Here is a 113,635-nt window from a genome sequence, read left to right as displayed (position 1 = left end):
AATGGTAGTGTTTTTCATTTTAATTAGGGCCACAAAGCCAGAGGCAGCTCTACATCTTTCAACCTCTGGAGGATGAGTTTACCAATATAGTGGGCAGGGGTGGGTAGACCTGTTCTCCAGAGGCCAGGTCTGCTAATAAAGTGGAAAGGGGTGGGTGAATTCCCCCCCTCCCAATTATTCTTTTTATTTTCTCTCCAAAACACAAAAAACACAAATGAGATACAAACAAAGCCAACAGCTATCACAACCACAAAACTAAACAAACAACATAACATAAATCAGGATGGAGAATGCAGCCTCCGTACATTCAATAGTGCACAACCCTATATCTTTTTCACCGTTATTTTTAACCCCATTTCTCTCAACATATTAACTTACTATTCACTGCATAAATATTAAGTAGATCCACAAACCATTATTTACATTTACATATCCAATAATTTACCTTATTTCTATTCTGTTCCCAACATATTTGGCAGAAGGAAGAAGAACAAGAAAACAACATTCTAGGGAGAGGGGGAGACCACCCTCACCCAACTGGGAGATCCACTACAAAGCGAGCAACCCTCCCTCCCTTTCTTCCTTTCACTCTCTCTCTCTTTTTTCTTTTCCCCCCTTCTTTTATTTCCGAAGGGCTCAGTAATTTTTAATAGTTGGTCTATTAGGACTTTGCACGTCGCCTCCTTACTCATTTCTCTATTGACAGTACTATGGTCTTCCTTCTGAGAGGAATAGTTCTTATTATGAGCTGGATTACCCTTATATGGTTCCTCTGTTTCTTCCTCTGTATCCAAGGACTCCATTTCTATTTCCACCACCAATACATCACTTGCACCATGTAGAAAGTCTTTTTCTTGATTTTGTTCCAAAATCTCTTGGGGTCTCAAACTATAGATAACCTGTTTTAGCTCAGAACTGACTAGCTTTCCTTCTTTATTCACTTGACGTGTCTCACTTACCTCCACTATTCGATTCTCAGCCTTCATTTTAACATCCAGAGGATCTTCTTCGTGGTCTCTGTGCAGTCCCACACATGGGTCTTGCTGCAGGCAACGGATCCATACCTTAGAGCTCCAATAGCTCGTCTATAGCGCTTTTTGGCGCGCTTCCCTCCCGCTCTGGGGAGCAGGCACCGATCGCGCATGCCTGGAGCGGGGGGGAAGCGCCCATCCCACTCAGTTTCTTCCTTACCGCCACCCGGACAACACCTACCTTGCTGCGTTCCTCTCCTTAGCTCGTTCTCCTCTTCATCTTGGTATCGTATTTTTCCTTCTATTTCTTCACTCTTCTCATCACTATTTTCGTCCCTATAAATATATATATATTTATAGGGACGAAAATAGTGATGAGAAGAGTGAAGAAATAGAAGGAAAAATACGATACCAAGATGAAGAGGAGAACGAGCTAATATATAAAAACGATTTTCTGCGCTTTTCTTTCCCTCCCTCCCCTCCCCCGTCCGGAGCGTATGGAAGGGAAAGTTACGTTTTAAAAGTGTAGGCGCTGTGGAGCGAAAATCCCCACGTCAGACGGCCACAGCTACTGCTTATTCTCTCGGGGAAGCCCATCGAGTGGACACTTGCCCACATTGTGCCAATTTCGGCAAGCAGGCCCGTAAAAATCGCGCTGCGAGACTTCAGAGTTTCCTCCTCGAACGGTCCCTGCAGGCTATGCCCACCTCTGATTCGCCGCCTCCCCCACAACGAGCGGGAGATTCGGCTTCTTCGGCCGCTCTTCAGTTGCAAAAGCAGAAGATGCATAAGTCCGGAAAGAGACCTTCGAAGCACGCTGATACTGGCCATAAGGCTTCAAAAAAATCTCGTCATTCCGAATCGGTGGATTCGGCACCGAAAAACTCTCGTCATTCTGAATCAGTGGATTCGGCGCCAAAACAGCTTCGCGATCCGTCGTATTTGGCTTCAAAAAGACCTCGGGACCCTTCAGCAGCTTCGGCTTCGACCTCAATGGATTCCACTACATCTCAGTCCGCCTCGGCCCAGCTACTGCTTCCACCAGAACTGTCGGCGCCGTCTGATGTCATCACTGAAATGCCTCAACTTATGCCTCACACCTCCGCTACGGTAGAGGTGATTCCGATACGATCTCGTTCGCCCTCGGTTCGCAGTGTGGTGCCTTCGGACTTCCTCGAACCCGATCCTTCTACCGATCCGACTCAAATCTATCTTCGATCATCCCTCCGACCTGGGTCCTTCCGAGATGTTGCTGTTTCTCCTCTATTTAGAGAATCGGCAACACAGGTCTCCACTCATTGAGTCCGATCTCGTTCGCCATGCAGGCGCCGCGACTCCGGCTCGTCTACCTACTACGAACATCACGACTATTATGTTAGGGGTTGGTATGACTACTCGTCTTTCTCTAGGTCTCCATCTCCTAGGAACCGACCTTACCATTGCTTCTCGCGCTCTCCCTCAGATGAGGGGACATGCCGCTTCCGATACCATGAATCGGAACCTTACATGGGCCGTGATGTCTTTACACCCCGCATGGAGATTCGCCCCGATTACGTGACTCCGCCCGATTTTGGGATCCCAAGTATTTTTCCTCTCGGCACCGGGAATCCTTTCGAGACCAGGAGCAGCTTAGGTACTGAGATACGGAGAAACCTCGCACTGCCATCGCAACTGTATCTGTTGCCCCACCTATTGTCATTACGACACCTAGATCTTCTAATAACCAACGGGTGCAACCTTTCAAGCCTCAAGCTTCCACTTCGGAACCGACCATACCTCCACCTTCCCCTCCTATGGAGGATTCCCATTCCGACAGAGATACCTCAGCGTCGTCGGATTCGGAAGACCCCCCTGCCTCACCAGCTTCGGATTCTGCTCCACAGGTCCGCCTCTCTCCGTCTGATGCATCGAAAACGTACTTAAACTTAATCACCACCATGGCTGAAACCTTAAAAATTGCACTCCCCTTGGATTCGCCCAAGGTGTCTGACATTGTCCACGATCTAGTCCAAGCAGATTTCCCACCGGGTTCACTACTTCCTATGCTGCTGGTGCACTTGGAGGGCCTGCGAGAGGCCTGGGACAAGCCTGCTTCGGTTCCACCCACCTCAAAGCGGTTTGACTCACTCTACAGGGTGCATGCCCCCGACGCTAAGTTTCTAGCCTCACATCCGGCTCCTAACTCCATCATTGTCCACTCAGCCACTAAGGCTAAGCATTCCAGACACCCTACTCCTCTGGATTGAGAGGGGAGAAAATTGGACACCCTGGCAAGGAAAATCTTCAACCTGGCTTCTACCAACTCTAAGCTCAATAACTATTTAGCCTATTTCGCCGCATACATCTTTAATTTAGCAAATCAATTCACTCCTCTCATACCTTCTCTTCCCGAGACTTCCCAAAGAACAGCTTCCAGTCTGGTCTCCGAGCTGTCCAGAGTATCTAAGCAGCAGATCAACTCCATTCGTCATGCTGTCCCCTGCTCTTCAAGGGTTTTTGCCTCCTCAGTTGCTTTGCGTCGTCGTGCCTGGCTGAGATCCACCAATTTACAGCCAGACATCAAACAAAAAATCGAAGACCTCCCCTTCGATGGCCTAGGCCTTTTTCATGCTTCCATAGACGAGGTCTTGACTTCGGTAGATGATGGTCGTAAGAGGGCTAAGCGCCTGGGAGTTTCCCAACCACCCTCCCAGCAATTTAACTGGACCAAACCCTGGAGGTCATCCTTCCAGAGACGTCCATGTTCACCCAAGCAAACTGATTACTGGAAAAGAAAGCCTATACAGCAAAAGCCACCATTCCAGCAGAGACCTCGGTCTCAACAGACCAAGAAGGCTTCCCTTCCTGCCAAACAGTCTCTTTGACTTTCCTCATCAGACGCAGCCTGCCTACTAGACACGTCTTTCCCCATTCTATTCGACCTGGAACTCAATCACAACCGACTCCTGGGTGCTAACCGTCGTCCGTCTAGGCTACGCAATCGAGTTCATTTCACCGCCTCGCCACCACTACTTCACAACTACTCCTCCCTCTCCCCATCTCCGACAGGAGATTCTGGACTTGCTCCAGAAAAATGCCATAAAACCAGTTCCTCCTCAACACCGCGGGACGGGGTTCTACTCCAGGTATTTCCTGGTGCCCAAGAGGGATGGAGGCAAGCGTCCTATTCTAGATCTTCGGAAGCTAAACAAACATATAACATACAGAAAATTCAGAATGATTTCTCTGCAATCCATCCTTCCTCTGATCCCCTAGGATTCATGGATGGCTTCCTTAGATCTTCAGGACACTTACTTCCATGTGACCATCCGGCCTCAGCATTGGAAATACCTTCGATTCGCCATAGATCACTTTCAATACCTATCCCTGCCATTCGGACTCTCCACCACACCCAGAATGTTCACCAAATGCATGGCAGTGGTGGCAGCTGCCCTGCGTCTCTGAAACATCCCTGTGTTCCCGTACATAGACGATTGGTTCCTGATTGCACCAACACAGCACCAACTGAAGAGGAACCTCGATACAACCCTCTCTCTCCTGGCCTCCCTGGGCCTCTGTGTGAATATCACCAAATCACACCTCACACTGACCCAGGACTTGCAGTTCATAGGTGCCCATCTATGTACGTCCCCTCACCGTGCCTCCCTCCCAGAGGACCGTGTGCAAATCATAATTTCTCTAGCCAACTCTGTTCGGCAAACCCCCCTCCAGTCTGCCTTCATCATTCAACGACTCCTGGGCCTCATGGCCGCAACCACAGCTGTTCTCCGCTTTGCAAGGCTGCGTATGCGACACCTTCAACTCTGGTTTGTTCATGCCTACCATCCACATGTGCAACCACGGAGCACTCTTCTCACCGTTCCCCAGAGGGCCCTTCACTCCCTTGCCTGGTGGACTGTACCCAACAACCTGCTTTCCGGGATGCCGTTCCTTCCTTCTCCTCCGTCGGCTACTGTAACCACAGACGCCTCCAAGTGGGGATGGGGAGCCCACTTAGAGGACAAGACTGTCAGAGGGCTTTGGACTCCGTCCGAGAGGGCCATGCACATAAACTGCCTAGAACTGATTGTTGTGCACAGGGCCCTCCATTCCTTCCTTCCGCTGATCAAGGGTCGGCACGTCCAGATCTCCACGGACAATATGGCTACAGTGTTTTATGTAAACAAACAGGGCGGTACCAGATCCCTTTGGCTGTGCCGCATAGCCATACTGCTCTGGGAATGGTGTGTCAAGCACAACATCTATCTGACTGCCATCCATCTTCCAGGCATGGAGAATGTTCTGGCCGACTCTCTCAGCAGGGTTTGGATAGACGACCACGAATGGTCCATCAATCAGATCTATCTCCATCGCATCTTTCTGTGCTTCGAAACGCCCAAGATAGATGTTTTTGCCTCGAGGAACAATGCAAAATGCCCTCGCTTTTACACCAGAAGGGGCAACGATGCCTTCCTGCATGTTTGGAGAGGCCCCTTTCACTACCTATTTCCTCTGATCCCTCTTATAACGCGGGCGTTAATGAAGATTACACGAGATGGCACGGACTGTATTCTCATTGCTCCATGGTGGCCATGGCAACCGTGGTTCACGAGACTTCTGCAGATGTCTTGTCACACTTACTTCCACCTTCCTCTAGTAGGCGATCTCCTGACTCAAGCCAACGGCCAGGTGCTGCACCACAACCCACAGATTCTGGCCCTTACAGCGTGGAGAATCCGTCCACCTTCCTGTCTGCAGAAGTAGCTGACACTATCCTTAACGCAAGGAAGCCGTCCACCAGGCGTTCCTATCACTGCAAATGGAAGCGCTTCTGCTCCTTCGCATCATCCCAGCATCTACAACCAGAGTCTGTGCCTCTGCATTTAGTTCTTGAATATCTACTGTCCCTACAGAGATCAGGACTCTGCTACTCCTCATTAAAGGTTCATCTTTCCGCCATCTCGGCCTTCCACGATCTTGTCGACGGCAAAACGGTGTTTTCACATAAGTTATCCAAATCCTTTTTTAAAGGGCATGTTGCACCTTCATCCTCCTATCAAACCTTTTGTTCCAGTTTGGAGTTTGTCCTTAGTGCTTTCTCACCTTATGAAACCCCCGTTCGAACCTGTGGCTACGGTACATCTCAATCTCCTGTCCTGGAAGACCACTCTATTAGTTGCCCTTACTTCCGGAAAGCGGGCTAGTGATCTATGTGCCTTCCGCCATGACGCTCCTTACACGGTCTTCCACAAGGATAAGGTGGTCCTTCGACAGGACCCTTCCTTCCTCCCTAAAGTTGTATCCCACTTTCATTTATCAACATCAACATCGTTACCAACATTCTTCTCTAATCCAAGTGACCCAGGACAAAGAGCTCTACATGCCCTCGATGTCAGAAGAGCTTTGTCCTTCTACCTTGCTCGTACACAACAGTTCCGTAAGGACCCTAATCTGTTTGTGGCCTACGGTAACCCTCACAGAGGACACAAAATCTCTACCCAGAGATTATCTAAATGGGTAGTTAGTGCCATCAAGTTGTGTTACGAACTGGCTAAGCAGCCCTTACCCGAAGGCCTTAAGGCTCACTCTACCAAAGCGGTCTCGACGTCTTCGGCTTTCCTGCAGGGCGTCTCCCTAGAGGACATCTGCGCTGCCGCATCTTGGTCCTCACCATCCACGTTTGTCTCCCACTATGCCTTGGACGTTTGTGCGAGACGAGACGCTTCCTTCAGCGCGCTCCCCTCCCGCCCTGGGGAGCAGGCAGCGACTGCGCATGCCTGGAGCGGGGGGGGGAGTGCCCATTCCACTCAGTTTCTTCCCTACCGCCGCCCGGACAACACCTCCTCGCTGCGTTTTCCTCCTTAGCTCTCCTGTTCTCTTTCGATTGGTATCGTATTTCTTCCTTGTTTTCTTCATATTCCTTCGTATTTTCCACTATTTTTCGTCCCTAAAGAAAAAAAAAAGAGTCCGTTTCTGCGCTTTCTTTCCCCCCTTTTTTCTTCCCTCCCTCCCCTCCCCCGTCCGGAGCGCATGGAAGGGAAGGTTACGTTCAAAAAGTGCAGGCGCTGTGGGGCTAAGATCCCCACCACTGACGGCCACAACTACTGCCTCTTCTGTCTTGGGGAAGCCCATCGAGTGGACTCTTGTCCACACTGTGCTAATTTCGGGAAGCAGGCCCGTAAGAACCATGCAGCAAGTCTCCAGAGCTTTCTTCTCGAACGGTCTTTGAGGGCAATGCCCACGTCTGACTCGCCGCCTCCCCCACCACGAGCGGGAGATTCGGCTACTCCGGAAGCGCCTCTTTCGAAAAAGCAGACGCACAAGTCCAGAAAGAGACTATCGAAGCACGCCGAGACCGGCCATAAGTCTTCTAAGAAATCGCGTCATTCCGACTCCACGGATCTGGATTTGGCGCCTAAAAAGCCTCGTCACTCCGAATCGGCTGATTCGACTTCGAGGAAGCCCTACGAGTCACACCCGGCGTCGCACCCGACTTCAAAGAAGCCTCGGGTCTCGGCCTCGGCTTCCACTGCTATGGAGCCCAACGCGACTCTGTCTGAGCAACTTCTACTCCCTCCTGAACTGTCGGCCCCATCCAATGTAATTACTGACATGCCACAGCTAACTCCTCACCCAGGACTTGCAGTTCATAGGGGCCCGGCTATGCACCTCTCTTCATCGTGCTTTCCTTCCGGAGGACCGAGCGCTGACCATCATCACTCTTGCCAAATCTGTCCAGCAAGAGCCGCTTCAAACTGCCTTCATCATCCAACGCCTTCTGGGCCTCATGGCGGCTACTACATCAGTCCTTCGCTTTGCCAGGCTGCGGATGAGACAACTGCAGATCTGGTTTGTGCGTGCCTTTCATCCCCACGCTCAACTGCAAGGGACCCTGCTTACCGTTCCCCAGAGAGCACTCCTTTCTCTCACCTGGTGGACTGTACCCGGCAACCTTCTGGCGGGCATGCCGTTCCTACCACCTCTCCCAACGGCTACCGTAACAACAGATGCCTCCAAGTGGGGATGGGGAGCCCACTTAGAGGGCAAGACTGTCAGGGGACTCTGGACTCCCTCAGAGAGGGCCATGCACATAAACTGTTTAGAACTGATCGCGGTGCACAGGGCCCTACAATCGTTCCTCCCACTCATCATGGGTTGGCACGTTCAGATCTCCACAGACAATATGGCAACAGTCTTCTACATAAACAAACAAGGGGGCACCAGATCCCTCCGGCTGTGCCGTATAGCTATACTACTCTGGGAATAGTGTGTCAAACACAACATCTACATGACTGCCGTTCACCTCCCGGGTGTGGAGAATGTGCTGGCCGACTCTCTCAGCAGAGTTCGGATAGACGACCACGAATGGTCCATCAATCTGACCTATCTTCGTCGCATCTTTCGGTGCTTCGGAACACCCAGGGTGGACGTCTGCCTCCAGGGACAATGCCAAATGTCCTCGGTTCTATACCAGGAGAGGCAACGACACCTTTCTACAAGTTTGGAGAGGCTCCCTCCACTACACCAAATCACTCTTCCCTCCAACCCCTCTGCTGACACGGGTTCTGATGAAGATCACACGAGACGGCACGGACTGTATCCTCATTGCCCCATGGTGGCCACGGCAACCGTGGTTCACGAGGCTACTACAGATGTCCTGCCACACTTACCGTCGCCTGCCTCCTATGGGCGATCTCTTATCTCAGGCCAGATACTACATCACAACCCTCAAGTTCTGGCCCTGACAGCCTGGAGAATCCGCCTTCCTTCCTCTCTACTGAAGTAGCTAACATCATCCTCAATGCGAGGAAACCTTCCACCAGACTTTCCTACCAACGTAAATGGAAGCGTTTCTGTTCGTTCGCAACCTCTAATCATCTGCAAGCAGAATCAACGCCCCTAAATCTGATTCTCGATTACCTACTGTCTTTACAGAGGTCAGGACTCTCCTATTCATCCTTGAAAGTTCACCTCTCTGCCATTTCCGCGTTCCACGACCCCGTTGACGGCAAGACGGTGTTCTCTCACAGTCTTTCCAAATCTTTTCTCAAGGGCATGCTTCACCTTCACCCACCTATCAAACCATTTGTTCCGGCTTGGAGTTTATCCCTAGTTCTTTCCTACTTAATGAAAACTCCCTTTGAGCCCATGGCTACTACCGATCTCAACCTTCTATCTTGGAAGACAGCACTGTTAGTCGCCCTTACTTCAGGAAAACGCGCAAGTGACCTATGTGCCTTCCGCCATGATTCCCCCTACACCATTTTCCACAAGGACAAAGTTGTTCTGCGACCAGACCCTGCCTTCCTTCCTAAAGTTGTCTCCCAGTTCCACTTATCGACATCAACTTCTCTACCAACATTTTTCTCCAACCCAACTGACCCAGGACAAAGAGCCCTGCATTCCTTGGATGTCAGAAGGGCTTTATCTTTCTATCTTGCTCGTACACAACCTTTCCGTAAGGACCCTAATCTGTTTGTGGCCTACGGTAAACCTCACAGAGGGCACAAGATTTCTACCCAGAGACTATCTAAGTGGGTAGTTAGTGCTATCAGGTTGTGTTATGAATTGGCTAAACAGCCTCTACCCGAAGGCCTTAACGCTCACTCTACCAAAGCGGTCTCGACGTCTTCGGCTTTCCTACAGGGCGTCTCCCTAGAGGACATCTGTGCTGCTGCATCGTGGTCCTCTCCTTCCACGTTCGTCTCCCATTATGCTTTGGACGTTTGTGCGAGACGAGACGCCTCCTTCGGCCAAGCGGTCCTCAGATCCATCTTTCACTGAAGCCATGGGTGAGTGCATCCGCTTACATCTATAACCTGTTTGCTGTTATGTCATTTATTGTGTGACTAACTCTCTTCTTTCACCAGCACCCTCCTCCAGGACATTCAGCTGGCTAGTCACCCATATGTGGGACTGCACAGAGACCACGAAGAAGATAAACAGGTTGCTTACCTGTAACAGATGATCTTCGAGTGGTCATCTGTGCAGTCACACACGCCCACCCAGCCTTCCCCGCTGCTGGTCTCTTGTGATTGTTGCTTAACCTTCTCGGATGTCAGTACCAGTGGCGGCTGGAAGAAACTGAGTGGAATGGGCGCTCTCCCCCCGCTCCAGGCATGCGCAGTCGCTGCCTGCTCCCCAGGGCGGGAGGGGAGCGCGCCAAAAGCGCCATAGGCGAGCTATTGGAGCTCCGAGGTATGGATCCGTTGCCTGCGGCAAGACCCATGTGTGTGACTGCACAGATGACCACTCGAAGATCATCAGTTACAGGTAAGCAACCTGTTTATTTATTTCTTACCAACATGTGCATCTCTGAATGGGTCAGATACTTTCTCAACTCAGATTGTTAACATTTGGTGCTGCTTTGGCATCATGTGTTTCCCTGCTACTAGAACACAGCCTTGGTATTTGTATTTAAGCAGTAACACTACTCAGCCTCTCTGCACACTGAGAGGAAATTACAGGCCAACAGAAAACCTGCCATCTGTAGCTGCAGTCAACTATCAACGATGCTTAAACATCATTCCTTTTGTTCTTTCCCTGCTAGTGACAACTCTGGAATATGCTTCGCAGATTTAAAATGCAGGAAAATACCAAGAGAAGGGGAGAGGCTGCAAAAGATCTGTTATTCTTTAGAAAATGCATTGAAGGAACTGGATAGAATGGGTGTTGTGTCTTGCAATTCGATCCCTGAATTCACAACACAGCGCGTGCGCGCATGCAGAGGTGACCAGTGGGAGACCGCAGGTCACCGGATGTAAGGGCGTAAATACCCTCCGCCTATGATGATCTGTGGTGGGAAGTTTAAATGGCTAGGGTTGGACCTGGCCAGGTAAGAGGATTGTTCCGGGAGATGTATATAATTGGCCCCTCCATGTTCTCTTTGTGATGTATTCGCCAATAAAGCATGTTGCCTTCTACAAGTCTCGTAACTCAGTACATTACATTGGCGACAAAGGTGGGATCCTAGCCAGGTAGTTTCCCCATCGGAAATCGCCGACCTGTCAGGGGATGAAGAAGGCAAGCAGCCCGGAGAGGCAGAAGCGCCTGCTGCTGCCATGGCAAACCCGAACGGAATGACTGGCCACATGACTGGCCACCCTGCTAAACCCGAAAGATGGGAGACCTATGCAGAGTGGGTCGACTGCTATCTACAGGCGAATGTGATTACGGACGACAGCCAGAAGCGAGACGTGCTCCTGAGTGTCTGCGGGGATGCCACATTCGAGATTGCCAAGGGTCTCTCGGCCCCCGTGAAGGTCACAGAGAAAACGTATGAGGAGACAGTCAAACTCCTGACAGGGCATTTCTCGCCCCAGCCTTCCATCATCGCCCGCCAATTCCTGTTCCACAAACGAGATCAAGAGGTTGGAGAGATGGCCGCTGTCTACCTGGCCGCTCTTCGCCAAATCACGGGAAATTGAAGTTTCGACAAACTGGAGGAAGCCCTGAGGGATCGATTTGTCTGGGGCTTCCGAGACGAAAGGCACCGGACAGCACACTTCTGGCCTCACCCCACAACGAGGAACCAGCAGCCCCTGCAGCCACAGCTACCGCTCCAGTTCCCCAGATGGAACCTAGGAGGTCGAGTAGGGAACGAAGGGCACTGGCTTACTTGAAAGACTATGTTTCTTGAACTAAGGGGGGAGGAGTGTTGTGTCTTGCAATTCGATCCCTGAATTCACAACACAGCGTGTGCCTATGAAGATCTGTGGCGGGGAGTTTAACTGGCCAGGATTGGACCTGGCCAGGTAAGATGGTTGTTCCGGGAGATGTATATAATCGGGGACCCAGCCCCACCATGTTATCTTTGTGATGTACTCACCAATAAAGCACGTTGCCTTCTACAAGTCTCGTAACTCAGTATATTACAATGGGGAAGGGGGAACAGTTGGATAATTAGCAAAGGTGTGTGTGTACATATGTGTATGCATGCAGATATGTGTTAGTGTGAAACTGAAAAAAATTGTTCTACAATTTAAAAGTTCAGCTTCATTATGTATGTTTGATAGACTAACCAAGATTTGCACTACAGCCTGTAATTTCAGCTAATATATTGGAATGCTGCTGATTTGTCTTATAAAGGAGTACTTTTGGGGTATTTTCAGAATATAGCTACACTATTTATTCTGAATAGTTTTTATTTTACCCAAATCAGTAATTAAATGGAATTGTAAAATAATTGTATGAATGGAAAAGAAAGGAAATTAAGGCATGACTTAGATAATCCAAGATAGAACTATGTATATTCAATCAACAGGTACTGCAGCACTTCTTCCTCCTCCTAAAAAAATAAAATAATATTGTAAAAGTTTTGGTTTCTTTATTTCCCATTTAACAATAAGAGACTGATAAGCGCAAACACTGTGGTTCTAAAATAAGGCACTCTGAAGTTAATGAAGGAAGTAACATTTCATTATGTTTTATGCACAATTTTTTTTAAAAAAAACCCCCTTAGAATCACTAAAATTGAGATTGCTATCAGGTCTATCTCTAATAACATAAAACTGTGCAGTTGGATAAAATAACCTGTTGGTTAACTGGGAACACTTACTATTTGGAAAAATGTTACACAATTGAGTAGCGTTATGGTTTTTTAAAGCTAATATTAGCTATTTTCAAATCTTAAAGCACAGGGAAAGAACCACATGGCAGTGCTGATACAGTTCTTCCACCATTACCTCCAGATCAAGAAAAGCAACTGTTGCCTGAATCCACATATAAGCAGGCAGAATATGTTGAGATCACATCAGAGAAACAAAAGGAAATGCTTCCAGAAATTACCTCCGCAATTGAGAAACAAAAGGAAATGCTTCCAGAAATTACCTCCGCTATTGAACTTAAAGAAGAGACTTTACCGGTAACTGTGCCAGAACCTGCATATTTAGTTTCTTCACATTTAGCTGAATCTGAAGAATTTGTGAAAGAGTCTGAGGTAAGTAAGTAAAACTGCCAGCATGTTTCACTCCAGAAGAGGTACAAGCAGTCATCACTATAGCTAAGGAGATACTATATGCAGTCCTAGTAGGCATTGGGTGTATCTTTTACTGAAATAATGTTTGGCTCCAGATTGTGCTCTCCTTAATTTACAATAAATGTTAAAATATGAAGAATAAGTGTAATTATCCAGAGGAGTTAGCCATGTTAGTCTGTTGCTGCAAAATAGTAAAGAGTTCAGTAGCACTTCTTACACATTTTGTTGTAGCACAAGCTTTTGAAAAACACAACTCTCTTAGTCAGATTCATCTAATAATGAGAAGAATTGCAGATTTATACCCCACTCTTCTCCCTGAATCAGAGACTCAGAGCAGCTTACAATCTCCTATATCTTCTCCCCCCACAACAGACACCCTGTGAGGTGGGTGGGGCTGAGAGAGCTCTCCCAGAAGCTGCCCTTTCAAGGACAGTTCTGCAAGAACTATGGCTAACCCAAGGACATTCGAGCAGGTGCAAGTGGAGGAGTGGGGAATCAAACCCGGTTCTCCCAGATAAGAGTCCACACACTTAACTACTACACCAAATTGGTTCATGCATTTACGCTACTCACTGGAAACTACAACAAGCAATAATTTGAATACTTGACAGATTGAGAATTCATATCACCTGGTTCCTCATGCACAGTAGCCCTAACAAGTTGTTTTTGGGGGTTTTTTTAAACTGCAGTTTGGCTCGGTTGTGAGTTGCAGCTCAGCTGTTGCGGGGGAGGGGAATGGTTTGAAAGTAGGGGGATTCTTATCTAGTTGGTGCTTCTGCGCACTGTGACAAGCAGAAAGAGAGTGGGGAGGGATGGTGCTAGCAGCGAGCAGCATGGGGATGGGACCATAGTTTTTTTCTTCCTAAGTGCTAGTATTTTTTTTAAGGCTTGGCAGAGGGCAGCAGTTTGCGTCCATATCGACCCATATAATGGATTGGGGTGGGTAACCTATTATTCAGAGGCCTAGTCCACCAATATAGACCAAAAGTGGGTAGACCTGTTCTTCAGAGGCCAGGTCTACCAACTACCAATGTAATTGAAGGGTGGGTAGACCTGTTCTCCAGAGGTCAGGTCTACCAATATAGTGGAAAGAGGTGGGTGAAATTTGACTTTGTTTTCTCTTATAATGTTTAAATTATTCTTAAAATATAGTTTAAATATAATTTAAAAGAATTTATTCTGAGCTTTTTACAGCGTAATGGAAGTAGTCTTCTAAAAAATTCATTTATGCCTTAGTCAAATGTAGACTTGTTCACAACTTTAATGCTCCTAACCTTTTTCGCTCACAGAGTAAAATATCTGCTCACAACGCTGTGGAGCTTAGAGGGAACATGTGATGGGACATGTGGATGCTGTTTTCATGTGCCTCCAACTCATTTACTGCTTATTTCCACAGTGGGGGCAGTTTTTTTCATCCCCTTGTGGATACAACTCAGGTTTAAAGTCAATTGTAGAAATGACCTTAGGTCAGTTACATAATTTAAGATAATAGGCCTGCCTGTCTTGAAGATTTGTAATATTCAACATTCTGCAAAAATATATTATGCACTGTAAAGACTACTGAATATTTATAACATAGTTTTTTAAGAATATTTACATACTACCAGCTTAGTGTCTTGATAAATCCATACAAAGTCATACAGGTAACAAACTGGGAGGAACTTTTCGAAGCAATGTCTTCAGCTGTGAGGAAATGATACTTATTTACCTAGTTGTATTATTTTATTTTATTTATTTTATTTAATTCGATTTATATCCCGCCCTACCCCACCGAAGCAGGCTCAGGGTGGCTCACAACACAAAAATTCTAACAAATTAAGAATTAAAATACATTAATAATTTACACAATAAAAATAAACAACAATTCATCGATGTGCTATCCCATAGTCTTCTTTAGAAGTATTCAGATGCTGGTCAGTTGTATGCCAACCGGAAGAGGACTGTTTTACAGGCCCTGCGGAATTGCCCAAGGTTCCGCAGGGCCCTCACCTCTTTCGGCAGCTGGTTCCACCAGCAAGGGGCTGTGAGCGAAAAAGCCCTGTCCCTAGTTGACTTCAGACGGGCCTCCTTTGGCCCGGGGATTGTAAGGAGATTTTGAGAACCCGATCTCAGCACTTTCTGGGGAACATATGGGGAGAGACAGTCCTTAAGGTAGGCAGGTCCTAGGCCATATAGGGCTTTAAAGGTAATGACCAGCACCTTGTACCGAACTCGATATATTATTGGCAGCTAGTGCACTCCCCGAAGCCCCAGTTGAATGTGCTCCCATCTAGGGAGCCCTAATAACAGCCGGGCGACGGCGTTCTGCACTAACTGCAACTTCCGGGTTCAGCACAGGGGCAGCCCCATGTAGAGGGCATTACAGTAATCCAACCTGTTGCCAGTTGGCTCAAATAGCAGCCATTTACCCAGTTGTAACTCATGAAATATAAGGATATAAAAGGGAGAAGACTTCTTCCTCAGTTCTTTTCGAACAACTGGAGGTTATGTACAAAGGATCATGACTTTTATCTCCTTGCTTAATTTTCTGTTTCTCTACCTGTAGTTTCTCTAATGTTCTGGATCCATCTTCTACCATTTTAATCTGTGTATTTCATAACCTTAGCGCTCATATGAACATAAAAATAAATCAAGACCTCCTAGGCTGATATCATCTCCTCTAATTGACTGGCACCCTGACCTGGGTAGTCCAGGCTAGCCCAGTCTTGCCAGATTTTGGAAATGAAACCACCAAGGAAGTCTGGGGTTGCTATGCAGAGTCAGGCAAAGGCAAACCACAGCAGTTTGTCTGTTGCCTTGAAAACCCTGTGGAGTCACTATAAGTTGGCTTTAATTTAATGGTATTTTCCACCATCACTAGTTGATGGTGGAAAATGGTATTTTAATGGTATTTTCCACCATCACTAGTTGACTGCTCTTTGTTTGGTTGACTGCCTTAAGGGTGAAAGAGATTGAGAGTGATTGCTGCTGATTGAGAGTGATTGCTGAGGAGTGCCTCTGCTCCACCTCTTTGCATTTTAAGCTGCGCCTTGCCAAAGGCGCGAGCCTTTGGCGCGAGCCGAAGGGCGAGAGCTAAAGGGCTCTTGGCCTGTGGCTCTTCGCCTAGGGGCTCCCTAAGGAGCAGGAACCCAGATCCCTGCCTTCCTTGTTCTCCAAATAAGGTAAGTTCCCAATAAGGTAAGTTGAGGTAAGGTAAGTTGACCCGCCAGAAGGGGAGCCACTTAAACAGCATTTAAAGAGGACTGTATATTTTAATATATATATATATATATATATATATATATATATATATATATATATATATATATATATATATACACATACATACAATGAAGATAGAATGCCAGCAGGGGGTTGGGGGCTTTCCAGTGTTTTGCACTGAGTGTCACATGTATGACTATCTGCCCAAAGGACAGAAGTCTTGGGTGTGTGCTCGATGCAAGGAGCTCCTGGTCCTCAGGGAACGAGTTCGTACCCTTGAGGCCGAGGTGACTGCCCTGGAGAAGCAGAGACGGTCAGTTAGGCACTTGGGGAAGACTCTCGGGGGCGTATTAGATGAGCCCTGCTCTGAACGTAGCAGCCCCGTTGCTGCCAGAGAGCGTGAGGGTCGAGAGGGAACAGGGCACCGTGCTGAGGATAAGGGGAATGCGCCCTCAGAAGGAACCTCTTCTTCGGTTGGTGAGCGGGAATCCTTTCGCGCCAAGGAACCATCCCTGAGCAGGGGGAGAGGGGGGGTATTGGTAGTTGGTGATTCGATCATTAGGCAAGTAGACAGCCGGGTGGCGAAACCGCGTACTGACCGTATGGTGACTTGCCTGCCTGGTGCGAAGGTAGCGGACATTACGCGTGTAGTAGATAGACTGATAGACAGTGCTGGGGAGGAGCCTGTGGTCGTGGTGCATGTTGGCACCAACGATGTGGGGAAATGCAGTCGTGAGGTCCTGGAGGAAAAAATTAGGCTGCTAGGCAGGAGACTTAAGGCCAGGACCTCCAAGGTAGCCTTCTCGGAAGTGCTACCTGTTCCACGTGCAGGGCAGGAGAGACAGGCACAAATTAGAAGTCTCAATGTGTGGATGAGACGATGGTGTAAGGAGGAAGGGTTTAAGTTTGTTAGGCACTGGGACGCTTTCTGGAACAAGCGGGAGCTGTACAAAAGAGACGGTCTCCACTTGTCCCCGGATGGAACCAGGCTGCTGGCGCTTAAAATCAAAAAGGTGGCAGAGCAGTTTTAAAACTAAATCTTGGGGGAAAGCCGACAGGAGATGAAATGTCTCTGGTTCGGGAGGACTCGTCTCAAAGAGATGAAGGGTTAGCTGCTATTTTTCTACCGGGTAACGGACCGGAGTTGTCCACTGTGAAGGTGACAAACAATATGGACTGTCTGCCAGTGTCTCGAGGCGGCAGGAGGAAGGTGGCGGGCCTAGCTCGCCTGGGAAATTATAGATGTTTGTATGCAAATGCTAGAAGTGTTCAAAGTAAAATTGGTGAATTGGAATGTTTAGTGTTGGGAGAAAACATAGACATTGTGGGAATTTCAGAAACTTGGTGGAATGAGGAGAATCAGTGGGACACGGTGATTCCTGGATATAAGCTATATCGGAAGGATAGGGAGGGAAGGGTTGGAGGTGGGGTGGCTCTGTATGTCAGAGAGGATATACGGTCCAGTAAGACTGAGATCAGAGAATTAGATTCACTTTTAGAAATGCTTTGGGTTGAAATAGAGGGCCCAAAAGGAAATTTAACTATGGGAGTTTGTTATCGCCCACCAAATCAAAAGAGAGAGGACGATTATAATATGATGGAAGGCTTAAAGATAGCGGCTAAACGTAAAAACTGTGTCGTAATAGGTGATTTTAACTACCCGCAGATTGATTGGGTCAATATGTGTTCTGGTCGAGAGAAAGAGATTGAGTTTCTTGATGCTCTCAATGACTGTGCTATGGAGCAGATGGTCTCAGAACCTACCAGGGGTGGGGTGATCCTGGATTTGGTCCTAAGTAATGCCCAAGACTTGGTGAGAGATGTAAAAGTGATTGCGCCGCTTGGGAGCAGTGACCATAATGTTATTGATTTCACCGTTTGTATAAATAGGGAGTTGTCCAAAAAGACCACCACAACCACGTTTAACTTTAAAAGGGGTAAATACACTGAGATGAGGAGGCATGTGAGGAAGAAACTGAAAGGAAAGGTACATACGGTCAAAACCCTTGGGGAAACTTGGACGCTATTTAAAACTATAATCCTAGAAGCTCAGATAAAATACATACCACAAGTTAGGAAAGGCACAAACAGGCATAAGAAAAGGCCTGCGTGGTTAACAAACAAAGTAATGGAAGCTGTAAAAGGTAAGAAGGACTCCTTTAAGCGGTGGAAAACCAGTCCAAGTGAGATTAGTAAAAGGGAACACAGGCTGTGGCAAATCAAATGCAAGACTGTGATCAGGCAGGCAAAAAGGGACTATGAGGAGCATATTGCAAAAAACATAAAGACCAACAATAAAACTTTCTTCAAATATATTAGAAGTAGGAAACCAGCCAGGGAGGCAGTGGGGCCCTTGGATGACCATGGGGTAAAAGGATTACTGAAGGAGGATAGGGAAATGGCTGAGAAGCTAAATGAATTTTTTGCCTCCGTCTTCACTGTAGAAGACGAGAACTTTTTGCCCGCCCCACAACCACTAATTTTGGAAGGGGTGTTGAAAGACCTGAGTCAGATTGAGGTGACAAAAGAGGAGGTCCTACAACTGATAGACAAATTAAAAACTAATAAGTCACCGGGTCCGGATGGCATACATCCGAGAGTTCTGAAGGAACTCAAAGTTGAACTTGTGGATCTTCTAACAAAAATCTGTAATCTTTCATTGAAATCTGCCTCCGTTCCTGAGGACTGGAAGGTAGCAAATGTCACCCCCATCTTTAAAAAAGGTTCCAGAGGAGATCCGGGAAATTACAGGCCAGTCAGTCTGACTTCAATACCGGGAAAGTTGGTAGAAACCATTATCAAGGACAGAATGAGTAGGCACATTGATGAACACGGGTTATTGAGGAAGACTCAGCATGGGTTCTGCAAGGGAAGATCTTGCCTCACTAACCTGTTGCATTTCTTTGAGGGGGTGAACAAACATGTGGACAAAGGAGACCCGATAGATGTTGTTTACCTTGACTTCCAGAAAGCTTTTGATAAAGTTCCTCATCAAAGGCTCCTTAGAAAGCTTGAGAATCATGGAGTAAAAGGACAGGTCCTCTTGTGGATCAAAAACTGGCTGAGTAATAGGAAGCAGAGAGTGAGTATAAATGGGCAGTCTTCGCAGTGGAGGACGGTAAGCAGTGGGGTGCCACAGGGCTCGGTACTGGGTCCCATGCTCTTTAACTTGTTCATAAATGATTTAGAGTTGGGAGTGAGCAGTGAAGTGGCCAAGTTTGCGGATGACACTAAATTGTTCAGGGTGGTGAGAACCAGAGAGGATTGTGAGGAACTCCAAAGGGATCTGTTGAGGCTGGGTGAGTGGGCGTCAACGTGGCAGATGCGGTTCAATGTGGCCAAGTGCAAAGTAATGCACATTGGGGCTAAGAATCCCAGCTACAAATACAAGTTGATGGGGTGTGAACTGGCAGAGACTGATCAAGAGAGAGATCTTGGGGTCATGATAGATAACTCACTGAAAGTGTCAAGACAGTGTGCGTTTGCAATAAAAAAGGCCAATGCCATGCTGGGAATTATTAGGAAGGGAATTGAAAACAAATCAGCCAGTATCATAATGCCCCTGTATAAATCGATGGTGCGGTCTCATTTGGAGTACTGTGTGCAGTTCTGGTCGCCGCACCTCAAAAAGGATATTATAGCTTTAGAGAAGGTGCAGAGAAGGGCAACTAGAATGATTAAAGGGCTGGAGCACTTTCCCTATGAAGAAAGGTTGAAACGCTTGGGACTCTTTAGCTTGGAGAAACGTCGACTGCGGGGTGACATGATAGAGGTTTACAAGATAATGCATGGAATGGAGAAAGTAGAGAAAGAAGTACTTTTCTCCCTTTCTCACAATACAAGAACTCGTGGGCATTCGATGAAATTGCTGAGCAGACAGGTTAAAACGGATAAAAGGAAGTACTTCTTCACCCAAAGGGTGATTAACATGTGGAATTCACTGCCACAGGAGGTGGTGGCGGCCACAAGTATAGCCACCTTCAAGAGGGGTTTAGATAAAAATATGGAGCAGAGGTCCATCAGTGGCTATTAGCCACAGTGTATGTGTGTATATAACATTTTTTGCCACTGTGTGACACAGAGTGCTGGACTTGATGGGCCGTTGGCCTGATCCAACATGGCTTCTCTTATGTTCTTATGTTCTTATTGGGCAGTGGTTTTCTAGACTGTAGTAGATGGAAGTCTTTGTCAGCTGATGATTGCTGGTTGATACTTGTTGTTTAACTGTAAATAGCAAGGATTAAACCTGGGAACTTCTGCATGGAAAGCATGTGCTACTTTCCCTAACTTCAGCAGCTTTCTTCCAGTGCATCTGACTTCTGGTATTGGAAGCAGCCTGGGAGAAAAATGCTTGTAAATTATATAAGAGAACTGAGTGTGATTCTCTGCCTGTGGACACCAGTTTTGTTTGAAAATAAATGCCTACTCTCTGATTTCTTTAATAAAAAATTGGAGGATTCCTGTCTTTCCCTTCTGTCTGTCTGGGCTGATTGAAGGTGGGAGAAGAGCAGTTTCTCCTGTAATATGTCATGGCCAGTTATATGTGAAATTATAGACCATGAATCATCTCAGTAATATTCATTGTTCTCTCAGCTAGGGAGATTGAGTCTTGGGATAAAATCCAAGGGTCTTTAGTGGAGTTGATAAGAAAGGGAGTTTCTTATCAACTAAATGAGTGGCAGTGCTTAGTTCATCCCGGGCAGTCAAATAATAGCTGTGTGCTCCTGACATGGTCATAGAAGTAGCTTTTCTTTTGTCTCTGGGCTTGTAAACCTGTCCTGATGGGTGTGTACTAGGGATGTGCAAAAAAAAAAAAAAAATTCAGATTGACACGGATTCGGAAGTATACGGGGGGGGGGGGGAATTCGGAATCCCCATATACTCCTGAATACCGCATTCGGAATAGCCGCATATACGGTAGATGCACGGCTATTACCGAATATACGGCCCTATTATACCCTATGGGCCATTGAAATCAATGGCAAATAGGGTATATTTGAAGCCGCTTGGAGGGGAGGGGGTTTGAGATAGAGCCCCCAAATTTGCAGGGGACCTGCAGGGGACTCTCCCCTCCAACCCCCCCGAGTCCCAAAAAGATTGGGCCAGGGGATCCCATTCCAGGGGCACCCAAAGAGGGTGCCCCTATTCCATCATTATACCCTATGGGCCATTGAAATCAATGGCAACATAGGGCATAATTAGAGGCTACTGGGGGGCAAGGGGTTTGAGGGAGAGCCCCCAAATTTGCAGGGGACCAACCCCCCCAAGTCCCAAAAAGATTGGGCCAGGGGGTCCCTGTCTTTGGGCTCCCCAAAAGGCCCATTGCTAACAATGATGGGGAAGGCCCAATTAGCCACTTCCTCACTGTAATTGTCGTGGGAAAAGTGGCTCTGGGGAGCAGGGGTTTTTGAGGAGAGCCCCCCAAACTGCTGTGCAGCTTCAGGGCACTGTCCCACACAAAACCCACAAGGCCAAAAAAATTGGACCAGGGGGCCCAATTCCTGGGGCACCCAAAGCCAAACCTAACCACATCAGAGAATCTCTATAGGACCCAAATGCACTACATCCCTCTATCTACTCTATGAACCCTGCAGGGAAGGCCTGGAAGCAATATAAAACCCAGTTGCCAACGTCACTGCCACACAAAACACAATCTGCTCAAGGTCTGCTCTGCAGACCTGCCTGCAGCAAACCCAGATGCCAGCTCTCCAGCCCTGCCCCAAACAACACGGGGAGAGCTGGCCAACCACAACAAACCTGCTGGTTCTGGGTCTCTCACCCAGGTGCCAGCTTCCCTGCCACAGAACACACAATCTACAGATGCCAGCTCTCCAGCCCTACCCCAAACAACACGGGGAGAGCTGGCCAACCACAACAAACCTGCTGGTTCTGGGTCTCTCACCCAGGTGCCAGCTTCCCTGCCACAGAACACACAATCTACTCTATAAAAACAAGAAAGTGACCCAGCCCACACACACCCTCACCAACCCCCACACCAACCAGAGGCAATTTAAAAAAACCAAAACAAAACCAGCAGAATCACAAAAGGCCAAATGTTAAAAAAGTGGCCTTTTCACCAACAAGAAAGCTCAGGCCAAATAAGTCAACAACACCCCCCCCCCTAAAACCAGAACCAGGAAAAGGGGGACAAAAGTGGCCTTTTAAACAATGGAAATTAGGCCAAACAGCACCCCCCCCCCAAGAACCCAAAGAAAAGAGAAACAGCAGCAGCACAACACAGCAGCAACAAATCAAACACTGAATACTTTTAGAACAGTAAAAAATTAACTTTTAACAATACAGGAACTTTGCCAACCCCTCTCCCCCCAAAAAACCCTTCACCCTAACCCCAAGAAATCCAAGCCACCCAAATCAGGAGAAGTAAAAGGACACTGCACTTTTTAAAGTCCTCTCACTAAATTAAGATATGGGCAAATTGGCAACCCCACCCCACCCCAGGCCCCCTCCCCAAGCAGAAACCCCCAAATAAGCTACCCCACCACCACCCAAATCTGGATAAGTAAAGGGACTCTAAGTCTTAAAAAAAGTCCTTTTACCAACAATAAATAAAAACAAGAACCCCAAGAGTGTCTTACCTTGTCTTCTCTAGTCCAGGGGAAGTCTGGTAAGGCTGAGTGAGAGAGCTGCAGGCAGCACCTTAAGCCAAGGGCCAGCCAGACCTTTGCACAATCTCTCACACACAGCAGCAATGGAGGAGTCAGTCCAGTCAGGAAGGAAGACTCCTTAAAAAGCCCTTCAAAGCATGCATTTGCAATGCATTTTGCAAATGCATGCTTTGGATTGGCTGCTGGGGCTCCTCTTCCCCCTCCCCCCCTCCCTGATCCCAGGGAGAGTCGGGAAGAGGCCACTAAAGGCGCGAAAGTAGGCAAGCAGCTCCTTTGAAGCTGCAGAAGCTACTTTGCCGCCTTTTGAATTGACAGCCGTATTCGGCTGCCGTATAATGGGCGCCTATGGGGATCGGCTGCAGCCTATTCCGCATACAGCCGAATCAGTGCTGATTCGGCTGTAAATACGGTTCGGCCGAACCGAATGCACATCCCTAGTGTGTACAGAGCAAATCCTTCCTTTCTTTGGCAGTTAAAACTGAACAGTCTCTTCTACAAGGGAAAATGATGATCCCAGTTTTTCTCCATCTGCACTGTGTTGGAGATGCTTCCTTTGCATCTGCAGGAACTGCCCTTTTGGAAATTTACATTTTTTGAACGCTCCTAAGGAGGGGAGCTTCAACTCTTGAAAGGCTATACTCTGGAAATCTTGTTGGGCATTGAGGTGCTACTGGATTTGAATCTTGCTCTTCTACCAGAAACCAACATGGCTACCCACTTGCGGAATTTGTGAGATTGTGTTATTGACTTGCTCAAATAGCAGCCATTTTGTGATAGTGCCCATTGCCTTTGTTCAAAATTCTGAAAGTGTCATTGGGGTCAACATGGTTGACTTGGTTTGACACAATTGCTGATGCATGTGTCCCCACTTTCTCAAATGGGATGAGTAGCACTAAGTCAGTGCTTTTTTTAGTTGCAGTGCCTCAGTTGTGGAATGACCTCTCTTCATTGACTCATCTAGCACATTTCTGGGTTTTAAGCATCCTGTGAAAATATATTTGTTGAGGGGGGCACTTTTAATTAATGTACATGTGTTCATGTGTTCTCCTTCACCGCATTAGCTGGTGTACTTTTCCTAGCTGTGTATTGTTTGTCCTCTTGTTATTTCTCCATGTGGTTGATTGTTTTGCTTGTCTGTTGTTCCCTCTGGTCTGAGCTGCTTAAGGGATTCATCGATATTCATATTTTTATGGGATGGGTTTTATTTGGATTCACATTTTACTCAATTGGTTTATTTTAAGGACACTGCCTGAAGAGCACTGTGATTCTGGGAGACTTTTAAAGTTGATGGGAAGGACCCAATCATGGATCTCCCAATACATTCAGATATACATACATCTGGCTTGTTCCAGATGTTCTTCCTTGGTGCTTTCTTTTCCTGCCTCCTTTTTTTTGAGGAATGTAATGAAGGAATTATTGTTAAACACTGGTTACACATGGTGTACAGAAGTAGGTGCATCAGCTAACCATAGCCTATTTTCCCCACTAACTGGTATTCTCAATCAGAGTTTAATCTAGGCATAGAATCTGTCACTTTTTCAGGGTGCAGGCAGGCAGGAGTCCAAAGCCAGTCCAAGGTCAGAGTCCAGGAAATCAAGCAGGAACCAAGTCACCAATGCAGAATCACAAACCGGAATCAGAAGTCAATGTCCAAAAGCCAAAAGGTCAGGGTTCCAAGGAAATCAAGCAGGTCAGGATCAGGGATCAGGAAAGAGTGTGGATGCAAGCCAGAGAATAGACTTGTTGCTTCCACAAGGTTACCAGGTCCTGGGTGGGAGCTATATGGGAGTCTCAATCAGCCTGTTCCCTGGGTGGCAGTGACTCTGCTAGAACTCAGGGCTGAGAGATCTGAAGCATCGGCATGCCTCATGTCTTCGCTCTGAAAGTTCTTTCTGGAGCCTGCTTCGAACTTTTGAGATGAGAGGAGGAGAGCTTGGAGGAAATTGATCCTCAATAGCTGACACTAGTGCCTGGAGAGTGATTGATGGGTCAGCTGCTGTTTGTTTAGTTGAGGAACTGGCTGGCAACTCTTCCAGGTCTGTTAACCTCTCCAGCTCCTCGTCAGGGCTCATGACAGAATCCTGACTAGGGGGGAGGGGAGACACAAACTCTGGTTAACCAAGGACTTGCATTAAGAGAGCCAGTTTGGTGTAGTGGCTAAGTGTGTGGACTCTTATCTGGGAGAACCGGATTTGATTCCTCACTCCTCCACTTGCACCTGCTGGAATGACCTTTGGTTAGCCATAGCTATCGCAGGAGTTCTCCTTGAAAGGGCAGCTGCTGTGAGAGCCCTCTCAGCACAGGGTGTCTGTTGTGGGGGGAGAAGATATAGGAGATTGTAAGCTGCTCTGAGTCTCTGATTCAGAGAGAAGGGCGGGGTATAAATATGCAGTCTTCTTCATTAAAATTTCATGGGTAGCCAAAATTGGTGTTCAGCTGGTTTTTTCCCTTGAGCTGTATAAGAATGGAGATAGAAGAAGAGAGGCAAATATTTGAGCCTGGCAGCAAGTGGGATTTGTGCATATGTTACCATAACTATAGTTAAGTTTGCTGTCTGAATGTAGCTCCCATGTCTTATGTGTTTTTACCCTTAGTTAATTACTTCTCTGAAATACCTTTGGTAATCTATTGTTTTCCAATTAAAGAAGTAATCTCTATGTCTTCTCTAAAGACTCTGATTAGTAGGTATTGGATGCAAGCTATTTCAGAGGCATCTATATGTTATTTAGCAACAAAAGAATGTAATAAAAGAAATTGTAAGTTGTGATATCAGACATAACTAAAAATTACTGTTGTTTTATTTCAATCCAATTACCATTTGTTATCAACCAATAAATAAGTGAAAACTGAAACTTCTTTTGTTTAACAGTTTTTCTTACTTTCCCTAGTCTTTAATTCTGGAGAAGGCCACAGCTCTACCAAGACTTTCCCTAAGAACTTGGCCAGAGCCCATAGGACTTCAAGGTTATTACTATTTTGACATAAACTAAAAATAGTACAAAACTACAGGTTGCATGCAGAAACCAGTTAAGGAGTCCTTTGGGAGAATGACAAACTAGTAGCTTCATGTCGGGTGCAGTCAGACATACCATTAGTGGCGACACAGCTCCGTCTCGCTGACGGATTAAATGTGTTCGTTCAGACATCCACATCTGGCAATCAAGTGTCATCCAGGGTCATTCCGACTTGCTGCGGATCAATGCCGCATTAATTTGACAGTGCAGAAAGTTTGGCCCTTTTTCAAAAAAGCGGCACAAGATCGGCTTTTTCCTGTTTGAACAGCTCACGCGTGATACTGCCCCTTGGAATGTTTACCGCCCCTCCCACCTTTTTTTAAAAAAAAAAAGCCCCAGCAGACATGCGCATTGCCAGATCATCTGGGAATCTGAGGTGACGCTTCTGCTTCTCCAATCAACACAGGATCGGAGGGGGTGGGAAACGTTATCCCACTATTCAGAACAGGGAAAAAAAATCTTTTTTTTCAATGTGGAGGAGTTCTAGATATCATTGTCACTGCCAATTTCTATGAAAGTAATTCCTGGCAGTTCCCTGGTTTGAATTGGCAACGTTAATTCTGGAAACTTTCCCCCCTTCCTCCCCGCCCCCGCCTCTGAAGCAACGTTTGATTTCCCACCAAACAGTTGGACGCATGTTCAATGGACCCCCCCCACCTCCCAGAAATCACCATCTGATCACGCATGCTCCAAGAAAAGAGCGTGATAGTATTGGATCTCTGATCGCTTAACAACAGAATGAATCGCATTCTTGGATGCTTGTCTGAACGGCCCTACATCGAATCAATATTCAGCAGTTCAAATTTGAGCGCTACACACCCGCTTTTAATGTGACGTGTGACTGCACCCCTGATTAGACAAAACAAAAACATAATGGTGTGAAAAATTCCTGAACCAATTTTTTACTTCAATGACTTGCAGTACAGTTCTAAGCATCTTCATAGGACTGCACAGCTTGTTTACTCTTTATTACATGTTTATTCAAATTGACTATACCCAGTCAGTGCATGTGGGTAGTCTGATTGTGGGTGATATTTGCTCTCATCAAGAGTGCTTTGTTAAGGAGAAAAAATTCTGTGGAAGTATAATGTAACAAAGCACTTCTTCAAAAAACTGAACTGAGAATAAGCACCACTTGTAAGTAATAGCTGTTCCACAGGAATTATTTTAGAATTTCTGGTGATTTTTGTTTTGGCTATTGTCATAAAACAGAATTACATCAGCTATGTAAAGTAAATGCATAAACTGTATATCTCTAATATGAACACTCACAACTGTTTTTTATTGGGTGGTTAACGCTGTTTTATTCATAATCATAATATTTCCTGCTTAGTTTGAACACCATTGATTTCAATTGACAGAGTGGAGGAACTGTATAGAATTACTCTGTATGTAGTTAATTTTCCTATGAGAAAAAGGAGCAGAAAATTCATTTCCTTTGCTTTTTTAAATAGAAGATGAAATGAAGGACTTGATTGACGAAAGAATGCTACAACTTGTAGACCATTTGACAGATCTGAAGGGAATCCCTGAAGCAGAAACTGTAGCTAAATTTTTGCTTGACCCTAACAAAAACATAGGTGAGTACAAATCATAGCTCCTTATGTTAAGTATTTTAAGATTATAGATCATGAAGCAGAGATGTCCTTGCTAGAAATCTACAGCTATTATTAGGCTATATCCAAAAGACTGAGAAACAGGAGGACCCAGTTATATCAAGTTTGCCACTGGCATGTGGGACTTGGGAATGAGTTGGATGAAACATGTGACCCCCACCACAGTTCTTGATTTGATTGAACACATGAAATTTTTAGACTGTTAGGTCAGGCATTGCCTACTCTGACTGGCAGTGGCTGTGCAGGGTCTCAAGAAGAGGTTTTTCATATCATGTGCAACCTGTATTTTTTTTAAAACTGGGATTAAATTTGGGACTTTCTACATGTAGATCTGATAGTTATCTATTGAGCCGCAAGTGCCCCCCTCCAAATGTACATTTTACCAAGCATATAAAATTTTATATGGGAATATTAAATAGGAAGAAATTAAAAAAAACCCTATAATTTTGGCAGACCTTGCTATATCTGATCTGTATAAATACTATTCATTTCAATTCTGTTTAGAGATTCTAAGATTAAGCTACTATAACCTTATAGTAGGATTGTGAATTATATTAATTAAGAGAATCTGATAGAAGGGGTTTTTCAAGGCTGCTGAAAAAGGTGGTTATTAGATCATTTCTCAAGAAGGCATTCAGGTATGGAATAAGTACTCAAACAACAAGTTAAAATAAACATGAGATTCTAGAAAAACTTCTAGAGTTTATGATAAGGATTAATTTACTACTTAATGGAAAAACCTGTTCTACATAATTTAGTTTTCTGTATTAGATGCAGGGCTCTTTTTGTAGCAGGAACTCATTTGCATATTAGGCCACACACCCCTGATGTAGCCAATCCTCCAAGAGTTTACAGGACTCTTCTTACAGGGCCTACTGTAAGCTCCAGGAGGATTGGCTACATCAGCTGTGTGTGGCCTAATATGCAAAGGAGTTCCTGCTACAAAAAAAGCACTGATTAGATGATACAGGTCTATACAGTGGCATTACATTTGGAATAAACTATAAACAATTAGTTTTTGGGGAAACTTTGGATGAAATAGGTAGGTAAAATTTGGAGCTGAAACCAATCTACTGAATGTGTGGGGGTAAAGAACAGAAGTTTAACAGGACGGTTTCTACAAAAGTGTCTCAGACAAATATATTAAAAAACCTTATCCTTATAATTTGTTTTGGCAGAATTTTCAGGCTCTGTCTTGACACTGTAATGTGACAGTGCTTTTAAGCTGTTATCAAAAGCTGTCAATATGTAATTCTTTCATTTGCATTGATCAATGATGCTGTTGCTTGGTTTTGTCAATGAGACAGAAATGTTACCATATGCACAAAAGCTTCAGTTAATAAATCAGCTAATAGCTGCAGAAGGACAACAGGAAGCAGAATTCCCCATTCCAGAAGAAGAGGGTCAAGTTGTTGGTAAGTTGAATGTTAATAATATACGGTTTTTGAGTGGTGATCAAAAGTCTGAAGAGTGCATATTGTTTAGTTTTTATTAGTTTTATTAATTCATGCCACTCCTGAAAATAAAAGATTTATTAACAAGTGGTTCTCAGTTTCCATTGCTCTATGTAATGTATTCAGTATATTTAGGGAGATGCATCTGAGGCCTTACCCCTTGTCAATTTCAAAACCTCAGGCAAATGGAAGTAAATATTTGAGAAAGTATGAAAAGATGCGTTGCAGGTGGAATCTTGGAATCAGCTAACTAAATCTCCCTTCAAGAGGGACACCTATAAGAGCAATCATACTATAAAATACAATTTAATGAGCCCTGTTAGGTAGCTGGCTGCTTCTAGCAGATTTAATTTTATTTGTTCATTCCTTGGAGACACAGAGACTCATTAATGTATCAGCAACATTTTTGCTGCTGTTTGGTTCTGCTAATTGTTCTTCTAAATTCATTTATTTTCTTTTATTAGTTTAACATTTTGACATTAAATCTGGGCAGATTTGAAATACACTAGTTTCTGAAATCATTAGGTAGCATCTAAAAGGAGAAAAGCTGCATTCCTTTAGTTTTGGGAGAAGTATCTAAAAGGACAAGGGTTTATATATTTATTTTTTGCTTCAGGTGCCAGACAATAAGAGCTTATGCATTCCAGCATTTAGCTTCTTTATGCACAGTGAGAGGTAGGGAACAGATAACTTTCCAGAGAGTGCGGAGGAAAGGCAGTGTGCCTGTTCTGAACAGTCCTCTACACATTTTTCCCTTACCATCATGGACAGTCGTTCTGTAGACTCCACTTGTTGAGATTCTGTTTGTTGTTTCCAATTTCTGTATCATCCCCTTTTGCTCTGGTTTTCGGAGTAAAGCCCAGTACACCTCTACATTTCTTGTCTTCCTTGAAAAGAGGAGGGAAACTATTCTAATGTTTCCTGGGTGAATTCATGGTGGTTCACTCACAGTAGTGAGGTGAGCTGCTGGCAACTTCTCTCTCTCTTTCTTCCTCCCTCCCTGAATTGACTACAAGTATCTGAGAACTACTTTTTCTGTCTGTAGATCCATAGTGCCTTGCGCGCTTAGTGGTTAATAACCCTAGGGAATTTTGTTGACTTAGATATCCTTTAAAGGGAGAAAAGATAAATAAAGGAGTAGGAAAATATAAACCTGAAGAAGGGTTTTCCCCAACACCTTCAAACCAGTGTACTACCCCACCCCCAAATAAAAGTAGCATGCTTCATTCTCTTTTATGACGTTAGTTCCATTGCTGGCTGCTTTTGAACCTGCCAAGCATATTTGAATTTAGGCTGGACAAATTTGTGACCTCAGACTGCTTACAACATGACAGCTATAAAAAAATTATATATCTTGAAGGAGAACTTAAATGGCAAAGTCAGTTGAAGCAAACAAACTCAGTCCCTTCTTTTGCTCAGTTTGTCTTAGTTTTTTTCGGTGCCTTCCCTTTGGAATATCCTCCTCCTTGAGGCTTTCCTGGCTGCCTAATGTACTGCCCTTGGGATGTCAGTCTTTGGACTGAAAAATTACGTTTTGTGGTCTGCTTCAGTTTTCTTTGACTGCTTCCAGCCCGAAGACCATTTTATAGATGTCATTTTAGGTTGCTGAATCTTGATTTTTGTTGTTGGCTTGATTTTATGCTGGAGAAGACTCTTGAGAGTCCCTTGGACTGCAAGAAGATCAAATCAGTCAGTCCTAAGGGAAATCAACCCAGACTGTTTCCTGGAAGGTCAGATGCTGAAGCTGAAACTCAAATACTTTGGCCACCAAATGAGAAGGGAGCACTCACTGGAAGAAGAAGAAGAAGAAGATATTGGATTTATATCCCGCCCTCCACTCCGAAGAGTCTCAGAGTGACTCACAATCTCCTTTACCTTCCTCCCCCACAACAAGCATCCTGTGAGGTGGGTGGGGCTGGAGAGGGCTCTCACAGCAGCTGCCCTTTCAAGGACAACCTCTGCCAGAGCTATGGCTGACCCAAGGCCATTCCAGCAGGTGCAAGTGGAGGAGTGGGAAATCAAACCCAGTTCTCCCAGATAAGAGTCCACACACTTAACCACTACACCAAACTGGAGAAGATCCTGATGCTGGGAAAGACAGAAGGCAAAAGAAGAAGGGGATGGCAAAAAATGAGATGGCTGGACTGTGAACTGTGCCGGATTCCTCGTCTGATGAAGTGTGCTTAGAGCACTCGAAAGCTTACGTTCTAAATAAAACGTAAGTTGGTCTTAAAGGTGCAATTGACTCCTATTTTGTTCTGCTACTTCAGACCAACAGGGCTGCTTACTTGGATCTATTGTTGGACAGCGTTGCTGATGTAACTTACATTAATTTGAGCAGACTTTGAAGGATGGTGGAAGACAGGAGGGTCTGGCGTGACTTTGTCCATGGGGTCGCAAAGAGTCGGACTCGACTGTGCGACCATAGAACAACAACAAAATATTGACAATATTTGTATTCTTGCTTTAAGATTTATTTGTTATATTTTTTTTACTTTAGGAGCCATCTTGGGCAGATTTCTGGAAAGGCACAATTTTCAAAGTAACTAAATACCTCCTTTTTTTTGAGGAAGGTTTCAGACTTTGCTGAGCACAATGGCTGTATTGAACCCTTTATTTTTACAGCTTACAGTGCTATTCTTCAAACACTGCCTTCTCCCATACTGTCCAACCTGTCAGTTGGGACCTGCCTCACAACCCCTTCTCTCTGTCCCCTGCCCTTTGGAGATGAGGAATGTGGCTAGCAGAGGTGACACTGTTTCAGTGAGGGCACCTAGCTTGCAGAATCCCCTTCCCCCTGAGGCTCACCTGGTGCCTACCTACTCTCCCTTAGGTGGTAGGCCAAAATGTTCCTTTTAGCCAAGTCTTTAATTAAGGGTTGATCTTTTAATTACATTTTATAGACCTGAGAACTGCTTTATGAGATGGTTAAACCTGCTCAACGTTTTTATTCTGTTGTGTGCTCATGCTGAATTTTTAATGCTGAGTTTGAATAGTTTATTAATTGTTAACAACTTTAATGTATTATTATGTTTACTTTGAAAGCCATCTCTAGCATGTTTTCTGGAAAGGTAGTATAGGCATTTTCTAATAAAATAAATCCTAAGAAGAATTATACTCTTAATTCCATTAATATGAATGCGTTAAGAAGATGTAACTTTCCTTAGGATGGTGCTGCCATTGTACTTCCAAGCCCCACATCACTAGAGCTAGTTAAGGTAGATTCCCTCTCTCTCTCGGCTTGACTTCGCGAACGAAGATTTAAGAAGGGTGCAGTAGTCCACGTCTGCTGCAGGCTCGCTGGTGGCTGACAAGACCAATGCTGGTGGCTGACAAGACTGTTAGATTCCCTCTAACAGTGAAATAAAGGAATATAGACGGCATTTTCTGTTAATAAATGGTTTCTCACTTCTTTTACTCTCTGCATGTAACATAGATAAAGAGCAAAGAGAGAAGAAAAGACATATCCTTGCAAATATAGCATCAACTCTAAACCTTCTGCATCTAACACAGGCTGAAGCTGGCCAGACAGGTAAAATCTATGAGATAAATGCAGCGAATAATATGATAGAATATAATAATTGCTGTGTGAATTCAACATCAGAAAATATATACTACAATAACGTGTACATAGAATATAATTCCTGTGTTCATTTCTGTGTTTGTAAAATATTTCTGTCTTCATAGAGGAGGAAGTTAATGAGATGGCAAAGATGAGAAAGATCCTGCTTGCAGATCTGGAATCAAATTTAAAGGACCTTCAGCAAGCAGAAACTGTTGTCCCTACTCAAGAAGACCTTGGTGGGTTCATTGGGAGAGCAGCCATGTTGGTCTGCAACAGAAGAGCTAGATTCAAATCCAATAGCACTTTAGAGACCAACATGATTTCTGGGGAATAAGCTTTCAAGAGTTAGAGCCCCCTTTGTTAGACAAAAATAAGAATGGAGATCCTTGAGTCCTTTTTACCCAATCAGAAGATAGGAGGGGTGTTGCAATGAAAGGAGTCAAGATGCCAAGGTACAATGAGGAATATACTCAGCTTGATTAGAACAAGGGGAGATATGCTTAGGGGCAGAAAATTTGCATCTGTAGTCAGGTTCCTATTTAGCCTTGTGAGGGACTATTCTGAATCTGTAAATGAACTCAGTAATCTTGGATTGTAATCTAGCTCTTGGTAGGTAGTATCCCTTACTGTCAAATCATCAGCGAAAACATGTTCAGTGATATTTATTATTAATAATAATTACAGTTACTTATGCACACTTTTAGGCCAAAGAAGTCACCAAAGCAATTTACAATGAAGAGTACAAAGATACCCAAGATAAATGAATAAAAAGATAAACAGTAAACTGATAGCACAAAGCATAAAAACAGTCAGCTCCAGTGCAACATTAAGTCTCAGTGCAACATTTGCATGCTCAGATTCACCCTAGGGAACAACCAAACCACTCTAAACTTTTTTTTTTGGATTTTTGGGATTGTTGTGAATATGTGTAGACAAATACTGCAAGTACAGAAGTACATTCTGTTTTTCCTTCCACTGGAATATGAGAAAATTGCACTAGATTTATTGTCTTGAAACTTAACATGGTCCACCTGTGAAGGCTAGACTTCCATTTTTTAAAAAAATATGGATTAGTAGTATACATAAAACTTTTAATTTCATGATAGATTTGATTCAGAGTATATAGATAAGCTTTTTCTCATAATGGATCAAATTTGTTGTGCTTTTTAAAGAAAACAAAACTAATGAGCTGACAAAAAAAAGAAGCTTACTGATTTCAGTGCTGGAATCGAATCTGATAAATTTGAAAGAAGCACAAGCTATTGCAGCTACTCAGCCATCAGAAATAAGTAGTAAGTATCTGGGTGCTGTGTATGTGTACATCCATTTATCACCACATTAGCCTTTTCCCATTTCTTAGTTCTACTTTATGTGAGTGTGATTGGTTTCTAAGAACTTTAGATAGGACCTGATGATTAGATTGCATGGTGGAATTGCTATTTCACCTAAAATTAAGATTTAGAATGATAATTTGGGAGGGAAGGTCCTATTAGCAGGCAAATAATCTAATCAAAAGCAAGTCACCTTGATGTGGAAGGGGAAGGCTATAAAGGATGAAAAGTGATAATAAACTGTTCCATTTCAGAAGTGATGATAAACTGTTTCATGGGATGGCTATTGCAAGGCAGAACCTACTCAATACTTAGCTAATTAATACTTTCCAAAGCAACTCATGCTATGAAGAAGAAAAGTTAATGATAGAAAGTTTGTTTGCCTGGTTGTTTTAGACAGATGGTATATTCCGAGAAATGTATAAGAAAGTGAACATGTATAAAAAGCATGAATATGTCCATATATATGTGCGGACCACCAAGCCCGTTTAAAATAAGTGATATTGACTATGGAGCTAAAAAGGTTCTTCACATATATTACAAAAGAAGCTAGTTTGAATTTGTGGTATTGGCTTAGTAGTTTCTAATTATTTTAATGGCTTGTTGGTATTGTCTTACTATTTTGTTGTTAGAAGCCTCAAACAAGTAGCATATAATTTTTCGATATAAATAAATGAGTAGTACAAAGATTTTGTTGTATTATTAAAATGCTGCTTTTGTATAATAAGATGTGATCATTTTGTACTTAGTCCTCAAAGAATTCAGACTTCAAATAGACATTTAGTTTCTACAGTATTTTTATATTTTTGAAGTGGTTATTCACTTATACAAAGATAGTTTTTGTTGTTAGGTTGCCTTTTTCCAGATTTCATATTGCAGGTAGCACTTGCTGAATTATTTTAAAATAGGTACAAAAATGATCCTCTTTTCACAGAGAACCAAGTAAAAGAGTTACTACAAGAAAGAGAAGCATTAACTGCTTGTCTGGAGGCAAATGAACAAGAGCTGCAAGATACGAAGTCTCAAGAAACAGAACTAGTGGAAAAAATTAAGCATGGTAAATGGAAAACAAAAAAGTTTGAAAAAATCTATATATACCATATATCTAATAAGAAAAGTGACAAAATATCTGTAAAGATTTAGAAATAGTGTGCTTCTGTTGCAAAAGAAGGTGAAGGAAAAACCATAGATCTAGACAAGTTCAGTAGCAGGGGTCATTTAGTAAAAAAAGAGGTGCTGGAGCTCATTAGCAGAACTCATTTGCATAACTGATTTGCGTATGTTACACACCCCTGACATCACCAGAAGGTGTACTAAATTATATCAGCTCAGCATCTACCTTAAAATGCTTCTCGAATTATAATTGTCATAATAAAACCTTGTGAGGAGTGTGCTATGCAAGAGTCGTAGCATTCTCCCAACCATGTTCAGGCTTCCCACAACCCAGGAAGCCTGAGTGAGGTTGGCGGGGCGCTGTAGCAGTGGGCATGCACCCATCGCTGCACCCCTCTCCCCAAACTGGAAGTTGGGGGCGGGGATGGGGCCTTGCCTGGGGCAGCAAAAGCCCCATTGCCAGCCCTGCTAGTAAATTATTCCTTGGTGGTGTTGGCTGGGTTGCTGGCTTCATTTCTTTGCCCTTCATCTGGTCTGTTAACCAAGCTGTTGGTCTGCCTTACAGAGGAATGGAAACAAAGGAGTAAATGGGCTATACGCTGATTAAATTCGCAGCTCAAAAAGCAGGACAGCAAAAGCAAAGTCTTCCATTCAGTGGAATAAGGGACATGCTCCAAGTACTGAAATTGCTCCTAATATTAATGAGAATATATGTTAATTGGAAGTTGCTCCTTCCAAAGGGGGTCTGGCTGTATCATATATCTCCAAATAACAAGGCTGCTTGAAGGGCTTGCTTAAATTTTTAAAGCAGGAATAATTACATTTCCTTCGTTGTACTTTTGAATCTAAGAATATCTTGCATCAGAGTTAATGAGCACTTTGAATTGTTGTGTATGTTTTCTTCTTTTGTATTTGGAAGAATATTTTCTTTGAAAAAGATCTAAATATTTTAAACACATTCCTTGCTTGATGGATTGCCTATCTATGAATACAATAAGGGCTTCAGTAACCAAAAAAACCAAGAAGGCATATTTTCTATAATGCAAATTACAAGTTCTTTAAGGCCAATATTTTTGGGATAATAATACCATATTGCAGTCATGCTAACAAATGTGAATCAAAAGCCTTGACATAATATAATTTATATCAAATTTCAACAAAAGTGATGCCAGCAAGCAGCCTAATGTACCACTTATTTATTTAGACTAAATGCATTGGGACAGCAACACTGATTTTTCAGGTTTCAGAGTGCCAGCTATATTAGTCTGTGATAGCTTGTGTTATCTGCTCAATGCTTTTGGGAAGTGGAGTTTTTCTTCCCTTCTCCACAGCATTGTGGTGCATTCATGCACCTCCAACAGTTCCCTGACAGTTCTCTGCCATTTCAGAGGGGATAAGAGCATCTGCTACTGTTCTCTGACATGCTACATGTGAGGAGTGAATAGAGTTTGGCCCCTTTCAGGTAGCCAAACAGCTACTTAAGGAGTTAGCTCCCAACTCATGGTTGATGAGTAGAGAGTACACCAAGCCTACAAACATTTGAGCTGCCCTAACATAGAATGGGATTTAATCTCTTATCTCCTCCTACTGAACCCAAAAGCTTACTTAGACAAAGAGATTCACTGGACAAACAGCTTATTCCTGGAGGTGCCCAGTGAATTTCTATATCCAGAAGGTCATTCATCCCAGAATCCTTCTCATTGGATTCTAGATAGGGGAGCTGCATCTATTATTAGAAGGATCCCTGTGGCGCAGAGTGGTAAAGCTGCAGTACTGCAATCAGAGCTCTCTTCTCACAACCTAAGTTCGATCCCAGCGGAAGCTGGGTTCAGGTAGCCAGCTCAAAGTTGACTCAGCCTTCCATCCTTCCGATTTCGGTAAAATGAGTACCCAGCTTGCTGGGGGGGAAATTTAGATGGCTGGGGAAGGCAATGGCAAACCACCCTGTAAAAAAGTCTACTATAAAAACATCGTGAAGTGATGTCATCCCAGAGTTGGAAACGACTGGTGCTTGCACAGGGGACTACCTTTACCTTTTAATATATTATTAGCTGATAAGAGTTTTGCAATCTGGAAATAATACTGGGGCATTAAAGTTGAATGTACTTGATTCTTTATCAGCAGTTTGTATGACTGGTCCATTTCTAAACTACTCCTGATTTCCCCCCCCCAGTTGTTATAATCATGATTCATTAAAGAAAAACTGTGCTTATGATAAGGTCTTTCCCCATCCTTATTTACTGGTGGTATTTTTTTTCCCCATAGCAGAATATTATTCTTTTGTGGGATGCAAGATTAAAAGTAATGAATTTATACATTTTACACTGTTTCTCATTTTATAGAGGAGGAAATAAATGAGCTGTCAGGGAAAAGGAGGGTGTTGCTTGCTGATCTGGAAAAAAATCTGAACGATTTACAGGAAGCACAGGCTATTGCAGCTATTGAACCTAGCTTTGAGAATGGTAACTACAATCTTTTTATGTTTACACTAGTCAGGATTATATCATACATTAGTCAGACCATGCAGGAATCCAAACTAGGATTATGCAGATGGAGGATAGGGCTTTGTGGAGATAGATTGCCTAGTTCCCATTGAATGTGTTTGAGTTTTGTGGTGCACTTTGATATACAGCTGAGAAGCCAAAATGTGATTCTTAATCCAAATATTATGCTTTCCAGAATCACAAGGAAAGTTTACCCAGCCCTGTTACAAAGATATTACATTCATATAAGAAAATAACTTTCAGTCGCTCATGAATAAAAATAATGTTGCAGTTCAGAACTAGTGGGGACAAAATGCACCAACCTCTCTTATAGCAGTAGCCTTCCCCAGTAGGTCTCTTTTAAGGATATAATGTGTGCACAGTTCCTGCCAAATACTTGTCTTTCACTTCCATCCCACTCCAGATAGCAGATACTTTACTAGTTGTATAAATTTACATAGCGTGTGCATGATAAGTCATTCTTTATACCATAAGCCTAGGGTAGATGATTCCCCAGTGGCATGCTGTTCTTAGCTAGAATTTGCTACAGCTTTTCACACTGCTTTTTTGTGTGGGTATAATCATATACTAGTGAGTTCAAAAGAAGCAACCACTGTGTATAACAACAAATAAGAGTTTAGATTATTCAAACATTTTTTCAACCATTACAATGTGTAATATACAATATGTAAATTAGGAGTGTGCAGAAAAATAAGGTATTTTTCAGATCTGGACATATTGGAGCTAAAAAATATTGAGTTTTCCATGTACCAAATATCAGTATGGTGTTTGTATCTGTTGGGTCCCCCCCCCCCCAGGTTTACAATATTTTTTAGCTCCATTATTCATTATGAAGAATTTTCCAGAGCCTGGGACAATATTTTTAGAGGTAGTGGCATCAAAATTGCTGGGTTGCTTCTGGCGACTGTTCTTTAAATGAGAACATAACAACATAAGAGAACGCATGTTGGATCAGGCCAATGGCCTATCCAGTCCAACACTCTGTGCCACACAGTGGCCAAAAAACCCCCCCAAGTGCCATCAGGAGGTTCACAAGTGGGGCTAGAAGCCCTTCCACTTTGCCCCCCACCAAGCTCCAAGAATACAGAGCATCACTGCCCCAGACAATTCCAATAAAATGCTGTGGCTAATAGCCACTGATGGACCTCTGCGCCATATTTTTATCCAATCCCTTCTTGAAGCTGGCTATGCTTGTAGCCGCCACCACCTCCTGTGGCAGTGATTTCCACATGTTAATCACCCTTTGGGCGAGGAAGTACTTCCTTTTGACAATTCTAACCCAACTGCTCAGCAATTTCATTGAATGCCCACGAGTTCTTGTATTGTGAGAAAGGGAGAAAAGTACTTCTTTCTTTACTTTCTCCATCCCATGCATTATCTTGTAAACCTCTATCATGTCACCCCACAGTCGACGTTTCTCCAAATAACTCTCAAATTTCAAGTCAGTTAGCCCAAGAGATCCAATTCTGTTTGCTCCTGAACAAAATGCCCCCAGATGTCCTCCACTGTGTGGAGGGAATGTAGAAACAGAGAATCTCTCCCCCAGAAGGCTATTGCAAGCTATTGCTAAGCCTAACCAATGTAAAATGTGAGAATCTTGACCTATGCAAAATGCAAGAATCTTGACCACTGTAAATTATGAGAATATCAACGTAAACTATAAGAAGCCACAGAAAACCCCATGAACCAAACCAGCTACAGCAAATAACTGCAAATATCAGCTCCTGACATTTCCAGTTAATCTTGAATATATCCAGTAATCTGAAGAATCCTGGATATATTTGGCCTGATTAGAGCTGAAAAATACTGATAAGGTATTTTTTTATATATATATTCTGCTTAGTTATATCTGAACGCACATCCTTATTACCACTACAAATATTCAGGTTTCAAAGGTTCTGTTTTTCAAACCCGAATAGTACCAGTTGTAAATATATCGTTCAGCATATCATATTAATTATTAAAGAAAATTTTAAATAAAAGTGTTATATTTTATATAGGTATTTGACTTTGGTTTTGGATCCCATGCTCATTACAGCATGGAGATTGCTGTAATGCTGTGATCTACTGTTTTAAGTTTTTTTCTTTAATCCTGGCTCACTTTAAATATCAAGCCCTACAGAAATGGATGAATGGCAGGGGTTCTGGAATTAAACAGATCTAATCAGGGGTTCCAGGGTGTTCATGTTAATCAGTTCCTAAGTTAGTTTCCTGTTGTTTGGTGAGCTTGTGATTTCCCTATGGAGATTCCAATGTGTTTGGAACCTTGGGTATAGCATTTTTTGGGGGGGGAGGGAAGGCTCCTCAGGAGGAGTTTCTTTCCCACTCTAAATCTAATTGAGTGTAGATCATTCAAGTCTGGACAATGGGGGTCAAAAGGCAGGTATTTCATGACTGTGACACAGTCTTTTGGAATGTCTTCCCCAATGAGGATTATCTGGCAGGTTCTTTCTTAGATTTGGAGGGGGGGGGGGTCTTGTAAAAAGTTTCTTGCTCAGGAAGATTTTTGGTCCTGTTACGTGGTGATTAAGACTGCTGATTATGTTATTATTATAGAGCTGCTGTTAACTGTTCATTCTGTTGTATGTATTTATTGTATTTTTAATATACTTTTATCAGTGAATTGTACTTTACTGTTTGTTTTGGGCTGCAGGCATCTTTAAGAATGCAGGATAATGAAGTGAGGCATAAGCATTTAAATAAATGGATATTGCATTGTTACACTAGAGACCGTTTTATAGTATATTATTTAAAAGCAAAATTGAAAGTATAAAATGTGTAATTTTAATAAGATGTACACTACATGTAGGATGTATTCCCATTTTCTTAGATGAAATGATAAAAGAGCTAGCAGCACAAAGAGAGCTGTTGACTGCAAGTCTAGAGGCAAACCTAGAGGATCTGGAAAAGGTACAGGCTTTTGTTCCAGGTCCAGGAGAAGAAAGCAGACTTAAGCGTGAGTGCTCTTTGACTTGTTGTACATTAGATATGTCACTGATAGATCACAGTCTGGATTTTTAAGACATTCCACAAACAAAATGTATAAATGTCTTGTTGCGTATTAACTATAACTAACTCAAGGATATCCATCCAGGTTAATGTTCATGCATAGTCATAGCTTGTGCTATTATGAATGAATGTTCATTCTTTAAAAACTCCTACTCAGTAAAAATTAATTTGGATGAGTCCCTCCTCTCTTCAGCTCACTTCAGAAGCAGCTTGGGTTTTTTTAGTTTCCCCGCAGGATTCTCAGACAAAAACTCAGGACCTCTGAGTTTTAAAAGCAAAAGTATGGAAAAGTGAACAAGGAAAGTACATCTTCCATTCCCTAACAGTCCTTTGTGCATTCCCAAGCCAAAATGTGTACCCTTGAGAAAGGAGAGCTGTGCATATGAAGGGCAGGACTGGTAGAGAGTTTGGGCTATACCAGGAGTGGCAAAGTTGTGGCTTGGGAGTCACACACTGCTTTCACACATATTGTTTGGCTCCTGGAGGTCAAGCAAGAACTTAGTGCAAGCTTACTTTCAAGTAAGTGTGCTTAGATTTGGGACCTCAGTCAGCCTCTGAGCACTGATCTACAGGTAGGTGACTATTTCTGCAGTGTATGAAGTGGGGAAGGAGGGGGAAATATACAGACTTGCAAGCTCTTCTCATCCACCACAGAGGTCTCCCAGAGACCTAGAATAGGGGAAGAGAGCAAAAGAGCCAAGAAAGCCACTGGAAGGACAGAATTAGAGTGGCTCAGGGTTCCCCCTTAGTTTCCTAGCTCTTGTAGGAGTTATATTTATTAACCTTGGTGTCAAGGCAAAGAAGAATGCATCATGATGCAAAAAGTGGTCAGTGATTTATAGGGTAGATGTGTGTTTCTTTCTCCTACTGGTGCAAAAAAATAATTCCCTTATCTTTCCCTATGCTGGTCTTATGGGGACTGTTATTCTAGCATGGTCATGTTGTAAAGTACATGCATGTGTATTTTATGTTTCTATGCAAAGAAAGTATTAAGAGTTTTAATAAATATGTTTCTGTAATATTTGTTCGTGTCTTGCAGCTCTCAAACATCTGACATTTATTCTATGTGGCTCTTATGTTAAGCAACTTTGGCCACCCCTGTGCTATACCATGCAGCCTTCCCTCCCAGCACTACCACATTACAGAGACAAAAACAATCAACAGTCAAAAAGTTCCCCACCATGTAATTTGTATAAAGTTTCAACAAAAAGTAAACCCAAAAAGTAGCCTTAACTACCATGTTTGTAGATCCAGGGGGCAGCCATGTTGGTCTGAAGGAGCAGAACAAATTTTGAGTCCAGTGGTACCTTTAAGACGAACAAAAATTTATTCAAGGTATGAGCTTTCGTGTGCATGCATACTTCCTCACTCAAAATTTGTTCTCCCATGTTTACATTTAGACAGTGCATTCTTTAGGACAGTAGTTCTAATCTCTCAAATCTAGAATTCTCTCATATTTGTCATAGAGGTTTTGTTAATATTATTCCTTAGATTCAAGGGTTTGTTCATCATCGTGGCTTCTGTGCAGTCCCACATGGGACTCCCGCTTTCTCAGGACTGCCACAGAGAGGAGCTAGCAAACTTTTAAAAATAAGTTTCTAGAGCCTGAGTGCTCCCCCTCCCTTCAATCCTCCTTATAGAGTTTCCCAAAGGGTCATGTGATCTCGGAGTGGGATAATTTTCCCACAGTTTTCTTCTTGCTGCCATAAGAAGAGGACATAGAGCGAGCAAGCTGATTGAAACAATGTTCTTTAGACTTCCAAATAATTAATTTACCTCAAGATTAAGGTAAAATGGCACTTTTCAAGCATTGTGAAGAGTGCAGTACCAAAATGGCACAAAATGATGAGCATAAAGCCTACTTTTTATGCTTAGGGAAAGGGCATAATACTGCCTCATGCCCTGCTTGCTGCCACCTCAAGCTGAAAGCCACCAAAGGTAGGGCAGCTCAATTTACAGCAGCATTATGAGGAAAGGATTTAGGAGCCATGGATTCAACCTCAGAAAAACGGATTCCTTCAGAAATGATAACAAGAGCTGAGGAATTCAGTGCTAGCCCCAACTCCTCAGCTGCCTGAGTAACAAACTGTGGTGCAGTTAGCTTCTGAGCCACTGGGGAGAGTATCTTTTAAAAATGGTGAAGCACACTTACGAAATGTCACTGACACACTTGCCTTCACCCAGATGCAGGGCATCACTTTGGCATCGACAATTAACTTGCCATTGAGATTGGGTGGCCAGATCACCTTGGAGTTTACAGGACTCCCCAACTCATCATTGATTCCAAAAGGACTCTCAAAACCGACTGTTAGAACATAAGAGAAACCATGTTGGATCAGGTCAGTTGCCTATCCAGTCCAACACTCTGTGTCACACAGTGGCCAAAAAAAACAGGCACCATCAGCAGGTCCATCAGTGGGGCCAGGACACTAGAAGCCCTCCCAATGTGGGCTCCCCAGCACCAAGAATACAGAGCATCACTGCCTCAGACAGAGAGTTCCAACAATATGCTGTGGCTAATAGTACTTTTCTCCCTTTCTCACAATACAAGAACTCGTGGGCATTCGATGAAATTGCTGAGCAGACAGGTTAAAACGGATAAAAGGAAGTACTTCTTCACCCAAAGGGTGATTAACATGTGGAATTCACTGCCACAGGAGGTGGTGGCGTCCACAAGCATAGCCACCTTCAAGAAGGGGTTAGATAAAAATATGGAGCAGAGGTCCATCAGTGGCTATTAGCCACAGTGTGTGTGTGTGTGTGTGTATATATATATATATTGGCCGCTGTGTGACACAGAATGTTGGACTGGATGGGCCATTGGCCTGATCTAACATGGCTTCTCTTATGTTCTTATGTTCTTATGTTCACTGATGGACCTCTGCTCCATATGTTTATCCAATCCCCTCTTGAAGCTGTTTATGCTGTTGACACCTACCAACCCAGCGTTGATGTCACCTCAACTCAGATCACTGATACCAGTTGACGTCAGCTGCTACCTGAGGCCAAGGACCCCTTCACTATCGAGTAGCCAGAATTTATCACCTGAACTCAGACCAAGACATCTTAGAAATTCAACCAGTGCAACCTACTACACAAAAAGTCCACAAGGACAATGAAACTTAGCTATGAGCACCGCCAAGGTGCCCAGTGGTTCCAATACCCAATGATGTTCCCTGTGCTATGCGGCTCTTAGGACCACCACCACCCTCCTTTTTGTGGTCCACCATCTTGTTCATCTAGAACAGGGATGTCAAGCTCACTTGTTACGAGCGCCAGATTTGACATAACTGAGACCTTGTCGGGCTGGCCCATGTGTGTCATAAAATGTAATGCCAGGTAGCACAGATATAAACTTTATAAAGGGCACAGACAAACACAAATATTTTTTTACTTAAAATAAAACATGCTTAAAACATTTAACAGCCTCAGATAACTGACACCTCTTGCTCTCAGTCATTTTCAAAAACTGGAGACTATGCCTGTGCTGTAGCAATTTTGAGTATGCTGTTCAGGTGTGCACCCATAAGTTGCAAACCCACTTTCAATTTATTGATGTTCATTACAGAAATCTCATGGTAAATGCTTTGAGCCTGAGACCTAGTGGGAAACACGAAATGGCTGGGCATTGTGAGCTTTTGTACATAAATTACTTCATGTGCTGGTCAAGAACTGAAGACTATGTGTTTGTCTACAAAACTATAGTTTTCCCCAGAAAAATAATTACAACTCCTATGTGACAGTGCAAGAATATAGAGACAGCCATGTATATTGGTCAGTATCAGCCTACTATCTGGGAAGTCTAAGTTCAAAATCCCCAATCAATCAAAGAAAAATGTGAAAGAAAAATCAAAGGAAATGTGCTGGGTAAACTTGGTCTGCACACACTCTCAGCCTAATCCTGTTTGGCGTTATTCCTCTTTTGGATCATGAAGGTATGAATACAATGAAAAGAGAAAGGCAAATCCATTTGCACCCAGGAGAGCCCTGGCACAACAAACCAACAAAACACTCTCTCCCTCCCTTCCTCCCTCTGTGTGCGCGCGTGTGCAGCAAGGCAGAAAGCCCATACCTTGAATAAAACATGGTTGGTCTTAAAAGTGCTTTCTTTGTATCTCTTCAGTGCAATTGATGGAGGGAACTGGGCAAAGGAAGCTTTGGTTCTTTCCCTTCCTCCCCAGGTACAAGGAGGAGGGAGGAGCCTCAGCCAACAGAGGGAAGAGAGGCTTGGCTCAATAGTTCTGCTGTGTGATTGACATAGCCTGGCAACCCAGGCTATCTCAATCACACAGCAGAGCTACAGAGCCAAGCTCTTCTACCGGCTGAGACTCCTCCTCCCTTTGGGAAGACGAAATGGGGAAGAGAGAAAGAGCAAGAGGCTGCTTTGCTCAGCTACCTCATCACAGGGGAGAAATAAAAAATGGATACCAAAGGAAGCAGGTGAGGGAGAAGGAAGCAGGCTATTGCCAGTTGCTGGCGGGCCTGATTGGAGTCCTCTGGGAACTGGGTTAGGCTCATGGGCCAGACGTTTGACACCGCTGATCTAGATCCTGTGACTGACAAGCAGTTTTCATTGCGCTATGGTCAATACTTCAATAGGGTTTTGAGGCTGATACAGAGGATGTTTCCGTTCCCTTGCCAGATGATATGGTAGCTGAATGATCAACACCTTCACCTACTGAAGATCTGAAATTATATGCAGAACAGATCATTCATATAGTGAAATAACTAAATCTTGATTATTTATCAACAGAACCAAAATCGGCAAACCCAATAATTAATGTGCTGTACAACTCAGACATGGGTCCAGTTGCCTTGCCATTCCTCCTGGAAATGCAGGATTTTGCCATGAGTGTGTGCCTGCATCTGCTTCAGCTTCACTCAGAAAACTCGAGAACTTATATAAAGTGATTGAAGTGACTTATTTCAACGTCCCAGAGCCAATGTATTAGTATCTGAGGTCCTTCCAGCCAGAAGAAGATTGGATTCACACTTATCACCTGTGGATAAAGAAAGCCACAAATTATATTTTTTAGGCTGCAAGGTTTATTTATCAGGGGTGATGGGACTGACAGTATTGAACTTCACTGCCACAATAGGCAGATAGCAAACGTTATTATGGGAAAGAATGACTCAGTTTGTTGACCTAGTTCCATATGATTAAAAACCTTTAGCTAAGGCACTTATAGTAGAGAGCCAGAGGCTGGGGAAACAGCAGCTGAACACAGGTCACAATATTGCATACTCCCTTAGTAGGGCCATGGCATCAGGAATTGTCTTAAGTTATTCTTGGCTGAGATCATTGACCCTTCCTACAGATACCAAAGCTTAAGTAGATCTCCCCTTCAAGGGTAATGAGTTATTTAGTGACCAGATTGACAAGGTTCTGGAGCACATAAGAAAATATAAAATTACTGCTAAGTCCTTGAGTATTATACCCAGCATGAAGCAACAATACAAGCAAAGATATGGGCATAGAAACTTCCAAAGATCTCACTGTGTGAGACCTTTTAGATATCCTTATTACAGGTATCAAGCTCCTCCTTACTCTCAGCAGTCTGAGACCCCAATACAGCCCCAAAGCAGGAGACAAAATAAAGGGAGGAATAGACCAGTATCTCAATCCCCCAGGGAGCAGCAGCAGAGACGTTCTAGTGTACCCTGACTAGACAGGATGGGATGCCTTTTTCCAGGACAGAATGTCCAAGTATTAGAACTTCTTGTTAACCATTACAGTGGACAGATGAGTGTTGTCAATAATAAATATTTATTGGAATTCCATTCTTTACCTCCTTACCGTCTTCCTCCAAAAATATCTGCAATTTATTCAACCTTCTTCATCCAGGAGGTGGATGAGTTATTGCTCAAGGGTACAATCAACAGAAGTCCTCAAGAACCCCATTTCTTCTGTAATGACTGTATTGGCTGGGGAGAAACAGTTTCTGGCTTCCTCCACTACACTGTTTTCATCCCTTAAATTGCACTGTGAGATTGCTGCGCTGTTGCAAAAATTTATTTGAAGTAATGTAATTTCTCAATGGAGCCAATAGCAGCTGCATGGCCTGTCTGAGGATGTGAAAATGGTGTATGGGGTGGGATAGAGTGAAGCTACTTCACTGTAATCACTAGCAAAAAAGGGTTACCATCTGTCCGAGGGGTACAAAGTCCCATCATATATCTGATACAAAGTCTTGTGGCAGACACAAGGACTTTTAACATGTAGCGAAGCCCTCACTTTATTTTTTTGCCATCAAGTTGCAGTCAACTAATGGCAACCTTGCAGGGTATTCAAGGCAGGAGATATTCAGAGGTGTTTTGCCACTGCCTGCCTCCATGTATTGACCCTGGTTTTCCATGGTGGACTTACTTCCAAATACATACAAATAGTGCCAGCCCTGTTTAGCTTCCATAATCAAGCTTGTCTGGGATATCCAGATTGGACAACAGTTTATTAACATATTGCTTATTTATTGTATTATTTCTGTTTCCAGGAAATCATTTATCCCAGAATCTTGCCTCACTGCATTCTAGATTGGAGAACAATATAGTTATTAACAGCTGATAATTTCGTTCCAGCTTGAAAATTATATTGAGGCATTAAGTGTGAATGTTTCCTTGTGCACAATATGGCTGACTGGCACATATGGAAAAAATGTTTTCAAAGTGAAACTAATGTGAATGAGAAATGTTATGATAGTAGGGAAAAGGGGGGAACACTAAGCAAGGGAGAATAGTTTATGTCTTTTGAGAGCCCAAGTTTGCAGCAGTAAGTAGGAGAAAAAAAGGGGTACGAGGTGCAGGAAGAGTAGTTTATTTGACCTTTTAGATTCTTGAGTATTTTTTTAAAAAACTTTTAGAGCAGAATGTTTATTCGTTATGTGATTTAAAATTTACAGGCAATATATTTGTATGTTTTCCCTCAATTTTCTATTTTTTTTTCACATAGAGGAAGAAATTAACGAACTGTCAGAAAAAAGGAAAACCTTGCTTGGTAATCTGAAATCAAATCTAAAGGACTTGCAAGAAGCACAGGCTCTTGCAGCTATAGAACCTAGCACCATGAATGGTAAATATAATCTTATTATGTATAAGTAAATTGCATTTTGGTACACCCGTGTTGGAAAAACACCTTTGGTAACAAACTGTGACGTCTTCTCGTGAATCAGAGAGGGTATACTGGTAGAAGCAAAGGAGAATAGAACTTTTTGAGACTGATTTGGGGGATTAAGATATTCAGCCTCCACCAGGTCAACTTCTGAGTATTTTGTTCTAAGTAGGTCAGCCAAATGACATTTGGGATGCTGACCTCCTTTCCAGTTTGGAGTTTGTCCCCTTTGCCCACATATTGTTAAACAGATCTTTCTTGGCTGAAATATTAGCTGGAGGGAGTTTGTTTCATGAAGCACTTCCCTGTTTCAAGTTGTGCTCCCTTACCTCCTTGACGGGTATATGCCTGCCGTTGTCTCTCCATGCTAGTGTTCTGGGATATTGGCTGTACCTGAGATGTTAATTGTATCTGCTGCTTGTTAGCAGACAGCTTGGTGAACTCTGCAGGTAGCTGTTTCATTTGAGTATTAATGTTTTGAATGTCTCTAAAGAGACATTCCACAGTTCCTGCAATTAAGATTTAAAGTCTGCTCTCTGTAGGTGTTCCAGCTGCCTCAGGGGCTGAATCAATATGCCCTACCCTTGACTCCAATGTAGTAGTAGTATCTTCAGCCAGGGTACTCACATTTTCCTCACTGGCAAGCTCAAGTGGTAAAAAAATGATTTGCAGTCTCAATGGCATAAATAGGAGTATGATTCTTACTCCTGCTTTTACTTTCATTTGAGCTAAAAAAGTCTCTGATCCTGGATTGTTTGGAAGCTGGAAATGGATCTTCCTCCTCTATATCTCTAGGTCGCTTCTCTGCCATCATTGTAATACGTGACGAGAAGGAAAAGGAGAAGAATGGGAAAAAAAGGAAAAGAAAAAAGGAAACCTCCTCTTAATTAGGAGAGTTTCTCAGTGTACTCTTTATCACAGCAAACCAACTAATTAAGACTCCCAGTTCCAGAGTGAGCAATAGGGGAGGCAAACAGTTTAGAGTCAAAGAGCTAGCAGCTGTCCCAAAACTTTCTCGCACGGAAGATAAACAGTTCATTTAAAAAATTCCATACAAGATAGGCTAAAAGCGATTGAATGGGTATAAAATAAAATTAAAATACTGTTCCAAACAAGCAGCGCTGCAACTCAAACATCCTCCCTTGTCAGCTGGAACCGGAAGTCCCCCCCAGAAGTCAGAAGTTATTAGTATTATATGTGAGTCATGCCATCTACTGAACCCTGTGGTGATCCTGCTGGTGTGTCTTCTTGGCTCCATCCAATTTCCAAACTGACCAGTGTGGTTACTCAGAAAAGGGGTCACAGAGTTAAGGGCTAATATAGCTGATTTGATTTTATCAATGAATTGTTTGTTACTGTTTGTTTAAGGCTTTAACCACCTATAACAGCTCGGGATGATGAACAGGGAATAAACATTTAAATAAATATTGCATAACTGTTCTGTTGTATATTTGTTTGGTGTAGAATAATCAAAAGCAAATAATGAATATGAATGCAGTTTTAATTAATTTATTATTTATATTTTAAATTTCTGAATTGTCCAATTCCTGACTGCACAGGGCTCTGAGTGATTTACAACAGGTTCAAAACATCAGCATAATATCATTAAAACCTTAAAATGATACTTTAAAAATCAGTCAATCCCAGGCCAGTATACTAAATGTGCAAGGAATTTCCATTTTCTCAGATGAAAAAGTAAAAGAGCTATCAGAACAAAGAAAGGTGTTGGCTGCTAGTCTAGACACAAACCTGCAAGAACTGCAAAGGGCACAGGGTTATGTTCCAGATCCAGAAGAAGAAAGCAGACTTAAAGGTGAGTGCTTTTTGACTTGTCATTCGTTGGAAATGTCATTAGGGAGGTATTTATTAAGTTTTTTATATTTTGCCTTTCGTTGAAGCTCAAGGCAACTTTGAAATCGCAATTTAAAACATGCGGAATGAAATACAAGCCCCAAATACCTCCCATGTACGCAAGCTCCAGTCCTTATTGTGAGTGAATCAATAGGTCCTGGGCAATGTTCCCTCTAAGCTGCGGAGTCTTGTGAGCAAAAATTCTACTTTGTGAGCTACTGGCATTAAAGTTGTGAGCTACAGGCATTAAAATTGTGAGCTACTATATAAATTAGTGGGTTCTGGGGTCATCCTTCCTGAGCTAAAACAAAAATGTGTGATGCACTTAGGGCATCGGAGTGATGCATAGTGTTTCTGGCTTTTTAACCTATAAACTGCCCCTCAGCAGGAGGAGGGCTATGACTGCTAACACAGGCACTGTTCAATAGGAGTTACTCCCTAGTTAAGTGCATATAGGACTGCAACCTTGATGATCAAATGTATTTATGATTGTAATGAAAAATTTGAAATGACCATTTATTCAGAGGCGGAATTAAATGAACAATCTGAGAAGAAAAGACTGTTGCAAGAGAGATTAGAATCAAATCTGAAGAATCTTCAGCAAGCACAAATACTTGCAACTACGCAGCCAGAAAGTATGGACGGTAAGAATGGTGCCTTAAGTTTTTATTAAATAGGAACACTGAATTGCAATTTTACAAGGTGTTGGTCATTACCTTTAAAGCCCTATATGGCCTAGGACCTGCCTACCTTAGGGACCGTCTCTCCCCACACGTTCCCCAGAGAGTACTACGATCGGGTTCACAAAACCTATTAGTAATCCCCGGGCCAAAGGAGGCCCGTCTAAAATCTACCAGGGATCGGGCCTTCTCGGTAACGGCGCCTTACTGGTGGAACCAGCTGCTGGAAGAGGTGCGGGCCCTGCGGGACCTAGGGCAGTTCCACAGGGCCTGTAAGACAGCCCTCTTCCGGCAGGTCTATAACATCTAACTGACAATGAGAATTATCTTCTGGATGGAACTAAAAATGCATTTATAGACCGCTGGTTTTTATTCTTACTTTTAAGTCTTATTAATTATGGTTTTAATTTTATTATGTAAATGTTTTTAAGCTGAATCTATGTGAATTATAATGTTGTAAGCCGCCCTGAGCCACTTCGGTGGGAAGGGCGGGATATAAGTCTAAATATAAAATAAAATAAAAATAAATAATGAATTAATTGTGTGAGTCCAGTCAGCCGATCTGACTTGCATCATGAAAACTGCCTTCCCAGGGCTCTGCCTGTCATCTATCTTAGTTCACTTTGGCTCAAGCAATTCCCTGCACTTAGGGCATCGGAGTGATGCATAGTGTTTCTAGCTTTTTAACCTATAAACTGGAGTCAGGTGGGCAGGGTCCCGCCCACGACTGATCCGGGCCCTGCACAGCTGGCACTGCGCATAGCGTGGATCCTCCATAAGTTGGAAATGTTTCCAGACTTCGGAGGTGAACGGATGCCCAAACTGACTGGCAGCTTGGGTGTCCGGAGCCACCTCCTTTGAGGTGCTTGGGGCAGACACATCGTGTCTTGGGGTGGCAGAAGGGGCTGGCCGCCGGGGGGAAGTGGGCGGAGATGGAGGCACCTCGTGTGTCTCCATCTCTTCCCCCTCCACCCCATGCGGCCTGCACTCCTGGTCATCCCCTGAAGGACTGCTGGTGCCTGAAAAAACCAAAGAAGGGGGCTGGTCCTCCTCAACCAGCTTCTCCTCCAGCTCCTGCACGACACTCTGCACCCTCCTTGGGGTGATCGCTTTGGACAGAAAACTCTCCCCAAAGCTCATCTCCAAGGAAGGCTGCTCTTGCTGCCCCTCCTCCGGCTGTTGAGGCCAAGCGACATCAGCTGGAGAAGAGACTGCCCGAGCAGCAGACCCCTGCTCAGTGCCAGCATCTACTGGCACCTCTGCTGAGGGCACCCCAGCAGCAGCCTCGATGAAGGGCCCAAGGTGGGCCTTCTTCTTCGTCACACTCCGGCCAGAGGTTGGAGTGCTAGAAGGCGGCTGTGGAATGGCCCCACGCACAGGTTGGGGGGAGACCTGGGTGCTCCCCCTCCCTTCCACCTCTCTAGTCTTCTCCTTGGCCTTGCCATCAGGGCCCCTCTTCTGCTGCCTGTCACTCATGTCACCCTTGGCCAGTCTCACACAACCTGAACTGAGAGTGGGGTTTTTTACAAACCTAACTCACTGCACTGTACCCTGAACCAACAGGTGCCCTGACTTCTTTTTAAGAACCCTCCCACCAAAACTTGTTTGTTTTGGTCCCTATCCTGTCCCTCTTTTGGTTGGGGTAGTAGTAGTCTGGTAAAGTTTAGGAGACTAGGCAATCCTGCCTCTACCTGACTACAAGGCTACCTTGAGATGAAGGCAATTATTGTTATATCCTCCTAGTTAAACTTCTCCTAACTAGATCCTGGGACAAACCTGATTTCCTTGCAAACTAGAAATCAGGTGTCCCCTATAACTTGAGAGAAGCTGTGGTTTACCCTATGGAAATCTAAGGATGCACCAGCTTTCAGTCGCTGAAAGCAAGATGCACTGCAACCCTAGTCTCTTTAAAAGGGAGCCTGATGTGGCCTAGTAGTCACGCTGCCTTTTATGAGAAACCTAAAATCTTTTTAAATCACCCCTATCTGGCCTACTTGAATTTTGAAAGGAGATAAAGCCCTAAACTGGATTAATTTTTTTTTAAATTTCAAAAAACACAATCCCTAAAACACCCTTATTAGTGGGGCAGCCTATTTAGTGGCTCTAGCCAAACCGAAAGCATACTCAGACTCCAAAAATAACTCTATAAAAACATGACCCAGAAAGTGACCCAGCCCACACACACCCTCACCAACCCCCACACCAACCAGAGTTAATTTAAAAAAACCAAAACGTGACAGAAAGAAACTTAACTTTTAACCCACTCACCCCCCCCCCCAAAAAAAACCCCCAGCACAATCAGAAAAGGCCAAGCAACTCAACTGTTAAAAAAGTGGCCTTTTCACCAATAAACCTCAGGCCAAATCACTCAACAACACCCCCCCCCCCCCAAAAAAAAAAAAAAACACAGAACCAGGAAAAGGGACAACAGGAGAAGGCCAAGAAACTCAGCTGTTAAAAGTGGCCTTTTCACCAATAAGAAACCTCAGGCCAAATCAGTCAACAACACCCCCCCCCTAAAACCAGAACCAGGAAAAGGGGGACAACAGGACAGGAGGATGCAAAACCTGCAGCAATAGAGAATAGATCCAAACAGAAGGCCAACACAAACTCAACTGTTAAAAAAGTGTCTTTTTAAACAATGATAATTAGGCCAAATAGCACCCCCACCCCAAGAACCAGAACCAGAAGAGAAAAGTCAGCAGCACAACCCAGCAGCAACAAATCAAACACAGAATTCTTTTAAAACAGTAAAAAACCTTAACTTTTAACAATACAGGAACTTTCCCAACCCCTCTCCCCCCCCAAAAAAAACCCCTTTCACCCTAACCCCAAGAAATCCAAGCCACCCAAATCAGGAAGTAAAAGGACACTGCACTTTTAAAAGTCCTCTCTCTAAAGTAAGATAGATATGGGCAAATTGGCAAAAAAACCCCACCCAAGGCCCCCTCCCCCAGCAGAACCCCCTAACCTCAAATAAGCTACCCACCACCCAAATCTGGATAAGTAAAGGGACTCTGAGTCTTAAAAAGTCCTTTTACCAACTAAAATAAAAACAAGAACCCCAAGACTGTCTTACCTTAGAAGTCTTCTCTACTCCAGGCAAGTCTGGTAAGGCTGAGAGAGAGCAGCAGCAGCTGAGGCCAAGGGCCAGCACAGCACAATCTCTCTCTCACACCAACACACACCAACACAGCAGCAATGGAGGAGTCCAGCCAGGCAGACTCCTTAAAAAGGTTCTCTGGCCCTACAGAGAGCAGTTTCAAAAAATAGCACTGCTCTGTGATTGGCCAGACAACAGTGCTTACTTAGATACTCAAGTAAGCAAAAGATCAAAAGAACAACAATGTTGCTGATGGCTGGGGGATCAGGTACACAACAGCCCTGCAAAGCATGCATTTTCAATGCATTTTGCAAATGCATGCTTTGGATTGGCTGCTGGGGCTCCTCTTCCCCCTCCCCCCCTCCCTGATCCCAGGGAGGCTATGGGAGAGGCGGGAAAAGGCTACCAAAGGCGGGAAAATAGGCAAGCAGCTCCCCTGAGGCTGCAGAAGCCCCTTTCTCGCCTTTTCCATTGACTTCGGTATACTTCCGAATATCTATACGGAAGTATACGGGGAGCCATACTCGGCTCCCACATAATGGGCCTCAATTGGATTTGGCTGTATGTGATTCTGAATACAGCCGAATCAGGGGTGATTCGGTGGTTGATTTGGTTTGGCCGAACCGAATGCACACCCCTAATGGTGTCCAGAGCTAGTTTGTTTTGCTCTCCCTGCATCACTCCGGCTCCACACAACCCATGGAACAGTTTGTAAAGTTGATTAGCATATACATGGGGTGGTGTGCTGAATGTTCAATAGAAAATATAAAAATACTAAGTACTGTTACTGGGAATTACAAGATGCTGTCACTTATCTGTTTCAAAATTATGTTGATTGTAGTTATTTCAAAATATATTACTGCTATGAGGTGACTTGGCATTGTTTTTGTAGAGCTTAAGCTACGTGAGCTAATTGAGGAAAGAAAGCATTTGACTACAGAACTAGACACTGCTGAGCACGTTATACGAGGAATACAACGTGGTGAGTACAAAATATATGAGCTTGATTTTAAAGTGGCACCTTTTCTGCATATTGTGGTAATATTTTGGCCTAATTAAAATGAGCGACATGTTTGATAAAAATGAGATAGATCCAAGGTATTCTGTATGTTCCATACCTAATAAAAATGAATTCATCTGACATGATTATTCACCTGACAATGTTAACTTTTTTCTTAGCTTCAAAATAAGAATTCGTGTAACATAGAAGGTTACTGTATTAGCCCCCTAGCCCTTATACAAGAGAGTTTAAACTAGGGATGAGTACAAACTGGGAAAACATGGTTTGGTTTGTGGTTTATGGTGTGCTTGGTTCACAAACCGTAGACGATCATGAGCTTTTCAGGTCGAAATGAACCAGTTCAGTTTGGTTTGTGATGTGGTAGAATGTGCCCCCCCACATACTAGAGACACCACACTCACTAGGGTTCTTCAGCTGACTCTCCTCTATGTGCTCTCCAAGTTTGTTGAGGTTTGGGTTTAAGGGATCTGAGTTATGGCCTCCCCAAAGAATGTGCCCCCTTCCTCCATGGTCTCCAATGGACTAAGGTTAAACCAGAGAATATCTCAGTAAAAGCTGATGGTGGGGCATTTTTGCAAACCAAGCAGGACTATTGCAATATATTAGTGCCCAGCAGAGGGACGTACTTTAAAGGAATAACATAATTGCCCATTGGATACAGTTGGAGAGACTTGAAGGCCTATTGGAGACAATGGGAGCCAAGAATGTCAATTGGCATGCATGGGCTCCATTGAAATACATTACAGCACAAAGTATTTGCAATGCAAATTTGGAGTCGATTTTCAATTAATGTCTCTAGGCTAAGATAAACTGCTCTGGGACTGGAATAACAGATCCCAGAATGGAAAGCCAGTCCCCAGAAATAGAATTAGTGCTCTGGGACTGGAATGACAATTTCCAGAATGGAATAACAGCCCCTGGGAGTAGCAGAAATGTTCTGTGACTGGCATAACATGCCCCTCCCCATTACAATGATAGCCCCTGGGTGTTCTAGGATGCAAATGGCAGCGTCTGGGAGTACCAAAAATTGTCCTGGGACTGGAATGATAGGAATGATAGGGGCTGGAATGAAATGTTTGGCAGCACCTGGAAGTGTTTTGGGAGTGGAATGACACCCCCCCCCCATTAGAATGACACTCCTTGGGAATAGCAGAAATGTCCTCCTGGGACTGGGAAGCAGGGGGAGGTTGACCTACTGGAAGGCTAGGCCCAAGTGGAAATGTCTCGCAGGTGGGAGAACATCCTTTTGCTATGGATACTAGTGGGAGTGTCCATAGCCAGATGATAGGAACACTGATGAACGTTGCTTTGAAAACCATGAACCAGCTCAAATTCATCACAAAATTTAATTTGTGAGCTAGTTTGTGCCCATCCCTAATTTAAGCATGGCCTCCTGTTTGCTACTAATTAAGAGATGCAAGATATTGGCTCTCCGCCCCCCCCCCCCATCAGAACATTCACTGAAGGTGTCAGAGAGGCCCTGAAACATAGCCTTGCAGTTCTCTATGTGGCTCTAAGGAACCCATATTTTCTAGATTTTAGCCCTAAATCATTGTAGCAGGTTTTTGTGATACTGTCAGTTACCTGAGGACTTTACTTTTCAGAATGAATAACCTTTGTTCTATTTTCATGTAATTATAGATAGAATATATTCACTCTCTCTTTTTAAAGAATGTTTAAGTATCTTTCTTCATTTTATGTGACTCCATTATTGTGAGGATATTTGAAAATATTTCTCAAGAAATTCTAAACATTTCTATTTAATAGGAAAGGAATTAAATGAATTGTCTCAGAAAAAGCAACTTTTATTGAAGAATTTGGAATCAAATTTGAAAGATCTAGAAGAAGCTCAGGCTTTTGCAGATGCTGAACCAGGCAGCATTGCTGGTATGTACATAGTATTTCTCAGCTCTTTTCTGCATGTCATTGTTGTTGTTGGTTCTGGCCCCGTACTGCTTTGGTTTATCCATGCATTTTGTGCCTAGTTTTCACTTTTCCCCTTTGGATTTTTTCTGGCTTTTTTGAGGCTACTTTTACCCTTAAATTTTTCAGGAAGCTGATTTTGAGTCAGCTTTTTCCTAGCATTTAATGTATCCATTGGTTTTTCTTGTCCTGCCACCTTCAGTCTACTTTTCAATTACTAGACTGTCATAATTGTTAAACCACTTCCTCTCTCCCTGGGCCTTAAGTTGGGTGATTTCAGGGTTTTTTTAAAAGGCCCTAAAATATCAGTATATCGCTGCAGTGTTAATGATAGATTAAGTAGTATCTCTGAATTCCCAGCTTTATTTCCCCCCGTTAAAAAGTAAATTCCTAGAACTTTCCCTTTCTGAAATATGCTGTTTTCCTTATATCTTCACGAGGGATGGAGATAGAGACAGATGAAAGCTAGAAATCCAGAGAACCTACTTAAACTATCATTACAGTACTACAACAGTATATCGTTATTTTTGGGGCCAACCAATTATGACACCAATGAAAGCACCTTCCTTGAAAATCCTCATTATTTAAGCCACGTGTAGAAGAAAATAAACTGATGCCACAATTGCAAAAATGCACAGGGAGAGTAGATGTGCAGAATAACTTTGCCCAAACCAATTCCAGTGCTTTTGGGTTGACTCTGAAGAAAATCAAGCATGTGGGAGAGGTCTCAGGCTATCATCTTAAACATAATGATTATTACAGATAGGTGGCTATGTTAGTCTGAAGCAATAAAATAAAACAGAAGCCCTGTAGCACCTAAAGACTATCAAAATTTATGGCAGGATAAGCTTTTATGTGTCAGAGATTACTTCATTAGATGTATCTGATAAAGGAAGCTTTGAATCATAAAAGTTTAGGGCTTTTGTTAGGGCTTTGCTTCACCAGATTTTGATGCAATTTGGCTTCTTAACTACATTCCCCCCCACTTACATACAGTATTGCTTGCTGGTCATTTTTCTCTTGTCTCCCCGCCTCCCAGTTTTTCCTTATGTTTTTTCACACTACTACAAAGCTGGTCTGAAAAAAATATACAGAAAAGCTCAAATTCAAACCAGAAGGCAACAAGAGACAACAAATATTATTTGTTAAAGTAAAGGTAGTCCCCTGTGCAAGCACCAGTCGTTTTCGACTCTGGGGTGAAGTTGCTTTCATAACGTTTTCACAGCAGACTTTTTATGGGGTGGTTTGCCATTGCCTTCCCCAGTCATCTACACTTTTCCCCCAGCAAGCTGGGTACTAATTTTACCGACATTGGAAGGATGGAAGGCTGAGTCAACCTGGAGCTGGCTACCTGAACCAGCTTCCGCTGGAATTGAACTCAGGTCGTGAGCAGAGGGTTCCAACTGCAGTACTGCAGCTTTACCACTCTGCGCCACGGAGCTCTTCCATTGTTTGTTAGGAAAGGGGAAAAATGGTACAGTTAAGAAGCTGAGCCAGATCAAAAACCTAGTCAGAAAAGCCCATATCTTTAAGGTGTCATTGGACGCTTGTTGCATCTTAAACATATGCACTTATAATTTTGATCTTTGTGTTTCCATCAAGTTTATGGTCAAGTCAAAGCAGCCTTTCCATGTCTGTAGAAGAATTTTTTTCTTTAGCACCTAAATAAGTTCAGTCTACTAGGCATAGTGTATGCTGCATGTACCATTCACGAACACATTATATAAACTCTAAGTATGCCCTATAATGTTTAGATGGTATTCTATACCTATTACAAAGCTGTTTTGAAATGTAGTTATTTCAGAGAATATTAACATTTTGTTATGAAGTTACCTGAAATAATATATTTTAGAGCACAAACTACAGGAATTAACTGAACAAAGAAGGCATTTGGCTGCAGATCTTGATGCAACCTTGCATCACATAGAAGAACTACACCATCAAGATGAAGCCCCTGGTATGTGCAAGACAAATTGCCTTAACTTTAAAGATTACTAATCTGCCTATTGCTGAGATGTTATATTTGAAGTGTTTAATGTGTGTGAGAAATGTGCTATAGATTTCTAAACCATTTATTCTCAGACTTTATTGTAAATTAAATTGTTCATTTGCCAATGGTTTCTTGTCTGCAAGTAGAGGAACTGACTGGCCTTGAGTGAGACAGGATGCTGGACTGGATGGACCACCAGTCTGATCCATTAGGGTTCATCATATGTTCTTATGTTCATGATCCACAAACAGATTCCTACAAAAAGAGGGAGAGAGAGTGAATTTAGGCTTCTGCCTCCTTCTCTTTGGAAGCCTTGACTGATTTTAATTCTGTTTTTTGTATAAAACAAAAGATATTGAAAAGTATCAGAGAGGACCTTAGTTTGGCCTGGTAGTTTTCTGTGCTTACTATGGGATGCCATTCATTATAGGTCCCATTCATAGATTATCAGAGTTGATCTCTGTTATATTGTCAGTTATGTATTGTCAATGACCTGCAAGTTAACTCTGCTACGTTTCCAGAAGGATTTGAATTAATTCCTTTCTCTTTTCTCAACAATTGTGATGTGTGGAAGAAATTAATCTTCTTCGTGGTCTCTGTGCAGTCCCACACATGGGGTTATCCACCAGGATTGAACCCGACCTCGGAGAATTCAAAGCAATCTTGGAGCGTTAATTTTGGTGCACACTTCCTTTTGTCCCGGGGAGGAGGCATCCGTTGCGCATGCCTAGACGAGAGGGAGGCGCTTCACCCACCCAGTTTTTGTCTTTACCGCCGCCCGGGATACACCTACCTCGCTGAGTCTCCTCTATTCATCACAATCTTCATCCTTTTCCTGTACTATTTCCTCACCGTTTTCCTCACCGTTCGTCCTTTTCTTCAACTCACTGGTATCGTAAAAAAAAATTCTTACTATCCCTCTCTTCTCCTTCGGCCTTCAGCCTTCGTCCCTCTCCTTCTCCTCCCCCCCTCTCTTCCCCGGGCGGATGGAAGGAAAAGACAAAATCACTTTTAAAAAGTGTGTTCGGTGTTCTACCGATGGACATTCTTTATGCCTTTTCTGTCTGGGTGAGGCTCATCGTACCGACACTTGCCTGCATTACAGCCAGTTTGGGAAGCAAGCGAGAAAAAACCGCGTGGCTAGACTCAGAAGTCACTTGTTAGAGTCCTCCCTGCGCCCTACTATGTCCCATACTTTGGGATCCCAAACATTTGAAGAAGTTCTGACGATTCTAGGAAGAGACATCGCACAGAATCGACTTCTAAAGACCCTTCGACTTCGACATCACCAAAAACTAAGTCTAAGACAAGCCATAGACCCTCGGATTCGAAGTCTCCAACAATGACTTCTGCATAGCACCCGACTATCGACACCACGACCTCGGTATACACACCACCGACTCCATTGGAAGCCTCGGCGCCCATCGATACCGTACCTCTTGAGGTCGTACACATTCATTCTCGGTCCCCTTCAGTTCATGGATCTTTACCAGACAAGATCCTCGACACCAAATCTCCAGATTCCATCAGAAGTCAGCGCGCAAACATTCTCGGCGCACATTCATTCTGGGAGGTCTCGATGCCTACTAAACAACAGGTAGTGACACCCGCATCTCCATTCCTAAGGGAACACTAGACACCGAGAGAGGCATCCACTCGAGTTCGAGCCGAGAAATCTCGAAGCCGTCTCAGGGAACGCTATTATTATTATAGCCCATCAAGGTCCAGGTCACCATCTCCTCGCAGGTACCGAAGATATTACAGATCATCAGTATCGATACCGTGAAGACCTTCGATACCGTGAATACTCTCGGTACCGTGAGGTATTTTACCATCCTCGGTACCGTGAAACTCCTTCACATCGAGAGCAGGCATACTGTGAGGATCGTCCTCGGTACCATGAAAGTCCCTATTGCCACCCTAACACTATACTATGGTGTCGAAGCCACTGTCTCCAACCAGATCGACCTCAGTGTGTTCAGTCTCTCCTAAACGACCGGAACAGCCTCCTCTGCTGACCAAACAAACTGCTACAATAACTAAGCCTCTTGAGACACCCATCGAAACCCAAGAAGAGTCTGAAGCTGAGCAGTCTGACTCATCTCACTCCACAGCCTCAGCTCCTCCTTCACCGGCATCTGACATTATCAAACCTGCTGACCTTTCACTCTCAGAGGGTTCCAAATGCTATCTGGATCTGTTATCTAATATGGCAAATTCTGTTAACATTGAGCTGACTACTGATGCACCTAGAGTTTCGGATGTAGTCCACGATTTAGTGCACGTAGACCTGCCAGCAGGCTCCTTTCTTCCGATGCTTCCAGTTCACCTGGAAACCTTGAAAGAGGATTGGGACAAACCCGCTTCAGTGCCACCCACATCGAAACGAGTTTGAATCCCTTTACAAAATTCATGTTCCTGAATCTAAATTTCTTTTCAATCATCTGGCTCCAAATTCCATGATAGTGCATTCGTCCTCAAAATCGAAACAAACAAGACACCCAGTCCCACCTGAAAAGGAAGGAAAGAAATTGGATATTCTAGGAAGAAAGATCTATTCTCTCACCACCGCCACAAAAATCCACAATTATATGGCCTATTTTTTGGCATATGCTTTCAACCTGACCTCCCAACTTAACACCTTGGTTCCTTCCTTACCGGATGCAGCACAGAAGTAGGCTTCGCACCTCCTTCAGGAACTTACTAGGGTCAGCAAGCAGCAAATTAACACAGTGCGTCATGCTGTGGCATGTTCATCTAGGACTATGGCCTCATCGATTGCCCTACGCCGGCATGCATGGCTTAGGTCCTCGTCACTGCAGCCTGACATCAAATTCAAAATAGAGGACTTACCTTTTTACGGACAGGGCCTCTTTAATGCCACCACGGATGACATTTTTTTTTAAATAAATATTTTTATGTTTTATTGACTTTAGTACAATTGGCCATTACAGCATATGGATGTTGAAATTACAAATAACCCTCGCCCCCCCCCCCAACCCTCCCCATCTTCTTTTAGTCTTTTCCCCTTAGCCAAGGGCACAGAGTCCTGATCTTCCACTGAATGTCCTTCCTTGCTTCTCCTGAGATCCACTCTAAATAAGGGTTCCATCTGGTCTCGATTTCCTTGACTTTATCTTCCCACGTGGAATCCTTGTTGATTGTTGCCACGATGTCAGACTGTATGTAATCAAACAAATAGCTGTGCCAGCTTTCTATTGACCATTTACTTTTATCTTTCCACCCCAAGGCGATGACCGCCTTCCCCGCTAGTATCATTGCCTTGACAAGGTTTTGCATGGGTCTACTTAGTGCCGGACTTCCTATTATGCTTAACAACATCATATTAAAGCCAATGGTTAATGGTACATTGCAGACTTTTCTAATAAATTGAATAATTTCCCCCCAAAAGGGTTTTACCTCTTCACACTCCCACCACATATGTGCAAACCAACCCTTAAATTGTTTGCAATGCCAGCACTTGGAGCTCACTCCTGGGAATATATTGGCTATTTGTGCGGGAGTTTTGTACCATTTTGTGAAAAATTTATATTCCAGTTCTTTAAATTTGGTTACTTTAATCCTTTCTAGACCATCCAAGATTTTCCCAGCCAACCCCTCTGTTAACTGACCTTCATGACTCCAAATCTTTTGTAAATGTACTATTATTTTATCTTTATTTGAAATCATTTTTCTGTATAATAACCCCACTAGACCCTTCCTTTGTTTGGCCATTACCTTATATATCTCTTCCATTGGAGTGTCTAACCAAAGCTCTCCCTTTTCACTGATCATCTTAACTCTCTTATGCAAGCCTGCTATGTTTAACCAGTATTGATTACCTAAATCTTCTATAATTTCCTGTAAGGGTTTTAGCTTACCACCCCTAAACATATCGTCCACTCTAAAATAGCCTTTGTTTTTAAGCCTTTCCCACCATTTTATAGCATGCACCTCCTTAACAATAGCTTCTAGGGGACTCCACCTTGAAACCTTCCCTAGCCACTGTGGGTACCATTTCATCCAGGTTTCTAATGCTGCTCTTCCGGGCCCTATAGCTAATTTTAGATCTTTTGTCGACACTGTGGAAAAAAATCCAAATCTTCCAATGCCACTGTTGACCGCATTCTCGAAATTAATCCACTTCTGTACCTTATCCTCACTCAAATCAAGTAACGCTCTTAGTTGGAAGGCCTCATAATATTTACTTAAATTTGGGATTCCCCAACCTAATTCTGATTTAAGGTTGTATAGAATTCTCTTATGAAACCTACTGTTTTTATTATTAAAAATCCACACTTTGATTGCTTTATTCCATTGTTCAATTTGATTTTTCCTCAAACCTAAGGGTAACGTTTGGAACAAATACATTAACTTTGGTATCATGAACATTTTAAGAGATCTTATTCTAGATGATATCCCTAGTATTTTATGATTCCAATTATTCATATCCCTCTCTATTTTCTTCCATATTTTACCATAGTTCTCCTTTATCATTTTGTCCATATTTTTTTGGAGGACTATCCCTAAATATTTTAATCTCTTGGCTCCCATTCCTATATTCGTAATCCTATTTATTTCCTGTTTTTCCTCTCTATTAACATTAAGGTATAGAATTTCTGATTTTGCCATATTCACTCCGAGCCCTGAACACTTTTCAAAATCATCTAAAATTATCTTAATCTCTTTAACTCCGTCTTTTGGGTTAGACATAATTACTATGATATCATCCGCAAATAAATTAATTTTCATTTCTTCAATACCTGACTTATACCCCTCTATTCTCCCGGCATTCCTAATTCGCTCTGCTAGTTGCTCTATAGCTATTATAAATATAAGCGGGGATAGTGGACAGCCTTGTCTTACCCCCCCTTGAATTGGGAACGCTTGTGAGTGGTCAGTGTTGACTCTAACTTTGGCCTTACCTCCGTTGTATATTTCCTGTATAGCGTGTAAGAACCGTTCCTCTAAACCTATCTTCTTTAATATTTGCCACAAGAATTCATGTGAGAGAGTATCAAAGGCTTTATAAACATCCAACTTTAACAGAGCTATTTTTTTCTTTTGGCCATGGTGCAATACATTTAAGATATTTCTAATAGGATGGGCAATAGATCTACCCTCAATAAAACCGTATTGGTCCCCTTTTATGATTGACGGGATAACTCTCTTAAGTCTATTTGCTAAAACCTTAGCAAAAATCTTATAATCTTGATTTAGTAAACTAATGGGCCTATATGAACCTACTTCTTCCGGATCTTTCTGGGGCTTTAATATCAAAATTATTTCTGTTTCCTTCCATGAGTCCGGGGCTTTCTTTCCTTCCAAGACTTCGTTAAAAACTACCTGCAATTCAGGTGCTATAATTTCTACCATTTCTTTATAAAAGTCAGAAGTAAAGCCATCCAGCCCTGGTGATTTACCCTTTTTGAGCACTTTTATTACTTCCTTTATCTCTTGGAGTGTAATCTCAGCACCCAGTGAGGCTTTTGCTTCCTCCTCTATAATTAGCTTAGGTGCGTCCCACACCTCCGTTATATTCTTTTTCATATATAAATTTTTATAGAAGTCTTCAAATGCCTTAGTGATTTCCTTAGAGTTTTGAGTTGTACTATTATTAATTTTAATAGTTCTAATTGATTGTTTTGCCTTTTTAACTTTCAAATAATTAGCTAATCTTTTTGCTGTATTAATGCTATTCCTCTGGAAGTCGTTCTTAACCATTATTTCCTTTTTCCACATTGTTGCCATATCTAGGGCCTCCAACTGTTTTTGAATCTCTTTCATTCTAATCTGTAAACTAGGATTACACTTTCCCACTATTTCTTTTTGTAACTCCTCCAATTCCTTAAGTTTTGTTTGCCTTTTTTTATACCATTCACTTTTTATGTCTTTTTCCTTCCTAACCAAATGGCCCCTTATTACCGCTTTAGCAGCGTCCCACAATATATTAGTTGACACAGTTCCTCTATTTTCCTTAAAATATAATTTTAACTGTGTCATTAAGTATTCCCTATCCTCTTCTTTTGTCATTACCAAGTTGTTATACCTCCAAGGTCTATTTTTTGAGGGAAGATTTAATTCTAATTCAATACTTAGAGGGGCATGGTCAGAAATCAAAATTGGATGGGTCTTGATCTCTTTAACCACCATATTATTTTTTTTCCCCAAAATTATATAATCTAAGCGGGATGCTGTTTTATGTCTACAAGAAATATGTGTCGGGCTGGGTCTCGTGTTGGTGAACTCATGAGCGTCCTTCAAGCCCCAATCTCTTAGGTTAATACTATTGTTCTTAGTTATGTCCATATTTAGATCGCCCACTACAATTAGTTCGCCCTCTGAAAACTGTTGTATCTTCTTAAAAACCAAGTTTAAGAATTTCCTTTGTCTTTTATTTGGTGCATAAACATTTACTATAGTGATTTTTATGGCTTCCAGCTTAAACTTAACTAAGAGGTATCTACATTCCTTATCTACTAATTTTTCCATGTTCTCCACCTTAATATCCTTACGAATCAATGTAGCCACGCCTCTAGCTTTGGAAGACCCTCTTGCTTCTGCTAAAACCTGCCACCTCAGATCTTTTATCAATGGTTTTCTATCATTTATTTTTTTGCCATTTTAATTACTCTGAATCTCTTAAGATTTGATGATAGACCATTCGCATTCAGTGAAAGGACTCTTAAAGATCTATCCATTCTCTTTATATGTAACAGACTTGGGCCCTAATGGCTGAGGGTATTTTTCTATACTTCTTACTGAACCCCCCCCCCCCCCCTATTCCCTTCCCCTGTGGCACAGACAACTTCCTGGATGAAACCATCATCCTGTCTTCCACCTTCCAGGGGGCACGCATCCCGCCCTCCCCTTCAAACTTATAGCTAAATTTAGCTCAAAATATTTTATACTTTCCTTTAGTAGTCCGTCCTTGGCCTTTTCTCTTGTCTACTTGAGCTTCCTTCTCCCGGGTCCACACCGAGCTCCACTGTTTCTTCTTCTTCTTCTTCCTCTCTCGGGTCTCTCGGGTCTCTTAGGTCGTCTGTGGCGATGCCCAGGCGAGTGAGGAGATCTCTTGCTTCTTTAGGGTTGCAGGCCACCAGCCTTTTTTCATCTTTAAAAATAATTATTGAGGAGGGGTACCCCCAAGAGAATTTAATCTTGTTGTCATATAATTTTTGCCCAAAGGGTCTCATTAGCCTTCTCTTTCTGATGGTTTCCTGGCAGAAGTCTTCTCTCACCCAAACTTTCCTTCCTCTAAAAGAAAGGTCTTTCCTTTTTTTCAAAGTCTTGAAAACTGTCTGCTGAGTCTTTTCCCTTGAAAATTTAATTATGACTTCCCTTGGGGCACCCCCATCTTGTCTCCTTTGCAGTCTATGAGCTCTCTCAATATCCTGAGATTGCAGAGTGACTCCTTGCTCACCCATCCAGTCTATAAGGGTTCCTTCCAGGAGCTTATTATTTATTTCCTCTGAAATTCCACCCAGGATCAGATTCGCTCTTCTGTTACGATCAGAGAGCTCTGTAAGTTGCGAATTCAGCTGGAGTATTTTTTGTTTATTAGATAAGGCCAGCTCATTAGCAGAGATTGCAATGTTCCGTGTGTCCTTGAGCTCTGCACTCAACTCTGTAAAAGCGTCCCTCAGTGATTTAATTTCAGATCTCATCTGGTCCTGGGACGACATTATTAAAGTCTGGAAAGCTGATATCTGCTCAGATAATTCTTTAATTGTCTTAGCCATGATGATTATTTTCCGGAGTTACCCGCGACCGCTGAGTAATTAACCAGGGCGTTGCCTCGTTAATTTGATAGTAAAAGTTGTTGTCTTACCCTCTGGGACCCCAGAAAGGAATTCTTATGATCTTCAGACCTTCGTAAGTAAGCTCGTTCTTCAAATAGACTTGCCAAAGAGCTATTTACATTCTTTTGAGCTATTTAAAATTCCAGTTCGAAGGGGAGGACGAGCACACAGCCGGCTTAGTTAACGCATGCGTTCAAACCCCCACGGATGACATTTTGACCACTGTTGACGACAGTAGGAAATGGGCCAAAAGATTGGGAGTTACTCAACCGCAATCCCAGCCTAATCGGCAGAGAACCTGGGAACCATCGTATTACAAACGTTCTCAATCCCCCCGACAAGCTGAATTGTGGAAACATAAGGCTCCTCCGGCAAAACAACCACTTCAGCAGAGAGCATGTCCACAAACCTCAAAAAAGTCAACACCGGCCCCAAAGCAGTCTCTTTGACTTCTTCCCTCTACCTCTCGATCAGCCACAATACCATCCAGACTACGACCATTCTACCCCATATGGGAATTCATAACATCGGATTCATGTGTCTTGGTGATCATCCACAGGGGTTACATTATAGAGTTCAATTCGACTCCAAAATTCCACAGGTTCATATCTACACCCCCCCCTCCTCCTCTACAATCAGAAATCGCCACCTTGCTGGACAAAGGAGCTATAGAACCAGTTCCACCGCAGTTCCATCACACGGGATTCTACTCACGTTATTTTCTGGTCCCAAAGAGAGACGGGGGGGGCTGCGCCCTATACTGGATCTTCGAAAACTCAACCTTCATATTCGCTACAAGAAATTCCGCATGGTCACTCTACAATCTATTCTACCACTCATTCCAGAGCAGGCCTGGATGGTGTCGATAGACCTACAAGATGTCTACTTCCATCTCACCATCAGTCACCATCACAGAAGATTCCTCAGGTTTGCTGTCGGAGATCAGCACTATCAGTTCCGCTCTCTTCCCTTCGGTCTCTCTACAGCACTGAGACTCTTCACGAAATGTATGGCTGTGGTGGCAGCAGTACTCTGGCAACAACAGGTCTCCATTTACCCTTATATAGACGATTGGCTGGTCGTATCCCAAACAAGGGAACAACTTCAGAATGACATTTCATCTACCCTGTCCCTCCTGTCTGCACTAGGTCTTCAGGTCAATCATGCAAAATCCAACCTGAATCCCACTCAGAACATACAATTTATAGGAGCGCGCCTGTCAACGATATCTCACAAGGCCTATCTTCCAGCAGACAGAGTGCAGCATAGCCAATATGATAATAATATGGATTTTGCTCTTCTAGTCTCTTCGAGGTTTTTGCTTTCAGATGGATATATATATATTCACTTCATAGGGGACCACAGCAGTTTGGACAGTTTTCCCAAATTATAGGCACCAGAGAACTTTAACGTAAACCACAGATATTTATTATAACACAAAGACTTAAACTGGGGATATGGGTGATATATACACAGGCTATATTATGTCTCAAGATGTTAACAAGTTGCTCAGTAGTTTAAGGCTTTAAAATATCTTTTTCTTTCTCTTAGGTCTCTCAGGTACACAGTTCCTCTATAACACACTCTCCAACACTAGCAAAGGCTGGCCTCTTGGATGATGTGCCAAGTTTTTCCAGTCGACTGGAGCCTCTACTCCCAGCCCTTCAGACTCTTAGACCCACATCTGTTCCCTCAACCACCTCTCTAGTTCTTAAGAGATGTATATGTGTCTGTGACCGTTCAGGTCTTCACGGTGACTCTTCCTTTTAGTCATACACAGCCCCTTGCTGTTTTTATAGAGCTAACAGTCAGCTTTTCTTCTCACGAAGACTCTCCTTAGCTACTGTCTCAGCTCTCTCAAGGACCAACTCTCTCAGACTCTGACAGGCACTAACTCTCTCCGGCTCTGTCAGGCACTCCCTCAGCCATTAGCTGCCAATCTCACTGAGAGTTCTGAGCACTCTCGCCCCCACCCTCAGGTCACCTGACGCAGGCTCTATGCGTCTTCAGTTTTCTGTTTAACCCATACCTTATCATCACACAGGTCAACGAACTTTACATAACCTGGACATACGTAGGACTCTTGCCTTTTACATTGAAAGGACACGCCAGTTTCGAAAGGACACTAGACTCTTTATAGCATACGCAACCCACAATCAAGGCACTAAAATCTCAACGCAGAGATTTTCTAAATGGATTGTGGCTGCTATTACATTAAGCTATAGACTGGCAAAACAGCCTATACCTGAACATTTATGAGCTCATTCTACTAGAGCCATTGCAACCTCAACAGCCTTCTGTAGGGGTGTTTCGATGGAAGACATTTGTGCCACTGCGGTCTGGTCATCTCTATCTACATTTGCCTCACACTACGGCTTAGACATCCATGCCCAGTGTGACACGTCCTTCGGTACTACGATCCATCTTCGACTGATGTCCCCAGTCGCCTACACTATAAGTACGATATTGCTTCTTATATGCATAACTAACCTTGTCCTTTGGTTACAGATCCAGCACCCGCCTCCGGACAGAATAGCTTGCCAGTAACCCATGTGTGGGACTGCACAGAGACCACGAAGAAGATAAAGAGGTTTCTTACCTGTAACTGATGATCTTCGAGTGGTCATCTGTGCAGTCACACACGCCTGCCCATCCTTCCCCACTGCTGGTTTCTTGTTCCTGAGTTAAAATTTTCCACCTATGCGGTGGTGGGAAGAAACTGGGTGGGTGAAGCGCCTCCCTCTCATCTAGGCATGCACAACAGATGCCTCCTCCCCGGGACGAGAGGAAGTGCGCGCCAAAATTAACGCTCCAAGATTGCTTTGAATTCTCCGAGGTCGGGTTCGATCCTGGCGGATAACCCCATGTGTGTGACTGCACAGATGACCACTCGAAGATCATCAGTTACAGGTAAGAAACCTGTTTTTTCTCTGTTTGTAGAATTAGCAATTTTTCAATATTTCTGTTGTTTGTGTCTGTTATTTTTGTGAAATTTAGAACTATAATTCAAGACACAATTTTAAAACATTTCTGTTTGTAGAAGTGGAATTACAGGAACTATCTGATAAGAAGCAGGTGTTATTGGGAAAACTGGAATCAACGTTGAAAGAACTACAGCAAGCTCAGGCTCTTGCATCTGCTGAACCAGGAGGTGCCAGTGGTACGTATGCCATGCTGACAACTACAGTTTCACATGTATATACCTGGAATGAAGGCCCTTTATTTCAATAGAGATGATTCCTAAATTTAGGTTTACTGCCAAGCCTTTGCATGCTGTTTCTGCATTAGTGCTTGCAAAGTTACAAGCTGAATTTTTACTCAGTCAGAATTTGTATTCTCCTGTAAATGCAAACTGATAATTGCTCTGCTGTTCTCTCATCTACGTTGGGCAGCCCAGTCTTGAGGCTTGCAGCAGACATGGTGACGGACTGCCAGCAGAGTGATTGTGTTACCCCTGACAGAATTATTAATTATTGCATTTGATCTTTGATCTGTTTACACAGTTTGATCTGTGAACTGGGGGGGGGGGCAAGAGAACACCCCACCTTTGTGATCATGTCCCTTGAAGGCAGAGACTGAATCCACAAGCCTAGGCACTGAAACAAACATGGGTAGAGAGAACAAGCTGCAAATCTATGAAGCAGCACACATAGAGAGAACATTGCTGAGTGGGGTCTATCAGAATATCCCTCCAGCTCCCATTTTGCTTAGGATGGGTGGGATGATGCTTGCCTAGAAGCCAATGTGCAGATGTCTAGAGGAGACCAAGGAAGGGTCAGGTAGATGTGTGTGAAGCCTCTAAGTACAGCTTTGATCCAAAGTAGCCATCAGCTGTAGAAACCCATGTTCCCTGAGGAGCCACAGGCTTTCTGTCCCAAAGGCAAATGGTAGGAAAGCGACCCATGTCTGCACTGTGTGGAGTCACTCCAGTATGGATCTGGAATGTCAGCACTTGGTCACTTGCTAGTGCCTTGTGCTTATCTATGCTGCCGATGACCACTTTAAAGGACTCCCTGGCCTGACCCAGGGTGAAACAGAAGAACACAGTAGCCAGCAGCTGGTCAAAGTTCCCTTAGGGCTCCTTGGCCAGATCTTCCTAGTACTGCCCCACCCCTGAGTCAGGGCATTCCTTCATTCCCATGGGTTCTACAAGTGTCTCCTGCTTGCTGGCCATCTACTGTAACCACTGAGCCTGCTTCGGTGGGGTAGGGTGGGATATAAATCGAAATAAATAAATAAACAATGCTAGCATCAGCAGGAGGCATCAGATAGCATCAGCAGGAGGCACCAGGGGATGTGGTCTGTGTACCCTAGGATCCAGGCCAAGCATGCCCCCCCAAAAAACCACCAGGAGGCAGTGTTGTCACACCCCTTCACCTGCATCTGGTTGTGCCAAATCTGCAATCTGAGAGAATGCGATGAACACACTACAGCTCATCCAAGTCATTGTTCCCATCCACCTCCGAAGAGGGTGGAGTCCACTGGTAGTGAAGGCCGCTCTCCTACAACATGTGTGGGGGAGCAGAAGATTCCCAGACTCTCAAAGAAAACAGACCCTGCTTCCACAGTCTGCTATGTTGGGATCAGGTCTTGCAGATGCTCAAGGATGACTGGCAGAAAGTCATAGAGATCATATTAGGAGGCAGAGAATACAAATCAGCATGATTCACATGCAAGCTTGCCGAACATGTTCAAAATATTCAAAAAATTTAGACCTCCCTGAAATCACCTTTGCTGCCAACCTGTTCCAGCATCTGATTGCGTGGACAAGCCACAACTATTACTGACCTCCATCTCCTCCAGCCTGCCCTCAGTTAAGTGCAGACCTGTGTCAAGGCCTTGTGGAGTGGTGGCTGCTGGCCCATGGGCCAAGAGTCAACAAGCTAGCTGTAGTAGGAGCTTCCTTCACTGAGATAGGGCCTCTCTCAGCTAATCTGCCTCCACGTGCTGGGATGACCTAGACCAACCAGCACCTATGCCCTTTCCTGAGAGCACTATATTGCGAAACTTGCCTCCATTCTGCAAGTGAACTGCAACAGGGTCAAAAGAGGGTGATCAGCATTGGGGCAAAGGAACCCATGTGGCATGGGAGTGGTCTAGGGGGGGGGCAGCCATGGCAGCCAGTCACATGGTACTGCATAATCCTCCTCACATGTCTGACAGGATCTTGATCCTACTCTTTCTGACCACAAAAGATGAGATCACCACCCGAAGAATGGCTTCAGTGCCTGGTAGCCCCTCCACCACCAGTTGCATGTAGGGCACGCTATGGGCCATGAAGGCGAAAACATGCTTTGGGATTCACTTCCCTGTCTTTGTCCAGTTTAGCATCTGACTGGCTTGGACCTGGGCTAGGGTTTATATTGTGAGGTGTGTACTATCAACGTTTGCTACAAGTGGTGTAGCTGGGGCCTGCAGCCAATGCTGATTGGCTGTGCTATTAGTAGGCCTCTTGTGCCATTAGTAGGCCTCTTGTGCTTCTCCTGATTAATTGTGGGCAGCTAGTGGTATGGTGGGTAGGCTTTATGCCTATCCCATGGCTGCCTATGGGCTATGTCATGGTTTTGATAACATAATGTTTCAGTGGCATTAGCACATGTTACATCCCTGGAGGGGTTTAGGTAGTTGACTAACTCCCACCACATCCCTGACCACACACCCCTTTTCTTTCTTTTTTTTTTTTTTATGTCCAAAAACTTTTTTATTGAATTTAGTAAACATACAAATAAAGCAATCAATGACTGTATCTGCAATCATTCTTTGTGTATAAGCATAGCATACCAGTAGAAAACAGAATATATATATATACACAAAATACAAACAAAACAACACATACATACATTCACACATACATACATACTTGGCAGCTGAATTAAAAAATAAGTACTCTGTCCATATGTTAATTACATCAAATTAATAATGTCATAATATCTACCAGGAATACATGTACGCATCTGATCTACAGGACTAAAAGAAAATTTAAGAAATGGAAGCCACTTGTACATCAGAGAATCGTTACCTTCTGAATTATTTATATTGCATAAACTATCTGCTATCTTGTCCATAGCATAGACCTCCCAGATTTTAGCATACCAGGCTTTAACTGGAGGAATATTGGGAGATTTCCAAAATTGGGCTAACACCATTTTAGCAGCAGCTAGTAAAAGGGATATCAGGGATTTATTGAGAGAAGTAATAGAAATACCTTTCCAACAGTCAAGCAAAATGAGTTCCAATCTTAAGGGTAAACTATAGCCCGTGATATCCTTGATTTTTGCCACAATTACTGCCCAAAACGACTGCACCCTCGGGCAAGACCACCAGCAGTGTATAAATGTGCCCACCTCTCCACAATTTTTCCAACATTTGGAGGATTGATTTATCGCCATATGGCTTAATCTCTGAGGTGTTAAATACCACCGGAACAAAATTTTTTGAGTTTGTAATTGTATATTCAATGATTTTGAAACAAACGAAGGAGATGACCAGATTTGTTGCCAAACATCCTCCTGAAAATTAATTGAACTATTCCTTTGCCAAATTTCTTGATAGGATAACAAATCAACAGCATCAATGTCTAGCAAACCCTTATAGATAAATGAAATCAGTCCCTTCCGCTTTAAAAAAGGAGATTGTAGCAAGGATTCAAAGAAAGTAAGAGGTCGATTGAAATTGTATTTCTTTGAGAGTGATGTCACCAAGTTGTTAATTTGCAAGTATTCAAACCATGGGATTTTTGTCCCACCAGTTTTCTCTTCTAAAGATTTTTTGTCGAGCACTTTTCCATTGGACAAAATATCCACAAACCTATAAAGATTATATTTTTTCCAAATTGGAAAAGACTTGTAAAAAAACCCCGGTTGAAACCAAGAAACATCCATAAAATGAGATAGTGGAGACATAGGAGGGGCTAAAAAGAGGCGGCGTTTGTCCCAAATCTGAAAAATGGCTTTAAGGAAAAGGTTGGAGGAGATATTAGGAGGTCTCTTCTTTGGAAATTCCCATAATGTAGATTGAAACGATTTGTTATTTAGATAGGTATCTTCTAGGACCTTCCAGCCTGAATTTAAATCAGCATCATGGTATCTGACAAGGCCTCCTAAAATGGCAGCTTCATAAAATTTATGCAGATCCGGAAGAGCCAGACCACCTGAGGATTTAGAACGAATAAGAGTTGCATACCCTATTCTAGATAAGCCCTTGTTCCAAATGTATCTTAAGAACGAACGACGCCAACCCACAAATAAGTCCTCAGGAATAAGAATAGGAATGGCTCGAAATAAAAACAGAAATTTGGGAAAAATAAAAGATTTAATAATCTGAATTTTTTCATTCCAGGGAATGAGTGAAGAATTTTTATTCTTTTGCATAGTAAGAATGTCCTTAATCAATAAATGATGATTGACTTTAAAAATATCTCCCAATTTTAAAGGTATATTGATCCCCAAATATGTCCAATATCTATCCATTTTTTTGAAGTGATAATTTGAGTAGATGGAATCTTGGAGAGCATCTGAAATTGTGATGGGATAAAGAATGGTTTTAGATGGGTTTACTCGAAGACCCGATATAGAAGAAAATACAGATAATAAATCAAAGACAGCTGGTAAAGAAGTCTTAGGTTTTGTAACAAAAAGCACTAGGTCATCTGCAAACAAAGACACCTTAATTTGTTTCTTTCTAATAGGGATACCAGCAATAATATTGGTATTACGGATAGCATTAGCAAGAGGTTCAATTGCGATTGCAAAAAGCAGAGGAGACAAGGGGCAACCTTGCCTCGTCCCTCTGAAAAGATTAAATTCTTCAGAATCCAAATTATTAATAGAAAGAATAGCAGAAGGCGACTTATATAAAGAATGGATTATCTTCAGAAAATTCGGGCCAAAATTCATTTTCTGCAGTAAGGTTGTAAGATAAGGAACTTCAACGGAATCAAAGGCTTTTTCAAAATCAATAGACAAGATAAAGGAAGACTCAATATTAAATTTCCGGCAGTATTGAATAACATCAAGGACCATTCTAGTATTGTCCGTTAACTCACGGTGTGGGATAAAGCCCGATTGGTCAGGATGAATGTAGTTCCCTATAAAAGTATTAAGCCTAGCCACCAGGGCTGCTGTAAAAATCTTGTAATCGCAATTAAGGAGCGATATCGGCCTGTATGAACTAGGGTCTAGCAAGTCTTTGTCTTTCTTTGGAAGAAGAATGATTTTTGCCTGTGACCAAGTAACTGGAAAAGAACCAGACTGTACAAACTGATTACAGGCGTCCGCCAAGATGGGAGCCAACAAAGTATTAAAAAATTTATAAAATTCTGGTATAAAGCCATCTCGGCCTGGAGATTTATTGGATTTCATAGACTTGATAGTCTCCTGTATTTCAAGTGCAGTAAAAGGTTTGTCCAAAAGGGATTTAACCTCAGGAGAAACAGGCTTAATAACTGAGTGAGTGTCTAAAAAAGATGAAATAAGGTCTGATGCTGGATGCTGGGAGGAATATAGAGATGAATAGTATTTTTTAAAAACTCCTACAATATCCTTAGTGGAATGTTTCAAGGTACCGGATTTAGAACGAATGGAAGAAATAGCCATTGAGGATATTCTCTTTTTAACCTTCCATGATAGGAGTTTAAGGGATTGAGGAGTTCGAAACCAATATTTTTGTTTTATATAAGCCATTTGTTTTTGAATCTTGGAGACGTCAAAAGATTCTAATTTTTTCCTTTCTATAAGAAGTTTTGAATAAGTTTTTTTGCTACCAAATTTTTTAAATTTCTCTTCCAATTTGGTAATGTTGGCAACCAAATCTGATCTAATTTTGTCTTTTTCTTTTTTATACGGAGAGGCAATAGCCAAAAATCTGCCACGAATTACAGCTTTAAACGAGTCCCAAACTATATGCTGAGGTACTCCACACTCAGTATTGAATTGAAAAAATTCTTTAATGTCTTTTTCAATGGAATCTGTAACCGATTTCATAGACAGTAGTTTACTATCCAATCTCCAATTAAAAGAAAAAGATCTTTCAGTGATTCCTGACATATAACCTTCCAACCATGCATGATCAGACCAAATCATTGGGCCAATGTCTACTTTAAAAAAAAGGTTAGAAATAGAATCCAAAACTAAAAGAAAATCTATTCTGGAATAAGTTTGATGACGAGAAGAAAAGAAGGTATAGTCTCTTTCTTTTGGATGCCTGCTTCTCCAAATGTCTGACAGATTATAGGATTGAAAGATTTGAGCTAAATCATTTTGGCCATTCGAATCTTTTGATTGAGACCATTTATTGGCAGATAGAGGTAGCAGGCTTTTTTGAGATCTATCTAAAGAAGGATTGACAACATAGTTGAGATCTCCTCCCAAAATAATGGGCCCTTTATGAAAAGTTTGAAGTTGTGACAACGTATCTTTAATAAATGCAATTTGTCCATCATTTGGAGCATACACCGATGCCAGAGTATAAGGGCTACCATTAAAGACCCCATTGATAAAAATATACCGACCCCTAGGGTCAATTGAGGAATTTTCAAAAGTGAATTGGACTGATTTACCTATTAAGATGGCCACACCTCTTGCTTTGGAGGACCCGTAAGCTTGAAATTGATGAGCAAAAAATTTTGACTGGAAGACCTTGGGCTGGTTACCCTTAAGGTGAGTTTCTTGCAAAAAAACTATATCTGGTTTCTGATGAGAGATGGCAGAGGCAACCCGTTTTTTCTTAATTAAATTATTTAGCCCATTACAGTTTAGAGATAGAAATTTCAAGTGGCACTCTGCCATAATTGAAAGAGGAAATAACCAAGGTTATCAAAATTATTGCAATTCATAGCTTTGAACCCAGGTGCCACCTGGATAGCTAGAGGCGAATCCTGTAGATCAAATTTCAAAGGTATGAGGACAGATTTCAGATCAAAGGCTTTAAAAAACTTCCAACTAAATCCATAATAATTCAATACAGTTATGCTGCCTGTAACACAAACAAAAAACCATAACCAACACCAGTGGTCTAGCATTAACAGACACTAGCCACTAACTCACCCTCCAACTCTGTTAACCCAAACTTGGGAAAACAACAACTATTTACTTAAAAGGATAAATTTGAAGCGGAAGTCTTCGTTACTGAAGACACCACACAACTAGCAACAACTACCAAATGGAGCTAATTAAAACACCCCTTTTCCATGCCCAAGAGCATCTTGTTTTTCTGGATTTAGGATGTACTAATAACTTGAGCCTGTTAGTAAGCTCTCCATTATCTTCTAAAACAGGGAAATCAAACATGTGGCCTGCAAACCAGATCTGGCCCACACAGGGCTCAAATCTGTCCCCCCAAGCACCTTCCTTCTCATGTTTCCTTTTCTAGGGCTGCTCCTGCAGCCCCATGGTAGCTTTCTTTCTTCCCAGCTCCCTCAGTGGCTTTTTGCTTCCTATTTCCTCCTCCCCCTCTTTCTCTCCCCCCTCTCACAGAGCTTATGCTCCTTCTCTGGGGCTACTCCTCCTCCTTTAAGGAGGAAGGGAGGGGGAGGAAAGAGAGAGAGGGAAAACAAAGTTAGAGTTCCATGATGGCAGCTCCAAGACCAACAACATTTTATTCCTGGTATAAGCTTTTGTGTGCAAGCACACTTCTTCGTAGGGAGGGAGAAAGTTTAGATGTATGGATGCTTCTGACAAGCACAGTGTACTTTGAGGAAATTATTTTGGCTTATTCTGAAAAAAGTTTTTTTTTTTAAATTGGATTTCTCTGCTCCTACCTGAATTAATTTTCTTTCAGATGCTAAATGATAATAGCACACATTGGTTATAAGACAGGAAAACTAGGTCTCAGCTCAGTCCAGGAGGATGCATTGTCTTGAGTTTCATTATTAGTTGCAATTTAACAGTCTCTCTTTGTAATCTCTCTTTGAAATTCCCACATAAGAGTACTGCTACTCTTAGATCAGCAACTGTATGTTGTGGTTTCTAATTTCAGGCTTATGTCTATTTATTCTTTGTATCCTCCTGGACTGAATCCTCCTGAATGGAATTGAAATCTAGGTTTCCTGTCTTATTATCAACACTGGTATCGTGCTGTCAAGTCTCGAGAGTTCCCCATTATCAACACATGTCTTAATAGGTTTAAGATAGTTTATTTAAATACAGAGACACTTCGAGCAAGTAGCTGCTTGTGAAAACTGATTTTGGCGGGTCAGGCCCCTTAGATATACCTTCAGGCTAGCCATTACACATTTCAAGCATAGCTACCAAGTGTCCAGTCCCTCCCCCCAGAGTTCATTCCCAAAGTCCCTGTCGGTGCGGGTGTGTGCAGAGTGAGCGGTGTGATATGTACAACAGTGAGCCCCAGTACAGAAGTGAGCCAGACACCTGCAGCTAGTGCTAAAACAGTGTATTTAAAGAATATATACGTGTTCACTAGCGCAGCAATATACATCAACCTTAGGATCAAAGTGCTCCGCCAGCATGTGACTCCTCAAAGAGAGACCTGTGCACTGATAGTGCAGATCACTTGCTGTCATGTTATAGCTGTCAAACTGTGTAAAGGCAGACTTAATACTAACACAACTCCTAGTCTAACGTATACAGTAAACCTAAGTATTGTACAACTTTAACATGTTCATTCACATTTAAACATTTTGTGAATATGTCAGCTGCATTCTTTTCTGACGTACACTTTGTTATCTTTATTAGGTTCCTGGTCACTGCTTCTTTCACGTTTTGGTACCTAATAAGTATATGTTTGCTTCTCCCCCGAGCAGCTTGATTTTCTGTCAACTCTTTAGCTGCCGAATTATCGCTATATACCGTGACTGGCAGATTGATAGGTATATTGAGATCCTTCATCAATTGTATTGCCCATTCTATGTTGAGCACGCACTCGCTTGATTGCCCCGTACTCTGCCTCTCAGGTACTGCATGCCACCAGGGTCTGCTTGGTGGCTTTCCATAGCAACAGGGCATCTCCCAGGAATATCCCAATTCCTGTAGTTGATTTTGCCTTGGGCCGATCCCCCCAGCTCGCGTCGGCATAGGCGCGAAGTTCAGGCTTTTCTCCCACACTGAGGGATAGCTTCCGCTCTATCGTCCCACTGAGGTAGCGGAGCACCCTCTTGGCTGCCACCCAATCCTTGTGGTGGGGCTCAGCATTTTTCTGGCACAATATGTGCACAGCGTAGCTGATATCGGGTCTGGACCAGCATGCTAAGTGCAACAGAGACCCGATTAGGGATTGGTACAATTGCACGTTCTGGAATACCTCGCCCTCGGGTTCTTTGCCATACCCTGTGGCCATTGGGGTTTGCACACTACTAGCCTCCTCCATGCCATACCGAGCCAGCAGTGCTTTCACTTTGTTGCTTTGGCACAGCTCAAAGCATCCGTCTGCCTTCCTTGATATTTCTACCCCCAGGTAGTAGCTTACCGGCCCAAGGTGTTTGATGGTAAACAGCTTGCTAGCTGTTTCTTGGAACCAGTGTAGTTGCTGGTTGGAGTCCACTAGAACAATCAGATTGTCCACAAAAACGAGGACAACCATTCGGGACTCTCCCACCACCCTGCTAAACATACAGGGGTCAGCTAGATGCTTGAAACCCACCTTCACCAGTGCTGAATTCAAGCACTTGTACCACGCATGACCAGCCTGCTTTAAACCATATAAAGCCTTATTTAGTTTCAGTACGCCACCACCCCCAGCAAAACCAGGGATTTGTTCCATAAATAGATCCTGGTCTAAGGGGGAGTTTAAGTAGGCTGTCTCGAAATCGAAGTGATGGGCTTGTTGCCCTGTGCTGCCAGCCTTGCATAACGCTGCTCTTAAAGTTTCTGCTTTTAGTGTGGGAGTAAACACTTGTTCGTAGTCTAATCCTTTTCTTTGGCTGAACCCCCTGGCCACCAGCCTGGCCTTTCGTTGCACAGCCCCATCAGCATTCCTCTTTATCCTATAGGTCCACCTACAAGAGATGACGTTCCTGTCAGCCGGCCTTGGCACTTGTGAAAATACACTGTTTTCAGCAATGAATCATACTCCTTTTGCATTGCTGCAAACCAAGCCTGCCTCTCTGTGCCTTCTAGCTTCAGCACCTCTTCATATGACTCGGGCTCAGGGGTGCTGACCAGATTTACATTTGGGAACCCGTATCTGGCAGGAGGGACACCCTTTGTTGCCCTGGCAAATACCCGTGGCCCAGCACTCGCACTGGGCTCGACTTCTCCAGGCTGACTGCTTGCCACCTCCAGGGCTGGAGATCTGGGCCTCGTTCCAGTACTGTTATCAGTACTTGGCAGCAAAACGACTTTGCCATGCAACTTAGGCCAGCTGGTATGCTCGTTAAAACTCACTGACCGACTGAAAGTCAGCTTGGCTTTCTTATCGCAAAAGCGATAAGACTTAGTTTCTGGCTGGTAGCCCAGAAAAGTTAGGCGTACTGCCCGATCATCTCCCTTCCTTCTATTTTTCAAGGGAATATTAACCCATGCCTGCATCCCGAAGACTTTTAAAAATCTTAAGTCAGGCACTCTACCATATAACCTTCTATAAGTTATGTCATACACAGCTTTGCTCCAAATTCTGTTATACAGGTACACTGCGGAGCAAATGGCCTCGGCCCAATATGCAATTGGTAAGTTGGCATCCTCTAACATAGAATACATCAAATTCTGTAGGATTGATCCATGCCGTTCAGCTAGCCCATTTTCTTGGGGCGTGGCTGGGTTTGCTAACCTGTGAGCAATGCCTTTGCTCTCCAGCCAACGTTTAAACTCATTAGAAGTAAACTCTCCTCCGCGGTCGCTCTGAATTGACTTGATATGCAAGTCCAACTCTCTTTCAACCACTTTAGCCCATTTGGTAAACAATTTATACACCTCGGACTTGTGCTCCATGGCAAACACCCAGGAATACCTTGTATAGTCGTCGGTAGCCACTAGGCAATACCGCCTCCCCGACAGACTTTTGGGAAATGGGCCAATGAAAGGAAAGGTACATACGGTCAAAACCCTTGGGGAAGCTTGGACGATATTTAAAACTATAATCCTAGAAGCTCAGATAAAATACATACCACAAGTTAGGAAAGGCACAAACAGGCATAAGAAAAGGCCTGCGTGGTTAACAAACAAAGTAATGGAAGCTATAAAAGGTAAGAAGGACTCCTTTAAGCGGTGGAAAACCAATCCAAGTGAGATTAGTAAAAGGGAACACAGGCTGTGGCAAATCAAATGCAAGACTGTGATCAGGCAGGCAAAAAGGGACTATGAGGAGCATATTGCAAAAAACATAAAGACCAACAATAAAAATTTCTTCAAATATATTAGAAGTAGGAAACCAGCCAGGGAGGCAGTGGGGCCCTTGGATGACCATGGGGTAAAAGGATTACTGAAGGAGGATAGGGAAATGGCTGAGAAGCTAAATGAATTTTTTGCCTCCGTCTTCACTGTGGAAGACGAGAACTTTTTGCCCGCCCCAGAACCACTAATTTTGGAAGGGGTGTTGAAAGACCTGAGTCAGATTGAGGTGACAAAAGAGGAGTTCCTACAACTGATAGACAAATTAAAAACTAATAAGTCACCGGGTCCGGATGGCATACATCCGAGAGTTCTGAAAGAACTCAAAGTTGAACTTGTGGATCTTCTAACAAAAATCTGTAATCTTTCATTGAAATCTGCCTCCGTTCCTGAGGACTGGAAGGTAGCAAATGTCACCCCCATCTTTAAAAAGGGTTCCAGAGGAGATCCGGGAAATTACAGGCCAGTCAGTCTGACTTCAATACCGGGAAAGTTGGTAGAAACCATTATCAAGGACAGAATGAGTAGGCACATTGATGAACACGGGTTATTGAGGAAGACTCAGCATGGGTTCTGCAAGGGAAGATCTTGCCTCACTAACCTGTTACATTTCTTTGAGGGGGTGAACAAACATGTGGACAAAGGCGACCCGATAGATGTTGTTTACCTTGACTTCCAGAAAGCTTTTGATAAAGTTCCTCATCAAAGGCTCCTTAGAAAACTTGAGAGTCATGGAGTAAAAGGACAGGTCCTCTTGTGGATCAAAAACTGGCTTAGTAATAGGAAGCAGAGAGTCAGTATAAATGGGCAGTCTTCGCAGTGGAGGACGGTAAGCAGTGGGGTGCCGCAGGGCTCGGTACTGGGTCCCATGCTCTTTAACTTGTTCATAAATGATTTAGAGTTGGGAGTGAGCAGTGAAGTGGCCAAGTTTGCGGATGGCACTAAATTGTTCAGGGTGGTGAGAACCAGAGAGGATTGTGAGGCACTCCAAAGGGATCTGTTGAGGCTGGGTGAGTGGGCGTCAACGTGGCAGATGCGGTTCAATGTGGCCAAGTGCAAAGTAATGCACATTGGGGCCAAGAATCCCAGCTACAAATACAAGTTGATGGGGTGTGAACTGGCAGAGACTGACCAAGAGAGAGATCTTGGGGTCATGGTAGATAACTCACTGAAAATGTCAAGACAGTGTGCGTCTGCAATAAAAAAGGCCAACGCCATGCTGGGAATTATTAGGAAGGGAATTGAAAACAAATCAGCCAGTATCATAATGCCACTGTATAAATCGATGGTGCGGTCTCATTTGGAGTACTGTGTGCAGTTCTGGTCGCCGCACCTCAAAAAGGATATTATAGCATTGGAGAAAGTCCAGAGAAGGGCAACTAGAATGATTAAAGGGCTGGAGCACTTTCCCTATGAAGAAAGGTTGAAACGCTTGGGACTCTTTAGCTTGGAGAAACGTCGACTGCGGGGTGACATGATAGAGGTTTACAAGATAATGCATGGGATGGAGAAAGTAGAGAAAGAAGTACTTTTCTCCCTTTCTCACAATACAAGAACTCGTGGGCATTCGATGAAATTGCTGAGCAGAAAGGTTAAAACGGATAAAAGGAAGTACTTCTTCACCCAAAGGGTGATTAACATGTGGAATTCACTGCCACAGGAGGTGGTGGCGGCCACAGGTATAGCCACCTTCAAGAGGGGTTTGGATAAAGATATGGAGCACAGGTCCATCAGTGGCTATTAGCCACAGTGTATGTGTGTATATAAAATTTTTTGCCACTGTGTGACACAGAGTGTTGGACTTGATGGGCCGTTGGCCTGATCCAACATGGCTTCTCTTATGTTCTTATGTGCACTGGCACATTTGACACTTGTGCAGCCTGGGCACAATCACTCTTGACCACATATACATTTCCATCCCTTTTGCCAGTAGCAAGCAGCTTCCCCCCACCTCCTAAGATCTTACAATAGGATTTCTTAAATACCACCTCATAGCCGTCATCAATTAACATGTTGACGCTTAGCAAATTAGATCTTAGCGAGGGGACACATAATACATGCTGGAATGTGCAATTCAATACAGGAAAATTTACACTCCCAGTACATGTTACAGCCGCAGAAGAACCGTCGGCTAATCTCACATGGGAGAGTTCAGGAATGTCAACATCTCGCAGCAGCCTCTCATCGCAGCAGAGATGGCTTGTTGCACCAGAGTCTAATATCCACAAAGACCCGGTACTCTCTCCTGAAGAAGTGACCAGCTGGGCTTCTTCCTCACATCTGCTGGTGGTCCTCTGCCCCCGCTGCCTCCGTCCACGCCGCTTCCCTTTCTCAGGGCAAACGCGTAAAAGGTGCGAGGATGAGCCACAACCAAAGCAACGCCTGACCGACAGTGCAGTCGGCTCCTCTTCAGCCTTTGGTCGTCTGCCAGCAGCAGCCGGCTCCTGCTTGGACGTCTTCCCGGATGCTCCGATAGCCATACGTTCTCCAGCCGATACTCCTGGATGGGTCACAGCTGCAATCCGCTCCTGGAAATCATGCAAGTGGGCGCACACGTACTCCATAGTCAGAGTAGCCACATCAACCGTTTCCAGGGAGGTAATTAGTGGCGTAAACTCCGGCGGCAAGGATGACAACAAGATATAGACTCTGTCATGAGGAGCAACAGTTTTGCCCCGGGCTTCAAGCTCCACGAAGCAGTCTGTGAGCTTCTTGATGTGCTGCCTTACACACCCTCCAGCCGGCATTAAAGTGCGGAACATTTTTCTGGTCGCCATTAGGGAGCCTGCAGTGGTACTCACGTATACCCCACTGAGCGCGTCCCAGGCAGCCTTGGCAGTGTCCTTCCCACACACATATATCAATTGGTCATCTCCCACGGCTAACACAATATTTGTCAGCGCCTTCTCGGCCAACACAGTCTCGTCAGGAGATAACATGACAGGGGGATTACTCACAAACAGCCATTGACCCTCATGCTTCAGATAGTGTTCCATTCGTAGGCTCCACACCGCGTAGTTGGCTGAATTGAGCTTCTCCACGGCCACTGCAAGCTGCTGCTGAGCCATGTCGCAGACTCCTCCAAACAGCTGGCTGCTGTCCTCCCCCTCGCTCTCGGACTGAGATAGCTGGTAGTCTTCGTCCTCCACGGCGTTCCTCGCCTCCGGCTCCTCCACAACTCTCGGTCAGCTCAGCACTCACGTTGCTCCTCCGCGCAGCGGAACCGCACTGGGCCCATAACCCTGTCAGTGCGGGTGTGTGCAGAGTGAGCGGTGTGATATGTACAACAGTGAGCCCCAGTACAGAAGTGAGCCAGACACCTGCAGCTAGTGCTAAAACAGTGTATTTACAGAATATATACAACGTGTTCACTAGTGCAGCAATATACATCAACCTTAGGATCAAAGTGCTCCGCCAGCATGTGACTCCTCAAAGAGAGACCTGTGCACTGGTAGTGCAGTCCATATATAGTTCCATCAGCCAATCCTGGCAGTCCATAGTCATGCTGACTCAGCAGGTACTTTCCACCTGTCCTTTACCGGCTAGAACCGGCTTGTAGATAAGGTCACTGTGACCTAGCCTGCCAGCTAGATCACTTGCTGTCATGTTATAGCTGTCAAACTGTGTAAAGGCAGACTTAATACTAACAGTCCCATCTGCAGGTACAAGCCTATCGGCTGGGAACTCAGCCGTTGACCTTGGAGAATCTAGTGCCGGGCAGAAGAAGCTTATAACAGTTACAGAAAGAGATAGCAAGGTAACTACAGGTCATGGCAACAGCAAAATACATCATAGCAAGAGGCACTCTTGACACATACCTTCTCCCCCTCTGCATATTGCACCTAATCCAGTCAAGTCTGCTGTTGTCATTCACCTGCTATTGCCATTCAATATCTGAAATCACCTTTATAAAGCTTATATCTCCAGCCTTATGTTACATTTTATGGCACACATGGCTCGGCCCAACAAAGTGACATTTATGTCAGATACGGCCCTCAATAACAAATGTGTTCAATGCCTCTGTTCTGAAAGTCTTCCCTCAAAGTTAAGGCTCGGGGAGCTGCTAAAGGTCTTGAGGTATGGGTGCATGAGAATGTTTTCTTACTCTAGTGTGTGCACATGTGTGTGGTAATTCCTACTTTTACCAGATAGATATTTCCAATAATCTACTCTTCTGCAAATGTATTAGTACCAACCAACTCTGAACTGAGTGCTTTATAAAACTATGCTTACAAGATATATATGAAATTCTCAAGCTTTCTTTACTCCCAAATCTATAAATCCCCAATAGCATCTCAATAATATAATGCTGTCCAATGTTACATTGATCAGGGTTCTAATCAGCCTTCTCTCCATATCAGATTGATTCTAGAATAGTATTTCCTAGAAATGGAGCTATTGAAGGGGATGGGGAAACAACTTTTAACTGTTGACTAAAATTGCTATTAATTTGTTTTAAACTGTTGATATAATGACTGTTACTCTTCTGGTAGATGCTGTTTCTCTGATATTTGCTTCTGGTTGATATTTGTAATGGTTTTGCTGACATGATTTCTATTATTTCATATTACATGATATGGTTTGCATTGTTGTTTAATTTAACCAAGATTGTAAACTGCCTGAAGTATGGTTTATGGAGAAACGCAGAGTAAAACAAACTATCTGAATAAATAACAGTATACTTGAATTGTTTAACAATAGGAAATATTTATATTAGGATACAGATAATACAATCCTTAACAGAATTACTGTTATCAAAACAGGTATTGTTTCCCATATAATAAAGGGATAATAATACTGAGGGATTTGCTGAACTTAAATAAAATACTCAGCATAAAGTATGTGAGGCTCTTTAAAACACTCATATAATACTAGATAAGTAATAAACATTTTCCATTTCCAAGATGATATCATATACCTATTGCAAAACTTCTACATAATTTGGTATGCAATGTATCTTATCCATAGTATATTAAAATTCTGTTACAATGTGATCTTAAATAATTCTATAGAACAGAAACTACAGGTGTTAACTGAGCAAAAAAGACAATTGACTGTAGAACTAGAGTCAGCTATTTTGGACATGCAAGAAATCCAGCTTCGGGGTGAAATCTTAAAAAGCAGGGGTAAGTACTCAACATTAATTTTGATTTTAAAGAAGCACATTTTCTGCAAATTGCTTCAGCTTGCTAAGTCAAATTTAAGTGAATGAAGCTTTTGACAGAAGTGTGCTAAGCTCCTTAGGTTGTAATTTCCTGAATTTTATCATAATGCAATATGATAAAATGATCCCCTGGCTGGTCATTCACATGGCAATTTTCACTCTTCTTCCTGGAAGCGTATTCTTACCAAAACAGATATTGTTTTAGCCCTTCAACACCTATAATAAAGAACTTATGTATAACTCACTATTCATTATGGACATTCACTGAGAGTGGTCAGAGAAGACTTTGGCCCTAGTCTGACAGTTTTCTTTGTAACCCTAGGAGTAAATTTCATTGTGTTTTGTGGAATTTATGACATAGTAAGTGTATTTATAATAGTAGCCTTACACCCTTTTGAAGTTATTTTGTTTCATTTCCGTAAAGAGTTTACTTAGTTTCCCCCCTCTTAAAGCTGCAATGACAGATTAGGTTATTTGCCTGTTTATCAAATGCACCATTTTAAAAAAGCAAACAATGTCTTATGTTTTATGGGACTCAGCTAAGACATTTTTAACAAAATTATTCAAAAAATTTCTATTTGTAGAAAAGGAAGTTTACCAATTATTAGAGAAGAAGCAAGTTTTATTGGAAAATTTGGTCTCAACCTTGAAAGAATTACAAGAAGCTCATGCTGTTGCAGCTGCCGAACCAGGAAGTGCCAGTGGTATATATGCTATGAACTTCAAAAGGCTTTTAAAAAAACATAATAGTTGGTTTATAAAATTGGCTGACTGATTTGCTCACTATTTAAGCAATTGGCTGCTGTACAGTGATTAAGGTTCTGTTGAGGATGGTGGAAATTAAGGCTCCCATTGTGTTGTATGATAATGTGGCTGATAACAGATGGCCAGTTCGGGGCGGCTTGCAGCCACCCCGAAGAAAGACGGCCAAAAGAAGAGCGCCCCGGAGCTTCCAGATGGCATTGCAGGAAGAGGCGGGCCTTGGGTGGCCAAGGAGCGTCTGGAAAGCTCCCATGTCCTGCTCACAGCTCCCCGGGCGCTTGTAAGGCGCTCTCCGGGCTTCTGGACAGCTGGGTGCTGCCTCAGAGCCGCCCCAATGAAAAGGGACCACTTTTTGAGTGGTCCCTTTTTGAGCCGAGTGGATCGTCTTTCAGGACGGGGTAAGTGTGGGACAGGAGTGGGCGGCAGATGTTGCTGTCTGGCCAGTTTATTTGGGTCGACTTCAGAGGCGTCTCTGAGTTGACCCAAAGTGCCGGTCTGTAATCAGCCCGTGTATCTGATTTCACTGTACTGTATTGTTTGAATATGTAAAAAGTAACCCTACAAATGTACGTGAGCCCTGCTTGTAAACAGCTGAACTTCTTGATGTAAATTCTGCTCCCTGCTTGTGGTCAGTGAGAAGAGTTAGATGATTGAGCGGGGGGCGGGCGTGGTGACTGAGCTTCAGGCCGGTTGCATCCCTCCTATGCTCCTGCTATTCCTGCAGAAGATTAACAACTATTCCCAGAAAACACAGCCAATTTTGGAAAGAACATCAAAGCCAATCATGGGAAGGACCAGAGCAAAAAAAGGTACTAAAAACCCTCCCTATAGACCTTCCAGAAAGGGTAAAACTGACTTAGAATCTGAAGAGTCTGATTTGGAGACTTCTCTGTTAGAGGAAGTGGCGGCCGAAGGGAGTAATCCTCCCCAATGTGAACAGACTGAGATATTGCACGCCCTTACAGAGATAAAGAATGAAATTAAGAGTGATTTAAGGTCTCTTAGCGGAGAGGTTGGACATTAAAAAAAGGAACTTGGACTTCTCAAACAGTCAGTTGAACCAATTAATAAGAAATTGGAAGAACTCACTGCAGCATTGAAAACAACGGATAAGAAAGCTGAAGCTCCGTATCAGATGGCAAAAAAGTCAAAAGAGAATTTGAAAAACTTGAAGTACTTTGAGTCTTGGGCTAAAAATAAGATTATACTCCAGGAGTTAAAATTAAGAGAAAGAATGGCCAAACTTCATGGAATATCTGTAAATTTTGAAGAGACGGAAAACCTTACTACAGCTTTAAATAGATGGCTGAGCCAGATTCTTCCCATAGAAGGTGAAGCAGAACCTTCCCAAGAGATTGTTACCTCTGCCTTCCGATTAAATATTTCCAAAAAGGTTCCTGATAACGTTTTCCCGGACATTGTTGTTGAATTTAAACAACTACAGATGAAGAACAAACTGTTTAAAATTGCCAGGGGAAAACAAGGACTGTGCCTTGAAGACATGACAGTTTTTTTTATTTCCTGATATCCCAGCTGAAGTAATTAATGCAAGAAGGAGATTGAGAGGAACGAGAAAGATTCTTCATGACAAAGGAATTCTTTATAGATGGTTACCACTAGGCCATCTAGTAGTCAATATGGAAAATCAAACTTTTACTGCTTATAATGAGGCATCAGGCAAGGAACTAATAGACGGTATAATTAAACTAAAGTCTGGAAGAGTTTGAATGGGGAAAGTATGTTTTGAATTGGGAAATTGTGTTTTCTTGAGGAGTATTAAAAGGACAATATCTATATAGTTAGAAGATAGGATAAAGATATGATAAAAGGGAAATGAATGGAAAATGGGAAATGAATTGTTAAAGCTAATGGAATAGCAAGGAGGTGGTGGGTGTGGTCCCCTTAGACCTCCAACTGTAGAGATTTTTCTACAGCACCCAGTTCTGGAGGTAACCCTGTCCAGCTTTCTTTTGTAGGCATGAGAGAAGATAATTAGAGTTTTAAAATTAAGTATGAATAGATGGAAGTCCGTGAAGAAGTAAAGAAGCTTTGGAAACAAAAGGAAGAATATAATTTTGATTAGAATAAGAATTAGGAAAAGTGGTACGGAAGCATGGCCACCTTCAAGAGGGGATTAGATAAAAATATGGAGCAGAGGTCCATCAGTGGCTATTAGCCACAGTGTGTGTGTGTGTGTGTGTATATATATATTTGGCGCTGTGTGACACAGAATGTTGGACTGGATGGGCCATTGGCCTGATCTAATATGGCTTCTCTTATGCTCTTATGGAATCGCGTGAAATCGGGTAAAGAAAGGAATTAAGATAAAGAGGAAGGGGTTTATTTATTTGTTGCTGGAATTCAGTTTGATTTGTAGAACGTGATAAGCAAAAAAATGAAATGTATTTATTTGAGATATATAAATAAGTTGATATATGCACACTTAATAAAAATATTAATACTAGATGTTTGAGCATCCCTGATGCTAACAGCATAGTTGTATTTAGTGTGGTGAATTCTAAGTGTATTAATATTTCCTTAATTTTTAAAGAGGAGAAAATACAGGTGCTTAGAGAGAAAGGAAGACGGTTGACTGCAGATCTGGAGGAAATTGCGCATGATATTAAAAAAGCTCAGCAGCATGCTTCAGGAAGAGCTGAGCAAGAAACACCTGGCGGTAAGTATGGACTAAGGAAAATTCTGCACGTGGAGCGTTATTTGCTATATTGACTGTACCACACAGACTATATCTAGTTTCTAAAAGGATCTTAAGCCTTGTAGCTCTTTGGGAAGATATTTCTCTTTCTATACATACTTTTGTATGTAGACCATATTTGAAAGAATGTTGTATCTGTCTGCTTATATGCTCCTTGTACCGTCAGAGATTAGGCTGGTGGTAATGAGCTGGTGATTAGGCAGTGACACACAGGCTTTATTTAGTTATCTTTGTTTACTCTCTTTTATGTCTGATGTCAAATCAGTAATACTGAGATGAGAATTTGGGAAGATGAAGTTTGTGATTACTCTGATGTTGCTGTTAGGTTATAGATCTCTTTTTATTTTATACAGTATTTTATTGTTTTGATCACATAACATTGTTAACTTGGATACTTAGACAGAAAAACAGGATAGAATGTTTTAAAATAAATAAAACAGTAGATAGATGTTACCAGAGACATAGGCTTTTTTGAAATGTGTTACATTTAATAACTGAATAGGTTTCACTTCCCTCTCTCTCTTACCTTAACAGCTACAGTGATGAATGAGAAGATCGTCTTTATATGAATCAGTTGTTCATGCTTGAATATATACCTCCATATTATGTATCTCTCTGTTAGTGATGAGGGCGGTCAGAACTGTTTCTCGAAGGATGCTTCTAAAACATTTATCTTTGCAGAAAAAGAATTACGTGGTCTGACTGTGAAAAAACAACATTTACTGCAAAATTTGACATCGAATCTGAAAGAGTTAGAACAAATTCAGTCTCTTGCAAGTTCTGAACCAGACAGTTCCACTGGTATGTAAGCTGTGTATTCAGTTACAAAGTTAAATTTATATATTTGTAATAAGAACCTTTTATGTCAAGAAATGTGACTTCTAAACTTGCAGTCATTTCAAGCATCCTGTGCCTGTCAATATTAGTTGATATTCCCAAAACGGAGTGAAATTTTGTGAAGTAGTTAACAAACTGATCATAATAGGGGTAAGATAATTTAATTTTTTCCTTTCTGATTTTCATCTGTTTATATGATATGGGCAAGTTGCTTGGAACATTTGTTTTTGAAGAATGTGACAAATATCCTAGAATAATGTTAATATTTTGTAATTTTCTAACAATATTGAATTATTTATATGTATGTATGTGTCTGTCTGTCTATCTAACGATCATCTATCAGTCATCTAAAACAATTATAGAAATTCTGAAATCTAAAACAGTTCTAAAAATTCTGTAACCTTTATAAATCCTAAAGTCATTTTACTGCTTAAACTTAGTAGTCATATAAAATGACAGTATTTGGCATATCTGGCATATTTATGGAATATAAATGCCTTAATTTTCTATAAACAAACTTACAAATATACAAAATTACAAGACAGAGCTAAAACTACTGGTTTTAAAATTACATGGTACTACCTGAGCACAGTGTTTTGCCATGTGAGAAATAAGAAAGAATGGAAATTTGATATTAGAAATCAAATTTCATAGCAAACCCAATAAAGTGTGTTATTTAGGCACAGGAAATCTCATACAGTCGCAATAGGACTACCAGCACATTTGGATATCAAGTTAAACTTTTAAAAAACTGCCCACTGTAAAAATATATTGTTAAACATATAGCACATGAATTGTTGACAAAATTGTTCACATTTAATAGTAGACATATCCATAAAAATATGTTGCAAAAGCAGGAACCTCATGAGACTCACCCAGGGGTAAGGGACCTTATCTCCATACTGGCTTGCTTGGGCTGCCCACTTGCTGGTTCCCACTCATTCCACCAGCCAGTCTCCCTTGCTGCCCTCATGCAGTTCATGTAGTGGTGAAAGGGAGAAGCTCCATTTTTGCCTGCTAGTTGTCCCGCCTTCTTTGTCACTTTGCCACAGTTCACATGGCAGCAGGAGTGGCTTCTTTCTCCCCTGTCTGGCCATCTGCTTACCTCAACTGCTGCCCCTCCATGACTTACGTGGCATGGAGGAAGGAAGGCCGTGGTTGCTCCACAAAATTCCCCAATATTTTTAGTCCTAAATTTTTTTTCTAGGCCTTCACATACTTTGTAAGTATATTTTTTAAATTAAATGCATTAAAATGTTTATGTAGAAAATCAAATGCAGCAGCTGGATGAGCAAAGAAAGGTCTTAAGTGCAAGCCTGGACACAATTATACAACAAATAAAAGAAGTAGAAGGTCGTTGTGTTCCAGAGACACCAAAAATGCCTGTTGGTAAGTGGAGAATAAATGATTTGAAAACAAAAAGACCTAGAGTATTATCTCTTAACAATAATATTAAAAATATAGATCTCCATTCACAGGAATTCTGCTTCCTGGGATCAATACCGATGGCAAAAATCTGCAAATAGTGGAGGCCAAATGTCATCTGCCTCCCAGGGTTGGACAAAACATCCCTGGAAAATGCCCCATCCCTGCATCAAGGGAGGCTTGGCCCTGGAGAGTTGGGAATGGGGCCTGTCTTGACTGCAGCATTGCCAAGTGAGTCACATCACAGTGGCCAATTAGCCTGCTCAAGTCACGATGCTGCAAGCGGACGCTGATGCCCATGTCAACTGGTGGGTGCAGCTGTGAGAGTTGTTTGGCTGGGTAGCCAATGTGGGTGCTGCTGCACCACTTCTCCCACATGCTGAATGGTCATGTGTTCAGGACTAACTGTATCGCATGGTTGAGTTATGAGCTGCAAATAAGTGAAATAATGAGTTGTATCTCTGAGAATGGCAAGGGTCTACTGAAGTAATATTTATTGGGGATCTTCTAAAGTACTGTATGATAAAGCTCCTTAATGCAATGATTAGTTAATGATTTCAGCCTGCTTCTTGTTTTCCTTAGCTTTTTTCTACACCATGTGTATTTTTATTTTCTGAAGCTACTTTCCCCAGTTAAACTAACCCCTAATTTCTTGTTATATTAACAGTAAACAGACAAACTACAATAAATTTAATTTATTAATTTAATTTATTTTATTTTATTTATTAATTTAAAAAGTAGAAAAAATATTAGCAGTTTTCGTCTAATATATTTTTAAAATTTCCAGTTTTGAAAATGGATTTAGATCAGCTTTCTCAGCATAAAAGATTGTTTTTGGAAAGTTTGGAGTTAAATCTAAAAGACCTGGAAGAGGCACAGGCACTTGCAGCTGCTGAACCTGGAGGCATTGCTGGTAAGTATATAGTATTTTATTCTTTAAGTAGGTAATATCAAATGGGTGTCTGGGGGTGGTACTACCACCCATTTATTGCTGGCGGGGAGTTTGAGGGTCTTCTGGAGGTGACAGGCAGTGACAGCAAGGAAATGGGGTGGAGACAAACCAGCTGGGTCCCACAAAGGGCAGAATTGCACATGGTGGTGAGGAGAAACAGGCTACAAGACATAAGGAGACAGTGCAGCACAAGTCTTGACCAAATCTCAAGCTGGCAGCAGGAGGTATGTTTGGGGGTAGAAAGAGGCAGCAGAGGGGAGGCAAATGACAGGGAGGCTCCTGTGATTGAAGAGCAAGCCTCCAAGCAGGAAGCTTGGGAGGGACTGTAGAGGGCAAGTCCAAGTGGAAGCGGACTAGGCTGACATCTTCTCAAGCCCAGATGGGACACTGGACCTTAAGGGCATGACAAAGGGTGGTGGCACTTCAGAGAGTGAACTTGGCACTGGAACTTAATTGGAGAAGGACTCTGCTCATCAGGTAAGTCCTCACTGGAGCGAAGAAGGGTTGGAGGAGTCCTGCATTTATCTGTCTCCAGACTGGACTTTTAAGTGTGGCTGGAGGGAGGCCCAGGGAGGAAAAAGAGTGAGGAAGCATCCCTGAGGTTGATGGAAAGCTCCTAGAAGACACAGGGGAGAGGGAGCAGGGTGAGCATCAACCCTCTTCCCTCTCTGCTACACTGAGACTTGGGACGGCCTGCCTCTGAAAAGGTAGCCCTGGAGATGATGACAACCCTGGACATGCCCCCAGAGCCACAGGACTTTAAAAAAAATTCAATGGTATCTTGATGAAGCATCTTAAATGTAAGTTGAGTGATGGAAAAAAGCAAATAGAATGTCATTCTCATAAAGATTTATTCTAGAAGAGATATAAGAAGCCATGGGAGAGGTAGGAAAGATCTGCTCTGCAACAGAGCTCTTTTTGTGGTTACTTGGACCCAACCAACTAAACTAATGTTTAGAGATAAAGCAGGATATAAATATTTTAAATACCAATTATGTATCATGTAACACTCTGTGTGCACATGCGGGGTGTGTGTGGAGAACAGACAATAAGGCATGGCTGGCTTCATGGAACTTGCCTTCAAGTGATGGCTGCACCCATGATGGAGTGGATTCTGTATTAAATGGTTTCAGATGGTTTTGTATGGCTATGGCACAGCTGAATTTTTTGTGGTAGATATTACAAAAGTCAAAACCAACTTGTGTAATTGATGTGGTTTTAATAGGTATATATTCCATTTTTGCTAAAATCTTTTTGTAGAGCAAAAAGTACAAGAGCTTACTGAAGAAAGAAGGCTTTTGACTGCAGGCCTGAAAGCGGTTACGGAAGATATTGCAGATGTAGAGAGTCAAGAACTGGACAAGGATGCAATAATGATAACAAGAGGTGAGTCTAAATTAAAGCCTGATTCAGAGGATTTGTGGGAGGACTGGAAACAAGCTGCAAGCTCACATGCTTCCCCCCCTCTTTGAGTGGCTTCCGCTTATATTCTTCTTTTTTAAAGTGATTATAATTTGGTAGCATTCAATTTAGCAAGCTGCAAGTGGGAATCTGCAAGGACTTGCAGGATGCATTTCACTTCCCCCTCTCCCACTATTTCCTCTTTCCATTTCCTGAAAGCCCCAATCTCTTTCTCTTTTTCCTGCATCCTTCTTTTCCTCTGGGGTTGCCAACCTCCAGGTGAGGGCTGGCTATATCCTGGAATTGCAACAGATCTCCCAACTACAAATATCAGGGTTGCCAGGTCAAAGCCTTTTCTGGAGATTTTGAAGTGGAGACTTGGGAGGGTGAGATTTGATGAGGGAAGCAACCTCAGCGCGATATAGTGCCCTAAAGTCCATCCTTCAAAGCAGCCATTTTCTCCAGGGAAACAGATCTCTGTAATCTGAAGAGCAGTTGTAATTCTGGATAATCACCAGCCTCCATTCTAGTTCCCCTGAAGGAACTGACTGCTTTGGAGGTGGAGTCCATGGCTTTATATCCCTCTGAGGTCAAACTCCACTCCCCCAGTTTCCCTCCCTCCCACAATTTCTAGGAATTTCATAACTTCTTTTCCTCCTCTTGGCAGTCTCCCTGTCTCATCCTTTCCTTCTCAGCCATTCATCATCTTACCTTTTATCTGCCTCCCATCTCCAGCTACATTTATTCTTTATTTACTTCGTTTATACCCCACCTTTCTCCACTGTGGGGACCAAAGCAGCTTACATTATTATTTTCTCCTTTTTATCTACACAACAACAATAGGTAAGTCTGAAAGTATGTGAATGGTCCAAAATCACCCAGTCAGCTTCCACAGCAAGATGGGGATCAGAACCGGGTCTCACAGACTCTAATCTGAAGTTTATTGCTGCACCACACTGGCTTTCATAGAGTGACTGCTAATGAACAGTAGCAAGTCATGCAAGTCGGGTAGCATCAAGTCACCTAGAAGTTGCTGCCAGGCCTAGGGGTGCCAGTCTCCAGGTGAGACCTGGAGATCCCCCAGAATTACCACTGAACTTCAGACATCCATCCCCTAGAGAAAATGGCTGCTTTGGAGGATGGACTCTATGGAATTATGCCATGCTGAGGCCTCTCTCCTCCCCAAACAGTGCACTCCTCAGATTTCATAATAAAATCTCCACAAATTTCCAGCCTGGAACTGGCAACTCTAGCCAGGCCTGACCCCAGTGAATTTTCCCTCTAAGGTCAAAATAGGGCTGAAAAGTGCCCCCTCCCCCTGACTTTTACTGACTGAGCCAAGCTTGGAATGCTGTGCTGGCCTAGCAGCAGCCGCTGAGGGAATCCATTGCTTAAAGCTACAGGTGCATCTTTTATCATTTTCAGATTTTTTAAAGCTGCCCAGTGTATTTTTTTAAAAAAAATCACATCTTTCTGTAAATTTAGGACCCTTTTCAGACTTGTAGAAAGATCCATCTTGTCTGTTCAGCGGATTTAAGTATTCAGAGATATCTAGACTTAGCTATTAGAATATGAGAGAGTTAGTTCTTTCTCTTCAAAGATTAGAGACCATGACTTGGAAATAAGTTGGACCTTAAATTGAAGCTGAAAGGGAAGACATGAGAGAAAAGAGGCAGGAAATGGGAGGCTGCACTTCATTTCTGTTGTTTGTTGCGTTATCTGAACTGAACCTAAGTGAGTTGGGAAGGGCTATGTTTTATAATATAATGTTTTCCATAATGGAATATCATTCTATATGTCACCTGATTAGAACAATGAAGAAGTCTATACATTTAAAATTGCTTTTGCAGCTGATGATTATGCAATATTTGTGTTCTTAGAAATAATCTTAGATGAACTATATCAAAAAGAACGGTTGATTCTGGAAAATTTGGAATCAAATTGGAAAGACCTGCAACAAGCAGAGGCTCTTGCAGCTGCCGAGCCAGGTGGCATAAGTGGTAAGTAGTTTACATGATTTGGCGTATAACCATCATGGACTACACCTTAAAGACTCAGAAGTGCTGTGTAAATAGGTAATGGACTGTGAAGGGTTAATTCTTTGCAGAGCCAGAGAGCTTTGAGTGACAGGCTGCTCCAAAGAAAGACTTCTGAACTGGAGGAAAATAAATTCATCCTTCAGCCCTGACTGAAAGTAGTTTAATGCAGATGGAGTACTGGAAAAGTTGGCAAGAGAAATCGGTAGTTAGGAGAAGACTCCCCTTTGGACCAAGACAAGGGGATAGCTCTTCTAGTGAGAGAAGAATTTCCCTACCCAGTCAAAACGGGAGAGCTCTGAAGCGTGAAGAGATCCATGGTCTGGTGTCGTTATAAACTGCGCTGTAAAAACTTAAGAATCAGATAAAACACAAGAAGAGTACTTTTGTGTTTAGAGAAGGGGTTTGGGTACTGGATTGAGTGTCCCAGCCTTCTGGAAACAAAAAAAAGTCAGTGAATGCTCAAAGAAAGTGTACTAGAGTGTTTGGGAAATGCTGGGACAAAAACCTCTCATCTTAAAGATCCTACGTCACTGGAGAAAAGTTTATGAAACTCTCGATAAATTTTGGCCAGTAAAATCAGCAATTTTGACCCTTTGACTAATTTCTACCCCTGGAAGATTGAAAAGGAAAAGATGCAGAACAAATCTTTGTAGTTCCCTTGAGGTCAACATCAGCAATCATTTATATAGTATTCTTTCTAAATCTGAATTAGTTTCAGAAATCAACATGTGACTATTGAGCAGTAAAATTGTTTATTGCCATTATTTTAGAGGCATAAAAATGTTCCCATATGAATTCTCCTTCATATTTATGCTCCCATAAAGTCAAATTTCAATGTATTTTAAATTATCTTTGTAGAGGAGAAAATAAAGGAGCTCACTGAGCAAAGAAGGCTTTTGGCTTCAGGGTTAGAGACAATTATGCAAGATATTCAGGAAGCAGAGGGACTTGATAGAGAGAAACTCGAGATGCTAGAAAAAATTGGTAAGTAGTTAATTAAAAGTCAGATGAACAGTATATCACGGATCATTTGATTGTGTTGCACCTGAACAGGAAAATGAACTGGCTTTTTTTCTTGGCATATCCTTTGGTTCATTTTTCCAGACAGAAGAAGATGATGATATTGAATTTATATCCTGCCCTATTCTCTGAATCTCAGAGTCTCAGAGCAGTCACAACCTCCTTTACTTTTCCCCTTCCCCCAACAACAGACACCCTGTGAGGTAGGTAGGGCTGAGAGAGCTCTTATAGCAGCTGCCCTTTCAAGGACAACTGCTGTGAGAGCAATGGCTGACCCAAGGCCATTCCAGCAGCTGCAAGCCCGGTTCTCCCAGATAAGAGTCTGCACATTTAACCACTACAGCAAACTGGCTTTCAAACTGGCTTTCCCCCAATCCCCTGCTGCTTCTAGTCAGTTTCACTGTGATAGTCAAACACTTTGATAGTCAGTGGATAATCAATTGATACTCAAATGCTTTGATAGTCACTGAAAACTGACCAGAAGTGGCAGGGGGCTGGGGAAAGCTGCCTTGCCTTCTGATCAGTTACACTCCTCTCCTTGTTTCCTGGGAGTGAAACTGACCAGAAACTGCAGGGCTGCTTTCCTTTCTTTCCGCAGCTTGACATACTCCTCAAAGAGCAGTTTACTGGGGGCACCTGCTTTGGGGGTGGCTGTAGTTCAGTCACCTGAAATCCAATTTGCACCAAACTTGGAAAGCAGGTAGAGGAGAGCCTGCTGAAGAGTTTGCCACACGTTTGGAGTCTCTAGCCCACTGGGGAGGGGCATTCTACACCTTCCCAAACTAAATGAACCAATGAACCATGAAACAGGTCAGGAAATTGGGGAAAACATGATTGGGAAAACACAATTAATCGGGCAGCCCAACGACCCACGAAACAAAATGAATCACCATTTTTTGCATTCTGTGCCCATCCCTGATGTCTAGTCCCTTTCCCAGTGCAGACTATTATTTAAGCTCCCACAGAAAAACTTAAATCAGTTTTCCTTTGCAGTGCAGCTATTTTATATATTTATGCCAAATTCCGTTGAAAACTGATAGTAAGCCCTCATTTTGCATCATTAAATTAAGAAGCACTTTAAACATTTTTGCACAAAATAATTCTAAAATATTTCTCTTTACAGAAGGGGGATTAGCTGAATTATCAGAGACCACAAGACAATTGTGGGAAAATTTGGAGTTAAATCTGAGTGACTTGAAAAATTTGCATGTCCTTACACCTTCTGAGCAAGATGGCATGCCAGGTTAGTAAAATAATATATTTTCATATATTGGATATTTCCTATTTCTTCTATTTTAGCTGCTTTTTATACTTGTCAAGCAAGACAGCCATCCAGGGAGCTGAAGGGTATTAAACAGGTAGGGAAACAACTTGAGCTTGTAATGATTCAAGCCAGACCTAAGCAGGCATGCCATTAAGCCCATTTGCTGGCCTATGAGGTGCCAGTTATTAAACTCTTCACCATTGTTGCATCAGTGGAATTAGTGGAATAGCAGGAAGTGAGAAGTCTTTGGTGTTCAGTAGGGGAGCTCTCAGGGAATAAGGCATCGAACTTGCTGGGATAATTTTACTTTTTTCTTGCTGGTAAACTGGCTCAGACTGGGTGTTGTTGTCCAAAGTAGTAATAGAGTTGGGATCAGCAGCACAGTAATAATGATGTGTTACAAGTGACTGAAATATTCAGCTTTCCTTTTCTCAAGAATATTGACAGAGGTGCTGGGGTTGTGAAGGCTTGCACATATTGTTGAATCAAAATTGTTTTAACTGAGCAAGTGTTCAATAGTACCAAATGAGAATTCATGATAGAACTCTCATTTGGTATGTTGAAAAGAGCTGCAACCACTATTTCTAAATAGAGTTGTTGTATATACCTTCAGCAAGAATACTGATAATAGACAACTTAGAGACATTCTTAGAGACAGCTTAGAGACAAGAGAAATATATCCCTTTTCACTATTGATATTTAACTTGAATGATGATTATTGCAGGAATTAGCAGAATGATGATTCAGTAGGGACTATTACTGATTAAAGAGTAAAGGAAGCTTTATTTGGGAACTGACATACTTGATAGAAAGGTGAGAGACAGAGGTTAGAGTCCTTACTACATTGCTAAGTGTGAGAGAGCGTGCTGTTATGTGTTGTGGAACTTCTGAAAAGAAACAAGATAAGATTAGCGTTCTGGACAAGGAATGACATTTAATCAGAAGAAGAAGGCATTGACTCTCACTGTCCTATCTGACTTTACATTTGCTCCCTGTCCCCCACAGAGTCATGTTATCTTCTTTTGTATACAAGATATTATTTATTCCAACAGCAGAGATGTCTGCAAGAACTGTCTAAGGAATGAAAGTAATAGAACATGAATATAAGCAGTGCCTTTTTTTGAGCAGGAATGCACAGGAAAGCAGTTCCAGCTGGCTTGGCACCAGGGGATGTGGCCTAATATGCAAATAAGTTCCTGTTGGGCTTTTTCTACAAAAAAGCCTCGAATATAAGCCTGCACTACATGTAGATGATGTGGTGTTTTTCACTTGAGAAAATAAGGTTATCTTTTTAAATATTAATTGATATCTTTCAGGGTTTTGTAAAGGAGTCACACTGTAAGGTTAATAAAATGAAATCAGAGTTCTTAGGTATTTATATAAACAAAAGAACAAATGAAGGCAAGATGGAAAGGTAAAGGTTAAAAACTACAGATCTTGTTGACACAGTGATAAGTAAAACAAGGCAAAATTGAACAAAGGGTTCAAATTAAAGATATTGTATTTGGGGAAAATGACAGTAATAAAATTAATACATTGCCTGTTCTTCTTAACTATGCTAAAAAGATGACACAGGAAAAATTTAATTTAGTTTATTATTAATAATGCTTTCATATATAATACTAACATTTATAGAGTAAAAACAAGTGAAATACAGCAAAATTCAGCAAGTTGAAATAGCATCCCCAAACATTACAAAATATTGCTATGTTACACTATAGTAGAGTGAAAGGGAAGTTTGTGGAACACAGAGCAACTTCACCTATCTATATCTCTCAGAGAAAGGATCATGGTAGATAAAAAAACGAAGTGCAGATAAAAATAAAATGTTTCCCCATACATGACTTTATGGTAAATAAGTATTTTTTAGAAAAGATTGTGCACCAACACAATCAGCCACAGTTTCTGTTCTCCATCATCAAGATTTTATAGTTGCAGAAAATGGTGGTATTATTGGGAAGGGGGAATGCTAGCTTTATCAGTTTCCATAATTTACACTTAACAGAATTGTTGATGAAATCCTCTGCAGTACAGTGTCTGGGAATCCTGGGACAAACTAGGAAGGGGCTGTTGGGAGCAGGCCTCAGAGCCACACCCCTTGCCACCTCAATGGCTGTTTCTGTATCTCTAGCTGGAATTGAAGGCAGGGAGAGGGCTACGGGTATAGCTAGAGCAGACTTTAACCTCTTGTAAGCCTCTTTCATTGCAAGAGGCTGGAAGTATGATGTGGACATGGTCAAAGGGGGGTGGGCTGTTCCCTCCACCACAAAAGAATAACATGAAAGAATACTCTCTTACCCAGTTCTACTTTTTTCAGGTAATTGTGCAAAGATACCAAATGATGGCCAGGAAATTAATTTTGAGCAAAGCTTGGTACAATTGAAAATATATGGAGCCTGTGACGGAACCGGCCCGATTCTGCCTTCAGACCCGGTCCTGTCAGCTCCCTATTGAGTCGCCAACTCCTGGAGGGAGCTATTTCTCCTCCTGCCCCTTGGGCTCGCTGCCACCACCTGCTCAGTCTAGGGGTTCAGATTGAGAGGAACAGGACTCCCAATCCCCCTCTCCAGATATGAGGCCCAGCCTCAAGGTCCTCTGCCACCCTGCACTTGGGTTTCACAGAGACCTCAGCACTTCTTTGGGGCACCCCTGGAGGATTGGCACCTTATCCAACTGCATGCCTTCCCCCCTTCCCCGGGGCCCCCTTTATAAAGCAGCATGGTCTGAGCGGTCGGGAATCTATGTGGTACAGAGATGGACTGCCAGCATTCAAAACAGCAAAAATATTTAATTAAAAGAGACAAAGAAAAGAAAAGAAAAGTACAACGAAAACAGTTGCATATAAAAAGTTAGCACAGCACAGCACCCGCACAGCAAACAGCATGACAAAGGAAAGGTGTTATAAACGCATCCTATTGTCCCTGGTCTAAACTTGCCCCACCTTGGGGATGACTTACTTGGTCTGACTGCCTGGGGGCCTCACAGGCAGAAGCCCCCATGCTCACCACATGCTCCCTCGAGCGCCAGTTGCAAACTGCCTTCTCTTCCTGCTAACTCCAATCCCCAGAACAAAAGAACTTCCTGCCTCTCTAGGAGGCTTTCCTCCTAGTGTTGTTGGTTTGGCTCTGGAAGGGGGGGGGGTTGGAGGGAGGCTAGGCCAAAGCCTGCTTAGGAGTTTCATGTTTTCCCTCCCAATGAAGCACCAACATGGACTAAAATGGCGTTTCTCCACAGAGCCTCTTATCAAAGTTTTATAATGGATGAGTGGTACATATTTGAAGGAGAAAGACCTGCTTATTTGTAGGATAGTATTGTATGTTTCTGGATGGTTTTACAGTAAAGGAAAACTGAGACATTTTGATGATATGAAAATGCAGAGCCAGGGTGCTGGCTTTTTACATATTTGATGGTACTGAATATAAAAGAATACTTAGAAACCTACTAAAGAGGTGAAATATAATAATGCACACAGTACAGGTGGCACCATTACATGGTTTCTGAAAGTCTGTAAAAAACCCAGAAACCCCTCAATATATTAGATAATGGAACAATGCTTAATGAAAAGAATGGAATACTGATAAAAGCATTTGTAGAACAGTATAATAAGGTGATATAGAATGTGTTGATGATTTTGAACTGACCACTGTTAGTAAGATAAAATGGGATTATGACAGACCTTTGACTAATTTTTGAATGATTGGGTTGAATAAGCGGGGGACAGTGTAGAGAAAGCACAGCAGGAACTCATTTGCATGTTAGGCCATGCCCCCTGACATCACCATTGTTTCACATAGAGGTTTTTTGGTAGAAAAAGCCCAGCAGGAACTCATTTGCATATTATGCCGCACCTCAGGACACCAAGCCATCTGAAACTGCATTCCTGCTCAAAAAAAGCCCTGGGACTTCCCCTTCTAGCATGGGAACTAACTTATTACAAATTAGCATACACAAAGGAACAGGTTCATTCCTTGGTGACCTCTAGGGTTGCCAAGTCCAACCCCAGAAATATCTGGGGACTTTGGGGATGGATCCAGGAGACTTTGGGGGTGGAGCCAGGAGACACTGGGGTGGAGCTAGGGGAGAGGGGGGAACGGCGCTGGGGAGCGTGGCGAGCCGCCCTGCAGCTGCTGCCTCTTGTCCGCTCGCCGTGGCTGCTCCTCTGAGATGGGCTCAGCCTGAGCCCATCTCGAAGGAGCAGCCACGGCGAGCGGAGAAGAGGCGGCAGCGGCGCGGCGGCCTCTTCTCCGCTCGCCGAGGCTGCTCCTCCGAGATGGGCTCAGCCTGAGCCCATCTTGGAGGAGCAGCCACAGCGAGCAGAGAAGAGGCGGCAGCGGCGCGGCGGCCTCGCCCGCTCCGCCTCTGGGATGGAAGCGGAGGGGGGGGAGGCGGGCCGGGAGCGTGGCGAGCCGCAAGTCCGGGTCCTAGAAGGGCCCGGATTCGCGGCTCACCATGCTCCTGGCCTGCCTCGCCCTCCCCTGCGCTGCTGCCGCCTCTTGGCTGCTCCTCCGAGATGGGCTCAGCCTGGGCCCATTTCGGAGGAGCAACTGCGGTGGGCGGGGAGGGGGCGGCAGCAGTGCGGCGGCCTCGCCGGCTCCAGGATCGGGCGGCTCGGCGCCGTTTCCCCCCTCTCCCCCCGCTTCCATTTTTTTGGGGAGCGGGGGAAGAGGGTGGAAATCCTGGGTCCCCCGCCAGGGCGGGAGGGTTGGGAAGCCTAGTGACCACAGGAAGTGAACTTGCAAATATCCCAAACACAGAGAAAGGCCAGAAATATTTCCATTGTTTTCTGGCTGAGATTGTTAAAGCTAGAATTTATTTTTTTTTGGCAGTCCCATGCCACTAATGTTATTTTTCTCTGGAATGCATGGCTGATTGTAAAGATAGTGTAAAGTAGTGGGTTCACACCAGGGCTTTTTTTTTGTTGAAAACCTCCAGCAGGAACTCATTTGCATATTAGGCCATTCCCCTGATGCCAAGCCAGCCACAACTTCATTCCTGTGTGTTCCTGCGCAAAAAAAGCCCTGGTTTAGACACTAGAGTGATTTCAGCTGAGCTCTTTATTAGCGAGAAACACCACTGAAAACACATGCTGATAGCTGCAGCTATATACACAGAAACTACACCCAAAACACACCTCCAGCAATAAACAACCCAATAGAAAAAAAGACGCTCAGAACCCTTATTTGCATGGGCTTCATTCGAATGGATATTACCTAATTGCACTCTGAGTGTAGCTGCAAGGAACCTCTCACACAATGGGCTTCATTCAAATGGATATTACCTGATTGGCTAGTTCAGCAAGGGCAGCCAATCTGAATGCAGCGGCAAGGAGCCTCTCAAACAATGGGTTTTTGTTTGAAGCTCCCAGTACACTTCAGGTAGCTTCAAAATTCAGGAACAAACAACACCTAGGAAGGGTACGAGAGTCATGGTTTTTTGCACTTTCTGATAAGCATTCAAAACTGGAACTTCTGCATCTTCCCCTTGAGTATATAGCTATCGATACCATAATAAGAATTGTTTGGTTTATAGAGGATTGGCAGAAAACAGAAGCTGAATCATGTTCTGTTTAAAAAAAAAAGCATAACCTTGTAATTCCAAGTTTTTAATTTTGTATATTTAAAAAGTGCATAATAATAAAGAATTAAAATACTAACTATGTGTGAGCTTACAACAGTTGTTGCTTTTGGTTGGATCAGTCTGCTATTGGACTGCTTCTGATACTGTCTACTTGTTCTAGTAGATACAACGAATTTTTGTGAATAGCACAAGCGCCTCTAAAATATTTGGCCATGCTATTTCTGTGATTTTTAAAAGTCTCTTTTATGTACCAGTTTTCCTGGCCTAGTTGATTATACAAGCCTATGGTGTTCTTTTATAGAGAGCTGTTCTGAGAGTGAATTAGTAATGTAGTACTATTGGTCTTTTTATGCAGAGGAGCAAAACCAGATGCTAGCTGAGCAAAGAAAGCATTTGACTGCCAATCTTTCGGCACTTCTCCAATATATGGAAGATGCACAAGATCTTGTTTTAAGTGGAGATCAAATCATAAGCCCTGATGGTGAGTGAAGAATAAAACCCCAGAGAAATGTTTTAAGGCTATATAACACTATTTTAATATATGTATTATTTTTATATATGTCTTTCCTCATAGTGGAATTTTCGTCTTACAATAGCTCTGTGTAGTAGTGTTGAATACTATTGATGCTCAGATTCACAGAGTGAGTTTTGTATCTACAGACTAAACTGGACATCCCATGCAGATGATCTCAAGTCCCTTTTAAGGAGGTCAAGTGGCTTCTGGAGTGGTTACCAAGAGTGGAGGAGGGATGCTTAATTCTTTCACCTTTTCCCCATCAGTGGCTTTTTTATTTGTAGGGTTCCATGTTCATAGCAGCTCTTACAAACTCACATATAGAACCCAGAAAAGGGAATAGCTAATTTTGATTGGGAAATGTCAGTAGAGGAAAGGGTTGCGTGCCCCCTTCCGTTTTTTTGCAGTCATCTCTTTAGAAACAGCCTTTCCTCTTTTAAAAGGTTAATTGGATAATAATGTTATGTGTATGTATATATAACTTTCCCACTGATTAGAAATCTAAACCTGCATTTCCAATGGCCAAGCCTAGCTGGCAAATCTCATATCTTGATTTCCTGCAGTCAGTACCATGGTCTCACACATGGGAATAAATCTGAAACTGGGACATGGTATATTAAACAGCTCACTAGAAGATTTTACAGTGCAGTCCCATACAGAATTACTTCAGTCTAACACCATCAATGTAAATGTTCTTAAATATAATTGCAGCAGTCAGTCAAGTTAAGTTTATTGCAATAGCTCACAGCTATAGCAAACAATACTAAAAAAGTGCACCATAGCATAAAACAATCACAATATACATTATAATATATCCATAAACTATTTATTAAAAATCTAAAGCCACAATATATAATTAATAAACATGAGTTTTAGTAACAAAGGGTAAACTTTAACAAAAAAGTTACTGATCCTATAATAGCACAGAAAGACCCAACATGAGCCATTTGTAATGTGACCCATTTATTTCAATCCGCAAATAATATTGCAAGTTTGAACCAATACAATTGTCCTAGGTATTGTATTGTATTAAAATGTTCTTTAGGTATCATTCACAATCCATGCAAATCTTGAGCATCAAAAAACCAAGAACAGAGTTGCTTATTATATGGGATATTGTTGTAATGACCCCTTAACATTTTTAGTGATAAGATATTTAATTGTGTCTTAATAAAGGCCTTCCTATGCTCAAAATTTAATAGATCGGTAAAATAAGCTGGAAGATTTAATGGAGGAGGAGAAAGCTGCCTATAAAGAGAGGCTACCTAATGATACAGCATCAATTTGAGCACTTATATCCAGCAACCTTTGTTTTATTAACTGTTTGGCTGCAAAAAACTCTATCCGTTGTAGATATTCTTCCAAGAAACTAAGTTTGGCTACTACATTTAATATGTGACTTCTCTGTGAGTTAAAGTTCATATTGCCATAAGCCAGGGTTCAAAAACTCGGAATTGAACGGAAAAGGAATTTCAACCAAAAATTAATAACAACTTTGAGAACTATAGTTGATATTGGAGGCAAGGACAACTCAGATCTGACTATAGCTGATGCTGTTGAATTTGGGACTGCTAATAACATGCAGGCAAATTTATTTTGAATAACATCAAGTGGATACAAATTTCCAAATCACCAGATTGGAGTTCCATATAATAACTGGTAAATTACCTTTGTTCTGTAAATTTCCCAAAAGTGGGGGCACCAATCGGCCTCCTCTTGTTCTATAAAATCTGAGGACACCAAACAGTCTTTTCGAAATTCTGCTTTGCATGTTCAATATGTACTGATCAAGACCCAGAATTGTGAAAGATTAACCCTAGGTATTTGAAAGTGGTCTGATGGTATCCTATTCATTGTCTAGTTGTAGAGATGACTACTACTACTAAAAACCATAATCTTTGTTTTCTCATCATTTACATATAATGAATTATTTCTACAGAGGAGGCTAAATTGTTTCAGCGGTTTTCTAAGGCCAACTTTCATATGAGATATATTACCCTCAGCATAAAGAAGTATTGAAATTACCCTCAGCATAAAGAAGTATTGAAATGAGCTTCCTTACCAAGCCTAGCTTGGAAAAATTGTGCTCCTGAATGATGTTCAACAATATTTGTATAAAGATTGGAAAGCAGAAGAGCCAAGATACAACCCTGGTGCACAAAAGACTGCACTATTAATTCTTTAAGGAGAGTCCAAACAGCTTAAATTCTGCTCTGCAAGTGATCTTTAGGGGACTAAATAAGAAATGATAGAAAGGGAAGCCAAGCCTGCCAAGACATTGAAGGGTCTGGTACAGAGGTAAATGCTTTATGTTAAGATTATTAGCCTGGAATAAACCGATAAGGAAACTTTATAAGGCCCTCTAAGAACACTTTATAAGGTCAGTTTTCTTTTATGATTCTTGTTTGAAAAACAGGTTTTGTTTAAGGTTTTCAGTGCAATGTGCCAAGTGCTATCTAATGTAAGACTGTGTGCTATCTAATGCTAGGAAATGGGAGCGGTGATTGCTGAATTATGTCCTTTCCTTTATTCTACATAACATCATCAACTGTCATGTTGTTATTGTTGCTGAATTCTTATTTATTTGATATGATTATAATTGTAGGGGGAGATTTTATACATTGATTTCTGTTATTGACTATAACTATTTTTTACATTTCTAGAGAGATATCTAGATGATGTATCCGAGATTAAAAGATTAGAATCAAAACTGGATGAAATACTACAAATAGGGGGTCTTTCAGCTACTCAGCTGGATGGCATGAGTGAGTATAGTATGAGACATTATATGTGCTGTAATTTGTAGTCTAACTTGATTAACATTGCAGAATTTTATTAGGCAGCTAAATCTGTGCAGTACATGGACAACCATAAACCAACAACAATTTTTTTTTAAAAAAAACTTCCCTCCATTAAATGTATTAACATCTTTTTCTTTTTTTTAGAGGAAAAATTGTCCAAACTAAAAGAAAAAAGAGGATTGGATAGATGGGATACATTTTCACAAGAACCACAGCCACCTACAAAAGAGGAATTAGCAATTTATGGATCTGATGGTAAATACAAACAGTAATAAATGCATGCTTATAAATATTAAGTTATTGGGATTTCTCCGTGATAAAATGAATTTAATTTTATTAAATACTGGGTTTGATGCATTCTAGTTCAAACAGGAACATGCTTTATTGGTAACTACAAACCAAGACAAATGGTGGGGCCTCAATCCCGCTTATATACATGCCCAAGAACCACTCCTCAGATCCCCATACCAAATCATGGCAGTCAAGCTTCGCGCCGGAACTGCTCATAGGCTTTCTATTCAAGTCCAGACTCCTCATGTATTCCCAGAGTCCTTAGCATTCCCGCGGTAGCCCAGGAGCGCGCGAAAGCTACCTGCCGAACATTAAGTCCAGTACATAACAAATTTCTATCAAGTATTTTTGTCAGTAAAATTCTTCTGGTATACCTTCCTGTTCTCCATTATTCCTTCCTAATGTACTGTAACTAAGGGATAAACTATGAGATCACTGCAGGGGCTTGAAGCCATATGACAGCTGGGAATTCAATTTAGAAGTGCCACAGGGGCCTGATTCTGGATAGTACAGTGGCATAAGAGGAGCAAAACCTTCTGCCTCCCTCTTCCTGCACTATTTCCCTAACCAAAAATGGCCAGGGGAGCATTATTTTCCCCTTTGGGGCAGCATGATAACTGAATGTTTGCACATGAAGCCCCCAATGGGGCAAATAACATATCCTGGGGTCCTTTTGGGTCAAGAAAATGGTGTAGGCGAAGGCAGGAACCCCTCCTTCACATATGCTGTGATTCCAATCAGAATCAGGTACATGTGGTGTTTCTATATTGATTTCCCACAGGGAACTCTCAACTAGTATCCTACCTCAAGAGCTTGTGGCAATTCTGTGGCTCATGTAACATAGTTTGGCCCTAAATAGTGCAAATGATGGAATTGCACTTTCTTGCAAACCACCACAGTAAAGAGTGTTTAAACAAACTTATTTCACTAGTAGAGTTAGCATGTGCTTAAGCTCTTCCCATTAAAATGCTTAACTTAATTCAAATGATGTCCATAACTTGTACATTTTGTTTTCTTTTCTCTTTCTCAAATTTGGATTGCCATCCTGTAGATGAGTATATATCACACTAAAGAATGTCAGGCTTACCTTCACATATTTGAATGAAAATTCTAAATTGATAACTGCCTAGGGTAAAAGTAGTACATCAAGTAAAAACAGCACACACAAGACAAACCAGTGCCTCCCAATCCATGTGCTGGCCATCCTTCTCCTCTCTCACCTGCTGACCTCATCCCTTAGTCAGAAAATTGCCAATCCACATGCCTGCTCTAAACATCTCCCATTCACAGTCACTGTTTTGTGCAGTGCTGGCAGCATGAGCTTCTCAATTCCATACCTCCATGTAGTGGCTTTGCCAGTCCTCACTGAGCTGCAGTTGGAGGCAGGAAGGAGAAAACACCACACCTCTCTGCCTTACTGTCATTCCTGCCACACTATTTTCCTCAGCCTTATAGTCTGTCTTCTAGCAATTTATTTTCTGTTCCTTGACACCTTCGGCCACACACACCAGGACTAAAGGAAACTTCAATACAGCCATCAGCAGCCCATCTTCAGATAAATACAATAATTCAATACCACCCTAATCAGTTACAGCCTTGTAAGCCCATTTGCTTCAATGGACTTAGAAGCACTGTAAGGAGTATTAACATTCTTTTGTTATCTGGCTTGGCTTCAGTCCCCTTGGATGAAACCACTATAAAATTTAACATTTCTCCCACGTTTTGCAAGGCCTGCGAGACAGAGCTCTTCCGCTTGGCTTTTAACTGATCCAGTGGGCTTCCTTTGAAGTCACCACTTCCCCCAGCACCTTACCATCAAGGTGCTTAAGTTGTACTGAAAGCTTCCAGCCTAAATGCTGTTGCATGGTTTGTTGCCAGTTGTATGAATTACTGATCTACACATGATTTGTTGCCAACTGTATGAATACTAATCTGATTTTAAATATCTGTAGTTATGATGATGCTTAATTTTTGATGTGGTTCATTTTAATGTTATTTTAGTGTTGTAAGCCGTCCAGGGCCTGTGGGGTATAAATTGAAATATTAAATTAAATTAAATCAACTGCATGGATTTCATAGAAATTATGACCTAGGAAGTCCTGGGAAGCCATCATCTTCCTTCACTTGTCCCATCCCCTTGTGCTGTCTCTTTCTTACCTGGTGAATCCTCCCCACATTCAGTACAGCTGTTTACTGGTTAATAGTTACCTCAGATGAAAATGCTGTGTCTGTCCCCAAATGTATCCTTCCAGTACTGTCTTGTCTATTTATGTTCTTGTAATCTCAGAATCTCCAGATCTTGACCTGCCATAATGTATAGCACTGGTTTTAAAAAAAGAAGTCCTACTTCCTTATTATGTGGGGTGTATTTTTGATGAGTGCTTACATTCCTGGAAAGAACTGGTATTGTTATGGAGACTCCTCAAGCCGATATAACATTTCAATAATCCTTTGTTTTTGTTTTTAAGACCAAGTTGCAGGAAAACTTGTTGGGAAAAAAAGATACTGGTCTCCAAATCTACAGAAACGTGTCAGAGATTTGCAACAAAAAAATATCAGAGAGATGCAACAAAAAAACATGACTCTACAAGGAGATATCAGTGGTAAGTACATAATTTCCCTGGCTATATGTTTTGTGTTTGAGAGTTTTTGGAATACTTCCACACAAATGGATAGCTATTTCTGTGCCAAAAAAGCTTACACAATCTCCTGAATAAAACCCATTTGTGTATGTAGATCCAATGGTTAAAGCTGGGATGTATGAATTATATAAGTGGGGGATTGGCAAAGGCTTATGGGAAAGGAAAGGTCCCCTGTGCAAGCACCAGCTGTTTCCAACTCTGGGGTGACATTGCTTTCACAATGTTTTCATGGCAGACTTTTTACGGGGTGGCTTGCCATTGTGTTCCCCAGTCATCTACACTTCCCCCCACAGCAAGCTGGGTACTTATTTTACCGACCTCGGAAGGATGGAAGGCTGTGTCAACCTAGAGCCGGCTACCTGAAAACCCAGCTTCCACCGGGGATGGAACTCAGGTTGTGAGCAGAGCTTAGGACTGCAGTACTGCAGCTTTAACACTCTGTGCCACAGGGCTCTTTGTGAGGAGAACCTTATTTCTCCATTCCTTCTCTTCCTCTTGCGTTTCCTCTTGCCTTCTTGGCCTGGATGTGCCTGAAGTCTTTCTGCCTTACTTCTCTCTCAACCACCTATCTACTTTTTTCTGTTTCTTCCCCTGGCAGTCTCCCCCCCCCCCCCCGCCGCTCCCATTATCTGTACCTTTCTCCTATCTTCAGCATTTTTTCACTCTCCCTTGGCTCTACCTACCCTTCCTTCCTACCTTTTTTAGTTTGTCTCTCTCCACCATCCCCTGCACTGATATAGACTGGGACCTTAGTAGTACACTTCTTTTAAAGAAGCAGATATTGCTTCTATGTTTTGGGGGTCTTTCTAACGTTCAGTGTATTTTCCTGCATCTGATATTTTTGTACTATTTTTTGTCTATATGGTCTCTTCACAGATTTAAGAATCCACAGCTGGGTCCATCTAGAGAACTGGATTTAATGACAAGAACTGTTTGCTGGGTTATCTGTTGTGTATTCTTTTTTAGTTAGGTTTCAGTTTCTTGAATATCAACCTGCTTATTTATCCAGCATACGTTTAATTATTTCTTTGTAGGGCTAATAAAAAGCTTAGGTTCTTCTGTGTTCAGTTACTTGAAATTCTCTTTCTTAGACAAAGAATTGCAAAAGGCAATGGAAGATAAAAGTTCTTTGGAGCAGTGTCTTGTGTCAGTTCCATTACACATATTGGAGGATGATACAACTTTCAAATATGGACCTGATGGTATGTGCATCCAAAGATAAACTTTCTTGGGGTCCGAAATGGCTGCTGAGGGGAGGGAAGAGGGGAGAAGACGTGTGGTTGTTAGCTATTTTCTCTTATGATTGCAGAATCAAAGGCAATGTTTCTGTTTTTAAAGGCTGAATGAAATGTTTTTTCTCACTACCATAGTTCCCTCTAAGCTGCACTAGGGGGTGCTGGTGCACAGATTTTCAACAGGCTGCTCAAAAGGTTTCTGCGCTTTGCTTACAGCCTCCATTTAAAACAAAGGAGGATGGGGCACCTCCTTCTGGGGCCCGTAGAACTGGACCCCCAGGTCCAATCTTTTTGAAACTTGGGGAGGTTTTTGAGGAGAGGCACCAGCAGCTATGCTGCAAATTTGGTACCTCTACATCAAAAAACAACTCCCCAGAGTCCCAGAAACTCTCCTAGATTGATTCTCCATTATAGCTTATGGGGCCATAGGCTACAGTGGTCCCCATAGGCTACAGTGGAGCTGGAAAAACACAAGAGATTTTTTGTGTACCCCTGTTATGCTTTTCAGTATGATTTGTAAACTGCCTTGAAGGGAAAAGTGGAATATAAATATTAGAATAAATAAGTAGTTTGGGTAGGTTGATAACATTTAAGCAACTTCATGTTAGTTAGGTTAGGCAGGGTTCTGACAGTGAAAAGAGGTGGGTGAAATTTGACTTGATTCTATTTTCTCTTGTAATGTTTAAATTATTCTTAAAATATAGTTTAAATATAATTTAAAATAATTTATTCTGAGATTTTTACAAGGTTATGGAAGTAATCTAAAAAACTACCGTAATTTATGATGATAGTCAGATGTAGACTTGCTCACAACATTATTGCTACTAGCTTATTTCATTCAGTGGGTAGAATTTCCGCTCATAACACCGTGGATCCCCAGTTTGATTGTGATATTAGAGAGGCAAAGAGCTTTCCTGTACTGCTTTGCTGCAATCCATGTAACATAGCTATGGGTACTGAGTCATCACAGCAACACAATGTCCACATGGGCTACTGATCTTTGAGCTAAGCATCTACAGATGTTTTGTAGAGGCTGCAGGGCGATTTAAATGACACACTGGACATATGCAAGATCAGATGGGAAGCACCTTGTTAGTATCATGTTTGAATTGGGCCTCCACTGAGTGTCTTCAGCTGCAAAAATGTTTTAGACTGAGTCACAGTGAGGTAATGATGGTCAGAGTGGTGGTTTTTCACTCCTTGCCCATCAGTACCCATTCAGATAAAAATATCCTATTGCCCCTCTTTGTCACTGTTGCAGATTCGTACTTAAAATCATGATTCTGCTACTACTGTCTTGTGTTGTTTATTCATGTCCACACATGCACACACAGACTAAGAAATTACTGGTGGTATCTCATAAAGTCTCTACAATTCTTCGGTGGTTCTAGGAGAGGGACAGTCATAAGAACATAAGAACATAAGAGAAGCCATGTTAGATCAGGCCAATGGCCCATCCAGTCCAACATTCTGTGTCACACAGCGGCCAAATATATATATATACACACACACACACACTGTGGCTAATAGCCACTGATGGACCTCTGCTCCATATTTTTATCTAACCTCCTCTTGAAGGTGGCTATGCTTGTGGCCGCCACCACCTCCTTTGGTAGTGAATTCCACATGTTAATCACCCTTTGGGTGAAGAAGTACTTCCTTTTATCCGTTTTAACCTTTCTGCTCAGCAATTTCATCGAATGCTCACGAGTTCTTGTATTGTGAGAAAGGGAGAAAAATATTTCTTTCTCTACTTTCTCCATCCCATGCATTATCTTGTAAACCTCTATCATGTCACCCCGCAGTTGACGTTTCTCCAAGCTAAAGAGCCCTAAGCGTTTCAACCTTTCTTCATAAGGAAAGTGTTCCAGCCCTTTAATCATTCTAGTTGCCCTTTTCTGGACTTTCTCCAATGCTATAATATCCTTTTTGAGGTGCGGCGACCAGAACTGCACACAGTACTCCAAATGAGACCGCACCATCGATTTATACAGGGGCATTATGATACTGGCTGATTTGTTTTCAATTCCCTTCCTAATAATTCCCAGCATGGCCTTGGCCTTTTTTATTGCAAATGCACACTGTCTTGACATTTTCAGTGAATTATCTACCATGACCCCAAGATCTTTCTCATGGTCAGTCTCTGCCAGTTCACACCCCATCAACTTGTATTTGTAGCTGGGATTCTTGGCCTCAATGTGCATTACTTTGCACATGGCCACATTGAACCGCATCTGCCACGTTGACGCCCACTCACCCAGCCTTACTCCTTGGGATAACTGCTCCTCCTCTCTGAGAACAGGACTGGCCAATGACTAAATGCTGAGTAGGTTTTATGGCCCAGAGTGTCTTACTTACTGTCTTTTGTTTGTTGAGGTTCTCTGTTTAGTCTGGAGAAAGATAATTTCTGGGGTGAAAATAATTAGTGTTGCCTAATTTATGTAGTTGGTATTACTTTAATTGATCTATTTTTCTTTCAGATGAGCAGCTAGCGAAACGGAGGGCATTGGTTGCAAAATTAGAAGCAAATATGAAAGATCTACAAGCTTTCCATGAAGCACAGCAAAGGAGAAAAGCCACTGGTGAGTACTGATCTTTAGTTTTTTGTGCAGCCTTGTATTGCTGCAGAGAAGGCTTTTTCCCACTTAAAAGATGATGCTGCTCCCCTCCTCCTTGGAGGTATTGCCACTATCAGAGTTGGCTTGTTTCTTGTAGCTCTGTATTTCTGATAGAGTGTCTCCTTTACCCCAGTTGTCTTACTTGCTTTTTCTGAGGGGTTTTTTTTTCCTTCACTCGTTGGCTGGAACTTTTTGTCAAGGGTTTTCACAAACAAGGCTATGGAGAAAAGGACAAAATAGAAGGAATCTTGGAGGGAGAGAAT

The 113,635-nt window shown here is 42.6% G+C and overlaps 1 protein-coding gene across 1 annotated transcript; it reads left to right on the top strand.

Annotated features, from left to right (window-relative positions):
• Nucleotides 1-27,226: 27,226 nt before the first annotated feature.
• On the top strand, nt 27,227-110,439 carry LOC132578375 (centrosome-associated protein CEP250-like). The gene is made up of 31 exons (XM_060248332.1): nt 27,227-27,348; nt 28,692-28,799; nt 32,281-32,370; nt 32,526-32,639; nt 33,576-33,695; nt 34,669-34,791; nt 37,190-37,309; nt 40,182-40,307; nt 47,307-47,426; nt 49,153-49,278; nt 49,841-49,960; nt 53,992-54,081; nt 55,888-56,007; nt 57,896-58,000; nt 59,747-59,856; nt 68,833-68,995; nt 85,127-85,240; nt 85,863-85,982; nt 88,592-88,717; nt 89,438-89,557; nt 90,860-90,982; nt 91,806-91,931; nt 93,231-93,356; nt 95,252-95,371; nt 96,269-96,394; nt 97,554-97,673; nt 103,627-103,752; nt 106,449-106,550; nt 106,731-106,841; nt 109,346-109,480; nt 110,396-110,439. The coding sequence occupies exons 1-31, from the start codon at nt 27,231-27,233 to the stop codon at nt 110,437-110,439; spliced, it is 3,612 nt and encodes a 1,203-aa protein (XP_060104315.1). The 5' UTR covers nt 27,227-27,230.
• Nucleotides 110,440-113,635: the final 3,196 nt, after the last annotated feature.

Source organism: Heteronotia binoei, chromosome 10 (assembly GCF_032191835.1).
Source record: "Heteronotia binoei isolate CCM8104 ecotype False Entrance Well chromosome 10, APGP_CSIRO_Hbin_v1, whole genome shotgun sequence".
NCBI classification, from domain to species: Eukaryota; Metazoa; Chordata; class Lepidosauria; order Squamata; family Gekkonidae; genus Heteronotia; species Heteronotia binoei.
This window is presented reverse-complemented; position numbering and strand designations above follow the sequence as displayed.

What these genes read in the sequence shown, in the direction of transcription:
- LOC132578375 (XM_060248332.1), top strand. Translation starts at nt 27,231, where the DNA reads ATGAAGGACTTGATTGACGAAAGAATGCTACAACTTGTAGACCATTTG. An exon ending in TGAAATCTTAAAAAGCAGGG is followed by an intron (nt 85,241 to 85,862) that starts GTAAGTACTCAA and finishes TTCTATTTGTAG; the next exon opens with AAAAGGAAGTTTACCAATTA. An exon ending in TCTACAAGGAGATATCAGTG is followed by an intron (nt 109,481 to 110,395) that starts GTAAGTACATAA and finishes GTCTCTTCACAG; the next exon opens with ATTTAAGAATCCACAGCTGG.